The sequence below is a fragment of the Leguminivora glycinivorella genome, chromosome 1, assembly GCF_023078275.1.
Source record: "Leguminivora glycinivorella isolate SPB_JAAS2020 chromosome 1, LegGlyc_1.1, whole genome shotgun sequence".
In the NCBI taxonomy this organism is placed as follows: Eukaryota; Metazoa; Arthropoda; class Insecta; order Lepidoptera; family Tortricidae; genus Leguminivora; species Leguminivora glycinivorella.
Genome location: NC_062971.1, coordinates 7,769,828 through 7,914,006, shown reverse-complemented (window position 1 = coordinate 7,914,006; position 144,179 = coordinate 7,769,828). Strand labels below are relative to the sequence as shown.

The following is a 144,179-nucleotide window of genomic DNA, read 5'->3' as shown; positions in this document are numbered from 1 at the left end:
CGCCTTTTGTACTGCAAGATTTTCTTTTATCACTGCTTCCAGTAGTTCCACAGGTGGTAAATGATCTTTATTACTAGATTCACCTACTTTTATCAATTTTAAAGCACTAGTGGATAAAATGCGTTTTTACCCGCTGGTATTAAAGGACAAAACACGTGTTTCCGAGCTAGTGAGGGGAAAAATTCAATGTTGGCTGCTCGCGTACGGTCCGTTTGTTAATGTAGGTAAGAATTTAGAATGGCGTCATTTTGTGAACATCAAAGGAGTGAGCCTTCTTTACTTGTATTATTATACATATATTCTGTGACAAAACTAACAACATATGTTCCAAGTACAACATTCGAAATGCCGGAGAGTTAGTAGGTATCGACCGTAAATTGGCGAAATCCAATTTACGGTCAAATTAACACATGTGATGGACCCTGCCGTCTATAATAAATTGCCGCAATATGTGGTTGAAGCGCCTAAGTGTGTCGAACTTTAAGTACCTATCGCTTAAAAAATTGGCTGGTCGAGCACCCGTTCTACACTTATGACAATTTTTTTATTACCTAATTAGAAAAATATTTTTGTGCATTTTTTATGTGAATATTGCCTAATTTTTTGTAATTTCAATCTTCTGTCTATTTATTCTCTAAGTATTATTGTTGTATGAATATTATTTTTTTAAATCAAATCTTGACGTGTAAAATGGCGTTGAATGAATAAATGAATATGAGTATGAGTAGTATGATTATTTTAACCATTGAAAGTTTGTACGGAACCCTCGGTGGGCGAGTCCGACTCGCACTTGTTTATGTCAATACTAGCCCCGATGCATATATGTTTTCGTCTAGTCAGGCCATTTTTTGAGGTTCTCCTTTTTGTACAAAAATAATGTCTTAGTTCAAAAATCATTAATGTTTAATACTAATGCTAATCTAATTCATTTTTTATGGCAGTATTGTACAATAACTAAATCTAAATACAAGAAATATCATTGATAGTGAAAGGAAAAAATACGATTTTTATTTTATCTTTTATCGATGTAATACATGACTGATGTAAGGCGGCTCAAGTAACTAATCTGCTAATAAACTAAAAACAGATCTTAAAGCTTATGCATGCAGAACTGCTATAGGAGAGGTTCTTTTTTTTAACAGTATAAGTCACATGCAACTTTATTTTACAATCAAAATAAACTATATTTAGAGTTATTTTACAATTCTCACAACTGGGTCGTGATATACCTACATGTGTAAACGTTATTAGAATAAACAAAATATTTCTATATTACTAGACGAACTCTTCTGCATTATTCAAGTCTCTTTTAGGAATAGCGAAATATTATCATTACTATACTGGCGCAGTCGGTAGGACAATTTCCAGTACCTATACCTAGATATCCATACTAATATTATAAATGGGAAAGTGTGTGTGTCTGTTTCTTTGTCCGTCTTTCACGGCAAAACGGAGCGACTAATTGACGTGATTTTTAAGTGGAGATAGTTGAAGGGATGGAGTGACATAGGCTACTTTTTGTCTCTTTCTAACGCGAGCAAAGCCGCGGGCAAAAGCTAGTAATATATATATATATATATATATATATAATTGAAAAACTTAAATAGATACCATGTACCAAATGAAAAGCTAATAATTCCTTGTGGCGAAGCCGGGACACTAACTAATTTTCGCTTTATAAACTAATTGAGTTGAAGCGCTGGCTGGACGTTGTAGGAGCGGACATGCAAGAGAACAATCTCACGCCTAAGGATGTCGAAGACCGGGCAAAGTGGAGAAGACTGAGCAGGAAAGCGGACCCTGGCGCTAGGCCCGGAAAACGCTAGGTTGAAGAAGAAGAAACTAATTGAGTTTCGACTTATACTACTATTATATTCCCTGTAATGGTTTGCGGGTATCAGGTGCTGTATGTGACAGGAACATACTAGTACCTAATGTGATTAGTTTAGGCTATAATGCAATGCATTCGCAATACCTTATGCCGAGCTTATCCACCCCCAACATGAAAATTCACTCAATTTTACACCTCATCGTAACGCCATAAAGTTTAAATTTGAATTAATCTACTAATGCACGTACGACATGTTGCTCTATGTAGCCTGTTTGTGTATAGCCTTTCAATTCAGCCTCAGAGTGATTAAAACGCATCTGCTCTCCATTCAATGTGAAATGTTTCTGTATTGAGATTTCATCAATGCATACTTGCATGTACCATGATTATGGTAGTAACTATTTGATCATCTGGGGGAGCATACACCTGCCGTGTGTGCGGACGAGGGTTTCTCTCTCGAAATCGGCTATACAGCCACGAACGTAAGTGTCGCAAGGATGCTCTTGAATCATCTGTTATAGATGCAAATGCCTGTTATTTGATCATATTTTTCATGGTTGATTAAAATGTTACGTTTGACCTACATGAGGTAGGGTAACAAATCCAAACCGTTGTCGAGTAAGAATAAGTCTCCGTGACACGTTACGATAGGTACCTCTAATTCTTTCGGAAATCTAATGCCTTCCGGAAAATAAGTCATAATTTTTACAAGCTTTTATTCAACTTGCCTTGTTAGTATGTTAGTGTGCGTCAAAACGTAGAAGCTAAATTTGACCCACTTCCCGGTTTCCGATTGAGCTGAAATTTTGCACACATATGTAAATCATGTGACAATGCAGTATTATAGTATTATGGAGCTGATCTGGGTGGCTAGCCGAATGGCACAATCGCTCACGAAACGCTCACGAAACGAAGCGCTAGTAGATATCTATCTCTATCGCGCTTGTGTATTGGCGCGACAGAGCCAGCGGCGTAGCGCTTTCGTTTGGCGTCGGAGAAATGCCATTCGGCTACGGGGCCTGGGTGGCTAGCCGAATGGCACAATCGCTCACGAAACGCTCACGAAACGAAGCGCTAGTAGATATCTATCTCTATCGCGCTTGCGTATTGGCGCGACAGAGCCAGCGGCGTATCGCTTTCGTTTGGCGTCGGAGAAATGCCATTCGGCTACGGGGCCTGAGCAGAAAGGTGGTCATAGGACTTCTGTCATAAAACGTCTTATCCCATCGAGGAAGGGGTTTTTAGAAACCTCTCGGAGAGCAGTAGATGACTGTTGAAAGAAAGGTACAGTCGGCGCTAAAAGCTTGTGCCAAAATTGAAATTTTTGCAAAAAACTTGTATTTCTTGTACTCCCGTATCTTTATTTGTCATTTACAGATATGACATATGACACGTTCTTGTGACCTTACCAAGTTGGATCGCGATCTTCAGGTGTGATCGTGTGCGCCAAACTGTATATCGGAACACATCTTTATTTTTATGCTATTAAAAGTGTTATGATAAGTTTAGCGTTATGTCTGTCACATTATACTTAATGCTGACTGTACATATTAGAGCGGCGAGAGGGTCTCGGAAAAAGTTGATGTGACTGGAGAGTATACTGCTGACAAGTGGTATCGTTGTGATCGGTAGACTTTACTGAGTACGAAATAATGACTTGTCGCATTCTCAGACTGTGGGGGGGTTAACTATGACGTCACAAAGATCGCGGTCCCGGGTTTCATTTTTTTGCCAATTTGTCTAATACCCCTTATCCAATTTTGAAAAATGAGGTGTCAATTGAAAGCGTATAACATGCTGATTAAGATTTCTTATATGTGAAAAGTATAGTTTTGTTAGTTATTTTTTAATTAACAATAATGCAAAAAATACTTTTTTTTTACTCTCTTTTTTGATTTTTGTGACTCAAAAAGGCAATGAAAACGGCCACTTAGCTAAAAAATATGTTTTATAAATCATTTAACTACATTATTAAGCTATCTGTTGCTTTTTAAATTTCTACGATCGGATAATAAATAAGCAAACTACAACCACATACCTGTAGGCGGGGAGTACCGCTTGACACGCGTTCCCATACATTCGGCGTCTATCAAATTACACCTCGCGCAAAATTCGTTTCAAGCAGATATACCTCTAATCTTATTCATCGTAACCTATCAATATTAGTATCATTTGAAAGGACAATTAAAGTACTTTAAGAAAAAATGTCAATCATTTTCTTAAAATCAATAATCGCCAGTCTGCGGTGGTTACAAAGGAAAAAAGTGGGTATGCAATTTGACTGGTTTCCTAGGTTTGATACCCTAGACGAGTTTAAAAGGGGAGGTAAAGGTGACATATGGGTTTTTCTCTGGCCTAAAAACTACACAGAGGGTCAGGGGAGAAAAAAACTAGGGTTTAAGTTTAGTTTTAAGTTATTTTTTCCTTTATTTGTTGATTTTATTGTGTTTAATTTTTTTGTAATTTTATCAAGAATACACGTTGGTTTCTTTTGCTAAAAGTTCCCTTTTTTATGAGAAATGTTATGAATTTTATGGCATTTTCCGATAGAGACTAAAATTAACTTTCAAATAAGGCCAAATAGTCATACTTTTACTTATATAATATTAAGGGTATGGCTATGTATCAGTAGGCCACATAGTCATACTTTTACTTATATAATATTAAGGGTATGACTATGTATCAGTATGACTATGTGGCCTTATTTGAAAGTTAATTTTAGTCTCTATCGGAAAATGCCATGAAATGTATAACATTTCTCATAAAAAAGGGAATTTTCAGCAAAAGAAACCAACGTGTATCCTTGATAAAATTACAAAAAAATTTAACACAATAAAATCAACAAATAAAAGAAAAAATAACTTAAAACTAAACTTAAACCCTAGTTTTTTCTCCCCTGACCCTCTGTATAGCTTTTAGGCCAGAGAACAACCCATATGTCACCTTTACCTCCCCTTTTAAACTCGTCTAGGGTATCAAACCTAGGAAACCTGTCAAATTGCATACCCACTTTTTTCCTTTGTAACCACCGCAGACTAGCGATTATTGATTTTAAGAAAATGATTGAGATTGTTTCTTAAAGTACTTTAATTGTACTTTCAATTGATACCAATATCGATAGGTTACGATGAATAAGATTAGAGGTATATCTGCTTGAAACGAATTTTGCGCGAGGTGTAATTTGATAGACGCCGAATGTATGGGAACGCGTGTCAAGCGGTACTCCCCGCCTACAGGTATGTGGTTGTAGTTTGCTTATTTATTATCCGATCGTAGAAATTTAAAAAGCAACAGATAGCTTAATAATGTAGTTAAATGATTTATATAACATATTTTTTAGCTAAGTGGCCGTTTTCATTGCCTTTTTGAGTCACAAAAATCAAAAAAGAGAGTAAAAAAAAAGTATTTTTTGCATTATTGTTAATTAAAAAATAACTAACAAAACTATACTTTTCACATATAAGAAATCTTAATCAGCATGTTATACGCTTTCAATCGACACCTCATTTTTCAAAATTGGATAAGGGGTTCTAGACAAATTGGCAAAAAATTGAAACCCGGGACCGCGATCTTTGTGACGTCATAGTTAACCCCCCCACAGTCTGAGAATGCGACAAGTCATTATTTGTACTCAGTAAAGTCTACCGATCACAACGATACCACTTGTCGGCAGTATACTCTCCAGTCACATCAACTTCAAAACTAGACGACTTTTTTCAATTCCGCCGCCTTACTAATACTTCAGTAATCCATTTCAGGAAACTGAGGACGCCTCGCACGTGATACGAACCCCGCTTCGACTGTTTCAGCTTAGCTTTGATAGATTGCCGATCCGCCAAGCGTACAGGGAATAACCTAAATTGATTGAGCGATTAAATTGGCACGCACAAACTACACCTACTTGCAAATTTTTATACACCACTAGCTTTTACCCGCGGCTTCGCCCGCGTAATAAAAGTATTCTTATTGAAACGTTTACAAAAAATAAGATTTTCATTTGGATCCGTAGGTTTCTTTGTAGGTACATCTGTCCGCGATTATTTCGATTAAGGTAAAGCGGGCAATTCTCGACTGGAGGGCCATTGTAACTGATCTATTTGCTGTACGGTCAGCCAAGAAAGTGGTTTCCCACTTTTCGACTCTATTGATCGAAAAGTGGTAAACCACTTTTTTGGCTGACTGTACCTTACACATATTACTATTGTTTTAAAAGAAATTCTTGCAATGATTGTAGAATTGTTACACAGCGACCACAGCGTAGGTAGTAGGTCCAAATATGTATGTATTTTACCTATATAAATATTTATACTGGGGAAACTTCATACAACCCACATAGCCAGTATCTCGACGCTATGGTCGGTAGGGTAAAAAGTACTTCCTTGCATTATCGCTTACAATTTTTTCGATTTTGCTTATACTTATTGCAAACGTAAACATATAAAAGGCAAGCAAACAACGATCTTCCTACAGCACATTGAATGTAATAGTTATTACGGATTCAGGATACTCGCCGATGCCTACTTACTAATCCCTTCCCACTGAGCCACCTGCATTTTACACTGCCTAGATATCGATTGCCGACCGATTATTCCGACCCCAATCCCTATTCTTATCCCCGTCCCTATCTCTATCCTTGTCCCCGTCCCCGTCCCCGTCCCCGTCCCGTCCCGTCCCTGTCCCCATCCCTCCCCTATCCCTATCCCCATCCCCGTCCCTTATTCCTATCCCTATTTCTATCCCTAACCCTATCCCTATCCCTATCCCTATCCCTATCCCTATCCCTATCCCTTATCCCTATCCCTATCCCTATCCCTATCCCTATCCCTATCGCTATCGCTATCGCTATCGCTATCGCTATCGCTATCGCTATCGCTATCGCTATCGCTATCGCTATCGCTATCGCTATCGCTATCGCTATCGCTATCGCTATCGCTATCGCTATCGCTATCGCTATCGCTATCGCTATCGCTATCGCTATCGCTATCGCTATCGCTATCGCTATCGCTATCGCTATCTGTTAGCGACGCGTCGAAATATATGTAAAATAGCATAAGAATTCGATTAAGACTGTATTCGCAATAAAGATTATTTCGTAGGTAGGAAACGGGTAGAACTGCGTTAGTTAAGTTAATTTTGTCAATTCCGATTATTAAGTATGATAATAAGACTCATATGTGATGTATTCGATAGCAGGCAATTCCCATATTCCTTCCTTCCCAAGTCGCGGAAACCGAGTCCAAAGTTCAATCTAAACTCAGACTGTCCATTGGACTACGATTAATAGCCAATAAGCACTAACGTGAGAGGCTTAGAGCGAGAAAACCGAACTCTCCTCTGATTGGCTAAAAATATTTCCTTAAAGTTCCGAAATCATTTTCCTTTCACCCGAAAATTGCCTTAGGATTACTCGAATCCAAGCCAATAACTCGATAACTATAAGACATATGAAGATGTAAATAGTTTTAAAACGTAGCTGGGAACTTACGTAACACGATAACCTACATTTCCATAGTAATATGCCGTTATCGATAACAATGGAGCTCAAGGCAAGCTGAGAAACCAGTCTATTGTATGGCCCGGACGGCTAATCACCTCTTCTATTGTGTAAAAACGTAAACAAACGCAGGTGCATTCCACTCGAGGTGAATGACCCTAGTGTCAGGTGCATTGTTACGTAATTTCGAAGCGATAGCCTAATTAGTTTATAAGTAATTAGGATTTGAACGAAAAATGATAGCGTTAAATTCACGTAATCGAGCGCCGTAACGCGTTCGACCAATCACGGCGCGCCATCCGTCGCCTATCGGGCGCAATTATTTACCTCTCTATCGCACGGAGCCTCGCGCTCAGCCGAGTCGTGATTGGGCGAATAAATTGAAATGTTTCTTTCCGTGAAGCGTAGGCGCATTCTGAAAAGGGGTATAAAAGGAACGATCGCTCGGTATGGGACATTCGAATTCGACCGGAACAAGAAGAACCAGCAGCCTCCAAGGAAAACCAGCAGCCAGCAGCCTACTACAAGCAGCCTACAGCCAGCAGCCAGCAGCCTACAGCCAGCAGCTAGCAGCCTACAGCCAGCAGCCAGCCACCCTCCACGACGGGTAGCGGCAGCAGCAGAAAACGACAGCATCGCGACGTATCGTCCGTACCGAGCGTTTCGTTAGGATCAAGTTAGGATATTAGCTTAGGAGTATTTTTATAACCGCGTTAAAATTAGAGTCGTTGATTTTTGTAAATATAAACCATTTGATTTGATTCGTTTTTTAGTTAGTTTAATCCAAAATCATAATCGGTACGGTTGATTGCTGAGGACGACATCGAAGCTCAAGGTACAGGCCCGGGACGAAAGAGTGAGTCGCACGAGCTCCAGCACATTCTCTCCACTTCGAGCCGTCGATAGGAAGCTTTGCGGACGCGGTCTGCAACAGTTTCTGGTCCTTCGAGCCGGATCTTCGTGCGGACTACGGGTCTACAGCGACGTACCTGTCATGAGCGACGACAGGATGGTAAGGACGAGGTCCAGGTCCAACCGAGCTGCGTCAGTGACGAGCGAAGAGGAGAGGCAGCAACTACTCGACGAAGGCGCGTCGGCGGCCCGCGAACGAGAGGCCGCACGCGCAAGCGCTGAGAGGGCGATGGGCGCCGACGCGGCGCGCCCTCCCTCACCTCCCTCCGGACCCGCTGGCGTAACGGAAGGGCTTAGCGTCGCCGGCGCGCAACCGATGGGCGCGGCGACAGCTAACAGCACGCTCAGGTATGGATTAACCGTAGAGACACCGAGGTCACCGTCCTACGACACGACATTGCTATGGCGAAGGGATTTAGCCAAGCGGTTACGGCGTCGTTCCAGACCCACGCCGATCCCAGCTAGACATCCCAAGGCTGCCGTCATAGACAGAACTACCGAGAAACGAAAGTCGCTGCAGGAAACTACCAAGGAGGTAAATAAACCAATTATTAAAGCTCAGTCCGTCAGATCACATGCGAGCAGTCGCACTGTGATAGAAGCGCAGCTGTCTCAGGCGGAGCTCGAGGCCAGCGAACGGCTAGCGGAGATATCCCGGAGGGAGTTGCAGCTAGAAGCGGACATGGTACGTAAACGGCTAGACGCCAGAAAACTGCAGATCCGCGCTAATGCGGATAGCGCAGACGAGCACGAATCTGCTGGTAGCGTGCGGAATTCGAATCAAGATCGATTAGACGAATGGCTAGAGAACTCGCGAGACGCGACGTCAAAACCCATTTGTAAGAGGTTAACCGACGAACCTCTACCCAAGTACGAGACTCCGAGACGACCTGCGCAGGCGGAGCGGCATATTCGAGGCCTCTCACCGGACCGCCAGGTATATCGGCGATCGATATCGCCACCGTCGGAGTCGCGTAGGCGATCGATATCGCCACCGGAGCGACGCAGGCGATCGACGACGCCGCCGGCGCGTCGCGAGCGATCGACGTCGCCACAGCTGGACGCGCGTACTCCGCACACGGCGCACACGCGCGCCACCGAAGGTACTGTAGCAGAGTCCATGCTGCACCTGTTCGAGAGGATGCAGATGGCGGCCCGTCCAGCCCCGAAGGATATATTCGAGCTGCCGCATTTCTACGGAGACGTCAGCGAGTGGAGAAGTTTCTACAATACCTACGCAGAGACATCGAAGCGGTATAAGTTTACTGACTACGAGAACGTGGCGCGGCTCAGGATGGCTTTACGCGGGGACGCAAAGACGTGTGTGTCTCACGTGTTATCGACAGCCACCAGACCCGATATGATCGTGAGAATACTGAAAAAGCAGTTTGGACGCAGCGAGGTATTGTTAGACAAGGCGATTGACGACCTGCGAAAGTTGCCGCAGTTGGGGCCTACCGCGAACGACCTCAACACTTTCGCGATAAAAATAATGAACGTGGTATCTACAGTTATGGATATCGATCGAAGGCACTATGCCGATAACCCCATGCTCATCAGAGAGGTTACGGACAGGTTGTCGCCGCATCTTCGAAGCAGATGGTGCGACTACGCGAAGAAACATCGAGACAGCAAGGACCCGGAGATTCTGCAGTTGGCGGATTTCCTCATGGAGGAGAGCGAACAGGAGATGTCCTTCTGTCACGCCCGCGCCGCCCCGAGGCGAGCGCAGGCGCCGTTATCAGTGCCGCACGCGCGCGCAGCCGGCGCTCGCGTGAAAATATCCGCAACGCACAACCCGCCGAGAGCTCCCACAGGACGTCAACACGAGGTGCAGAAAGTGACGTACGCGACACGTCAAGCCACAACATCCCGTTCGACGACGTGCCTGTTCTGCGGTGGCGGTCACCTGACGCCGGACTGCCGCAAGTTAGCCGCCCAATCCGTGGGCGCTAGATGGGAGTGGGCGAAATTAAATCGTATATGCTATCGCTGTATCGACGCGAAGCATATGAAAACACAATGCAAGGCCAAAGCGTGCGGCGTTGCAGGCTGTCCTCACGTACACCATCGACTGCTTCATGCGGACTCGCCGCAGGAAGTGCGTGAGGATACGGCTATGGTGCTAACACAAGAAATCAGGTCAGTACCTACATCGTCAGCAGTGACGTCATCGGCCGAGCCAGCGGACACGACGGAGCCGCGAGCTGCGGACGACGAGAACGACGCCCGCGTGTACGTGTCGTCAACACCGGACTACAGCGTGCTGCTAAAGGTAATACCCGTAACCGTATCAGGTCCAAAGGGAACGGCGCATATCTTCGCTTTCCTTGACGATGGATCCACCTTGTCAATGATCGACCAGGACGTCGCGGACGAGATCGGCGCGGTCGGTCAAGACGAGCCGCTATGCATAAGAGGTATTCAGCGGTTGAAACTTAGCTCAGTGACACAGACGGTCAAGGCTAAAGTAAGCCCCGCTCGTGGCGGCTTGACATACGATATATCCCTAAAAACGGTAGACGGACTAGGGATACGCTCGCAGTCATTAAATAAGAAGCGTCTATTGGAATACGAACATCTGGCGGACTTGGGCGACGAGTGCTACACGGGCATGGGCGTGCCGCAGATGTTAATAGGCGGAGACTTCAGTCATCTTATAAACCCGACGGAGGTGAGGCAGGGCGGCGAGGACGAGCCGTGCGCAGTTAAAACCTCGTTAGGATGGGTTTTCTTCGGGCGAATGCCGAGGTATGTACCAAATAACGAGCAGGTCGTGATGCACTGCCACAGTGACGACAGTGATCTCGTGGAGCAGGTCAAGAAACACTGGGCAGTCGAGGCGCTTGGCATAACGGCAAAGGACAACATTCGACCCGACGACCAGCGAGCGATCGATACATTCGAACGAACAGTAAAAAAGGTAGGACAGAGATACGAAGTCGGCCAACTATGGGCTGCCGACGACATAAAGCTGCCACCGAGTTTCAACATGGCGAAGGCGAGATTACGCAATCTAGAAGCCCGCATGTCGAGAGATCCTGACTTCGCCAACGAGTATCAAGCACAGATACACAAGCTTCTGGAAAAGGGGTACGCAGAGCGCATCATGGAACCACCGCAGTCAGATCGGATGTGGTTTCTGCCCCATTTCAGCGTCTACAATTTAAATAAAGGAAAGTATCGCGCTGTATTCGATTGCGCCGCGAAAAGTCAGGGATGTGCATTGAACGATTTCATCCTCGCGGGACCGGATTTACTACAGAGCCTGCTGGGGATACTACTTCGATTCCGTGAGTGGGAATTCGCCGTCACCGCGGACATACAGGAAATGTTCCTTCAAATACAGCTGCGAAGAGAGGATCGGCATAGTCAGCTCTTCATCTGGAGGGGATCGCGGCGTGACGTGACACCGTGGACGTACCAGCTAAACCGGGTATGTTTCGGTAACATCTCTTCTCCTTTTCTCGCACACTCGGTGCGGAATAGGAATGCGACGGACAACAAGGATCGCTATCCGGACGCGGTCTACGATATCCATAATAATCACTACATGGACGATTATGTGGCATCATATGAGACAGAACGGGAACTCATATCAACAGCGACACAGGTGAGACTAGCACACGCGGAGGCTAGCTTTCGGCTGCGCAGCTACGCTAGCAACAGCGAGTTGTTAATGCGAAACATCGATCCGGAGGAGCGAGCGACGGGACCTTCTCATCTCGGAGAAAAGCAACAGACCGTCCTCGGAATGACGTGGGACCCAGAGACGGATACGCTGGGGTACAACACGAAAATGCTACGAGTGCCAGACGACGTGAAAAGGTACGAGCGATCGCCCACTAAAAGGGAACTTTTGAGTGCCGTAATGTCAGTTTACGACCCATTAGGCCTCATAGCGCAGTATATGATAAGCGCTAAGATCATATTCCAACGTGTGTGGACAAAGGGCACGGACTGGGACGAGCGGCTGCCGGCGGAGGAAGCGGAGGACTTTTTCCGGTGGCTGAGGGCACTGAGCGACGTGTCCGCGCTGCGAATACCCCGACGATACGCCACGCCCACCGGTGCAGTTAGAAGAGAACTGCATATTTTCAGTGATGCATCGACCGAGGCCTACAGCGCGGCGGCCTATTGGCGAGTATCGAACGACGAGGAGGAAACGCAAGTGAGCTTAGCTATAGCGAAAAGCCGAGTTTGCCCGCTAAAGGTAATGACAGTTCCCAGGCTCGAATTAACCGCAGCAGTCGTCGGCGTGCGGCTGGCGGAGACAATTTTACGCGAGCAGCGTTATCCTGTGACAAAGGTGACGTATTGGACAGATTCCATGGTTGTTCTCGGATGGGTTCGCGATGACGCGCGAAACTATCGTCCGTACGTGTCACACCGACTTGCGGAGATCGCCGAGAAAACAGATAGAGACGCGTGGAGGTATGTACCAACCGCTCAGAACCCCGCAGATCGAGCGACGAGATGTCAACCAGCGCAGAGCGTGCGCATCGAGGACGAGTGGTACGAAGGACCGCGCTTTCTCTATGGACCCGAGACATCATGGCCTAGTCACACATCGAATCGAACAGACGACCTGCCTGAGAGGAAGGCGAGGCCGTCAACCGAGACATCACTGGCGATCATCTCAGCGAAGCCAGACCCTTCGAGCGTACTGCCAGACGTGAGACGGTTTAGCAGTTACGACAGACTGTTGAACGCGACAGCGAACGTCTTGCTATTCATCGAGAAAATGAGAACGAAGAATAAAGCCTTGCAGCTACAAGTCAGACATTTGAGAAAGGCAGAACACATGTGGTTGCAATACAGTCAACGACGAAGCTTTCCCGAAGAGCTTCGAGCCTTAAGCCAGAATAGGCTCATCGATCGCAAATCGCGATTATACGACCTGGCACCCGAGCTAGGCGATGACGGCGTGTTACGCATGAAGACGAGGCTGGGCAGCGCTCCAGTATTGTACACCGCGCTACAACCGATAATACTGGATGGCCGCGAGCCGTTCACCCGTCTACTCATCCTGCGAGCTCACCGACGATCAGCGCACATTCACAACGAAGCAGTAATCAACGAACTGCGACAAGAATATTGGATACTACATCTGCGGCCGACCGTGAAGTCTGTAGCTCGAAACTGCGCGCTATGCACACTACGACGAGCAACACCGAGAGCGCAGCCCTTAGGCGATCTCCCGCCCGAGCGACTACAGGCGTATCAACGTCCCTTCACTCACACCGCACAAGACTACATGGGACCGATGTTCGTCACGATCGGACGGCGCAGAGAAAAACGCTGGGTGTGTCTATACACGTGCCTAGTGACGCGCGCTATTCACCTTGAAAGCGTGCACAGTCTTTCAACCGACAGCGCGCTACTATCACTACGAAGATTCGCCGCGAGAAGAGGATGGCCCAGGACGATGTACAGCGATAACGCGACGTGCTTCAGGGCGGCGGCGACGGAACTACGTGAGGCGTACCGGCAATGGCTGCCTGTACTGCAAACTTACGCCACTCAGAACCGAATGGAGTGGAAATTCATCCCACCTGGCAATCCTTCGGCCGGGGGCGCGTGGGAGCGAATGATAAGGACAGTTAAGATAGCGATGTCCTACACTTTCAACGAACGAGCACCGAAACCCGAAGTTTTCGAAACTCTACTCGCCGAGATAGAGAATATCGTCAACCGACGACCACTTACACATGTCAACGTCGACGAAAGTTTGACTCCAGCACACTTTCTACTTCTTCATAACGCTAACCTACCGATGATTGGCGTTTACGACGAGAACGAAAAGAAGCAATGGAAGATGGCCCAAGCGCTTGCCGACCACTTTTGGCGGCGCTGGACCAAAGAGTACTTTCCTCTACTGGCACCGAGGAAGTCGTCCCACGACGGAGGGCGGCAACTTCAACCAGGCGATGTGGTCATCGTCGCTGAACCCAATGGTCCACGCAGCGTGTGGCCCCGAGGCGTCGTCGAGACTACCTACCCGGGACCCGATGGACGGGTCCGCTCCGCTGACATCAGAACGAGACACGGGACGCTACGCAGGCCCAGCTGCAGGCTGGCGGTCATCGCGTCGCAACCCATGCACCAGGAGTCTTCGACTGCGGGGACAAAATGTTAGCGACGCGTCGAAATATATGTAAAATAGCATAAGAATTCGATTAAGACTGTATTCGCAATAAAGATTATTTCGTAGGTAGGAAACGGGTAGAACTGCGTTAGTTAAGTTAATTTTGTCAATTCCGATTATTAAGTATGATAATAAGACTCATATGTGATGTATTCGATAGCAGGCAATTCCCATATTCCTTCCTTCCCAAGTCGCGGAAACCGAGTCCAAAGTTCAATCTAAACTCAGACTGTCCATTGGACTACGATTAATAGCCAATAAGCACTAACGTGAGAGGCTTAGAGCGAGAAAACCGAACTCTCCTCTGATTGGCTAAAAATATTTCCTTAAAGTTCCGAAATCATTTTCCTTTCACCCGAAAATTGCCTTAGGATTACTCGAATCCAAGCCAATAACTCGATAACTATAAGACATATGAAGATGTAAATAGTTTTAAAACGTAGCTGGGAACTTACGTAACACGATAACCTACATTTCCATAGTAATATGCCGTTATCGATAACAATGGAGCTCAAGGCAAGCTGAGAAACCAGTCTATTGTATGGCCCGGACGGCTAATCACCTCTTCTATTGTGTAAAAACGTAAACAAACGCAGGTGCATTCCACTCGAGGTGAATGACCCTAGTGTCAGGTGCATTGTTACGTAATTTCGAAGCGATAGCCTAATTAGTTTATAAGTAATTAGGATTTGAACGAAAAATGATAGCGTTAAATTCACGTAATCGAGCGCCGTAACGCGTTCGACCAATCACGACGCGCCATCCGTCGCCTATCGGGCGCAATTATTTACCTCTCTATCGCACGGAGCCTCGCGCTCAGCCGAGTCGTGATTGGGCGAATAAATTGAAATGTTTCTTTCCGTGAAGCGTAGGCGCATTCTGAAAAGGGGTATAAAAGGAACGATCGCTCGGTATGGGACATTCGAATTCGACCGGAACAAGAAGAACCAGCAGCCTCCAAGGAAAACCAGCAGCCAGCAGCCTACTACAAGCAGCCTACAGCCAGCAGCCAGCAGCCTACAGCCAGCAGCTAGCAGCCTACAGCCAGCAGCCAGCAGCCTACAGCCAGCAGCCAGCCACCCTCCACGACGGGTAGCGGCAGCAGCAGAAAACGACAGCATCGCGACGTATCGTCCGTACCGAGCGTTTCGTTAGGATCAAGTTAGGATATTAGCTTAGGAGTATTTTTATAACCGCGTTAAAATTAGAGTCGTTGATTTTTGTAAATATAAACCATTTGATTTGATTCGTTTTTTAGTTAGTTTAATCCAAAATCATAATCGGTACGGTTGATTGCTGAGGACGACATCGAAGCTCAAGGTACAGGCCCGGGACGAAAGAGTGAGTCGCACGAGCTCCAGCACATTCTCTCCACTTCGAGCCGTCGATAGGAAGCTTTGCGGACGCGGTCTGCAACACTATCGCTATCGCTATCCCTATCGCTATCGCTATCCCTATCCCTATCCCTATCCCTATCCCTATCCCTATCCCTATCCCTATCCCTATCCCTATCCCTATCCCTATCCCTATCCCTATCCCTATCCCTATCAGTATCCCTATCCCTAACCCTAACCCTGACCCTAACCCTATCCCGTCCCCGTCCCCGTCCCCGTCCCCGTCCCCGTCCCCGTCCCCGTCCCTGTCCTTGCCCCTGTCAAATTATCATGCTAGGAGGTGAACTTTGAAAAATCCTTTCTTAGTGCTCCTCTAAGGAACTTCCGTGTCAATTTGAAATCTCTTGAACCAGAAGTAAAGATGAAAACTAAACCTATACTTATGGCTATTTTGGATATTTTAACCCCATTGCACAACAACAGGGGAGAAAATCTCTTTTCCACGTCATTAGATTTTAAAATCGTTGTATTTATCGTGATCAGCGACCTGATAAATCATAAAAACGATACCCATATTGTGTTTTTGACTTTACCCCTTTGCACCCCTTTAGGGGTCAAATTTTCAAAAACCTGAAACATGTATTTAGTCATATGTCTTTAGGAATCCTCCTGTGAAGTTTCGAATAAAATAGTCAAACTAATCTTGTTTCCCCATACAAACTTTGAACCCCCATTTCACCCTTTTAAGAGGAGAATTTTGAAAAATTCTTTCTTAGTGCTCCTCTACACCATATAAGGAACCTATGTGCCAAATTTTAAATCTCTAGGACCAGCGGTTTCGGCTGTGTGTTGATATATTATGTCAGTTAGTCAGTCAGTCAGTTTCTTCTTTTATATATTTTTTGATATTTAAACCCCATTGCACTACAACAGGGGAGAAGGTATTTCACTTCCGCCTCGTTAGATTTTAAAAACGTTGTATTTATCGTGATCAGCGACCCAATAAACCGTAAAAACGATACCCATATTAGTTTTTTGACTTTATCACCCCCTTTTCACCCTTTTAGGCGTTAAATTTTCAAAAAACCTGAAACACGTCTTTAGTCATATGTTTTTAGGATCCCTCCTGTGAAGTTTCGAATAAAACAGTGAAACTAACATTGTTTCCCCATACAAACTTTGAACCCCCATTTGACCCCCTTAGGAGACGAATTTTGAAAAATCCTTTCTTAGTGCTCCTCTACACTATATAAGGAACCTACGTGCCAAATTTGACATCTCTAGGACCAGCGGTTTCGGCTGTGCGTTGATATGTCAGTCAGTCAGTCAATATCTTCTTTTATATATTTTTTTGATATTTAAACCCCATTGCACCACAACAGGGGAGAAGGTATTTCACTTCCTCCTCGTTAGATTTTAAAAACGTTGTATTTATCGTGATCAGCGACCCGATAAACCATAAAAACGATACCCATATTGATTTTTTGACTTTATCACCCCCTTTTCACCATTTTAGGGGTAAAATTTTCAAAAAACCTGAAACACGTATTCAGTCATATGTCTTAAGGAATCTTCCTGTGAAGTTTCGAATAAAATAGGCAAACTAATCTTGTTTCCCCATACAAACTTTGAACCCCCATTTGACCCCCTTAGGAGGTGAATTTTGAAAATTCCTTTCTTAGTGCTCCTCTACACTATATAAGGAACCTACGTGCCAAATTTGAAATCTCTAGGACCAGCGGTTTCGGCTGTGCGTTGATATGTCAGTCAGTCAGTCAGTCAGTCAGTCAGTCAGTCAGTCAGTCAGCTTCTTCTTTTATATATTTAGAAGATGTTTTTTTTATTCCGTTATTTTCAAAGAGGTATTTCTGAACATAAGCATGGTAGGAGTGTGTATTGTAAACAATCGTGTTGTATTTTTAAAGTCATTATTTTTTTCTCTGACCTGACGTATTTACGTTCATTTTTTAAATTCGTTCCGATTTGAATACGAGCTAATCTACGAGAACAAAATAGGTTCAATGTTGATGGATTTTTAATTGGGTTATTCTTAAAGTTGAAAGCTGAAAAAATTGTATACGCTCTTTAGATTTTGTTTTTGTACTCACGTATTTCAAGTAATCTTTATTATTCAAAATTCATATCAGGTTCGTTTTTAAACAAACTTAAAACTTGTCCTAAAATAGGTTGTCTAATCACCTTATTTACCTATAGCCGTTATGTTAAATGTATAAAGGTGCTAACTTATTAATTAAAGTTGTCAATTAAAGTTCTATCTTAAGTTATATCTTTGGTATAAGTAAATGGGCCATTTTTAGGGTTCCGTACCTCAAAGAGGAAAAACGGAACCCTTATAGGATCACTCGTGTGTCTGTCTGTCCCTCTGTTACAGCCGATTTCTCCGAAACTACTGGACCGATTTACTTGAAATTTGGTACACATATGTAAACCTGTGGCCCAAAGACGGACATGTAATTTAATTAAATGAAATTTAATCATAGGGGTCACTTTTGGGGGGTAAACTTGAAAATTAAAAATCAAACTTATTAAAACTATATTGTGTTATATATCAAATGAAAGAGCATTTTATGAGCATTTGAAATATATTTTTTTTTAATTTTTAATTTTGGTACTTTAGAAGTAATTTAAGAAAATAGACAAAAAATGACCATTCCCCCCCCCCTTATCTCCGAAACTACTTAGCGTAAAATTTTCAAAAAAATACACGAGTTAGCCCTCTACCTGTAGATTACAGGAAAACCTATTAGAAATCTACAGTCAAGCGTAAGTCGGACTTACGAGAAAAAAACTCAAATTAAGATTTTCACTCACTGACGCTGCCAGCAGTACTAAACGTCATAAAATTTTGTAAGCGTGATGGACAGGTAGAAAGAAATTCATTTCTGTCTTTTTCTTTTTAGAAATTGTTCAATTTTTTTTTTCATTTGCCAAAATGACTTAAGTTTCTACTAAAAAGGAGGCGCTTAAGACCGTTTGTAAGTGGACTGAGCAAAATTTTGTTCAAATCGGTCCAAAAAAGGTCTCTGTTGACGAAAACATAGAATTTGTGCCAACGACAGCCCAAATCTGAAGTCCATTTTGCTCTATCTCTTATCGTTTCCGAGATATATACGTAAAGTCTTGAAAGTGCGAAAAGTTAACTTTGCCATCACAGTCGTTCAGGCGCTCATGAATTTTTTGTATGGAAAAGTCGAAAACCGACTCGCACTTGACCAATGTTCATAGAATGTGTTGTGGTTTTTTACGCGGGTCCGCGACTGACGACGTTCGAATGTTTTGTTCGGAAATGTTTGAGAGTGGTTTCTTTGAAACGTCGCCGGCGGCGGGTGGTTCGACGGGCGAAGGTCACACGCCGCACGCGACGGTCTGTATTCGTTTTGTACAATAGCAACGGACGGCGGGTGGCGTCTTGATATGGAAAATGACTGACTTCACTAAAGATAACGATGAACTCATTGAGGTAATACTAGAGAGGACACTGCGAGCAAAACGTTTGCGCTACAAACATAAGTCCATTGGACTTATGTTTCTGCCTGCACACAAATAAAATGTAAAAATGCCTTCCTGCGCAACAAGATGCTGTTTAAGCCATACGAGAAAATCGAATAAAACTGACGTGTCACATTTCATCGGTTAGTATACACGCTATGTTAATCGATCTTTATTTAAGTAATTATTTCAATGAAGGGACGCGCTCCTCAAACGCGAAGCTATCGCTGCCATTTTGTTGAACGAAATCATAGATTAATCGCATCATAATCGCACAGACTTGACATGTAGGTAATGAAGTATAGTAATTGTGATTATATTCTGTTTGTAATATATAAAAGAGAAATGTTAAATTCATTTCACGTTATACTTATGAATACTACACAGTTCTAACAAGAGTTGTAATCGATATTTTCATACAATAATAACCTATGATTTTCTTCAAGGGCAATTAAAGTAGGTATATGAAAAAAATCAATAATGTATGTATGTTTTACTTAGTAGAACTTAAACATAGCACAATGTATGATAGTGCTAAAATTAAACTACTTACCCCCTTATTCATAAACGTTCACTAAAGTTATCAAGCCGATAAAGTTCGTTTGTCCCTTTCTATCACACCAATACGCCGAAAAGGGACAAATGAACTTTATCGGCTTGATAACTTTAGTGTGCGTTTATGAATAAGGGGGTTAGTATTTTACAAAAAGTATAAAAAAGGTCTACACTAAGAGTGTCGCGTCTAGGTGGTCATTGGTCAAGTCTTACTCTATGACACGGTACCTCCCCACGCATGCGCCGCGCGCTGCCGGCCGGAGCACAGACTTTGTTTGGGGTGTAATTTCTAGTATGTTAGTACATAGTAATTCAATGGATGAATTGTACTTCTGTGAACTGTTTTCGATATACTTAATCGAATATATGATGTAATTTTTTCTTTACTACAATGCAAGTGTTTGAGTACCAAGTTAAAAATTTCACTTTCTTTTGCCGGTTTCATACAAAAATATCGTTTGACTGTCTCTTTTTTTTTGGGTAATATCAATATTTATATGGACGGATTAAGTCGCGTATAATCTTCTTCCTCTAATAATTACAATGTAAGTATTTTTGCATTCATTTTGATCAGAGCACAACACAACAGTTCAAAAATCAGTCTACCAGAGCTTCTGAGTTCCGTCGCCGACGACGGGTGACCAAGGGTCAGAAAACCCACGCACCCGCGACCGACAGCGTGTGGCACAGCGGCACATGCGGCTCACATCCAAATGCCGCCGGGCGCGTGTGACGGGCCAGAGAAACCAGGGCCTTAGGGCTAGGTGATTATCGCCGCGCCGCAGAGGACGCGCTGAGGGGGGGGGGGGGGCGGTGCCTACAGCAGTTGTAGTTGTATGCATACCTAGCTCACGCACACAGACGCGTCCGCTGGCGCTGCCAGGGGCGGCTCACTCCGCTATCCTATCGCCGCGCTACAAGTATATCCTGGCGGCCGTGAGCTGTGGCCGCGGGTTCGCGGCCTACTCAGGGGTGGCGCACATTCTCACGGAATGCACGTTCGCACTTTCTATTGTTACTTTACGTCGCGAGGTTTTTTAAGCGATGTCCGCCGGTGGAATGGCTAATAATACTTAATTAAATAGACATATTGAATAAAATAAATACCAAAAGATATTCTTATACAGATCTACTACTGATTAAGTCCCACGGAAAAGTTCAATAAGGCTTGTGATGTTGGAACCTTGAACGAAAATATATAAATACAGCGTATATACCTAGAAAGTACTCAAGACTTGAATATAATAATATAACATTTAATGTGAGTATTAATTCGTTTGGATCCATTGGTAACCCTATCACCGGACGCCGCGCACGTGCGGCTCGTTTCTTTGTAAGAATGTTGTAGGTATTTAAAAAGGCGGCATTTCGGAAACATCAAAGCAGTGGGCCTTCTTTACTTGTGCTATTATATACGTATATTCTGTGGCGCCGCGCCGGTGTCCACTTGCGCTCTCTGCAGTGTGTGCTGCCGCTGCCACGAAACGTTTACCTACTCCGTGTAATACTGATAAAAGAAAGTATTGACGTGAATTCACACGTTTCGGAAATGACTGTAGGTATTTTAAATATTTTAGCACAATATGTTTTTTGCCTCTTATTGCCTATTATACAATATATACATACCTACTATGGCAACTCTATCACAGCGCAGAATATTCAGAAGCCACATGGTGGTCTGCGACAGAAACTCAATAGACATTTTTAGAGTTTTTAAAATAAGTACCTAAGTAGGTACGTGAAGTAACATGGTAAATTAAAAAAATATCATTAGATACTTATTGCGAAGGTGTAAACAATTTCCTTCGTTTTGCCACATATCAATAATTACCTATCTATATTAAATTCATTAATCCGTATACATTACATTTTTACAGTACGGTAATACTCACCCCGTTATTCATAAACGTACACTAAGTTATCAAGCCGATAAAGTTCGGTTGTCTCTTTCCGACGTATTGGTGTGATAGAAAGGGACAAACGAACTTTATCGGCTGGATAACTTTAGTGTACGTTTATGAATAAAGGTGTTAAAATTTATAGCTACGAAATTTTACATAAAACACCTACTTTAAAATAAAATAAAAAATGTTGAATTTAGTTAACATTATAAAAGACCTCACGCAAGCTGTGCTAATTAGTTCGTGAATTCGTCGAGAGGTGGCGCTAAACACAATTATGCTCATTAGAGAACCTATACTTCTAGCCTAGCCCAGTCTTTAGACTTATGTGAGTAACGTAAAAGTACCTAATAGTTTTGTAGGTACGGAACCCTCGGTGGGCGAGTCCGACTCGCACTTGGCCGGTTTTTTTTAAAAGTTAAGCATAGACTGCCATCTCTCGACACAAGCTTAAAACTTTTGAACCTTAGTTTTGACAATTTGGCCCATATGCTTAGCTGTTAAAAGGTCAAATCTTAATATTAGCGCAATCTAGCCGAGCGTTCCCCAAAGGTGTATCGCCATCTAGACCGCCGTACCTTTTTGAGTATGGTTTTGAGGAACGTTTTTTTCTTAGACTTTACTGTCTATACGGAGTTACAATACAATACAATACAAATACTCTTTATTGCACACCTCAATACAGGAAACAACATAGTAAGTATAAACAACAACTGAAGAGGTAAAACAAGAGGCGGTCTTATCGCTAAAGAGCAGAGAGAGAGAGAGAGAGTTACATATGTCTTTGAAGTTGTCCATTCCACTTTTTTTGTAACATAGGTATTTTTTACATGATTCATACTCAAAATCGCGAGGTCTTTCGGTCCTGCCGGCGTATCATGCTGCCATTTTTATCACTTATCCACGTGGATAAAGCATCCGTCATGCTTTAGCAAGTATGTCAGTGTGAGAGTGACAGATGTCTTATCCACGTGGATAAGTGATAAAATTGGCAGCATGATACGCCGGCTGATAGGGGAAAAAATGTCCTAAAGACGTCCATAAATTTTTCATACCTTCCATTCCGTTACCGGCGTTACCGCCATACAAAATGTACGAAAAAATTATAACGAAATAGGAAAAAACCTTGGGACACCTTTTTTTCTCCTTTTAGGATTGAAAGAGCTCGCGATTCTGAGTGGAACCCACATAAAAACTTCCAAATCCAAAAAAAGTGGAAGGGGGACTTTGAAAAATGTAAAGACACCCTACTCACGTGATTATTAAATGAGAACTCATTGAATACATTCCAGTAATTTATTTGTTAAAATATCTGCTGATAAATTAACACCTTATACATATATAAGGTACATATAAATATCTTAAAATACGAAGTGCTAAAATTACATTAAGGTATTTTTCCTACTTTTAATTTTTGTATCATATTAAACGAACGTTTTTAATCTTTTTAGGTAAGCTGCAAAACACCGAAGTCCGTAGACCTTTGTCCCTTATCCGTAAGTATAAAATCCGTAGGTAACTATGGATAGATTTCAGTATATCGTATGGTAGTAACGCCATATAAGTGGAACAACACATATTTATTAGACACGAGAGGACGTTAAATAGGTTAATGACGTCACTCTCGGCATTTAACCCGTGACGTCACGGCGCGTCATTTCAGTCGCTTGCCTGTGTGTGAGAATTTGATCGAACCTAGGGGCCTTACTTATTATAGCCGATGATCCCGGGCTAGAGTCATGTTATATATACGCGGATAACACTGTTTTTTTTTCTAGAAACGTCCTAAGTGTATTCTATCTTTTAAGTATTACAAATAATTATATCATTGGCTAAGTACTCACAACACAAGCTTTATTTAGCTGATTGTGGGACTAAGTAAATTACACATCGGCAGGTCACGTATCGAAGGCACGTCGAAGCCAGGACTCGCGTTAACACTGAGTTACACTTTTAGGTCACACCTACCTAATAGCTAATGAAGGTATCCGTCCAACACTCCGGAATTCGAGGGTACATGACCTTCTGCCCTGTCCCTGTTCCTCATTATCGCTTTCTTAATAGATAAAGGAAAGGAACACGCATAAGAATAAAAGACTTGTATTTTACCTTCTTTCTTTCTGCCTGAGTGGCTAATTAAGGTGAAGTGTGATGTAGTCTAGCTAGCGCCTCTTCCAATAATTCCTAATATCCATAAAATTTGATATTTTCTTCAAAATTAGATATAGCAAAGTAGCAACTATGGCAGTTACCGGTATGAAAACTTTAGTTATAGTTGTGTTGTTTAGCATACCAACAGTTGCTACTCTCAGGCAGACTTCTAGTAACAATATTGTAGATTCTGTAGCGTAGGCGTTATTGTAGCTTAGCAATGAATTCCCAGCCTCGACATAAATAATAGAGATAACAGAATGGATTTAACGGAAAATTCATTTCATTTTCTAGGAATGGGATATTGCTACGATTTTTATTCGATTTTATGACAAAACAAATCATGCACACTCTTGTTAGTGAAAAGACGAATATTAAATGACAATATTTGAAGCCTTGTGGTCAGCGCCCTCAACGTTCCATTTTAGTTTTTATTTTGCCACACAGTCAATATCAATGATCATCAATATCAAAGGCTGATTGCGAACTTTCTTGTTAGTGAGGTACACACCTGAATCAGGATTTTCGCAATAACTTCAACAAAGTTGTCCGTAGCGGCAAAATGTCACTTGCCATCTGTTTACTAACCGAATTCAGCAAAGTGCCAGAGTGTTACCTTTGGGATATTCCCACCAAATCGTTTTCAACTGTACTACATAAATCAGAAGGCTCAATGTGTAGTGGTGAAGGTTATGCCTAGAATTCCGAGTCCATTTCTTGCGACCAACAGACGGACTGCCGAACTTAAGCCGTATGTTAGAGACGTGACTTGGGCTTCAACACCTTTGGGAAGTCGTTTAGAAAAATGGCAGACGAAACAAGATTATACAATCTTTTTTTACTAGGGAAGTAGGCATAAACTCACATAATAACTACATAGGTAGGTACTACAATAGTATTGAGTACGTTTATTAAGCATCTAATTTAAAATGACTTACCTACTTATTATGTTAGCTGGCTGTTTTTTTAAATATGAAAATGACTTTACAAAAACATGCCAAGTTTGCTCTCTATTTAAGAATCCATATAAGCCTTTACATCTTTTACTGATGATTTAATATGGGTATGTCTCTCGTATAATTTCTAACTAAACGTAGAATTCGATTTCTTCTAAACGTATTTTTTTTTATGGGATAGGAGGCAAACGAGCAGACAGGTCGCCTGATGGTAAGCGATCACCGCCGCCCATGGACACCCGAAACACCAGAGGTGTTGGAGGTGCGTTGCCGGCCTTTAAGATGGGTGTACGCTCTTTTCTTGAAGATTTGAAGGTCGTATCGGTCCGGAAACACCGCAGGCTTTAGCGCTCATTATTGATTCCCCATACAAACCCAAACTTCTTTAGGCTTCCTCGATTCATACTGTGATGATACAAAACTCGACCTAGCAGAATAAAATCAAATGATTTATATAAAAAGTTAAAATTTAGAGAAATTATTAAATTTATTTTACATAACAAGTAATTTCACCTTACTGTTGACAGTACCAGCCAAACAGAAACATGTAAAAATATTTGTGTTGTTCTTCAAATACATTTTGCGTGCACAAAATTAACCCGGCTATATCGAACTTGACGAAGCTACTTTGTTCAATGATAGGTTAGTTGTACAGGTTCTAGCGAGTAACACAGAGAAACATTCACACACCAGTTTACTAACTAAATGAGTTTAAGACCGAGTAGCTAGTGCTACTAAGTTACAAATCTAATAACGCTGAGTTGTTGAATAGCTTTAAATGTGCAACGTCTCGGGCGGTAATAAAGTTAGCGGTGGTAAGACTCTGGTAGGGACTGCATTCATAAACGAAAAATTCGATCTAACGTAATACCAATCCAATATGAATATCCGCTCACCTTCAGTCACGCTCACACGTACACTGTAAAACATTAAGCAAGAGAGCACAGAGAATCAATGAGTTTTTGATATCATTTTGAGGTTTATGTAAAAATCGTATTTAAGAATAACGCTCCAGATGTCTGCAACTGGGTCACATGGTGAGAACGTCTGTTTAAATAGGGTTTCCAGCAAATGAAACATCAAACAGCTAATACTGCGGTATGAAAAACATAATTTGAGCCAAATTTACAGGAGAAGGATGCCTGATGAATTTCATTATACGTAGGTAGTTAGGAGCTACCAACTTGCAAGGAAAGGAACGCAGAACTTTCAATTCATCGCGGAACTTTGGGTCTCCCGAACTCTAGCTTCGACTACGTTTGGTCACCTCGTCAAGCGCTTGCAAAGCGTGTAGACTACTTGTAAGCCATTATGATAATGGAACTATCTGGCTACGTTTTATGGTATAAATTCTGCATTTCAGAAATCGTATAAGTTTAAATATATTTAATTATGTATAACGAAGATTATTATTTTTTTTTTTTTTTTTTTTTCTCTTTATTTAGAAACAAACAGTCATATACAAGAAATAACAGAAAATAAGCAACAAAAAACCAGACCTATAGTTTCCTTAATTGCACATAAGAATTACGAAGCTAATACTTTACATACAAAAGAAATTGTTTTGTAAAGATAACAGTGTTTGTTTTTTATTAAGTATTATTATTATTTTGTACTCAATCACTTCTACCACTTCAGCCACCTACGTAATACCATAAATTAAATATAACAAGATCATACCATCCCATACATTAAAATGCGACCGCCTACGAACGCGCTTACACTCCACCACACATAGATGGCGCCACAAAAAATGCCTTGTTGCCACCGATTATTAAATTTGTAGATTGGCATTAAGTGTCAATTCCGAGCCGTAAATCTATGCCAAAAGTGACACTTAACGCCATTGTTGAGTACTCGACATACGCACGGGAGGAGACGCGCGGGCGGCGGGCGATCGCGACGTCATCGCGGCAGGCCTGCGAGCAGCGCGCGGCACACACACTCACCTTTACCTACCTCACCGGCAACGGACGAATACCGAATTAATTTTATAACTGTTTGGCCGGGATTTGAAGCTGTAATTAAGGCGGAATAAACCAGCCTATTTTGATACAGTCCGCGTTATTATTTATATAAGTCCCAGTAGGACCCTAACATTGGTCCTTCGAGCCGGATAGCATGTTGAGTACTCGACATACGCACGGGAGGAGACGCGCGGGCGGCGGGCGATCGCGACGTCATCGCGGCAGGCCTGCGAGCAGCGCGCGGCACACACACTCACCTTTACCTACCTCACCGGCAACGGACGAATACCGAATTAATTTTATAACTGTTTGGCCGGGATTTGAAGCTGTAATTAAGGCGGAATAAACCAGCCTATTTTGATACAGTCCGCGTTATTATTTATATAAGTCCCAGTAGGACCCTAACAGCCATCTACAAGTATAATCGAAAGCTACAAGACATTTTTTTTGTGGCGCCATCTATGTGTGGTGGAGTGTAAGCGTGGTCTTAGGCGGTCGCATTTTAATGTATGGGATGGTATGATCTTGTTATATTTAATTTATGGTAATACACATTCCGGATATCCGGAACAGCATTGCTCCGTTAAATGAATCTAAGCACTGTTTGTATGTATTTACATATAGGGAGCTACTCTAAGACACAGTATAATAAAGAGTACTATCGTACAGTATAGCCACTCCCGCTCCCCGCTGAAAGTGCCGCCCACCCCCTCTCGGGTACCTCACAGTTACCGCCTGTCAAAAACGCGAACAGTCGATCTGTCATATGTCACTCATACAAGCATAGTACGCGTTCACCTACACGAGCTTAGACTGTGTGCTAGGAACGCGCCTCTTTCATATATTTGACCGCCAGTGTCCGAGGTGTGTCTAAGAGGTACACCACCACCACCACACATTGTCGACTCAAATTTTCTGTCTTCTGTATTTAATTTTCAATTTATGAAGCAACAAGTAGAAGGATCCTGTTGACTAAAATAATACATTGTTACATTTGTGTTGGCTTGATTTATTTCCGGGACATCTGTTATGAATACGCCTATAAAGCCGGAAATATAAGTATTCCAGGATCTGTAGATCGTATGTTCAAAACGGTATAAAATACATGTGACTCATTGCTTCTGAAGAATGGAATCAGGATATTGGAATCCCGGGGGCACCTAGCCAACGTTACAGCCGCTTACGATTCGTAGCTCTCTTTATCGCTCTTCTGTAGTGGCGTGACAGAGACAGACTGCGTTTCTATCGTCACGTAGCGTCAACGATTAGTTAGTTATCGTATCTATTTTGCGTAATAAAAACGAGGTCCTCTACGTAACCTAGCAATATTATAAGTTGCTAAATAAGTATCTCTCTGGAAAAAAAGCTTAACTGTCTCTTTTTCTTCCATGCAAGCTCTGCGGAACTGCCGGTTATACCTATATTGTTTAGGTGTGTCTTGTCTTGTCTTTACGTTTCGTCATGCACAACAATACGAGTACAGTATTTTTTGCGATTAGTTTTGAATATTGATTTCTTGATCTGGTTTTCTCTTCTGTTTGCTGCTTGGTATTGCTATTCAGGATTTTAATTTGTTTAATAGACTTTATGTGATTAATTTTCTTCACTTGTTGCACTGTAGTAGACTTCGAAGTTATAAACTTTTTAGCCAAATTCCTTACAGAGAGGGCTGGTTTTCTTTGCAAAGCCGCTATGAGTTTCTTCTCAGTTTTTCTATCTACAAATCCTCTCTTACGACCACTTCCAGGCCAGCACTTCCCACCAGTCTTCCTAAATCGTTTAAGCACCCTTTGAATGGTTCTTATGCCTGTATTCAGCTCCTCCGCTACTTTTTCGTAGTTATTGCCTCCATATTCGACGTGTTTGTACGCTATATTTTCGTGCAACTTTTCTTGGGAAGACGACATCTTTCAAAATGTATTTTATTTCGTTTTTTTTTTCTAATAACTATTAATATAGTTCAGTTATTTAAACTCCACTAGATCCTCACAAAACTTGCTTCTCTCTGTTCCTCCTTCCTCTTCCAAATTCTACAATTCTTCTTTCACTTTTCGGGCTGTTCGGCTCTGGAACTCTCTTCCTGTCGAATTGAGACGCGCTCAATCCCTTGCTACTTTTAAATCCCATCTGAAAGACTATTATTTGTCCCTTCATTAGTGTCTCTGTAAATTCTCCACTTACACGTTTGGCACGAAATATTGTATGTATTATAATATATGTATGTAGGTATATAATATGTAAGTAGTATGTATGTATATGTATGTGTAGGTATTATATGTATTATGTAGGCTTTTTAGCTACAATTAATTACTTTTAATTTAGTTTTTTTGCACCTCCTAATTAGTTAAAGTTATGAATACCATTTTTCCACTACCCAAAGGTTGCCTGGAAGAGATCGCTCTTTAGCGATAAGGCCGCCTGTTGTTTACCTCTGTAATAAAATTTATTGTAATGTGTGTGTTCCTATGTACATTTCTGAGGTTGTGCAATAAAGTGGATTTGTATTGTATTGTATTGTATTGTATTGTAATATAGGATTGTAACTTACAAACGACAATATTTTTTAAACCATTTTGATTGAAAGTTTTAACGTAATCGCTGCTTGTATAAACGAAATTTTTTTCTGGGACAAGCTTTATCTGCATGTTTTTATTTTATCGCAGTATTCATTATGCAGCATCAATGAGTGTCACTTTGGCTAGGTGAGTGTCGCGTTTTTCGCGTTTACTCCCATTGAGTACATAGCCATGATTTACCGCACTTCAAATAAAGCCAGTGCGCTCCTGATACGGGCGAGGGAACAATATAAATTATTCAGTAGGTATTGGGTGAAGTAGGAAATGCAGTTTAAAACTGCGACATGTAAAGGTTTTATGTTTTCAGCGTCAATGTAACAATAGCTACAGATATAGTGCGAAAAGATTTGCCTTCGAATTGTTACGGAAATGTACGAACGTGTCATGCTATTTCATTCAGTGTCAGTACAAGATGTACTGACATTGACTGAACTAGCATGACAAATACGAACGTTTCCGAAGGAAACCCTTTTCGCAATACATCTGTAACACACTTTTATTCTGTACCTTGTTCATTTAAAGATCATTACTAGATTACAAAGTATTTTGTAATTTAAGAATAAGTACCTAACAGAGCATAAGTAGCTAAAGCGGATCCCAGGCTCCCATGAGCCGTGGCAAATGCTGAGATAACGCTAGGAAGATAATACTTATTTTATGCGCCTGATCTTCCATAAGCCACTAGCAAAAACAGAAACTTAGTACAGTACTTAGTAGGAATTCATTTTCGCTCGTATACATGTAAATGTTATTACCTACTTTTTCTCGATTTTAACCATTTTAGTGTTGAACATTATATTCACCAAAAATTAAATTATCCAAAACAAACCAGTAATTGTATTGTTTTCGTTTAATCCCGCAAGAGTGAGCGCGCGCAGCTTCTTCATACAATTATGTTCCCTTTTAATTAACATAAACAGGAATGTTTACGTTGTACGCGCGACGTGGTACCATAATTAAACGGTTTAAACTTCTATTTCTTAGGTCACATTAACCCTTTCCAGGCCCCGTAACCGAATGGCATTTCTACGACGCGAAACGAAAACGAAACGCCGCGAAAGGTAGTCTGGCTGGCTACGAGCGTTTCGTTTCGTGAGCGTTTGTGCATTCGGCTACGCACGCAGTTCTTTTCTCCAAGTAAACTTGAGAAAGGTTGTTTCCCACTACAGCTGACACTTATGATAAATTGAGTCATTCCTCTACTACTGGCATATAGGTTTGTCGGGGGTAGATGTTGAAGTAAAACGGCCATTAGGAGAGTCGCGGCGTAATGGCCACTTCCCGTGGCCTTTACGCGCGGCCTTATTGCCTGTGATTCATCTCGGCCATGCTAAGGTATACAAAAACTGAAAGGAATACAAAGTAAAATGCATGATGAGATCGATGACAAATATTTTTGATCCAAAACAGGTTGAATAAATGAATACTTATATACACGGTGTTTCCGGTATCACTCAAAACCTCAGACAGCCCAACTGATTTTTATTTTTTTAAACTCATCTAGAGTATTCATCTTTTAATCTGATCGTTACTTTTTTTTTAATTGAATTTTTAATTTTCTGTACAGCTCTACTTGACTTTTAGCTCTACACTCAATAAAATAATTGCTAACTACCATCGTAAACCATAAGACTATTTATTTGTGTACGTTACTGCAACGACATAAGGTTTACCAATAGACAGCTAAGATGTCACTGTAAAACACTTTAAAGCTTTGTCACAGTAAACTTCAAATTGGACAGGTAATCGCAGTAAGCAAATAAACTCAATATTCAAAATGACAAGGTTGTAATTAGGTACGAGTTCAATTTGTTATGACTTATGATAAACATTAAGATTAAACTGACAACCAACGTCAAACTAGTAGCGGAAAAAATAATCGTCCAAGTAACCGGCCAGTATTAATACCCCTAAATACTGAAAAAAGGTAAACAACCTCTAGCAATGCGATATACACAATGTTGTATTACGAGTACAATAGAAAGGGCACATAAAAAATAACTAATCATACTAATTTAAATAAAAATATTACCCCCATCAAGATATAGCTCAATCGATTCTACTCTCGATTCTGAACAAACTGTTTTCAGGTTTTTAGTGTTAAGTGAAACACGGTGTATATATACTCGTACAACCGATCTGGCTCAGTCGGTAGTAACCCTGCCATGTGTGATGAGCACAGATATTTGTTCCTGAGTCATGGATATTTTCTATGTATATAAGTATGTATTTATATATTTAAGTATGTATATCGTAGTTTAGCACCCACACAAGCTTTGCTTAGTTTGGGGCTAAGCTTACAGTGCGGGAAATCGTATACGATTTCATTACATTGCCGTATTTGATTCTTTCTAGTAAAATCAGCTTATTTCAAGAACTGTCATAACGAATACGACGAATACATCACTCATATGTTACAGTCGCTTACGCTTCGTGTTCATTATATTGGATTAGTCAATTTGGAATTAATATCGAGTTGAGAGACGTGACGGCCAACTTATCTATTTTATTTAATTATTTGATGCTTTATTTCGTGCAATGTTTTACTTTAAAGAAAGGAAAGTTACCTATTGTATATACCAACCCTCAACCGTCTGCTATGCAACTGAAAGTTTAACTGAAGTTCTCGCACCGTGTAAATGGGCCCTTTTTAGATACGCAGTGCTACGTCGCATGTCATCCTGTATACGAAAAATGCCATAAAAGTGGCCAGTGAAATTTCAGTAGTTTCACACTCTCTAAAACACATAATTCTTCAAACCCTTTTTAATGTTATGTAATGTATAGATAAATATCTTAATAATTTAATACTTACCTGTCCACCATAAATTGGTCTAGCTAATCAGCAGCGTTTTGTCAAGAATAAAATTTAATATAACTCTGCTTTCAGACAAAAAAAACTATATCAAAATCGGTTCATCCGTTCGGGAGCTACGATGCCACAGACAGACACACACACAGACAGACAAACAGACAGACAGACGGACAGACAGACAGACAGACAGACAGACAGACAGACAGACAGACAGACAGACAGACAGACACGTCAAACTTATAACACCCCTTCGTTTTTGCGTCGGGGGTTAAAATACGAGAACAAAAACAATAGATACCTACTGAATTTGAAGTTCGTTTCAAGAGCAATTTAGAAATAAGTAGCTCACTAAGAAGTAAAAAGTTTATGGTTGTACCGTTCCGGAATGCCTATTAGTGGGGACGGCTCCTTAATAGCCACTTTCTTTTTATATCGCCTGTACATCGCGCCCATATTGCTTTTGATATGGCTGTGATATGAACAGGGTTTTCACTCGCATTTAATGGGTCAACTCGTCCTTCACACGAAAATATCTGAAATATTGATTAGGTACAGGGATTTATACTTCCAGGGATTTCCAGCTGCAAAATGTATATTTCAGAATTTTAGGTAGTAGGAATTAAGGAAGACCCATATTTTACTGTTTATATTAAAAATTTGTGGCATGATAAGATATAAGTGTTTCCTAACCCAGAAAGCATTTTATTCGATTAAAAAATTCATGGAAGGGTAGTTCCTATTGTTATCTTACATTACCCTGACGTATTGGAATTGGAATGGACGCTACTTGGACGATTATTTTTCCGCTCGTTGTTTGTCAGTTTAATCTTATCATAAGTCCTACAATAAGAAATGTTCAATGTTTAAAATGATAACTAATTTTATTTTTAAATTTTATTCTTAAATTTTATTTTTAAATTTTACTGTACACATTTCTGACATACCTACTAATACTAATTATTATTGTTTAATACCTAAGTACTATGAATGTATGAAACCATGACAATGTATGATTAATACAAATAAAGAATATGAATATGAATAATATGAATATACTAGGTCTTCTTTGGGAAGAGGTAACCCTACAGTGTAAGCGAGGTCAATATTACTTACTGTATATTTACTTGAAATCCCCTAAATGGCTGTTACGTTGTAAAGTGTTTCATTAAATTTATTATAACCTTTTAAACTATTATACGCTGTTGTACTTACGCTGTTTTTGTTCATTTTGTATACGTAACGGCCTGTACCTTAGATGGTGTAATATGAAGAAACCGAATATTTTTAACAGCGTAGTTATGATCAAGATATCATTCGTACTAAATGTCAATAAGCTTTAGTGGACTTCGACTAGTTTCAGAGTTATTACTATTTAAAAAAAACTAATTTTATTTTTTTGATGGCGACGATGTCATTAATCTAACTATCCTTATTGATAGACGTGACGTAACACATTGCAAAAAGTAGGTTTCTAAAAAAAATTACAAGATTCATTTCAGGTGCCGGGTTTACGGATAACATTTACTTTTAAGGTGAAATATATTTACAAAAACTTAAAAAGAAAATAAAACAAAAGGTTTTTTATGAAATTTACTTAAACTTTTATAAAAAATGTTTCCTCCTTTTAACCTCAAAAATGCGTTAAAATCTTTCGGTTTCCTCATGTTACACCGTCTTGGATAATAATATAGTGTTTCTGGCCGCGTATCCTGTAAAAAAGTAGGTACATATTAAAGAAAATGATTATGAAAAAACATTACAATAATTACCGATTTTTTATTCATATTATAAAACCTCGACAACAAACTATACTTTACAAGTATTGAGGACTAGAAACAATCACATTAAAAATAAATAAATCTCTTCACATCTCTGGTAAACAAGTTGTACTTCCATAACAATAATATCACAATCAAACCATTTTAATTACATCAAGGCCCGTAGCCAAGAGCAGGATTATTAACGCTCTGTTTGATGATACGCAGCTATCTGTGTTGCTCCCACAGATATAGGAAAGCATTTTTTTTTTGCTAATAAAAAAATTTTGATTGTTTTAGGGAATTTTAGGTCAATTGTACTCAGAATCATCAGTACTTTCAATCTCACTGGGAGACAAAAAGTGTCCCAGAATTTCCATACATTTTTGTTACTTTCCTCTTTTGTTACTCCATACAACATGTACGGAAAATTGTAACAAAATAAGAAAAAATCGTATGGGACAATTTTTTTAACAACTAGTATTGAAAAAGCTAGTAATTCTAAGTAGAAATAGCATTTTTTTTTTTTCAAAAATATCACACTTCATAAAAGTGGCAAAAAAAAAGAAATGCTCAGGAAAGCAGGAGATCGGACATGTCGGGGGATTTGTATTGAATACGTGTGAAGTTCTTGAACCCACACACTTGTAGATGAACGCTCCAGACGCTCCTATTGGGCTATTGCCTAATACTTGCGGGTCATTTCCAAGTCGCTGTACGCGCAAACTACCAGCGTTCGTGTTTCACGCACGCACACAACGACAACTGGTTTATCAATGAGCTAAAAACTGCGACACGTCCGCCGGAGGCTCGTCCGCTCTCTAGTATGCATAGTCGAGTTCAAAAATATGTGTACATTTCTTCATCTTTATTCGTTGCAATAAGGTCAAAAATTTTCACATATTTATGAACTCGACTGTATTATTTGCTCTGAGGTCGCACCGAACCGATAAAGAAGAGCGGTGAAGAGAGATAATTACAATACGCTTCAGAGCGTAAACAATTGTACTCTTGGCTACGGACTCAAATCTAGTTAAAATACGACAAGATAATAAATTAAATCATAACAAAGTTTTAAAACCTGTGGTTATAAGCGTAAACAATCATTCGAAGGGCCTTGTTATACTTACTTATTTTTCAAATTATTATGAAAGATATTAGAGGCCTGAATTTACAATATCAACACTTATCAACACTTAAATTTAATTAAATAGTTCATTCATTATTTTCATTATACGCTATAAGTTGGAGAAATGAGATAAATAAATACTGTCCTAATCGCATTGTCATTCTTATTTAATTCTTACCTAAAAGCTTTGAAGGGTTAAACCGATGCGCTCTTATATTACGAGTATAATATTTCTATTAAAAATTGCAAATAAATAATTTGTTTAAATTTCTACCATAATTCTATCAATATTTCAATAAATTGGGGCATTTATTGACAAAATTGGTCTCTGCCTCAATTAGTTTAGAAAGCTCTATAACGGTTATTTCCGTTAAGTATAAAATATTTCATTTCTCCAACCACTTCCTAGAGAGTAGTCAGGGATAAAGAAGATACAGAGGTATAAAAGGTCAGTAAAAACACTATAGGGTCTAAGTGTATAATACAGATCTAAGGTTTTCTTATTCACACATATTTTTCTCACTACATCTTTCTGATAAATCGCTTTTGCGATTGATTTTTTAACCTAAATTTCATTACAAGTAATAGTTAAATACCGTGTGTTTTCTAAAACTACTAACATTTAATTATATTATTCAATTTCTAAAATTCGGAATTACTCTGGCCGCAAGCCATTTAAACTGTAATGTGGTCTTTTAATGCATGTTTATTGTAAATAAAGAGATTTCTACTATTAAAAATTATAAAATAGCAACCATGTAACTAATTTATTTTAATAATCTCATCGGAGACATACTTATTCAATAATGACTAGACTATGGAATGTGCTTAGCACAAAATACTCTGGTAACGCTTACATAGAAACATTGGCTAAACTCTTATTAATATTTTTAAAGATTCTTCATAAACAAAAAAAGATTTTGGACCGGGCAAGGGAATTAGGCGTTGCTTTATTTCATGCAATTCAGTCTTCAGCTTTGATCGATTTCGGTTTACCGATCTTAGTATCGTTACCGACACTGTTGTTGAAACGGTTGACGACATCTCGCACCTTACCTTTGCTAATGACGAGTTCCTTATCGTACGTTGGTGTAATTAGGCCTCTGTCGTTTCCATTACAAACTGTTTTACTTTGGACAGCCATCATTGCTGCAAAATTCGCGCTTTGAGACTTCCTGAACTCTTTTACTGCTATATCAATATTGTTAATCAGATCTTTTGCTACAAATGTTGCAATTTCATGCTTTATACGGTCTCGTTCATTTAATAATTCGAGAGGTGTTGGTTTTGAATTTTGCGTCTTTTCTTTCTTACTTTTAAATTCAGGACTCGTTTGACGGTTTTTGATGGAGTGGGCTGCAGGGCTATCTGGTCCTTGAAACGTTATACTTGGATTATTTGCAGTGTTTTCAGTTCCATTTAAATCATCGTAGCTATGAATTTGAGGATTTTCAGATTTTTTTTCGCCGAGTAACCAATAAGTCGTCATTTTACCTTTACCCTGTAACAATTTAAATGTCATAATTGAAAAAAAAAAGTTATGTAACATTCAGTCAACAATCGATGTGGTTGTAATATAAGGTTAAATATAAAGATATAATACGGTAACTTCATCAAAAGCGCTGGTGTCCTCTGGAGGTCGCGGGTTCGAACCCCGGCTCGTACCAATGAGTTTTTCGGAACTTATGTGCGGAATGTCATTTGATATTTACCAGTCGCTTTTCGGTGAAGGAAACCGGACTAATTCCAGTACGGCCTAGTTACCCTTCGGGTTGGAAGGTCAGATGGCAGTCGCTTTCGTAAAACTTGTGCCTATGTCAAATCTTGGGATTAGTTGTCAAAGCGGCTCCGTGGCAAATGCCGGGATAACGCAAGGAGGAGGATGAATACGGTACCTTCATCGTGATTTCTCCCCTGCACTCCAAGTCGAAGCAGTCGTACAAGTCCAGCACCTCCTTGGTCTTGGGGCTGACGTGTATCTTGAGGGCCTCGCCGTGGGACTCCATCCTCGAGGCGGTGTTCACGGTGTCCCCGAACAGGCAGTAGCGCGGCATCTTCAGCCCCACCACGCCAGCCACACATGGCCCTGGAAAATTATGATATTTGTACTTTCGTTGCTCTGTATTCAGAATTTGATAGAAATGCTGAAGATAAAGTGGTATGACGCTTAATTATTTTGAAACAAGCAGTAATGTCTGCAAGAGAAAAAATCTGCATTGGGTGAGATATCGAGAGGTCTTGAGTTTAAGTTTCAAGAAGACAGTGATTTAAATTTTCCAGTTAAATTTGTATGAAACTGTTCTTAACGCTACAAAAACAGAACACCATACGCCTTTACAACTTGTACCCATGGGCAGGGTTGATAGCACCAAGTATTCATAATTCATAATTCCTTATTTGCGATATAGTATTTACAGCTCTTAGTCAAAAATATAGTTTCATATATCTAGACTTAAATAAGTCAGGCAAATTTTTCATTTCCTAGCTTCCTTGCTAATACTACTTGACTAACTACTTATTCGTCACCCGCCATTCGTCTTTTTGTCATGTCTTATCTCTTTATCTGTCGTGTACGGTTGGCGGAATAACAATAAAATACGGAGCTCGATTACATGTGTTTATTGTTCAAACTCAACTTACAGACTACTCAATACATGGATGATACATGACATATATATCAATAGATACACATACACCACACGCCCCCTCTTCATTTAAAAAAAATACATAATAGAGAGTTTTTTTTTTTTTAGGAAACATATGGCTTAGTCCTATTTTTGTGCAATATATTTTGCTTATTTTTATTATCTAAAATGATTACATTTGGTTGTATATCCTTAACTACCTTATATGGGCCTAAATATAAAGGGTCCAATTTATTTCTTTACTTTTACAAAGATTTGTCTTAGCATCTAATTGCGACTTTTGAATCCTATATTTTAATTCGCATGGGTAATCGTTATGGTTATATTGGGTTGGCACAAAAGTAATGAGACACTTGGTTTACGTTTTATATTTTTTATTATTATTACAATACAAAAAGCTTAGTCGATGATGTAATCACCATTAGCATCTATGACTTCTTGCCAACGATCCGGCAAAGTTTGGATGCCTTTCGCCCAGAACTCTGATGGCTGTGCCTCAAAAAAGTTGTTCAACTCCACCTGTACATCATGGAAATCATTGAATTGTTTACCCCGCAAATGTCGTTTCAGGGCTCTAAACAAATGAAAGTCTGATGGTGCGAGGTCTGGAGAATAAGGTGGGTGGGGTATCGTCTCCCAGCCCAAGTTCTGCAGCTGTTGGCGAACGGTAGATGCGACATGAGGTCGAGCGTTATCATGTAGTAAAATTACAGTGGCTCGTCTTCGTCGTTTTTTCTTGATAGCAGAAGATAGTTCGGTGAGCTGTGTTGAATATTTGTTAGCGTTTACAGTTTCATCGTGTTCATGAAACAGCATGCCTTGCGAGTCCCAGAAACAACAAAGCAAAACATTTAAGCGGTTCTTTTGACTCAGCTTCGGTTGAGTTGGTGGCGTTTCTTCTCGAGGCAGCCAAAAAGCACGATGTGTATCGTTCTCATAATAAATCCATGATTCATCTCCCGTAACCAGATCAGTCAAAAACTCTTTACGTCGGGGTAGCAGCAAAAGTGATTGACAGATGGCGACACGGACTGCACGACTGGCGTCGGTAAGGATGTGCGGTACCCATTGAGCCAAAACTTTTCCATACCCAAGCTCATGCAGATGGTATTCCACAGCGTGGTGACTGCAGTTAAGTGCTTCCGCTAATTCACGAGTAGTAGCATCAGGATTCGACTGTAGTTCGCGGCGTAAATCGTCATCATTGAATGCAGGTGGTCGCCCTGAGCGTGACTGACTTTCAAGGCTCCTGTCTCCTGATTTAAAACGGTCAAACCATCTGGACACCGTGGCATGGCTTGTACTTCCAGCGCCCAATGCAGTGTTGATATTGTCATCCGCAGCCCGCGCACTGTGGCCTAACAAGTACACGATAAGTAAAGTGTTCGAACTTGTCGCTCGTCCATTTTATTTCAATCTAACTAAACCAATCACGAGGGCGGCTTTATATACCCTCACATTAGAAGTACCTAGAATGTTCTACAACTTACTAGAATATTATCGAAAACAGTTAACTTAAGAAAGGAAATGTATAGAGTTTTGTAGAGTGTGTCATTACTTTTGTGCCAACCCAATATAATGGGTCTAAAGTATCTGTTAGATGTCTCGGTATACTACATAATTTGCCAAAAACAAGTTCAAATGGGCTATATTTAGTTTCACTGTGTACAGTGGTATTGAAAGCAAAAGACCAATAAGGTAACCATGTACTCCAATTTTGGGGCGCGTTGTTTGTTTGAATACGTAAAAAGGAAATTAGATTTTTATGACTATTTTCTAACGCACCTATAGTTTGATGATGATAAGCGGTTGAGGTTAAGTGTGTAATTTTTAAGAGTTTTGTAACGGTCAAAAGGAGACCTACCTAACCTACTCTATACTCTACCATAAGCACCCCATATATTTAACAACCCAAGACCCATTAAGCTCAATAACTACCCCTGAATTTAATCCCAATTTATTTTGTTTGTTTTTGTTCTGCATTTAAAACGTTTGGCTATAAGAAAAATAATAAAATGTGATCGTTTAGTAAAGGTAGGATGCCTAAGCTGTACGAAGTAACCACAAATCCTTTTCTCAAGTGTAGGAAGTTTCAACACACTAGATATTTCCCTAACATTTAGAAATTCTACCTCCTAGGTAATAATAGTTTCCGCTATTCCCTATAGATGAGTACCGATACATAATTTATTTTATAGAGCAATTACAACCAACATATTCTTTCAATTCTCATAGTCAAATATACACTTTGTGAAGTAGAAAGAAATAAAATACAATAATTAAGGTGAAAAATTCAATTTATTAGTCAAATTTTTAGGAATTTTATTTTTAAAGGTGTTTTATCCCCAACGCGTCTTAGTATGAATTACAATACATAGTCGGTAATACATACGAGACTGGACCATCAACGTAGAGCTATTTGCCAGTTCAATTCTTTCTTTGAATCGAATATAAAATTGGAACTCTATTTCTATTGTTTCTATTTTAAATTATCAGTGAGAATCAGCGAAAATACAACTTCACTATTAATACTATTCACAGATAATTAAAGGAAAACTCTCAGCAATTCAAGAATTCCAAGAACCCCTTGTTTTATTTTGTATTTAGGGCTTTATTTAGGCAAATACCCCCTGGTTTGCGCATGAGGTATGGTCGCCTATTCTGTCATCTAAAATGCCAGGCCTTGGATCCTTTCCTAGAATCATCTTTTCTGGAATGTGAACCTATCAACTAGGGCTTCCAATACCGGGATCCCGGTATCTCGGGATCCCGGGATCCCGCCTTTTTTGAGGCACTTTTCAATACCGGTATTTAATTTAGCAATACCGGGATCCCGGTATTTTTAGAAACTGACAAATTATGCCAAATGAACGAAAATTACTCATCACAAACGTTAAATTTCTGCATCACAATGGTCACTATACGCGTAAATCTTGCTTCTTGCTCTCGTTTTTCGATTTGACACATTCTCTGTTTGGTGTTTTTGCAATATTTGTAAGAAAATAATAATTTTTTCAATGATTACCTAGATGAAGAAGTAAAGGTACGTGTCAAAAGCATTCATTGAGGAGGGTCTGTCGCGAACATTTTTGACACATTTGTCGCACTAGTGAATTCGCACGTAAGTGTGACAGAGAAGCAACACGTCAAACGTAGTTACAATAGGCCACAGATCCTCTGTAAACAAATCGCCTTGATGCATTTATATCATTGATATAACTTTTCAAAAAATTGGTTAATGCATATAAACTAACGTATACCGTAGCTATTCTATTTTTACTGTACGTGTGCGTTCTAGCTCAAAACTTTTCCGTAACATTTCCTATAGTAACGAAATTGGGAACTCATTACTCAAATATCAAAATGATGAAAATTACTTTTCTTATCCGTAAATTAAGTGTTCCTTTTTGATTTTGATTATCATGGATTTCCGCAAAGTAATGTGTGATTCCATAGATCATTTCTTAATGTGATTTTTAATAATCTGTCAGACAATTTAGCTTTCTTTATATTTTTTTTTATTTTTTATTTAAACTTTATTGCACAAATTTACAAAAAAAGAGTACAAATGGCGGGCTTAACGCCTTGAGGCATTCTCTACCAGTCAACCATTGGGCTAAACAGAAAGCTTAGTTTGGTGCAGGATTTTAAAAATTAAATAAGAAAACACAAGTCAGTATTCATACTTATCGCTTTCTTGGCTAATTGTTCAATGATTTGGCGGATCTATTTTATTACTGCTTTAGCGCCTCTAGCGCTACGAAAAACAAAAAATACCACTAAATTGTACCGTAGATATTGATGACAATGTGTTTCCAAAGACAAAATTTAATCATCTCATGTTCTAATTTCAAAAGCCAATAATGAAACTATAGAGTGTGTGTAATAGAGAAATGCTCTTAATGCTTGTTATTTAATAAAGTGATATTAAAGTTAAATTTACAGTCCATTAACACTGACTATAAAATGTAACACAGCATGAATGAGACACAGCTTCCTAGTATCACAGCCATACTAAAGAAGAGGCAACTGAGGTGGCTCGGGCATGTGTATCCTGCTGGGAGAGGTTGCAGATGCAAAGAGACCGGTCGGACGGCCAATGCTGCGCTTTAAAGATTGCGTGAAGCGTGACATGGTCACATTTGATATGCCATGCAACCAGTGGCATCGACTGACCGGAGACCGACCCACGTGGCGCCGTGTTGTTCATGATGGTCAATCCAAGCACGCCAATGCCTGGTTCTCCTCCTTGAATGATAAACGCATGAGGCGTCACGATGTGACGATCCGATAATCTCGTTTCGTACAAACCTATGCATGCATAAATATAATATTATTTTCATTCCAAATAGAAACATCATTCAAAACATCGGTAGCAAAAGTTCTAGGAAACAGGTCGAAACTCGACTTGGCGTCAGGCGATGGTGCGCAGCCAATCACGATCGAGATGAGCGCGTCGGCGCTGGAGGGTGCGCGTTGCATGCCCATATATGGTAATACAAGCGAGCAGGGCCGTCGGGGCTCCGGGGGGACGCTAGCGTGGCAGGTTCGGGCGGGGCCGGCACCCGAGCGGGCTATATAAGCCAGTACACGGGGCGCAGGGGAACATTCAGGAACGAGTCGCGGGTCGAGGCAGCCACGGGGAGATCTCTCCAAAGATAAGAAGGAGTCATGTGAGTTCTTTAATATTTATCACTGTTTTTCTTTGTGATTTCATTATGATGTTCTATTGTGCTTTGTTATATGACTATTTTGTGATACTTTGAAACATAACTGAGTTATTAGGGGTTTTATTATACACTTAGAATAATTTATGGATTTTAAATAATTCTCTGATATTCTAGAGCATATTATATTATAATTTTATTACAATGCTTATTGCATATTTTCTGTGTTTGAGATCCAAGGGTCTTACATTAATTCCAAGGAATGCTGAAGCAAACTAAATTATTTTATATGAGAACTTATTACAATGTTAATTATATGGTTATTTATACAAGCTTTTGCTTTAAATGGACTAAGGTTCTAAACAACTTCAGAAAAACAATGCTTAACTGCATGCTTTTGTGTTTGAGATCCAAGGGTCTTACATTAATTTCAAAGAGTTTTGAAGCAAACTAAGTGATATTTTATGTCTTAATTATATGGTTATTCTGTACAAGCTTTTGCTTTTAAATGAACTAAGGTTCTTAATCAACTTCAGAAAATGCTGAAGCCAATTATATTTTATTTATTCTTCAGAAATAAAAGATTATTTTTATTTCTTTATACGTGATATTATATTTTTATTATTTATTATATCTGTAGAATGAGCTGCTAATGGGGACTATATCTTTGGAGGTTTAATTGCTGAAGTATATGGGATAGCTGGGTTTTGAGAAGCTTAGGGACTAGGTTCTGTCGGGAATGCCAGTTTGAATTAAATATTTTTATTTCGGATTTGTTTTTGATAAATTAAAGAGACTCAGGTCTTTTCTCTTGCTAGTGGGCATTGAAGTTATGATGCTTGTTTGGGCAGGAGGTCCAGGCTTGAGTATATCAGCTAAGCGTAACGTGACAGTTGAGGCAAGTCTTGTATAGCAATGCGTACGAGCTTACCACATACAATGATGGCCATTAAATGGAATTTTCTTGTTCAAATATAGTGATTGTAATTTTCATTTGTCGATATGTTGGAGGAGAGTCTGGGGTTCTATGGTTTATAAAGTTCAAAATTTTTAAGAGAACCGGTTGATAGGTTCACATTCCAGAAAAGATGATTCTAAGAAAGGATCCAAGGCCTGGCATTTTAGATGACAGAATAGGCGACCTTACCTCATGCGCAAACCAGGGGGTATTTGCCTAAATAAAGCCCTAAATACAAAATAAAACAAGGGGTTCTTGGAATTCTTGAATTGCTGAGAGTTTTCCTTTAATTATCTGTGAATAGTATTAATAGTGAAGTTGTATTTTTGCTGATTCTCACTGATAATTTAAAATAGAAATAATAGAAATAGAGTTCCAATTTTATATTCGATTCAAAGAAAGAATTGAACTGGCAAATAGCTCTACGTTGATGGTCCAGTCTCGTATGTATTACCGACTATGTATTGTAATTCATACTAAGACGCGTCGGGGATAAAACACCTTTAAAAATAAAATTCCTAAAAATTTGACAAATAAATTGAATTTTTCACCTTAATTATTGTATTTTATTTCTTTCTACTTCACAAAGTGTATATTTGACTATGAGAATTGAAAGAATATGTTGGTTGTAATTGCTCTATAAAATAAATTATGTATCGGTACTCATCTATAGGGAATATCAGAATAGCGGAAACTATTATTACCTAGGAGGTAGAATTTCTAAATGTTAGGGGAATATCTAGTGTGTTGAAACTTCCTACACTTGAGAAAAGGATTTGTGGTTACTTCGTACAGCTTAGGCTTCCTACCTTTACTAAACGATCACATTTTATTATTTTTCTTATGGCCAAACGTTTTAAATGCAGAACAAAAACAAACAAAATAAATTGGGATTAAATTCAGGGGTAGTTATTGAGCTTAATGGGTCTTGGGTTGTTAAATATATGGGGTGCTTATGGTAGAGTATAGGCTAGGGTAGGTAGGTCACCTTTTGACTGTTACAATTTGGTGCCGAGACCAGCACGGGCTATTTGTGATCAGGACGGGCATTCGTATGCCATGTTGCGGTTGTTTGCCACATTAGAATGTTGTTAGCTTCATTTGTTCACATTTGTTCATGTTTTTGTTTTACTTAAGAGTGTATTTGTTTTGTTTTGCAAGTGACATGTTTTAATGTCACAATTTGTTGCAGTGAAAAAGGACTCGAGTTGTAGTTTCAACTCATTGTATTAAGTTTGAGTAGCTTTGATTATACGCATCTTATTTATATACAGTGTAACTATAAATTGATTACTAACCTTACAGCATTCAACGGGTTTGAAGACAATAAATGGTGATTGACCATTTTCTTTCCACATATCACTTAACACTATTCCACAAATCACTTACACAACATGTGGTAGTTACTGAATATCTAACACATTACACATTTTAACTAGATTTGTTATATTTCGTTTCACAGTAAATGATGAATTTCACTGATAGGTTACGTTGTTTTGCCGGCTTCAATAGTCGTGGAATTGCGGTTAAATTATCACTTATTTTTGTACGGGGGTTTTACCTCATTGATTGTTATGTACGCGAATATATTTCCACTTGAAAAAATAGAATAATTATTACTTTAAAAACTTGATAAACAAGTGAAAACACGGAGAAAGTTGTTTGCTTTTTTTGACAAACTATGGGACTATTGTTACTAGTGAGGAAAAGTGCCATCTGTCAGTGAACTTTAGCGGGCAACACTGACAGAGCGAGTATAGTCTGGTGGGTTACGTGGATACTAGACGGTGCGCTCAGGTTGAAAATATACGAGGGAATCAAAATTTCATCACAAAACAGATTTTGATTTTGAGAGGGGTTTTTTTGTCTTTTTTCGACAAAATTGTTCAATAAACTGTAAACAGGGGTTTGGTAGGTTAATTTAGTATTGTATTGTGACTAGGATTAAATAAATAATAATAGATACCTAGTTATTTATTTTACAAGGGGGCAAAGTTGTTGTTAAACCGTATTTGCCAATGTTGCTATTCGCGTAAGCGAGAGATTCTAGTATTAAACCGCGAGCGTAGCGAGTAGTTTGTTGTTTGACTAGTCGTGCCAATGATGATATTTTAGTATCTAAGCGGGGAATTTCAGCATTGAACCGCGAGTGTAGTGAGTGGTTTACTGCTTGACCGGTCGTGCCAAAGTTGATACTTGGGTATCTAAGCGAGGGTTTCTAGTATTGAACCGCGAGCGTAGCGAGTGGTTTGTTGTTTGACCGGTCATGCCGAAGTTAATAGTAGGGTATTGAACCACGAGCGTAGCGAGTAAAAACGACGCGCTACGGAGTGCTATAAGTCTGTCTGTATGTATGTATGTATGTCTGACTGTCTCTCTGTACGTATATCTGTCTGTCTGTCTGTATGTATGTCTGTTTTTCTGTATGTATGTCTGTCCGTCTGTATATCTGTCTGTATGTATGTATGTATGTATGTCTGACTGTCTGTCTGTACGTCTGTCTGTCTGTTCGACTGTCCGTGTGTCTGTCTGTCTGTCTGTACGTATGTCTGTCTGTCTGTCTGTATGTAAGTATGTCTGTCTGTCTGTTCGACTGTCTGTCTGTCTGTGTGTGTTTGTCTGTGCTATCGTAGCTCCCGAGCGCAGGAACCAACTTAGATTATTTTTTGTTTGAAAACTGAATTAGTCGGGAGTGTTCTTAGTCATGGTTCATAAGAAAGCGTAGGAAAGTTAGTTTTAGTGTTTAGTAATGTTAGCGAGCTAAAATTTAAGCTAAAATCTTTTATAGGTAAAATTGACCAAAGATGTAGGGATTGTGGGGTTTTCAAACTATGTCACACGGAGGATATTGGTCAACAAATTCGTACTTATGCTAACTGCGTAAGTGGCTCAGCGGTAATACGTCGGACATGTGATTCGAGGGTCCGGAGTTCGAACCTCCGATGCGACAATCAACGTTTTCTGTTTTTTTACTTTTTCTGTTTTTTTAGGATATTTGGGTTACTTATATAGTTGTGTTTTATGATTTTGATTATTTATAGAAATTTTGAATATAATGTTATGCTTTTGTTTGTAAGTGAAATTTCTATGAAGGGGTAAATATAGTGGCTAAGTAACCAAGGTCAGTTATAGAAAATTATAGCTTTTTGAGAGATAAATGTATAGTTATAGGGATAGCGAGATTCTCGAACTTAGCGGTTTAGACTCCTCTTGGCGTCTAACAATTAGTTTTATCTTAGTTAGTTCTAGGTCCTAGTGTATTATTAATTAGGATAGCTTTAGTCAAGTTGTCACCGTTTTATTGTTATACCTACGTTTCGATACGTAATGAATGTTTCAGTTTAAAGTTCTAACGGCCATTATAGATTTTGTTGGATCAGCGAGAAAAGAAAAATCTACTTAAGTAGAATAAAAAGGGAGATTCCAAAAAGGAAACATCACAATTTGTATTCACATATTTTTAGGTAGCTTAAGGTTCTTACTTTAAGTTTCATTTTTAGTTTAAGTATAATTTTTAGGTAGTTTTAGTTTATTTCTGTAAGTTTTACTTTGTAAGTACATAGCCGCAATAGGTTAGTTTCAATGTCTTCAACATACCTACTTGTTTAGCATTTATTTAGTATTTTACGTGTAGTAAGATCAGTCGATAGTCGCTTTCGTAAAACTAGTGCCTACGCCAAATCTTGAGATTCAAACGAGAAGAGGGACGGCCGGGCTCGCACCCGCGCCGCCGCCTCGTCGCCTACCGCCGCAGCCTTACCTCACCGTGTCGTCACGCGCCACGCGTTTGTCAGCCTTCGCCGCCGCCGCCTCATGCACCGCCTCGCCTAGTCATGCTCCATGGGCTAGTCAGACCGCTTACCGTCGCCGCCCTGTCTGCCGTCGCCGCCTTGCCTGCCGTGGCCGCCTTGCCTGCCGTCACCGCCTTGCCTACCGTCGCCGCCGCCTCGCCGCCGCCTTGCCGCCACCGCCTCGCCGCCGCCGCCCGCCGTCGCCGACTAGTCCCAACTGGTTGACGACTACTTCAGATAGAGAGCTCTGGAAAACCTAGGAGCAGGACTTTATCCTATAGAATAAGGGTTCTCACTTAAAACTTAATATGTTCTTAACTTACCTTTACTTAATTTACTTTTATCTTTACTTAATCTTAGTGTTGATATTAGTCTATTGTATGGTTATCAACATTAGAGTAGGAAGTTCTATAATTTGATAGATGGTCAAAATAGAATAGATTTGTGTTTACCAACGGCAAACAGGATAGTCTAGTGAGTTGGATTTTGTTAGTTAGTATGGCACAAAAATAACGCCTGTCATTTTGTAATAGCAATTTTACGTAGCGTACGATTGTCGTCTTCAACATTTAGAATACCATTGTTTATATACGCGGTTAGTGTAAGGTTTCATGTAATCTTTATTCTATTAATTAACATGTATTAGTTCTTATTTAGTCTCAAAGCTCGTTTTAATCCTTCAGTTTTTGTGATGAGCTGCCATATAGTTTATAAGACGTTCATATGTCGTCAGGATTTTAGTGTTAGCAACTAAAGCAAAGATTACTTCAGCTTTCTTCGTATGAATAGTGGCACTGAAACTTGGTAGTTCATGTGCTCTGCCTACCTCTTTATGGGATATAGCCGTGATTATATGTATGTATGAGTAGAAATATGAAAGGGTTTCAAGAACAACATTGAAGGAACGTTTTTGTAGGGATTGTTATAAGGAACTAACACTTTAAGTACATATCATTAAACATCATCACTTAATATTAAGTAAGTAAGTATGTAAACATACTTTATTGCACCATATTACACATTACATTTATGTATACATAATGTTGAGTGAGAGTATATAAATAGGTAGAAATAGGCAGTTTTATCACTAAAACGCGAATAAAATATAGTCCATGTCAGCGACTTTTACAACTTTCTTTTATGAATATGTATAAGTATGGCTCGCAAAGCCGAACCTGGTTTTAAATGTCTTCGATTGTTATGTCTGCCCATACAGCTAAACTATAGAATGAATCGTCATCGGCGTTATTTTCGGACCGGACCGATACTACTTTGAAATCTTCAAAAAAAAAAAAGTGTACACTTATCTTAAAGGCCGGCAACGCACCTCCAACACTTCTGGTGTTTCCAGTGTCCATGGGTGGCAGTGATCGCTTACCAGTAGGCGACCTGTCTGCTTGTTTGCCTCCTACCCCATAAAAAGTTATATGTTTTACCAAACATACTCACATAATGTGTAGATATTATGTAAGTACGTTTAGGGTGAAACTTCTGTTGAAGGCGGGCTTTTCAGTAAAGTTCGAAATCAGAATAAAAGTAGATGGGAGTTGCATAATTTTTATCCCTCTTATAACATTGTGTTTTTATATTTTTAGGTCTACACTACTTATCTTATTCTTGTATAATGGTGGGTCAAGACTTTAATATAAGGGGGGGGCACGTGAAGATGCAGGAAGTTCGAAGTTGGAAGAAACCAAGATTTACAAGTTAACGGGACATATTTAAGATGTCTAATTACTCTTTTGTTGTTTTTACTAACCCTATTTACTTTTGTTATGTTCTGTTATGTTTTTCTATTGTTTATTTTTCCCATTTATAGCTTAGGAAACTTAGAAGTTTATGTGAATTGATTCAAGGCACAGTGGAGTAAATATCAGCCAGAAGATACTAAAAGGTTTCAAAAATTGTTGCGGGGACGGCTTTCCATCAGGCGGGCCGTATAATTGCCTGTTTGTCACCGACTTGGTAGAAGAAATTGGTAAAATGGTAAATGAAGTCAGACTAGTTAGAGTCAGTTAGCAGTTTCATATTATGTCGAGGTAAGTGAGCATGTCTGAAATATTATAATCTTCGTAACTTTATAGATTCGGCGAGATAAACCTTAATGCATTCAATTAAATTGGAATCTTCTTGAGTGATTATTTTTATTGGCCCGAGACATGTTGCAACAACAGCGATATAACAATGTGAGTGCAACCGTAGTTTATTGAGCCTTTTTGTAGTTTATGTTGGTACATAATTGTCAGTTTTAACATTGCTACCTTTATTCAACATTAGAAGGATTTTCATGTTAATCTTTTATACTTCTTTAAACAAAACTAGTTGTATTAGCAATTTTAGTAATAGTTTTAGTCTTAAAATTAACTAGTCTTTTAAATTTTGATAAACACTCTTAAGAGTAAACTTTTAGATTACCATTAGAGTCAAGTAAGGTCAAATAGAGTCAAGTAGTATTATGAAATGTTTCACTCTTAACTTTAATTAGTTTCTTAAACCAAGGTAACTGGTAAGTACTTGTTTTACTAGATATATTAGTAGATTACCATTATCGTCGGGTATTCATAGTATTGCTTTCGTCGACGCCGAGCTCACGGAGGTCTACGTTCACTCTATCCGCTCAACGATATTTAGGGAGACTAGCAGGACGGCGTTCTCCCATGCTCTCAAGGCGAATGTGAGGTAACGATACCGCTCAAAACCGAACGAAACGGTGTGTTCTTGTGTTGAAGGACGAAACTCATTTTGGGTTATCGTGCCAGCGAAGTAAGTAGTAAGTAATAGGTATAAGTAAGTACCAAGTAAGTAGTAAGTATTTGTTTTATCATATATTCTGTGGAAGTAGGTATGTAAGTAGGTATTCATAATATTGCATGTCAAAGGAAAATTATTTTTCATACCTACTCAGTAAAATCTGCGTCTAATATATTCAATAGTTTAAATCCAATTTTACATTCCAATTCTATAGCATCAATTCAGTAAATAAGGGATAGTTCATTACGTTTTTCATAAACGTAGGTATTTATACTTTCTAGCTACTTATTTGATTTTGAAAATATACCTACATGTGACTTACTTAGAAATAGGAAAATTTTTGTTAGTCAAATTTCAACTCAATGTAACTGTCAGCAGAGGGTAAGAGTATGTACTAACTATTGTATTGTATTGTAGTACGGGCGATTGTCCGCAACCGATGTCTCCATCTTAATACTTGTCATTACCATCATTATACATAGATAAACTTATATTAAGAGGTTAAAATGCATCATAGCTAGGGCGTTTTCGCATTGTCCGATGCGATATCCGAGGTCGGATCGGATAGTGTGAGAACACACTTAAAGACAAATTTCAATTTTCATAGTTGTGTGTTTTCTGAATGTATGTATAGTTGTGTTTGAATGTAGGTATGTAATGTATGTATGTTACGAGACTATTTAGAAGTCATTTATTTTCTGTTAAGGGCTATTCATCTAATTAATTACTTTTGAAATCGTTGACGTAATTAAATAAAGCTTAAAGTAAGAGAAATAAACTATTTTCATCACCAAAACCTAAATCATAGAATTTTTGTCTGTAATTTGTGATAGATGAAGAAGAGTTAGTTTCGCAAAGAGGACCTGAAGTAGGCCAACAAGTATGTAAAGGAACATTTTTGTATTTTAAATGTAATGGTATGTGTATGTATGTTATTTTAGTAGTCACTTGTTTCAAGTGATACGGTAATGCTTGTGGTTGAAACATGATGTTTTAGCATAACATCGCATTACATGATCCTAATAATGCCATCTAGTTTCAATTTGTAGACTTTAGAGGGCAACGGGTAGATTGGTGACAACATACATTTAAAATGTAGGGTGTTGCGAAGAAAAGAATGAAGGTGGACCGTCAAGAAAGGTGAGAGGTCAATGAGAAATTCCGTCATTTTAGAAATTTAAACTGTGGAGATTTATCGTACGTGAAAAGGACGGTGTATACCGTAATCATATGTACTAGCGGTACGTGCGAGTGGGATATTGTCGCGGGGTAAGTGTTATACGACTGTTCGTGTATTTACAGGACTAGTTCTAAATGTGCTTAGTGTTCATTCATATTTTTCGTGCGACATTTTGTCCGAAACGCAATTGTTCCTACGGTGGTAAAATAATCAGAAAAGATAAATGAAAGAAAATTAAACATCAAGGCAATCTGTCTTCGTCGATATACATTGCCTATTTCAACACAGTCGCCGTAGCACACTTAGTTCAGTGGATTGGGCTACGAAGCGGTAGATTACCGGTTCGAAACCCCGGCAATGAAATATTTTTGTGTATTTTATTGTTTGAGTTTTTTCCTTTTAATTTGTTTTAGTTTAGTTTTAAGGTTCTTCCTCTATATTTATTTTAGTTTTGTTTTTAATCTTATTGTTCAAGGTTATCCATTTGTGATTAAACTTTGGTCAATTGGTTCCTTTATTTAGCTTCTCACAATTTGAACCCTTTAGAATACGCTAAATTTTAGTTGTCACGGGGGCATGTATGCCAGCGAGTAAAGAGAGTTGTAATTATTACGACGTGTGTTAAAGAGGACTTTTGTTGTGAGTTATTCCGTGTTTGGTTATCACAACTGAGTATGTAAAAGTTTAGTTCGCAGGGGGGCACGTGTGCCAGCATGTAAAATTGTAATTAGTTTGTGTAAGCACCAGATGAATTAAATTGTAAGTGTATGTGTTTGTTACTTTTGTTTCCGTTTGACTTAATTAATAATTGAGGGTGCTCGTCATCATAATTCGGCAAAGGTTAGAAGCCAGTATCTAACAGTTTTACATTTACAGAGTTAGTCAATAGCATAAAACTTGCAATGACATGGGGGCAAGTGTCATAAGGAACATGCGTTAAATTTAGTGTTAGGATATCTAGTTATGGTGGCGTAGTAGTATCTATTTACGCATCGTTACATGACAATATTGTTCTTTAAAGTATGTTTCTTATCATGTGGATGGGAAATGAATAGAAATATTTTATTCAAGGACCTAGCAACAATGAACTACAATGTAATGACTATGTGCGAAGTTGTACGAGAACCTATTAATTAGACCTTAGTTTGATGAACCAATTAGCTACTTACACTAAAATTTATTATTTTGTTTATCAAGCATAGATTTAGTCATGTTTTTCTATTCCCAAGTAAAACTGATTGTAAATAAGGGACATCCGTCTTTAAGCCGTCATTTTATCCTCCACCTAGCTAAAAATATCGTGTAACTGTAACAGTATTAATTTTGCAATGTTGTGTTGGGGAAACTAAAAATAAAGGATAATCCAAGGTTCATATTTTCCTTGTAATTACGCTAACTCGACGCGTTTCGTGCTTCGAGCTTTTGAGTTACAGAGCCAGCAGCAGTTGTACGAGCCGCAGTTGCAGTAGCAGATCTATGAATTGGGGTGGCTGTCTTCGCCTGAAGCCCCTCCAAGAACATATTTGTGCAGTCAGTAGGATCTACTACGTCGGCAGAATAAACAAGTTCAAAAACATCTGAAGAGGATCTGGATAATGAAGAATGAGACGTGGGTAATCGTTTGGTTCAGGATATTTGTGGCTGGTCAAATGTAAGATGAACATGTTACCATTTTGTAGTTAGAATACCTAAGTTAAGTGGCATAGCGCGTAGTAATTTTGATTAAAGCAATTGGCGTAACTAATTTGGCGTTAAGTAAAGTACATTTTGCGTAAATTTAATTGCAATTTGGCGTAAATGATTAAGCGTAATTTTTAGAGCATATAAGGCGTAACTTTTATGGTTGAAGTGATGTGGGATTGGTTTTTGGTGATTGTGGATGGCCAGTGCATGTGCGGGGCTATGGCTTTTTGTTGAACAGCAAGTCATGGTTTCGTATGTGTAAGGGTTTATTCATGACTATCAGGAATTAATTCTAACGTTGCTCTGACTATATTTATTTTTAGCGTAATTTGTCTCAACCAATTACGTTAAACATTAAGCGTAAGCGTAAACTTTAATTATAAGTTATGTTTTGTAATATAGTATACTATGTAGATTTTGTCAATATAAAGCACAATGCAGTAAATATTTTATTCAAAAGGAAATGGGATTAACTTTTTTTTACTGTCAATATTTTGATTGTTTGCAACTTTGTATTAAACTGTATGAAAGAGCGAGTGAGGAAGAATAAAAGATGATTGAATGGAACATGTATGATATGTGTGTACGACTCAGATGATGTATGTTATGTGTAGATGTAAGAGAGGATGGATGAAAGAATTGATGTATGATTTTGTATGAGAGAGTTTATTAAGAGTTGTTTATCATCAAATATTGACAACAGTTATTGTTATTTGCAAACGGGGAAAAGGGGAACAAAGATGTGTTATCAAGAGAATATTGGTGTTAGGTTAAGGTCATACCTTTTATAGGTAAATTCTTTTTGATAACACAATACTCTACAAGAAGCTATCACTATTCGTCCGTCACACTCTCTATGAACGAGTGGGTTTGCAGAAGGAGTGTTTTGATTTAGTTTGCTTAACCTATCTTAGGGGATCCGGGGTACCGGGCTGCACAGCAAGCACGTGGAAAAAAAAAAAAAAGAACCATGTGTTTGAACTGCAGTGACGTGGCGGTCCTACCTTTGGAGAGAAATGTGTGCCTCTGATAGACAGTTTTGGTTATTGCTATTTAACTGAGAAGCTTTCTATAGAAATGATTTTTTTGAAATCAATTGCTTTGTAGAAGTATGGCATTTTGCAGCCGATATACATCCAGATATGTATAATTTTTATAGTAATTTTTCATCATAAGTAGGATTATGATAATAATAACTTCCACAAAATAAAATAAAGTTATTATTAATGTAATAGCAAGGCTGAGGCTGTCCAGGAGTTCCTTCCTGTCCATTTGTATTACCAGTAACTCGGTCGAGACTTTCAAATACTTTTAAGGATGTCTTCTACATTCTTAACTGACCATTTGGCTGACTCCTGAGCTTACGTGATGTGGGGTGGTCAAGCATGTGACTTAAAACACATGTTTGAATTACTTCGTGTCCATCTATCCTGACGCTAACCTCAGATAAGGACTTTAGAGTTCGTTTGGGTTCCACACGAATAAAAAAAAAAAAAAAAATCGAGTGGAAATCATTTGAGCCATAACGTAATATATATGAATTCAAAATACTTCTAGCTTTCTTGCTTGGAAATAGAGTACTACATCACGCCAAGAAAGAAAGGAACCGATTGTCCTGTGTGGGTTATTGACTGGAGTTATTGCCACTGGGAAAAAGTGTTGGAGGTTACCGCAAAGGTTTTTCCATTCTTTATGGGGAGGTTTTCGTTGTTTCTGGACATCTGGGCAATGTAGGTGGTGGAATCTCAATGGCTACGGTCGTAGATTCCGGATGAAACGCGAGGACTTTGCTACATAGGGCTCACTTGCCTCACAACCAAGTGTCGCATGGAGGGTGGAAATTCTGTCTGAAAGCAATTGGACTCATGGGTCATAATTCTGTGGGTTTATAATTTCATGCCGGATAATTTGCTTCCTTTCTAGTATTGGTCACTTTACACACCACATTTACATCAAAGGGTTAAATAACAATATCTGATTTAGAGTGGGAACATTTGTGCTCCGAGTCAAGGTTTACAAAACCTTTCCTCTGTGACAAATGTTGGGGGCAATTGTGACGATCCGATAATCTCGTTTCGTACAAACCTATGCATGCATAAATATAATATTATTTTCATTCCAAATAGAAACATCATTCAAAACATCGGTAGCAAAAGTTCTAGGAAACAGGTCGAAACTCGACTTGGCGTCAGGCGATGGTGCGCAGCCAATCACGATCGAGATGAGCGCGTCGGCGCTGGAGGGTGCGCGTTGCATGCCCATATATGGTAATACAAGCGAGCAGGGCCGTCGGGGCTCCGGGGGGACGCTAGCGTGGCAGGTTCGGGCGGGGCCGGCACCCGAGCGGGCTATATAAGCCAGTACACGGGGCGCAGGGGAACATTCAGGAACGAGTCGCGGGTCGAGGCAGCCACGGGGAGATCTCTCCAAAGATAAGAAGGAGTCATGTGAGTTCTTTAATATTTATCACTGTTTTTCTTTGTGATTTCATTATGATGTTCTATTGTGCTTTGTTATATGACTATTTTGTGATACTTTGAAACATAACTGAGTTATTAGGGGTTTTATTATACACTTAGAATAATTTATGGATTTTAAATAATTCTCTGATATTCTAGAGCATATTATATTATAATTTTATTACAATGCTTATTGCATATTTTCTGTATTTGAGATCCAAGGGTCTTACATTAATTCCAAGGAATGCTGAAGCAAACTAAATTATTTTATATGAGAACTTATTACAATGTTAATTATATGGTTATTTATACAAGCTTTTGCTTTAAATGGACTAAGGTTCTAAACAACTTCAGAAAAACAATGCTTAACTGCATGCTTTTGTGTTTGAGATCCAAGGGTCTTACATTAATTTCAAAGAGTTTTGAAGCAAACTAAGTGATATTTTATGTCTTAATTATATGGTTATTCTGTACAAGCTTTTGCTTTTAAATGAACTAAGGTTCTTAATCAACTTCAGAAAATGCTGAAGCCAATTATATTTTATTTATTCTTCAGAAATAAAAGATTATTTTTATTTCTTTATACGTGATATTATATTTTTATTATTTATTATATCTGTAGAATGAGCTGCTAATGGGGACTATATCTTTGGAGGTTTAATTGCTGAAGTATATGGGATAGCTGGGTTTTGAGAAGCTTAGGGACTAGGTTCTGTCGGGAATGCCAGTTTGAATTAAATATTTTTATTTCGGATTTGTTTTTGATAAATTAAAGAGACTCAGGTCTTTTCTCTTGCTAGTGGGCATTGAAGTTATGATGCTTGTTTGGGCAGGAGGTCCAGGCTTGAGTATATCAGCTAAGCGTAACGTGACAGTTGAGGCAAGTCTTGTATAGCAATGCGTACGAGCTTACCACATACAATGATGGCCATTAAATGGAATTTTCTTGTTCAAATATAGTGATTGTAATTTTCATTTGTCGATATGTTGGAGGAGAGTCTGGGGTTCTATGGTTTATAAAGTTCAAAATTTTTAAGAGAACCGGTTGATAGGTTCACATTCCAGAAAAGATGATTCTAAGAAAGGATCCAAGGCCTGGCATTTTAGATGACAGAATAGGCGACCTTACCTCATGCGCAAACCAGGGGTATTTGCCTAAATAAAGCCCTAAATACAAAATAAAACAAGGGGTTCTTGGAATTCTTGAATTGCTGAGAGTTTTCCTTTAATTATCTGTGAATAGTATTAATAGTGAAGTTGTATTTTTGCTGATTCTCACTGATAATTTAAAATAGAAATAATAGAAATAGAGTTCCAATTTTATATTCGATTCAAAGAAAGAATTGAACTGGCAAATAGCTCTACGTTGATGGTCCAGTCTCGTATGTATTACCGACTATGTATTGTAATTCATACTAAGACGCGTCGGGGATAAAACACCTTTAAAAATAAAATTCCTAAAAATTTGACAAATAAATTGAATTTTTCACCTTAATTATTGTATTTTATTTCTTTCTACTTCACAAAGTGTATATTTGACTATGAGAATTGAAAGAATATGTTGGTTGTAATTGCTCTATAAAATAAATTATGTATCGGTACTCATCTATAGGGAATATCAGAATAGCGGAAACTATTATTACCTAGGAGGTAGAATTTCTAAATGTTAGGGGAATATCTAGTGTGTTGAAACTTCCTACACTTGAGAAAAGGATTTGTGGTTACTTCGTACAGCTTAGGCTTCCTACCTTTACTAAACGATCACATTTTATTATTTTTCTTATGGCCAAACGTTTTAAATGCAGAACAAAAACAAACAAAATAAATTGGGATTAAATTCAGGGGTAGTTATTGAGCTTAATGGGTCTTGGGTTGTTAAATATATGGGGTGCTTATGGTAGAGTATAGGCTAGGGTAGGTAGGTCACCTTTTGACTGTTACAACGAGCAGGCCTCAAATCCCCGCCCATCTGGGGGAGCATATACCTGGCGTGTGTGCGGACGAGGTTCTCTCTCGAATTGGGCTATACAGCCACGAACGTAAGTGTCGCAAGGATGCTGCTTGAATCGTCTGTTATAGATGCAAAGGCCTGTTATTATTAAAATGTAAAAGGTTTTATTCCGCACGAGCTTAAAGAGATCGATTTGGCAGAAAACATGGTTTGCTATGGCCGCGTCTTCTTGCAAAATGTCCGATCTGGCGGCGATATCTAACTTACAGAATCACCTGAGTAGATCTGGCGCTCTTTCCCACTTGCTTTTATACTGCGTCCTCAGTCCCACTCATAACAAAAATAAAGAGCACAGGGCGTAGCCTTTTGAACTATGTATACTTAAAAACAATAAAAGTTGAACCGACTTAGCCACATAAGTTTGCGAACCGTTTTGGGTTGAAATTTGAAATCGAAACTTTTAAAGTTGGAAATTTAATCGATTTGACCCATTTGTAAGTCGGATTGGCAAGATTCCGCTGTAGTATAACACGCATGAAAAGTAACAAATGAAATTTTGAATAAAATTTGTTATTTTAAGCAAATTACTTGGTTTTTATATTTTCCCGATTTCAATACCGGGATCCCGGGATCCCGGTATTGAAATCGCCAATACCGGAATGAATACCGGTATTGGAAAAGGTCCGGTATTTGGAAGCCCTACTATCAACCGGTTCTCTCAAAAATTTTGAACTTTATAAACCATAGAACCCCAGACTCTCCTCCAACATATCGACAAATGAAAATTACAATCACTATATTTGAACAAGAAAATTCCATTTAATGGCCATCATTGTATGTGGTAAGCTCGTACGCATTGCTATACAAGACTTGCCTCAACTGTCACGTTACGCTTAGCTGATATACTCAAGCCTGGACCTCCTGCCCAAACAAGCATCATAACTTCAATGCCAAGTAGCAAGAGAAAAGACCTGAGTCTCTTTAATTTATTAAAACCAAATCCGAAATAAAAATATTTAATTCAAACTGGCATTCCCGACAGAACCTAGTCCCTAAGCTCTTTAACTTTATTGACAAATTGCGTGAGGTTAAATTGCGTGACGGTTCGTCTAGTACCAGCTGATTGTAGGCTCTGGACAGGTCTAATTTTGAAAATTCTACCCCGCCATGTAATTTAGAAAATAAATCTTCTATCCGCGGTAATGGATAGTTGTCAATAAATAACATTTTGTTTAACGTTACTGAGTAATCGCCGCAGATACGAATATTTCCATCCGAACGCAACACGGGAACAATCGGCGTAGCTATATCGGAATGTTCGACTTTCTCCAATATTCCCAGGTCTTGTAATCTCTGCAATTCAGCTTCAACTTTAGGCTTTAACGCTAAAGGTACCGTTCGAGGCTTAAAAAACTTAAACTCTGCATTTTTATTAATTTTTAACTGAATTTGATAAGGTTTAAAAGTGCCAAGTTCTTCCGAAAATACTTGCGAATACTTTTCGTACAAGTTTTTAAATATCTGATCCTCCTTTATGTTATGACAATTAAAGTTACATAAATGTAGGTCAAACTTGCTAATAAAATCACGCCCTAACAATGGTAACTGTGCCATTTGTGAATCAATCGAAGCAATAATAAAAAACTTAATTTCAATTGTACGGTCATCAAACTTAACCGGTAATAAGATATAACCTACAGGTGTGATTTTATTGCCATCGTAACAATTGAGCCTTACGTTACACTTACACAGAGCATACTTTGATTTAAATGTTTTTGTGTAAACATGGGCGGGTAAGACGGACACTGCGCTGCCGCTATCAACTTCACACAAAATCGACTTGTTATTAATCAATACCGATTGCATCATAGGTTTCCCATTAACAGAACGGATAAGAAAAAAATCATAAATACCTTCGCAAATATCATCAGTATCCTCCGCTAAGAAATTTGTGGCCTTAACTTTAGATTTACACACTCGGCTCAAATGGCCTTTCTTTCCGCACTTTTTACACGAATACTGAGTAAATTTACACTGATCTTTGGAATGTCCGTGATAACCACACGCACTACACTTGGTTTTCTTCTTATCACTTTCCGCGGCGGGGCGCATCGCGAACACACCAGGGTGCGTAGCCGAATGGCACAAACGCTCACGAAACGCTCACGAAACGAAACGCTAGTAGATATCTATCCCTATCGCTCTTGCGTATTGGCGCGACAGAGCCAGACTACGTTTCGTTTTCGTTTGGCGTCGGAGAAATGCCATTCGGCTACGGCACCTGTAGACGTGCCGGCGCCGGCGCTAGCCGTGCCGCTGTTGCCATGCACGGCCAGCCGGGCGCAGCGCACACTCTGAGCCAGCTGCAATGCTTTACTAAACGTCAACGAAGTTGGGTCTTCAGCAAAAAGTTTTTCTTTTTCCTTTCTGTTTTCTAAACCAAGCACAAAACGGTCTCTCAACGCCGAATCGAGTTCTGTAGTGAACGAACAATATTGTGCTAAACTGCGCACACGCGCCGCCCAGTCACTTAACTCCTCTCCCGGGCGCTGTTCCGCTTTGTAGAATAAATATCGCTCCGCGAAAACACATCGCTTAGCTTCAAAATGGCCGTCTAATTTCGCAATAAGGTCCGTATAGCCGATCGAATCTAGATTGTCCGGAGACACTAAGTCCTTAGCGATGCGGAACGTGTCCTCCACCAAGGCAGAAAGTAGTATCGCTCGCCGTGTAGCACCAGATTTATCGGTTTCTTCTGTAAATTTGTTTGCCAAACAAAACTGTGTAAACCGACTTTTAAAAATGGCCCACTCCTGCGTGCGGTGGTCGAACACCAGGCTGTTACCTAACACCAGATTCGTTGCTAACATCTTCTCACTCGTGAATTACTGAATTTAATCGTAAAAACCTCACTTTTTACACGCGTATGTTCTTTTTCGTCGCCACTGAAAGGTTTCAGGATATATTCCAGAATAAAACACGGGAGTACTAGTATAGCGTGTACTGGTCGGTTACAGACTGACTTACGTCACTAGTTTCTTAAGCTACCCTATATTATAAACATTACACAAAAGAAGTAAGAATTGTACCAGGAATTATTCAATCAAAATAACAAAAATAATTTTAAAACCAAAACTGAAATATCTTCTTGTCCCATTATTTTTTATTCTCAAAACCCAGCTATCCCATATACTTTAGCAATTAAATCTCCAAAAAATATAGTCCCCTTTAGCAGCTCATTCTAAAGATATAATAAATAATAAAAATGTAATATCACAGTATTATCAAATATCCAGAAATAAAATAATCTTTTATTTCTGAAAAAATAAATAAAATATAAATTGCTTCAGTATTTTCTGAAGTTGGTTGGAACCTTAGTTCACTTAAAAGCAAAAGCTTGTACAGATAACCATATAATTAACACATAAAATATCATTTAGTTTGCTTCAGGACCCCTTGGAATTAATTTAAGACCCTTGGATCTCAAACACAAAAGCATGCAGTTAAGCATTGTTTTTCTGAAGTTGTTTAGAACCTTAGTCCAATTAAAGCAAAAGCTTGTACAGATAACCATATAATTAACATTGTAATAAGTTCTCATATAAAATAATTTAGTTTGCTTCAGCATTCCTTGGAATTAATGTAAGACCCTTGGATCTCAAACACAGAAAATATGCAGATAAGCATTGTAATAAAATTATAATATAATATGTTCCAGAATTTCAGAGAATTATTTAAAATCCATAGATTATTCTAAGTGTATAATAAAAACCCCTATTAAATCAGTTACGTTTCAAGGTATCACCAAAATAGTCATATAATAAAGCACAATAGAACATCATATTGAAATCACAAAGAAAAACAGTGATAAATATTAAAGAACTCACATGACTCCTTCTTATCTTTGGAGAGATCTCCCCGTGGCTGCCTCGACCCGCGACTCGTTCCTGAATGTTCCCCCTGCGCCCCGTGTACTGGCTTATATAGCCCGCTCGGGTGCCGGCCCCGCCCGAACCTGCCACGCTAGCGTCCCCCCGGAGCCCCGACGGCCCTGCTCGCCTGTATTACCATATATGGGCATCCGAAGCGCACCCTCCAGCGCCGACGCGCTCATCTCGATCGTGATTGGCTGCGCACCATCGCCTGACGCCAAGTCGAGTTTCGACCTGTTTAGAACCTTTGCTACCGATGTTTTGAATGATGTTTTTATTTGGAATGAAAATAATGATTAATATTGCAACTTATTATTATTATATATGCATGCATAGATTTGTACGAAACGAGATTATCGGATCGTCACAGTTTGCACACTTCTTGCATGGTAGCTGAAATAAATTCCGTCCCTCGATCGGTAACGATCTCACTAGGTATGCCGTAGCGTAGAATGAAGTTGTTTACAAATGCAGTAGCAACCGCCACCGTTTCTTTAGTTGTTAGGGGATAGGCTTCGACATACTTTGTGAGGTCGCATTGTAATGTTAATATATAATTATAACCATTGTCATCCTTAATTAACGGGCCAACTAAATCTAAAAATATTCTACTAAAAGCTGACTTACCTGTGTCAGTTATTGACATTGGTTCTCGTATATACTTACTGTGTTTCTGTCTCTGACATGAATCGCACTTTTTCACGAAATTTATGACATCTTTTTCCATGCCGTTCCAGAAATACAGTCTTTTAATATTGTTTAACATTCGCCTAATGCCAGCATGGCCACTAGTTGGCAGCATGTGGTAGTCATTTAGTATGACACGGATTGTGTCTGTATCGGTAATCCTTTTTATTCCTCTTAAAATATGTAACCGTGGGCCGGTCCACGTTGGTAATTTATTAATGGCACGCGTTAACTCTTCTACTTTTTCTTTATTATTGTCATTCTTTATAACATACAAGTTATTTACATTTATATTTGTACAAAACAAACTCAACGCCCTCGCAAAGGCAGCTCGTGCGCAATACGATCGGGATGATGGTTTGACGTAAATTATAGACTTCGTTTCCAAAAATGCGAAGTCTTCGCTCTCTTTTGTGACATAATGTTGCAAATTATTGATATCTTTGTCATGTAGATTTAGCAAGAGTTCTGTGTAATTATTTGGTACTTTTAACATGTCTACCACTCGGGGTTGGGGTGTTATAACTACTTGACTGTCAGGAGATTTATTTTGTGGTTGTAACATATTTTCATGTTTCCTTCGTTGAGCCCTAGTTAGAACTGCTATGATGTTTTCATGCATTGCTTTTAATTCGTCACTACTGATTGACTTTTGATTGATTGATTTGTGTGGTGTATGTGTATCTATAGATATATATGTCATGTATCATCCATGTATTGAGTAGTCTGTAAGTTGAGTTTGAACAATAAACACACAATGTAATCGAGCTCCGTATTTTATTGTTATTCCGCCAACCGTACATGGCGACCCTTGGCCAGTCGCCACGCGCCGCGCGTGTTTGCCTAATAAGTCAGTGATCAGACCAAATAATTATGTGCGTCGCGAGTGATTCGAAACCGAGACTGTTTGCGGCCTTACTAGAACAGACAGTATTCCAGCCGATAATTTGCATAATCGCAGTCCAACCGTTAGCAGGGAAAGTTTTAGTGTCTAATAACACCAGTGCAACGAAAATTCCAAATGGGTTCTTCAACTTCCACTGAGAAAAAAGAAGAAGTGATAATCGCTCAAACTGCAGCAGGGGGCAGCAACAATGTCGACTTGCAACAATTGAAATTTCATGCCTCCACCACCAACATCATCCTAGCCATTATATTATTCATTGTTTTGCTGACGTTACTTTACGGAATATATAAAATATACCATAAGTGCCACAAGAAGTGGATTCAACGAGAAATCAACCATCACGTCATGTTCAGAAGATCGTTTAGAAGGGATAAGCGGCCAGCAGACGACGACGTCTAGTGCAGGAGGAAATGCAGGAGCAGTGTTAAACAACGGTGTCGTAATAGTGAGTGTTAAATCCACGTAAGAAAAAAAAACAGTGTGCTACATAGTGCAATGTGTCCTAGTTATAGTATGTAATGGTGGAAGAACTTTCTAGTGTCTTCGACAACAGTTTAAAAAAACTTAAAGACAATACACAAAAATTAGCAAAAATTAAAAGAACTCCTAATGTGTTGCAAAATACCTTGTTAAAAGCTACTCAATTGTATACACAATACCTAAAGTGTTCAGAGACATTAGATGCAGATATATCAAAAAATCTTATTAAGGGTAGTGACATAATTCCTATTAAAGAAATTTGTATTCGAATAGAAAACTTGTACGTACAGTTACAAGAATTTTGTACGGCACAGGGCATTGAAAGCAAAAACACCATGGAAAAGTTTAACCTTAAAACGGCGGTGTCTTTATTGCCTGAAATAACGAGCGATGAAATGAAGACAGCGTCAAGAAGTTGATTGACGCCATAGAATTGTACAGTGACATGATTGACTCGGATAGTCAACCGAATTTAATAAAATTTATTTTAAAAACTAGGTTGACAGAAAGCGCAAAATTACGCCTATCATCTTCTTATACGTCCTGTAAAAACCTGATAGACGACCTAAAATTGCATTTATTAACAAAAAAATCCCCTACCGCGCTTCACGCTCAACTAATTCAAGAAAAACAAGGCACTAGCACTATCGATGAGTATGGTAAAAGATTAGAAAAACTTTTCGTAGACTTAACGATATCGCAGGCCGACGGTGACAAAAAAGCATTCGACGTGTTAAAACCGATTAATGAAAAATTAGCAATTAGAAATTTCACTGACGGCCTGAGATCACGTAACTTAAGCATTATATTAACAGCGCGTGACTACAAATCCTTAAAGGACGTCATAAGAGCTGCTAAAGACGAAGAACTTTCTTCAAGGGAGCAGCAGTCGCAAGAGGAGATGTTTACGGGATCCCGAGGAAGACCCTCAGGTGAGTATAACACCCGTCCATTTACAGGCCGAGGCAGGAACACATGGTACAACCAAAGTAGTAGGGGTCAACACGCCTACTCACACGCAACTCGAAATGATTCGACTGCGACTTATAGTACGGGCAGCCGCGGGCGCCCGCTCTATCGAGGACACATGCACCGGGGTAATCGTTACTCGCGTAGCATGTATCGAGGTAATTACAACTACAACCGCCCGAGTGTAAATTACATTGAAAACCAAAATTTACCCAATTCAAGCGAGACTACAAATAATCCGGCAACACAGGAAAATGAATCAGAGTTTTTTCGTGCATAACATATTTTCATGTGATAGTAGTGACTACATAGAATTACCCGTCAATGACGTAACATGTTCTTGGCTATTAGATACGGGCTCATCATTATGCGCTATAAGCCTTGAAACTGTAACTGAGCTTAGCATTCCGATTACTAAAAGTAGCATTCCCGTAAATGGCCTCGGGGGACGTCTCGATACCGAAGGATATGTTTACATTAGCTTCATTATAAATGGTGCGGAATTTGAACACAAGTTTCACGTCATAAAAGATTGGCCGTGTTGGACGAATGCATTGATAGGTAGAGATTTTTTTTTAAAATATTATTGCTTCATAGATTATTACGACGATATGTTCTCATTATTTAACCATGACTTAAATAAGATTATTACGTTACCAATATGTACAAGACAACCGGATGACAATGATAACTTATTCATACCGCCGCGATGCGAAAAAATAATATTTATAAGGACAAATTTCGAAGAAGATTGTATAGTAACTCCGAAACAAATAGGTAAAGGGATTTTCATTGCAGGAAGTATTAGTCCGCCTATTAATGGAAAAATTCCCATACAAATACTTAACACCCGGGAAGATGGCGTGACCTTAACGAACTTAAATCCGGAATTGACTTCTTTAAACAACTACAATATTTGTAACTTTGAAAAATGCGACAATATAGACAGTGAACGTGTTCGAAAAATGCTGTCGTTTTTAAATTTGTCTCATTTAAATACAGAGGAAAGACGCTCAATACAAAATATTTGCGCAAAATACTCTGACGTATTCCATTTACCAGGAGATAAGTTGTCGACCACAAACATTTATCAACCTAATATTACACTGAAACCAGACTCCGTTCCTGTTTATGTGAAACCCTATCGGTTGCCACAAATTCATAGGGATGATACATGACATATATATCTATAGATACACATACACCACAGTCGTCTCTGTGTCTGGTCGGCTCTCCTTGTCTGCCGGTATTTGACAAGTATCATACCTGTATGCATCCCGATCCTCAACAGTAGCCTCTCCCCGGGCCTGTGGGGTACAGTCTTGCACGCCACTCCGTTCAGAAGCGCCAGTGACATCCGTGCGATTTCCGCCGCATGCCTGTTGCCGTTGCGCATGGGCAGCCCTGATACTACCATGTATGCGTCGCCTATGGTCTCCACCTGATCAATAAAAAAAGATAACTTTTCAAATGTGCATGGTGGTCAGATCGAAGTTAAACTTCGATTGTGCTGTGCAAAGCAAAAAATAAGCTATTTAATAAAATGCGAAAAACGGACTATACATTCGGTCACAATCCTTATCATAATGTAGGTTCATAAACAAGCGATCAACCATACATTTATGTATAATTACATACAGAAGTTGACAAAATAATAAACTTCGAAATCACACTAAAATCGGATTTTAGATTCCACAAATATTAAATGTTTAGGAAGGTTACAGGGTCTTTACTAGGGGCGAACTTTTCTGGGTAATCCCATAGTAAAAAAAAAGTCCACATTTTATACAAGTTTGGCCACAACATACACTAGAGAAATTTCGACGGGTACCTCGGCGGTCGGGGTGGTGTAATGGTTTGAGCACGTCAGCCGCGATAGCTAGAGACCCGGGTTCGATTCCCGGCTTCGCCACCAGTGGGCTTGATCGCTTTTTCTTTAGTGTATGATATCTATTTCAGTTTATAAGTTTGGGTATATATATGTATATATTCTTTATGTGGCGTTCATTTCCAAGCGTATGTTTTGAATTGCCTCCTGGTGTTATCTAAATACGTTTATCATGATCCACTTATTGTAAGTATTATGGTTTTTTGCTAATAGGGATTTATTTTATTAGCACTTAAAAAATACATTCGATAAAGTGCTTCAAATAGATGTTATGGAGATAATAGAGAATAACTATAAAAAAATTGTTTTATTATAATAAATATGATAATCATATGAATATGATATGTATAATAGGCTAGTTTCTTTCTAGTCAAATCAGCTACTTTTAAAAACTGTCAAAACGATTTGCTAATATGAAATTACTATGAAATACTGAGGAGTGACGTCACGGTCAATTCATTTACTTTATATCTTTCTCTTTGACTTATAAAATAGAAATTATGTTTAAACATAATTACTGTCCATAATTTTCTTCTAATTATGTGGTGCTTTATTTCGTGCACTGCATAAAATATTTTAAGTATAGGAAACTAGCCTACTTCTTGCCCACTTGTCACTGTTTATTTTTTTAGAAAAATAAAAGGAATATGAAGTAGTAGTTCAAATTATCAGTAACTTTTTAAAGACTTTAATTTCTTCTTATCCTTTAATTATAATAACTTTTCTAAAAAATATATTCAGGCCTCTCAGTCCGGACCTGATAGAAAAAATATTCCTCAAATCCGATTGAACTGACAAATCAAATCAATTGGTGTACAAACGCAAGCACCAATTCAGGCCGGCGATTACTTTATACCATTATAATATTATGTTATGACCAACATAAAATGGAGGTGCAGTCGCAAAAATAGCAATTTGTAGTGTTATTGTTCGTGTTAGGAGGCTTTTGTTTTTAATTTAGAACGCTTAAACTTCAGCATTGGTTTAATAGGTGGTTTAATTTTAGATTGATGTTGTTCTTCTTTGATTAAATCTGTCATCGCCCCGTTTAGACTGGCCTTTATACATCCTGTTTTTATTGAATTCCGTTAACTTTAAGGGATGGTTCTTTAGATCAAATACAATTAATTTCTCTAAGAAACTAGCGTCTTAACTCTTACGGTTATCGAATTATTAAAAAAATAAAAATAATTACTGAACACGTGTGACAGTCTTTACCACTTCTCAATGTTATTTGTTTTGACATGTGCCGTCAATCACTTGACACTAACTTGAATATTATTCTCAAGGGTCTCACACACTAATTCATTTATTATGTATGAAAACGATGAAAAATTTTTTTTGCGAATTTAACTAAAAGTGATATACAGGGTGGTTCGTGATAATGAACCTAACAACGTGTAGAATTTAACGGAAAACAAAAAACACGGTGTATACTAACCTTATAAACGTCAAAGTTTTCTATGATGGAGTCGAACATCGTGTACAAGTCGTTGAGAAGGTCGACGACCTCCAGGGGCGTGGATTCTGCGGACAGTTTCGTGAAGCCGATGATGTCGCTGAAGTATATCGTCACCTGAAATAATAAGTCTCTAAACTATTTCTTGTATAATTTTGATTATGTAAATCTAGCTCCCACTCCTTGAGATCTATCTGGAAAGCATTTTAATTTAATACTAGGCAAACCGCAAGGTTGATTAAGCGATTTTTGTAAAATAGGTGCGTTGCCTATACTATTTTTTTTAAATTATAGATTGTTAAAAGTTTATATTTTGTTTTATTTCTACTTCCAGTCGTTCTAAGCGCAACCGTGACATTGATTTGATATTAAGGTCAACTCATTACAAATCATTGGCCAATGACAACACATTTTAATAAGATAACAAGTCTGGTTCTTGATGATGAACCTGCGTGTCGAATTTAACGGGAAACACAAAAACACGATGTATATCCTATATTTTTACCAACAATCCCGCCGATCTACTAATTTCAAGAGATCCAACACTTATTTAAAAGAAGAAGAAAGAGAACAATGAAATATAAAAGTGTATTACCTGGTCATAGGTCTCGGCCATGACCGGCTGACCCATGATGAGTTGCGAGGCCACCGACCTGCAAGTGACACCACATGTAAACACGGCGTTATAGGGGTATTTTAAGATTTTGGGACCCCCCAATTATCGTAAGTTGTTAACAAAAATTAACTCGCTGTCAGTTTTGTGACGACAATAATTAAGCAAAAAATCTGTCTAAAAATTTACATTTTTCACATTCTGAATGTAGATTATCGCTTTATGTAATTAACACAAAAAAAAATTAGAGACATTTCATGCTTAATTATCGTCACAAAACTGACAGTGAGTTAATTTTTGTTAACAACTTACGCTAATTTGGGGACCCCAAATTCTAAAAATGCTTATAGGGTGTTGTACGGCTTATCTAATAGTAGTTCACCCACAAAAACTATGGGGCACGTTTATTTCGGGTGCGTATCGATCGATATAACTTTTTTTGATATATTTTTAGTCGTTATAACGATCATTTGATATAATTATTGAATCATATAATAACAAATAACATACTAACAAATTGTATAATTCTTATTTAATATAATGATCATTTTCTCGAATAACATTTATTATAACATACTTTGAGTATACTGCTTATTTCCGATAATAAATACATTGTATAACACAAATTCTTTCTAAAGCACAGTTAGTATAAAAAAAAATTGTAAAACAAATTAGATCTATCATTTACCAGAAAAGTAGATTAGGTTAGAACTGTGTTAACTGTGACCCCTTCACACAACGCGCTGCTACCAAGAAAAGTAGGTTAGGTTAGAACTGTGACCCTTAAACTATGTACTGCTATCAGAAAAGTAGGTTAGGTTAGGTTAGAACTGTGATCCCTTCAAAAAAGAATAAAAACAATTCATGAAATGTTTTATACTGTTTGCTAGTTATATTATACTAGTCGTATATCAATAGATAGTTATACCATATAACGGTTATTATAAATAAATGTTATACGAAATAATGATTATACAAAATAAAAGTAAATATTTTGTGGTTATACCAAATGTTAATTATGTCAAATGAGTGATTATATCCTTTAAATATATACCAAATATTGTTATATCAAATGTTACTATACCAAAAAAAGTTAAACCAATCATAACACACCCGTTTATTTCATAAGTAGCTATTTTTTTTTACGCCCATGATACGAGGCGAGTGACCCAAGAGACACCACATGGCGTTATAGGGTGTTGTACGGTTTATCTAGTCATTCATCCACAAAAGCTTATGTCCCACAAGTTTATTTCATTAGTAGCCATTTTTTTGTCTCGACCATGACCGGCTGACCCATGATGCGAGGCTATATACTGACCCAAGTGACACCACATGTAAACACGGCGGTATAGGGTGTCTTACGGTTTATATAGTTATTTACCCTCAAAAACGATGTCCCATGAGTTTATTTCATAAGTAGCTATTTTTTTTACCTCGGCCATGACCAGCTGACCCTTGATACGAGGCGACTGACCCAAGTGACACCACATGTAAACATGGCGTTATAGGGTGTTGTACTGCTTATCTAATATTACTCACAAAACCTATGGCCCAAAGGTTTATTTCATTAGTAGCTATTTTCTTTTTGGTCTCGGCCATGACCAGCTGACCCATGATACGAGGCGGCTGACCCAAGTGACACCACATGTAAACACGGCGTTACGGCTTATCTAATCATTTACCCACAAAACCTATGGCCCAAAGATTTATTTCATTAGTAGCTATTTTCTTTTTGGTCTCGCCATGACCGGCTGACCCATGATGCGAGGCGACTGACCCAAGTGACACCGCATGTAAACACGGCGTTATAGGGTGTTGTGTGTTGTGGGACACCAGACGCGCCCTCGCCACTCTATCATTGGCTCGGAATGGATTTGACCCAATTAGCGTTACGGCTTGTTTCAAACTTAAGTGTATGCCCAATGTTAGGTCTGGTCTGGATATGTGAAATTAATCGTTAAAAACCCTATAATGACGGAGATCATATTAAAGTTTCAATCAGTCCGTCATTATATTTCGGTCATTTTTGAAACTCGTATCTATCTATCGTAAATTCCATAACCCAGTACCTGGTTCCTGGAATTTACTTACGAGTAAGTATAATTATCCATACTAATATTATAAATGGGAAAGTGTGTGTGTCTGTTTGTTTGTGGCCATTTTTTTTTTTTTTTTCAAATTTGTCCACCCCACTTTTTATGTAACATGGGTATTTTTTACGCGATTCATACTCAGAATCACTAGGTCTTTCGATCCTGATAGGAGTCCCAAGATTTCCCAATGTCCCAAGATTCCATTACCGCCATTAAAAAATGGTAACGGAAGTGGAATAAACCTTGGGACACTTTTTTTCTCCTATTAGGATTGAAAGACCTCGCGATTCTGAGTGGAAACCACATAAAAATTTCCAAATCCAAAAAAAGTGGGGTGGACAACTTTGAAAAAAATAGTCCTTGTCGGTTTTTACGGCAAAACGGATTTTTTAAGTGGAGATAGTTGAAAGGATGGAGAGTGACATAGGCTACTTTTTTGTCTCTTTCTAACGCGAGCGAAGCCGCGGGCAAAAGCTAGTTTACGAATAAAAGCTTTATGGGAGTAATAACCCTTTAACTTAGGTACTTAAGCTGACTAGTAAAGTCGATATTTTTTACGAATACAAATACCGTCTGACCTTTCAACTTTAAACAATATTGGAAATATTTTTCTCTCAAGGTTTTCCTTTGCCGAAGAACAGGTAAATGTCAGAATTAATATTGTTCAACATTTCTCAGAATTAGTCGATAGTAGCCAAAGTTCAAATCCACAAACTTGAGTTTGAAAGCCACGATACCGCTATAGCGACCGCTGATCGTTAATAATATTTGTGACTTTCCGTCACAGGAGGAGCATCATCATCCTTTCCAGCTGGAATTACGACACAAATTTTGATACAGGTCTTTATTAGCTTAGGTCGTCATATTTCAATTAATTTACACAAAAACTTGCCATATAAAATACCACCTACACCTTCCTCAAAAATTACTCTATTCATAGGTGAAAACAAAATTTTGAACATCTGTTTAGTAGTTTTTGAGTTTATCTCAAATAAACAAACAGACACCTGTGTGTCTGTACGGGTACGTAGCCGAATGACACAATCGCTCACGAAACGAAATCATAATCTTTTCATTCGATATTCAAAAATTTGACTGAACTTACTTCGGTAATAGTTGATATAGCAGCTCCTCACACTTCCTCTTCTCCTCGAGGTAGTCGGACGTGCGTTCCTCCACCAGCGCCTCCAGGTTGTTGGCGTACTGCTCCACCTGCGTCAGCAGCATGTCCAGTCGCGTTGATGTCTCGCACTCTCTCTCTCATAAGTGAGAGGGCTCGGGCTTTATCTCGGCGCTAGCCCAATGCGGAAAGGGCACTTCACATCCGAAAATATGCTTAGTTCGATAACAACTCACAGAAAGACAGGATAGATCATAAGATGATATAGGAATATACCTACCGAATGCTACTATTGTATGTTTCTCTCCGAAGCAAGTTTTGATTTTTAAATAAGCTTTCTACGTTGAAGCCTTATCAACACTCGAGTCTACATTTTTAATTTGATTTCAAAGGCTTGCTTTGCTTGTTCAGGTTCACATAAACATGAGAAAGTTCAAAAGAACTCGGCCTTTTAGTAAAACAAATACTTACAAATTTTGAAATAAGTATATGTGAATATGTTTAGTAAAACGTCCCACTTTGTCGGTAACCATTGAGGCGAGATTTACTTGTATCTTTATATGAATAAACTGACAAAGCGGCTTCATAGAAATCGACAAAGTGGGACGTTTTCCGTGCACACTCACATATTATTTTATGTAAGCTCTTTACAGTAAATTATAATTAGTTGGTATCTGTGAAATTAGTAGACGTGAAAATTCTCGGAAACACAATTTTCTTTGAAACTAGAATCACAACAACGGTATTCTGCGAAAGCACTCACACGAGGCAATTCAAAGCGCTGGAATGAATAGGAGGGAATTATGAAGGCGCGTGTCCTGCATTCTGGAGCACACACCTTATCTTGTAGGCTAACGCAATTTTACTTATTAGCCGCCTTTACACGGACGCGCAAGATGGCAGACATACGCTCGTGGTCTAAAGAATTAGTGGTTTAATTACTTGCTCTTTATAAATCGATACTATTAATAACAATAAACAATAATAACGCGGTCTATCGCGCACGATTAGCCTTTACACGCACTCTATTTCCGTCTTCAAAAACTTGTACGCTTCGGGAGCGCGCGATAGAGCGACTGTGTAACGGCGGCTAATAGCCTGTTTTACTACTGAATATAACATATATATTTTGAGTTATTGTTTTAAGAATTCAGTGTCAATCCGATCTCCGCACAACGTTTGTTAACGTCTAGACGAATTTTATGCGTTTTGGCAAAAATCACTAACAAAGAGAGGAGGGACGGTAGCGCTCCGTATCATACCTACTGTCCTGGTCGATTTCGATAATGGCGACAGTTTAAAACGGTTTTTCATGAGCTCTCAATTAGCTGACATAATACCCAATCTTAGCAGTAGGTAAATGTGCGGCCACATTCACTGCAGGTCAGCACTCCTCCGACAAAAACAGCAAAGCAGCTCCGGAAGAGCTCCGCAGGTGGTCGGGCCTTTAATTCGTCATTTCAAATAGTTGCTCTTCGAAGGCTTGCACTTTTGTCCTCACTGTATGCATCCACTTCGACCGAGACATTTAGCATTCAGTAAATAGTGTTCAAATCAAACATAGGTATGCTATACATATATTGTAATTATTATTGTATATATTGTAATTGTTATTATTAGTTTAAGTACTAACATTTTAAAAACATAGGTATGAGTCATTATGCTATATATGTTTAAATTCTATAAATAGTATGCTAACATCTACCCAAACACTTCAAAACCTAAAGGTCAGCCGGAAAGCTCAACTAGTTTAAAACTAATTTTCGCAACAAGCGACCTCCGTCGTTATCCTATTTGTCGTTGCATGAAGGATTTCAACTGAACGCTGAAGTTCAAGCTATTTCCTACGTCACTTAAAGTTTCAAATTACGCAATTGTATACTGTCAGTAGTAGTCATAAACCCGTGGACTGTTATTTTTTTAACTTCAATATGTGGGAAGGTGTAAAATATCTATAGGCTACTAGTTATTAGCAGCTCACAACAGGAAACAATGGCAATCGAACTTGAGTCAGTCAAATTTCACATCAGGAAATTACTCCCGAGGTTTCCAAAATATAGGGATCTAAATTTCAAAATTCTGGTTATTTGCTTGGTTCTGAATCCCGGGAATCCCCGGAATATTGTACCGGTATTACCCGGAAGCAATATCCAATAGGCTATAGTTAGCACAGGTTGTTCTCCATACGAACTAAGCATCCGCCCTTTACCTCACTCTTTACATTAAATTTCCTCACAATACTTGGGTGGTGTCAGAGGTTATTTTCAAAATTTCATATCAAACTGAACTCCAGAATATTTTCTTAAGTGTCTCACAAATTTCGAACGTAAGTAATAAATTCTTGCTCGCTCTTATCTTAATAGCTACTACTGCGCCTAAGTTTCTCGCAGTTATCGAATGTGCATAGTAAATTGTTACTCTTAAGTGGCTTTGTGAGCTTTAGACCTTCGCAAAACGAAAACTATTAGATTTTTATAAGTTATTATCACATTCAAGACATGAAGGTCCTAGGCAGCATAGATGCTATGACAATTTTATATTTTGCACAAATTCCAAAAAAAAAATTACTGAATCAAAAGATCATACATTTTCACGAGTATCTAATAGACAATAGAGAATTGCGACCTGTAGAGGACAACATCCGGACATACAAAAATCAAATCACAGATCGACGCCGTCGCGCCTCTCAATCAGATTCCGTGAAGGCCTTACTTGTTGATCCTGTGTATATTTTCTTTGAGCGCTAAGAAGTCCGGCCGGTCGTCTTCCGGGACCGTCCAGGGAGGTTCCCCCGTCAGCGACTGCCGAGGAGACACGGACAGCGGTGACGTGCCTCGATTACGCATCTCTGCACTACCTGGTGGAGAAAAATCATTATTGGCGGGCGCTAGAAATCAAATTTTAATAACGGAAATATACCTACTATTGTGGAACAAACGTAGATGTTTAAAAAAGAAATAGTTGTATACATAAACTCATAACTGTATTCCCAAAAGGGGTGGGAAGAGCACATGCAAAAGCTCAAGTTTCATTGCTAGTCTTAAGCGATTAAGGGATTGTAAGAAAAAGAAAATCTGAACAATTTCTGACTTTACAATATCAATATGACGTCAGAATTATAGCATCCCAGTGTAAAGGAACATACTTAGACATGATCATATGATATGGTCATACCTACCTAACATGTACCTATTGATTCGAGGGTGTGGGTTAGAGTAGGTCAGTTTCCTATATTCAATTGAAAACTATTAATCCTAGAAACATATCATTGTAAAGGCGCTCTATTGATCTGATTATATTCAGGATGTTAAACAAACTGATACACATATTTAAACAGTTTCGCGTTTAAACGCTTTTAAACAAAATTCCTTACTAACCTGTTACCATTTGAACAGCTAAACTACATTAGTCCAAATACACGCCAGGGCGCTCAGTTCGTCCGTGCAAGCACAAAACTTTCGCAATTGTGTATTCGTTGAGCACATTACCAACTTTACTTTCAAAAGCATTACATTTCCCGCATTGTATTTATAAACGTTCCTTTTGATAAATGCAACTTTTGCTGAATGGAGCCGAGCCGGCGGGTGTTCCAGATGCGGTTGACACGAATGGCTAGCTGGATGGAAGTGAGGTCGGAGTGCCGACTCGTATGTTACTAGTGGGCAGGTTGTTTGGAATACTTGGAGTTAGACTGTATCCTGCATCAATGCCGTATTTCAGTGGAAGTGCAATTTTGTTAACGTAAACAAATTGCAGCTCGCAGATATCAAGAGGAGGTAATGTTTCCTTTATTGTGCCACCATGCGGGTGTCACACAGTCGCACACCTGACGGCGGCATACAAACACGAGACTCCTGAAAAGTTTCATGACGGCACTCAGGACTGCTAACGCCACATCAACGGCAGACTAAGGTACCTATATAATATACGTGATCCCCTACAAGGAGTAATTAAATAAGTTACTACGTAAAACTCAGAAGAATAGTAGGTACGTACCACGTGACTACACAGGCGGGAGCGTGGCGCCTCTCGGCCACTTGATACCTCGAGGCAACAGCTAGCGCGCGACCGCGAGCGAGTGAGGTTACGCCTGGTTCAGTGCGGACTGGAGTGGTCTGACGGCGCAACCCGGGCTCGGCGAGTGATATAACCCTAGACATGATGTACTAGCAGTGACATGTATTACGTTTGAACTTGTCCTCCAGCACGGCGGCGCAATAATCGCAGGCGAGCGTGCAGTGTGGCCGCCTTGACTCCAAAAGGGGGCTGACGGCGCGGCGCGGGCTCGGCGAGTCCGCGCCGCCAGGCGGCACCAGCGACATCGCCCTCGCCCTGAGAACAACGAAAACAATATTATGACTTTTGGCAGTATTACATTTAAACTTAAAATTCCTACAATATCATCTATACTAATCAAAGACATATTTAACTCCGTATAGACGGATAAAGAGTAAGAAAAAAACGTACCTCAAAGCCCTAGAGAAAAGGGTACGGTGGCCTAGATGGAGTTACACCTTTGGGGAACGCTCGGCTAGATGGCGCTAATATTAATAAACACATATCAAGCTAACAATGTGGGCCAAATTGTCAAAATTGAGGTTCAAAAGTTTTAAGCCTGTGTCGCGAGATGGCAGTCTATGCACTGTGATTACACGTTTTACTTTGACAGTAACGCTCTATAAAACTCCAACCTCTCTGATACTAATATTATAAATGGGAAGAGCGGGGTGCCTGTTTGTTTGTCCGTCTTTCACGGCGAAACGGAACGACGAATTGACGTGATTTTTAAGTGGAGATAGTTGAAGGGATACTGACATAGGCTACTTTTCGCCTCTTTCTAACCCGCCACTTCCGTAAAATGATGGGTGAAAGTTTTTATGAAGCATTTCGCAATTTTCGAACGCGAGCGTAGCCGTGGGTAACAGCTAGTATTCTATAATCAGTCGGATCGAAGTTTTAGGAACCAATTCATATGTCATGGAAATATAAAGTTAATAATTCGTAAATTATAATTATTATAAACATAATAAAATAATTTGCATGAATACATATGTAATCAGTTTAATTATAGCCCGTGGTTAATGTAGTAACCCGCGTGACACTTAAGTACTGATTAAAAAAGAGTCAAGTTATTAAGCAAGATCACGTGCGTAAAAATTCAATAGATTCAGAGACATCTAGAAAATGTTTTCAATCCTTTCAATTAGTAGCTACCTACCTATTACTTCGGAACCGATATCGTTTTCAAACCGATGTAGGTAACTTTCAAGCGTTATCAATCGTAAGTGATTAACACAGTTCTAACTTTGGTAAATAAAAATGACCTTTTTCGTAAACATTTGTCAAATCTAACATGTACCTACTCGTAAGTCGTAATTGATAATTGTATTATCTTGTTGATGAGAAAACAGAAAGAATATTCATAAAGTCATAATTCATAATATTCGTAAGAAACACTCTTCTGATTTTTACCATGTCAAAATGACAAGCAGTAAAGAGCTTTCTTACAATTTTATTTTATAACGTCACTATGACATAGTTCTACAGTGGCCTAGGGTTCCAATTGGTTGACTGTACTTAATTTCTAAATGTTCGCAACACCTACTCGCGTACTTGATTTTAATAATCGTATCGTATTGTATCATAAATCGTCTATAATTTTGAACTAAAGATTGTTATTAAAACCAGAATATGCCTATTATGCGGGTAACTATAGCGGGGCTATAGCCTGGAACTCATTAAACTTTTGAGTCTTATCCACTCTTAAGCTATGCCATAGTTCACTTGTGCCATGCCATAGTTAAGTACCTACCCGGAGTTACAGAAAAGTTTGTAAAAGGAAGTTCAAAAGCTCACTACCGTCTCTAGCACAGTTTTGAACTTTCAGACTAAAAATAGAGCTTAATCAACCGGTACGGTTAAACTTTCAATTGCAATTACTAAAATGCAACCTCGGAAACTCGAATGTTATTCTCAAGAGATTTTTTGTGTTCTGCACAGTTGTGTGATAACGAGTAGTTAAATATTTTGCCAATATCACTATTCTGTAACGTAGTTTTATTCTTGTTGGAATGCTTTCTTATCAATGAATGAGCTTTTTCCCGCGATTTCGCTCGCTTACTAAAAGTAATCTTATTCAAACGTTGAACTTTGGACCCCCATTTCACCCCCTTAGTATGTGATTTTGAAAAATCCTTTCTTAATGCTCTTCTACACTTTATAAGGAACCTACGTACCAAATTTGGAATCTCTAGGACCAGTGGTTTCAGCTGTGCGTTGATATGTCAATCAGTCAGTTTCTTATTATTTTATATCCCTATTTACCACGGCAACCCTCCCAATTTTTCGGTACAACTATATTTTTCCATTTAAAACCCATGCATCGCTGCAGTAAGCGTTAGCTAACCGCACGAAACTAAACAGCGAAGCACAAAAGTAATCTGATACTGTGGAGAAGAGAGCCACATGTCAGCACTCCTGGAGAGGCGGTCTTCTAAAGCACCATCTAAGTATCGATATATGCGATGATAAATCTCAAATACTGAACTCTTAAACACTAATTATTATGACTTGTTCAATACTCAACATAAGTAATAAGCGATATATTTAGGCTAGCAATTAGCTATTTATTTTTGTTGATGACAATAATAAAAGAAACATCGTAATTACTAGTCACAATGAGAACCTCAGCCCTCAGCGCTAGAGCGAAGTACAAGAGTATTCTGATACTATGGGCCTTTTCGCGCTCGTCTTGTATTGGATAAGACCATTTCTCCCAATACCTGTGATATTGCACATGAGTGATGTTTTTTAAAACTTTTATAATTTTTCTGTCTTGTCCCTAACTAATAGCAGAACTGAACGAGCACTGTACTTCCCCTACGTGTAAAAATAAACCAAATAAAAATTATTAATTATCATGATTCATGTCCCAACGCACCGTGAGAATTTTTGTACGAAGTTTACTATTATAATCCTTTTAACCCTTTCCCGCTTCGGCAATGTTTGCCACAGTCACATTGTGCCCCGTATGAAAGCTGTCACCCCCTTGTACGATCAAAGGCTTTGTGTTTTTGCCCTTAATTTGTGAAGCAAAACAAGCGTTTACCTTCATCATATTTTATGTACTATGTGTTTGAAATGTTTCACCCGGATTTGTCGCACATATACCTACTCGTAGTATAATTATATGTAGTATATTGTATGGTTATTTGCTCGCTTCTTTAATAAACTTCAGTAAGTGGTATTAAAAACGAGTGTATAAATCATGCAGTTATGTTAAAAATAATGAATGTTCTTCTTGAACAACAACGTGTAAGATATTGATGAGATTCATTGGAAATACTGTAAAGTAAAACAAACACTCTTTTTTTGGGGCAGTCGTGTAAAAATACACATGTACCTACATTTTTTAAGTCAACCTAGTTTTGTATGCACTTGGCTGTTTATTTATTTATCCCATATTTTATTCAAACGCTCCGCATCTAGAGACCTTTTCCGTTTAATAAACATGAGCTAGGCCCGAAATCCATCTCAATAACAAACTCTAAGACCAAAGAAATCTGCAAACGCTTAACCGTTCAAAGAAGATATATCTTTATGTAGATCCGTAACTAAGTGAGCGTCAGAATGGCGGCTGTACATCAAGCAATCCCGGTGTGGTATACGTCAGGAGTTAGTGCTAGCAATGTGCCAAATGTGCGCCAAAATTCGAGCAATGTGCTCTTTGAACTCCAGAGATATTTAAGAAATTAATGACACCCGCCATTCTGACGTCAGGTTGGCGGGTGCATTTCCAGTTCTAGCTAATGGCTGCCTACTCAAGGGTGAAAGTACTGCCTAAGGTTAGTGCTCGCAATGTGCTTCCACATGTATGAAACACAAACTAATTCAGAGAGCCATTGAAGAGTAATATGGGATTGAATAAATATATCTATAAGTATCACTTTTTTGTGAAAAGCGCCTGCATGTTAATGCTGCATTGCAGGCAATGAACATTGCTATTTTATTCCAGCAGGCGTTATAGATATATTTATTCAATCCCATATCACTCTTCAACGGCTCTCTGAATTAGTGTGTGTTTCATACATATGGAAGCACATTGCGAGCACTAACCTTAGGCAGTACTTTCACCCTTGAGTAGGCAGCCATTAGCTAGAACTGGAAGTGCACCCGCCAACCTGACGTCAGAATGGCGGGTGTCATTAATTTCTTAAATATCTCTGGAGTTCAAAGAGCACATTGCTCGAATTTTGGCGCACATTTGGCACATTGCTAGCACTAACTCCTGACGTATACCACACCAGGATTGCTTGATGTACACCCGCCATTCTGACGCTCACGTAACTAAAACAAAATCTCGAAGTTATTTAAGCTTCTTTTGTTTAGAAGACGAAAGCAAAAATGTGTCAGGATAAATAAGTTTGCCTCGCCGTAATGACATCGTCTAGACATACAATAAACACCTACTCTAACATTACCACGACTTGACATTTGAATAAATAAAATGTTGCTATCAGAGAAGTTTAGATATTTCATTAATTTATATTATATTAACGATGAAAATGACGCAGGACCATAAATATCGTAACGTGCTCAATAAATTAATAATTATGTACCTAAATTGAAGACGTACGATTAAACTATAAACACGATCAATAAATAAATATGTAATCATTTACTTATTAGGTACAATTGTAAAGGTTAGAACAAAGCCCACTCAAATATTAAAGTATCAACAAGTATAGAAAAACATAAATAAACGATAAATAGTATCCCCGAATTGTTATTTTCCACACAAAAGACGTTGTTTTGTGCAATGTAACATCAACATCAATAGAAGCTCGGAGTAAGCTCCAGATGGAGTAAACAATTGATACTTTATTCTCTTTTGTTCGACAAAGGACGAGAGATACAAGCACGCTCAAAACCAGGTTTCGATTAGAAACTGTCGAAAAATCGATTTTCAGTTTAATTAAATCGTTTGTGTCAACTATGCGAGGTTCAGAAACGGGACAAAGGAAGGTGTTCATAGTAATTACTAGTTGGAGTTGTAGGTATTTGTGGTATACCGACCGGCTTTGACAACTCTTCGGAGTGCTAACCCCTTTTGATCATGTTCATAGAGTTACAGGGCGCAATACGGCGATTTAATTGACCTTTCGTGAGATTCTGTTAGCAAGATTTAGCTGGCTATGATATTAAATTTTATAATACTTTATTAAGATTTTAATAGTTAAAAAAACCTATTTCATTGGTTTTTACTATTAACTCCGAATGGTAACTCCCAATGATGGAGTTAACTATAAACATTTGTATTAAGTACAATGATCCCCGTATTTCAAAAATAGAATGTTACATACATGCCTAATACCTACCTATTGTACATACAATTTCAACATGAGTGCGATTCTGGCACATATAAACAAACTGCTAAGACTCTTTCACTTAGATGAACACAAAAACAAATACCAGTTCAAATGCCGCAATTGTCTTAAACTCCTACTTATAGTAAATAAAATCGTTATCACCGCTTGGCAAAACGCGTCCTAGAATTTCTATAAGCCAGAAAATGCAAATATGCTTGCGGTTTAGGTCAATTCTAGCTTACACTCACTATTACGGCGTCTAAAGAATATCATTCAAATGTTGTGCATTTCGCTCGTGCTCGCTTGTAGCTGTATTAGCGCAAGCGAGACAAGAACTAAATGATATATTTCGGATATCGTTGTCGAAGTCAGTGTACGTTTGAATTGGCCTATCTGTCCCGTAGCGCGGTGAGGCTGCTGTATTTTGCATAAGAGTAGGTAGGAAATGCTTCCTATGGGAATAGATGCTTCTCACCTCTTCATAGCTTCTGAATTATTTAAACTCTTAGTTCTGGCCAGCAAGCTCACCAAAAACGAAAGACATGGGGATAAAATTGTTGTAAGTGTACCCAGAGTGTAATTTACATCTGTTTATTGAGTTAGGTAACGATTTATTGTTGTAAAACAGTTGTTTAAATTTTGATATAACTACTCGAATTGCATTCTACAGAAATTTAAAACATGGATTTAATAAATTAACCTGTGTTAATTTTTCGGTACGCGTTTCTATTTAACTAAAATTATACGTCGTATTGTAATAAGCTTTGTAAGGTGACGTACTTACCTAAACACATTTTCAATAATTATATGCTTACATAAGTACATATTTATTGATATGCAGAACCGGTAAACAATTGCGTTTGCTGGCTGTATCTTACAAACTATGATCGTACACGTTTTACAATATTTACCTAAGTTGGTTAAGCTGCTATTCCACCCACAAGCTGGTACTTGCTTCTTTAATTTAATTTAAACTTAAACTTAGACTAAGCTTCCTTTATACAAAATGCATAAACCCCACATAAAGGTTGAACGTAGGTACCTAAAGATAAGAATTTACCTATATATACAATATAATATCCATACTAATATTATAAATGGGAAAGTGTGTGTGTCTGTTTGTTTATCTGTCTTTCACGACAAAACGGAGCGACGAATTGACGTGATTTTTTAAAAGTGGAAGTTGAAGGGATGAAGAGTGGCATAGACTATTTTTTGTCACTAGGAAGTGACAGACCCCCACTTTCCTAAAATTAGAGGTGGAAATTTGTATGGACCATTCCGAAATTTTAGAATTTAATGCGAGCGAAGCAGCGGGCAAACGCTAGTATGAACATAATTTAGTGTATCTTTAGCATATTGTTAGTGTATCTTAGTTTAGTGCCTCTTAAGATCTATCATTGTATACCATTGCCCTATGACAATGCCACTCAGATACTATTGTCTATAAATCTTAGTGGGAATTGTCTCAGGATGTAGGTTGTACCTATTATTGTGTATTTCAATATCTTCTATTATCTGTATGACCTTCCTATGTCTGTTGTTTTCCCCAATAAAGAAAATAAAATAAGGATACCCTAGTTCTCTGTGTGTGGGTTATCCGGACATTACGTGCAGCAGTCGTGGTGCTTTTGCATACTTAGATTTACATTTTTCCTGTCGCAGCCAGCACCTAGGATACTCCACTGGATACTCCAGCTAAATCTGCAGCGGGGAGAATTCAAATTGCTCCTTTGTAACACTAAATTTTATTGATATAGTTGACGGGGTAGTATTCCTAAGAGAAAAGCGAATTTGTTATTCTGGAAGTCCAATATCTGAAATATAGGAAGTCGTGTAAAAATATTTTCCGACACTGTTCAGGATATTTCCCGAAAAAGTATTCCTATACTAGGTAACATGAGGAACTCGAGAGATTTAAACACGCATTTTGGAGGACAAAATAAGATAAAAATGTTATATGTTATGAGTTTAATGATGCATGTCCAAATTCTGTAACATGATGAAATAAAACTATGGAAACGGATTAAATCGCGTATAATGAATTTAAAATTCATCCCGACGTTTCGAACACTTTACAGCGTTCGTGGTCAACGGGTGACTGAGGAAAAATTACAATGTGTAAAAGCTACCCACATACAAGAAATATTAACGAACCATACGCGACTATACGCGATTTAATCCGTTTCCATAGTTTTATTTCATGAGTAACTATCGCGGTAACCCAAGACAGTAACATAATGTTTTTTTTTTTTAGTTACTTATATGATAAATCACATACAATTATAAAATAACATGAATTATAGTCACTTTTGGATACACTGAGGCGGGTTTTAGTGTCACGCGGACCGACCGCGCGCATGACCAATTTGTATGAAGTTGATGTCCGCGTGGCCACCCGCGACATTCTACCAGTCCACCTCTAAGCTAGGCAGAGAGATTGTGAGAGGAGAGTGAGATTGCAATTTAATTATAATTATTCTACAGATGAAAGCGGGCTATATCAATGTGTAGCAAAACAACGCTAATCATTTGGCTAACGACGAAAATGCCACAAGCCACAAGCCGACTGAGGATTTTTGTTATAAGCAGATAAGCAGGCTACCGAACTACGGCGCGGCGTAGTACCACAGAATATATAATAGTGGTAGTACTTACTATGCGTACTAATTAAATAGCTTAGTCGTCAACGCCAATAATAGTTTTACCTTATTAATGATCAAAATATGAATAGCCATTGTTGTCTATATAACATTAAATTTATCGACAGGTAATAATAAACTATACACTTTTACCAAAAATACAAGGGAAAAAGTCGTGTTCTCCCACACGTAAGGTAAGACGATACAATTCCGAACGTGCAGACGAAGGAATTTCATCCTTGATTGAACTCGGCTCGCGAAGGAATGCTCCCAGTTGATACCGCCGCCGGCTTAACTATCTAATGCCTAAAAGATTTACTGTGACCTCATTTCTAGTGTAACCTGAACTTGAGATTTGGAACAGAGTATTTTGAATTCAAGACCTAACCACAGCGCAGGCGTAATGTATCACGGCTTCGTCTCTTTATGCAGTAGACCTATTAAGATAAAGTTTATGTTAAAGCACCTAACGGGTAAGAGGTGAGCACCTGAATCTCGATAGGAATTTTGAGCGAGATGAATGTGTTCGAGATAATGTATGTCTGCAATAGATATTCCTTCATAATATAACCTCAGTACGTCCGTATTTTTAATATAAGCAATAGTAGGCGATATTGTGGGCAGTTGAGCACGAAGCCATTATTAAGGAAGCTCCACATATTCTCAATTAGGTACGTGAACAGGAAAAACATGCCCGTCCCGCAAATACGAAGAAAATTAATAGATATCAGACGCAGGTGGATGTTTGTTTCGAATTTCGCTGTTTTGACGCCTACATTTTAAATGCACCTGTGATAGTACTTATTTAAAATTACCAAGAAAGTGTTTGTTTTTGCAAAAGTTTTTCTTAGCCCTACTCTAGAAAAATTCTCAAAAACTCAGAAAAATCTCAAAAAGGGAAGTTCTTTAAAGATCTTCCGCGTAGGATTACCGACACGTATATGTATTTATAACATATAATTAAGTAATTTAAATAAATAAATAAATAATAATAAATAAATATAGGACATTCTCACACAGATTGACTGAGGCCCACGGTAAGCTCAAGAAGAAGGCTTGTGTTGTGGGTACTCAGACAACGATATATATAATATATAAATACTTATATACATAGAAAACATCCATGACTCAGGAACAAATATCTGTGCTCATCACACAAATAAATGCCCTTACCGGGATTCGAACCCGGGACCGCGGCGTAGCAGGCAGGGTCACACCGACTGCGCCAGACCGGTCGTCGAATTTAGTTTGAAGATGTCATAAACAAAACAATGATTACTCGTACTTATATCAAAATATTTGGTTCGAAATTAAATACTTACAGATTAAATAAAATGATTTTAAACGAATGATCCTGTTTTTAAATAAACTTGTTGCTGGAATATTATTAGAACTACGAATATTCTGAAGTTTATAAATATGAAAATTCGTGGTGGCCCTTTTTTCTGCCATAACGAACTCGAAGCACCTCATTATTTTACACAAACCTATTAGCGCGTTTAACGTTTTGAGTGTAGTCAAAGTTTTAATGAAATTAAAATTAATAAAACTTTTATACAGAACACGTTTTTAAAAACTAAAGTTTTATCTAAATTTAAAATTGTGTCTATTTTATGTTTAAAAAAACCGGTGGAGGGTTAACCTCCGGGTTAACCCACCATTTCATATGGAATTTGACAGATGACAGCCCACTAACCCTGAGTTAAGTGGTTGGTGCAAGAGGGCCTAAGTCTAAAAAAAACGTCAATTTTGACACTGACCTATCCAATCCATAACCTGGAGATTAGCTCCAGCAGCTAAAGCATTTAAAAGTACAGAAACCTGCTCGTTATTTGATCACTGTCACTACGAAATGGCTGAATGTATCACGGCTGTTGCGAGTATCCAAGTAATTGAATCCGCTCAAATACAATTGATAGAGAAGCTATGATTGAACCGAGCCTCGTAAAAATTGGACCAGCCGATACGAATTTACGAAACTTAGCGTGATCATTATGTAATGTTTTTTTTTGCCTGCATTATTGTCCCACTGCTGGGCAAAAGCCTCCTCTCTCTTTCTCCACTCAACCCTATCACTCGCATTTTCCCACCAGTTCGAATAAAATTTTTCCAAGTCGTTGCACTATCTTCTTTTCGGTCTGCTTGAGCGCCGCCCGACCTACGCCATTACCTATGTGAAGTTAAATGATATAATTTTCTTTCAACTTCACTTGCACGGTTAGAAATATAACATCAGAATCAGAATCAGAATCAGAATGCTTTATTTGTAAAACATAGGTACATACTACAGATAAGGAAAATAATGTATTAGTTACCAAGTGATAAATGTATAATAATATCGCCGTTTTTGAAGTGTGTCTGGCCTTCACATTTGGACTGTTAAAACCAATGATCAGTGTTCATTGAGAGTTCATATGTTTACCACTAATGAGTAGCAAGTTGCAAAAGTATGAACTCCCAACAACACCTGTGACAATGAGTAAAAAGGTGAAATGTGAAGGCCAGACACACTTTTCCTTATGTCACACTTAAATAAATAAATATTATAGGACATTCTTACACAGATTGACTGAGGCCCAAGGTAAGCTCAAGAAGGCTTGTGTTGTGGGTACTCAGACAATGATAAATATAATATATAAATACTTATATTCATAGAAAACATCCATGACTCAGGAACAAATATCTGTGCTCATCACACAAATAAATGCCCTTACCGGGATTCGAACCCGGGACCGCGGTGTAGCAGGCAGGGTCACTACCGACTACGCCAAACCGGTCGTCACTTACCCGAATTAACCTTATTCCTAAAGAAACTGTGGTTCTTGGGTTGGCTACTTCAGGTTAGATATTCACACTTTACAAATAGACCCAGAGCCCAGGCCCGCCAGACCTTCCTCAAATTCTCAAGGATGAAACTTTGGGACAATGTAGAGTTCATATCGGCGGTTAATGTGTGCATATTTTCTAGTTCGGCCCATCGGCCAATTTTTTGCTATCAAGTGATGAAGGTACTTTCCTTAAATTCTCAAGTCTGATTTTTATATATGTGTTAGAGCACGTTGTTAAAAATTGGTTATCATCAATGCCAGACCGTTTCCGCCGGTTATATTTATAATAAAATACACATGTACTGTACGGCAAGTTATATTTATAATAAAATACACATGTACTTACGAAGTGTAAATAAAATTCATAGCTTAAAATTAATCTTGCACCACATATAAACTTTCATTTTTTTATTTCCTTAGAAGTAAAATTTTTGAAAGTCGCTTATTACGTCAAGTATACAATATACACGTAGCTTAATGTAGAAAATTCAAATTTTTAGCTTTTATAGAACCGGAATATTTCAATTCTACTAATGCTCATATCGAAACTTTAAGTCGGTCTGGCGGATGGTTGGGTCCATCCGATTGGTCTGGCTGCTTATAAACGGTCTAGTTATAGGTCCCTGCGTATCATATAATTATCAAAATCAGGCTTGAGAAAATGAGGTAAGTTAGAGTCGTTTTTTGCCAACTTTGTCGCGTCTGGTAAAAGTTATGGCCGGCGGAAACGGTCTGGCATTGATGATAACCAATTTCTAACAACGTGCTCTAACACATATATAAAAATCAGCATTGAGAATTTAAGGAAAGTAAGCACTTTTTTTTTTCACCTTCATCACTTGATAGCAAAAAATTGGCCGATGGGCCGAACTAGTAAATATGCACACATTAAACGCCGATGTGAACTCTACATTGTCCCAAAGTTTCATCCTTGAGAATTTGAGGAAGGTCTGGCGGGCCTGGGCTCTTGATCTAAAACGACATCTTGTCGCGCGATCGATATTGCACATCCAGAACGGGCGAACGTGTGAATAAATAAATAAATATTAGTACATACGTAAAATCACGCCTATATCTCATAAAGGGGTCCATATTGGCTCATATACAATTATTTGTTATAAAATTATTGTTTATACCGATTTGTGCTCCGAATGATCATTTCTCATAATTTTACTTATCATATTTCATTATTATCACTGTTCATAATAATCATTTAAAGTCGAAAATTTTTAATCATAAATTCTATACAAATATTTAATAACATTCATAATTTTGTGTTTAAGAAAATCATTCATCATAAAATTATTTAAAAAGTTTTGGGAAAGTTCTATGAAAAACTTGTGCCATTTATAGAAGCGCGCTTGAAGCTTTTACAGTGACATATACAATTTACATTAAAAATTCGTTTCTGGTTCGCTCACGGTCAACCTAACACGCTCCTCCTCGCTACGCTCGTCGCCGCACCTAACTGGACTGTCACATGTGATGTCTGTTCTGTTAACAATAATACTTATAACGATAAATTATATTACTCGCAATCGTTATGATCAATAAGTATATAAACATAAACATTAGTATAAAACGTATTTATGATGAATGACATTATGAACATAAGTCATTCGAAGTTACGATAGTTATTAACATAAAATTGTTATAAATAATGATCGTTATAATGTGAAATTGTATGAGAAACATTTTCGGACTACCAATAATCTATATAACAATTTTATATGAACTTTGGCGCACCCCTCATAAAGGGGTAGGCAGAGCATATGAACTATTCAGTTTCAGTGCCAATCTTGGCAAAAAGGGGTTGAAACAAATCCAAATTGTGACATTGCAGTGACAGGTTGCCAGCCTCTCGCCTACGCCACAATTTAACCCATATCCCACAGTCAACTTCTACGACACCCACGGGAAGAAAGGGGGTGGTGAAATTATTAACCCGTCACCACACGGGTAGTCGGGTGGGTTACATGTAATTACTTCAAATACTCAATAGGACTGTGCTGGGATACAAATGGGACTGTGCTGGACACATCTGCTCCATGCCAAACGACCTGTGGGCCAAGAAAAGTACCGAATGGACACCAAACATAGTGCGGCGTGACGGCAGACCGCGAAGGAGTTGGCGGCACGATCTTGACGTCTTTCGAAAAGATTGGCCAAACATTGCCTTAAACCGAGACGCGTGGAAGAAAGAGATCCCAGGCCTTTTCCCAAAAGAGGGACACAACAGGCTGATAAAAAAAATTGTCCCACAATCTCTGACCCACTGGCGAATGCTGCTGGTCTGTAAAAACTCGGCTATTCGGGAAGATAAAAATCAGAAACACTCTTATACACACGTAAATACATACTAGTTTACTTATATATTTATCTAAATGTGGTAACCGGTAGTTACTTTGATTTACATGAGTCAATGTTATGTACATATATAATAAAGGTCTGCCTTAGGTACTACTTTATGATTAAGAAATGACCCTCTTCGGAAGGTTCCAGAACCGCGTCTGCCTTCCAGAAAGCAATGAATTATTCAAATGGACAGTTTCGGCCAGCTTAAATTAATTTCAGTGAAAGAAAGAACCTCTTGGGTACGCTTCAGAGCTTCCGTGTCCATCATTAATGTCATTATCATTAATAAAAACAAAATCCTTAGAGTAGATTTTTTTAAATCAACTTCAAACTTCGCTCTTGCAGTCTTCACAAATTTGCGACGCACACTGCAGACAGATCGGTTTTCCACACGCACAACAGGAGAATCTTGTTTGCCGCTTCAATTTGCTTGGACAAACACGGCACAACTTCCTTGCTGATGATGATTCAGGCTCAGTTGGTGGTGGCGGATGAGGTAAATCACGACCTAAAACACGGCGTAAGGTCATCCTCAATTCTCTAGGCAACTTATCATTATACACTCTTTGTTTTAAGGCAGGGAGCACCAATTCCCGAGCCAAATGCAACAAGAAGTCACCTCTTCTTAATTTTGCACCTTGACATTGTCCATATAACACAAACGTGTTTATTCCAGCTATGTCAACGAGACGATAGAAGATTGCCTGTGGCCACCGTCGTGTTTTGCGAGCACAGGAATATATGGCACATTTCTTGTCAACTTCATCCACTCCACCTTTGGTTTGATTGTAATCAATAATCATCACTGGTTTTCCAGTGTTTTCATCAGTACTAGGACTATGATGACAAGTGGACAAAAGGACAACCGCTTTATCCTTTTTTGGCACATAAGATACTAAAGTTAAATCTTTTGTGAATCCATAGAGGGAACTCCCAACAGGTCTCGTTTTATTCGGTTTGAATTCAGGTGGTATTTCCCTTTTATTTTTTTTTAGCGTCCCCAAATAGGTCAGGCCTTTTTTCAATAAAATTTCTGCTAGAGGAATAGAACTAAACCAATTGTCGGCTGTTATATTCCGATTTGTGTTTTCAATTGGCTTTGCTAATCTCAAAACCGACTGTGTGGATACAGCTAGCTTTTTCTCTGCTTCTGGCAGTCCTGTACCATCAGATCCTTTTCCATGATAAATGTACGCATTATAAACGTAGAATGTGCGAGCATCAGTTAGTACCATTATCTTGATTCCATATTTCGCAGGTTTATTAGGCATGTAGACGATAAACTTGCAGCGTCCTTTGAAAGCCAGTAGCATTTCATCAATGCAGGTGTATGAGCCAGGAGTGTAATGAGACTGACAATTCGCTATGAATTTGTTGAAAAATGATGAAACAGCAGCAAGTGGGTCGGTTTTCAAACGTTCCTGTCGGTCTTCAATGTTGTCTAGTCTCAAACAATTAAGCAAAGTGTTGAATCTGTATTTAGACATAACACATCGAAATATTTCATGGCCTGTTCCATCCGTTGCGAATAAGTAATTCGAATCAGAGTCATTACACTTAAATACTGATGAGTAGTATAGTAATCCCAGCAGAGATCGAAGTTCTAAATCATTGGTATCTTTCAATTCGTGTTTTGCGTAGTTCGAAAACTGCTGACGATAGACTTCAAGCTTCTTATTCGTATAGATTACCAATGTTTCGATCATCTCGGTGTCGAAAAAAGAATCCCAAAGCTTTTCATAACCGGGAAATCGCATCTGATCATCTTGTCTCGGCAAAGAAAGAATGTTATGAGCAGGTGTTCGCGACGCCCTTGAAAAATCTGTTTTAGACCAAACAAATCCACTTTTGCTACGATAACTATCGCGGTTTGACGTTTGAGGTTCGTTCTGCCTCCCCCTCCTCATGTTTCTGATTTTATTTCTTTTTTACTTTGACGTCTCTGACAGTCGCCATTTGAAAAGAATGAAATGAACGAATGATTTTGGGAAAGTAGTCGCCAAACGGTAACAATGTGTGCACGCGTAGTGCACACTTCTGTCACTTCTGTGACCATTTGTGCCTGTTACCAATCGTCCCCATTTGGGTCGCCGCGACTAAACGTCGACCGTACTGCGACTAAGCATTGAGACCCGAAGACCTGTGTGTACACAAAATAGGAGGATTTGCGTAGGAACGGCGACCGATTATGGTTATATGGGGCGTTTTCACATTATCCGATCCGATATCGGATGTAGGACCGATATCCCATACATTGAAGCCGTCATCTTTGAATTTTGCCTTTGATTTTTATTTAATTTAATTAATTATGTTATTTTAAATGTAGGTACCTATATTTTGTTATATTTTGTTTTTAACTAGTTGTAAGTATGTTGTGTGCCCTAGCAGGGCGTCATGGAGTGACATTTATAATATTATAACATCTTGATTTAATGTAAATGACCTTTACAACGAAATAAATGAAATGAAATAAGAAAATCATTATCCTATACGATTCGTATGCATTTTTTTTTAAACTAACGTTAAATTACTATACTGAATTAATTATTTACCTTATCCCTAAATTATAAATAAGAAGCAACAGTTACATAATAGTGGTTTTCTTAGAATAGCTAGATTAGCTAGTGGATTCTCCGATTCCAGCCTAATTAATCGCAAATAAACATGACACTTCTCAAACAAGATAATTATCTATTCTACGAACTCAGGTTATTTGCAATACTATACTAATGAACATATTATTTAATACTAAATATAAATCTAAATATTATTATCATTTAAATAAGATTTTATATTTCGAATAATGCATAGTGGAATATAATTAGGTTACAATATTTAAATGTAAAGTAAAGGAAGACATGAAATCGTACAACAGACATTTATCTAAAGCCGATTTTCGCACACATGTTGTCAAGATACGCAAGGAAAGGTGTGATAATTTTTTTTTTTCTTTATATTAGATTTTCATTCTTTTATTTACATGAAATTATCTTAAAATAAAATTAAACTATTAAATCTAAAATTATACTAAAATTAAACATAAAATTAAAATTAAACTAAATAAATCTGAAATTAAACTAAAATAAATCAAGAAACGGCCCCTGTGGCATAGTAGCGAATACGCTGGCAGCATTTCCTCGCTGGATTGTCAAGCTAATACGCTGAGCGAGGAAGCTGCCAGCTCTTCGGTCTCCGGTGGTGTCTCTTAGTCTCTTCGATAGGTGGACAACAAAGGTGGACACTCTATTTACTAATGCAAACATTGTAAAACATGGAAAAAATGGATCAGTTACATTTGCCCCCCAGTCGACATTTGCCCCGCTGTACCTTACTTCCTTATAGTCCCTTCCATTTCCGAAGTTTGAAGCAATCTGTTCTTGAGAGCTAATTTAAGATATAAGCATTTATTTCGCTTCTTCAAACTCGCGATGGATCTTGAATGTCAAACTTCTAAATTAAATCTTAAGGACTTTCTTTTCTCTGTAAAACAATATTAATCTTCTTTTTAGTAGGAAACTTTTTAGAGAACAAAAAAATACGTTAATAAGTGAATCATGCCGAAATAAATGTAGTCTCTATATTTTAATCAACGATGTTTAAAACTGAAAGAAAATCTGCCAATACTTATGTAAGTATGTGATCAATTCATGATTCATCTCATACGCATGTCATTTTGCTCACTTTTTCTGTAAGAAGAACTTATACTCGTATCTGACACAGTGACACATTCCATATATTATTAGCAACCTCTACCTTTACAATCTTAAGTGCCTTTAGCTTAGGCACTGGTCCCACCGCGAGCTATAGTTCCATTACGAATTGAACGGAATAAACGTAAACAAACTGCTGTCACTGTCAAAGTAACACGTGCAGCTCAAGTCAGGGGTTCTCAGAGTAAGGGCCGAGAGAAAATCAAATTACTTTTAACCAGTTATTAACGATCACTCTATTACATACTTAAAAATCGTTAAGCGATCGAACACAATGACTGTTATATTATGTTATGATCCCATGCAAGTCAATATAGAAATCGGTCCAAAATAGACGATGTCCTGTCATATCAGATACTCACAAAACTAATAATTTAATTTATAACCACCTTATTACCACCATCGCATTTGAAGAAGACGGTTTTAACTAGTAATTAAAAATCACTGCCACCTAGTCTCAAAAGTTGCTAAAAAATAATGTTTAGCGGCCCGCTACTTGGTCGCCCAGGTACATTTCCACAGTAATACCAGTGCAATATACAAATTACCCGACAAAAACGGCTTTTTAATCTCAATAAATATACCAAAACGTTTAGTGTTTCAATTTATTTTCGTTTAAAAAGAGTCATTATTTGTGTAGTGGAATATGTAAAGATTTTTATTAAACCTGTAAAATATCGGCAATTTTAATACCTCGAATGGTGCAAATTTTTTATAGCACCGGCCACACTTTTGTTTACAATAATTCCGGCTAATTAAAAATAGGAGTATAGTAAGCTATAAAAACAAACAAAAGATAAACACTCCCGTGCAAATAAAAGAGACACGGCGATATTGATAGCTCACCGCTGGGCGAGTAACTATAAACATTCTTATTTTTAATTATTATTTATTTAATTATTACAATCACAGGTATCTATAGTATAAATATACAGTGCTCCACAAAACTATGGTATAAGTTTGACTGTGGAGTCAAGAAATCGCCGTGTCTCTTTTATTTACACGGGAGCACTCATCTTTTCTCACATTATATTTTGTTCGTTTTTATAGCCGATAGCTCATAGTTTACTAGCTCGCGGTGGGGCCAGTGCCCATGGATAGAGTCGGCTCAAGGTCATTATGTAGCAAGTTTGATGCCAAATATGTTAATCTACTTAGGTACTTCCAAGTTCCGTGGTAACGATTTACAATAATTAGAAGCAGCGTTATTTTTCACTCACGTTTTGATAAAAAAATCATAATAACTTCAAAAGAACTTGAAATACACTTGCTCACCGCCGCTTTGCTAAATATATATCTAGGTCTACTCGTATGTCCATATAATACTTTTATGTACTTAATAACATAGACGTTATTTAAGTTGCCACGAGTATACATGCCATCACTTGCGTGTAAATCCTACCATGTTATATAGTATGAATTTTCTGAGATGAACTTTTCGCTTTAGCCGCGCGTAATCTGTTAAACAAAGGCCCTTGTTTCTATTATTCCCGGCGGCTAGCTCCCGTTTCCACAGCACGTGCTAAAGTCTTAGTGTAGTTAAAAAACAACTATCATGATAGCAATAAGGTTCAAATTTATTAAACAGTTTGCAGTATGCAGGTAACTTTTTTTGAAGATGACAAAACGTGCTATCTCCGAAAGGTCTTTTTATGGATTTGAACCTTATTACTATCATGAATTCATGATAGTTATTGATGCTTTATTATAAAATGTTTTGTCACATTTAATGGATTGATTTGTGTTGTGTCAAAGGTCAGTGAGTGTTCCTCGTCATGATGAAAATTCGCCATTACCTTGACGTATTATTAGCTGGCCGGTTGTGGTGGCTTTTTATCTTATTTATCAATATTATCATTACATAACCTTTTAAATGTAAGAATCTTATTTTTATTTTATTTTATTTTATTGGTATTCAGGATAACAACAGCCGTAAATATAACTAAGACATACTACTGCTTACGTATAAGAAGGCCAATAACAGTCATCCATTAAATTACATTTTGTAAGAATTAAATTAACTAAATGTTATATAAACAATCAAAATGTGCAATACACACAAATGCTCCAACGGCTAAAGTACATACAGGTTGTTGATTAAGTATTCTTTTAATTACGTAACTTAAGGCTTCAATAGCTATCCACCTACTTAATTCATTAGAATACTAGTATAAATACCCATAAATACTCATAAGTCAGACACCAACAAAACTTACGTCAAGAATTTACAATAGTACCCACCAGACCATGGCCGATAAACAGCATAGCATTCCCCTAGCACCCAGTAAAAGTTACGATGATTTTATTTTATTTTTTGATTTTATTATTCATTTAAGTTTCAGTTTCATTAAAATTTTCGTTTTCACTGAGCAAAATTGCATAAATATCTTTTTTATATCTATGTTTAGACCCTATAAAAGGATCAGAAGAGGAAAATTCGGTGTTATACAAGTGAGGGATCCTAGATAGAACGGAGTTAGAACCATAGTTAGTAGTGTGAAAGGGAACATGAAAGAGAGTTGTGTGTCGGGTTCGCCGCCTTGGGACTCGAAATGAAAGGCTAGATAACAGTTCAGGACAGTCTAAACGATTTCTAATGATATCAAAAAGCAGGCTCATATCAGACATTTTGCGCCTATCCTCAAGAGAAATAAGGTCATATTCCCGGCAGTTACCTTTATACCCAACAGATGTCTTCTTAAATTTATAATTTAAATGAGCTATAAATCTTTTTGGATTCTTTCGATGCGTTCTTTATGAACAGCATAGCAAACTGACCAAATTGGTGATGCATATTCAAGGATGGATCTCACATATGCGTAATATACAACTTTTAGACATGACAGGCTGTGAAAAGGTTTACAGGTTCTCATAACAAATCCCAAGCTTCGGCTTCACTTTAAATAGGTTCTTATAAAAAATTACTTGTTACTCTGCTAGTTACTTGATTATTGCTACGGAGATCTAATCGTCAAGAAATGAATCTAAGCTAATTTTATTTATCAATTTTAGACGAAGGTTTGTATTCTCAGAAATCAAGTCAAGCATACATAAACTACAAGTATGTACATACTCGTTTTATTTTATTATGAAATAGTATTATTCTGATATCACTAACGAGCGTAAAAAATACGTAAAAGTTATTGAAAACGGATACAAAGCATAATACGTTTCATTCGTGGTTGATTTTCTTTTAAGAAGCTACAACTTCAAAGCTCTATTTTATCAATAGGTAATCTTTTTGTGAAAATCCCGATAACAAACGAAATGGTAATGTTGAAATTTGCTGAAGTACAACGTCAAAGAAATGTTATATTAGCCTTTGTCGCGTAAATAGTGTAGTAAATATTTGGATAAATTTATTATAATTTTACTTTGTCAAAGTAAAGATTTAGGTAAATTTAAAGTACCATGATATACTATAATTATGATGATGATGCGCTAGAGAGTTCAGGGCCGGGTCGGACTTATATCATAGTTATATGCATATCCTGATTATGTAATTCATACAATTTTCGTAAGTAGTTTTTTAAAATATCAATAAAGTCAAAGTCAAACAAATAAAGAAACTGCGACATAAAACATTGACGGCCTACGCACGTAAAGTTTTTGGGTGTGGTAGGTTATGTGATATTACCTTGTCACCCCAAACAAACCCATGTCATACCGACGATTGTCGCGGCAGTCACTATGACGAGTATGACGTATAAGCAAAAACACTACAATGGACACTACAAGGACAAGTCCAGTAAGTACCTAGACTTGGCTCACGAGATAACTGCCATGTGGGATGTTGATTCGACGATCATTGTTCCGATAGTCGTTTCAGAGAACGGTCTCATATAGCGAAGAGTCTCGACCAACATCTTAAGAGGATACGGTAGCGAAAATGCTAAAATGGAAAGGAGCCCCCCTTTCAACTTGGGAATTTTAGTTAAATATACAAGTGTTATTAACTAGATTTATCGAAAAAAAATTGTCCATTAAGAACAAGTCAGTCAAAATATATTTCAAAAAAATCTTTAAAATCGAGGTTCCGCTCTCGACTCTTTCCTCCTTCAAAACTTAATCAATCGGAACGAAATTTGAGAATATGAATAACAATGAAATAATCTATGTCGGACCGTTTAGCTTTTTTGGTTGATTGTTACCAATCTTGAGTATCACACCTTTTTTTGCGTCACAATGAAAAAGGCCGTATTTGGAAATTTTTGATTGGCTCTAGAGTCTTTAAAAAGCAGAATATCAAAAAAATCAAAACGGTCCGACACAGATAAAAATAATAACAATCTGTGTTGAAAAGATCATTGCTCTATCTTCAAAAACCAGGGAGGAAATAGTCGAGAGCGTTTGTATGGAGAATTGACCCCTACCGTATCGTCTTAAGAGACTCTCGCTAGGTGGCTGGATCAAGGGCCAGATGCAGAAGGCGGTGATCTTGGACACGGCGCGGATAGTGCGACGGTTCCTCTCTCTGCGGCCCTAACCACCGGCAGCTTGGGCCCTGCCCCGCTGCTGGCGGCACCCTAGGTTAGGTTTTTTATAATGTGTTTATACATTTTGTACTGTTCAGTAAGTGTGTTTATATTTTATATTATATACATATTGTAGAAAACATGGTAGCCTAGAGAATCAAAATAAATACCGAGAATAATTCTCTGAGAATTGGTAAAATGCTACATACCATGTGTTTTCATTGCTTCATTTCTTACTGAACAGATCTGAGCTTCCTTTCCCCACACAATGACGCCCGGTTTAGCTTAGGGGGTAGTGACACTGCTTGTTAGGCCGCGGTCCTGGGTTCGAATCCCGGTAAGGACATTTATTCGTGTGATGAGCACAGATATGTCTGGTATATAATTATATTTATAAGGACTTGTATTTTATAATACCATTGTCTGAATACCCACAACACAAGCCTTCTGGAGCTTACCGTGGGACTCAGTCAATCGGTCTAAGAGCGTCATATAATATGCATTTATACATACGTGACGTTTTAGCTGTCGATGTCGATATCTTAGCGCATTCTAAAACATCAAAAACTCATCATATAGATTATGTGTATACGTATGATTTTGTCCGTGTTGTCAAAATTAATAAAAACGTTTTCCCTGTAATTTAATTTCCCGCCGAAATTACCGGACCGAAATTAAACGTGTAATCCCGAGGCCTAACGAGCGTTTATTACATTCTGGCAAAATAAAAAGGAGTAAATCATGATAATGAAATATTAATTCTGCTGGTTTACTACCAATCTATGCCTAGGTACTTAGTACAGTCAGCAACAAAAGTACCGGATCGAACAACGCTTCGAAAGTGTCTAGCCATCATTCTGTACCCGATAATCAAAAAGAGATTTATAAATTTAAATAGATATCATACACGAATGAAAAAACGACAAAGCCCACTGGTGGCCGAGCCGGGAAACGAACCCGGGTCTTCAGCTTACGCGGCTAACACACCACCACTAGTGGTGGTCTTCACCACTAGACCCGGCTCCCGGCTCGGCCACCAGTGGGCCTTGTCGTTTTTTCTTTCGTGTATAATATCTATTTAAATTTATAATTTATATAATTAAAGTAGTGTGACTACTTGAAAAAAGAACAAATCAAAAAATATTCAATAAAATAATTTGATTTGTTCCCTAGTTGCAAAAAGAGATTTATTTATTATAAAATGTATACGTAAACTATGATTTTTCTGACACACACATTATTATATTCTGTCAAACAAGTCTGTCAGTAAATAAGAACTAAGAAAACTATAGGTAACCTTTTCTCTAGCACCCTAAAGAAAAGGATGCATATAGTTTTCTTTGTTCTTATTTACTGACAGACTTGGTTGACAGAGTATACATTACATATTTATCAATATTTATAATAGTTATCCAGGATGTCAGATACTTTTGGTGCCCTGTTTAATCCGCTAATACTGACAGCTTGATTTTTTTAAAATTAATGTAACGATTTGCCATATATTATTATCATGAAGCTTTTATAAGGCGGAGGCAGTTTTTTTTTTTCCTTTTATGTCAAAGTAAAGTAATGTGTTGTATGTGTAAGGGTAAAATTTTCATTATTCCTGACACTGCCTTTTAAAGGGTGTGGGAACGCATGATTAGCCTAAAATTATGATAGCGTTATAATTATTAAAGATCACCAGTCAGAAAAAACAATTATGCTGCTTTATTTTTTATTCCAAAAAGTACAGTTTAATTATTCCTGTGTACTGTATAGCAAGGTAGTTACGTTGATTTGAAACACTATATAATACAATAAGTATTATTAGTTATTACTATTATCAAAGAGGATCGAGTATTATAGAGAGTTACTGTCAAAGTAAAATGTGTAATCGCAGTGCATAGACTGCCATCTCTCGACACAGGCTTAAAACTTTTGAACCTCAGTTTTGACAATTTGGCCCATATTGTTAGCTTGATATGTGTTAAAAAGCCAAATTTTAATATTAGCGCCATCTAGCCGAGCGTTCCCCAAAGGTGTAATTAAAATGCGAGTATGGGAATATTTTAAAGCATTGTAAAAGTAGCACATACGATAATGGAACTGCACAGTAACATTATTAAATGCAGCGCGCGTTTTTCATAAACAAAAAAGCAAGGCCGAGTCCAACTTAATTAAAATCTGAACTCTCACGAAAAAATAGCTTTTGTGTTTCATAAGATGAATATTAATCATCAAGGAAAGCATTAAGTAATGAGTACCTTTCTACAGAGTTGAAAGGAGATATTTTGGTATGTTTACAGTTCTTAGACACCGTTACAGTATTCGTATATTACGTTTATGCATAAAATACTATTTAAGTCATGAAAACTAGAGTTTCTTGACACAATTTAGAAAACCTATAGATACCTATATTAGGTACATATCTACATGAAGGTTAGACATAAGTAAAGAAATTATTAACGAAGCATATAACAGTCGGCTAATAAGGCATTGGTATTCAAACCAGACGGGCGGCGAGCTTAGCCCGGGCTGTAGAGGAACCGCACGTACCACAATTTGTCTGTCTGCCAACGTGGTACAGGCTTAATGCCTATTTTGGCAAGTCGCTGTTGAGAAAGTATGCCAACAAATGAGAAAAACGAACTGCACGTTTGTCAGAGATCAACAGTTGACTTAATTGCTGAGTCTGACTCAGTTCATGACAAGTTTGAGTGTTAAATCAAGTCCAGCCCATCTTGCCTCCTTGAGCGTAGTCCAAGTGCCTTGTGTGTAGGAACAAGCGCGCGAAAACGCAAGTTTTGCTACGCCACCTGCCCCTCTAGCATAACTTGCCTTGTCGCGCGTGAGTCCATACTTGAAGTCGCGCTCGATGTATGGACTCGCGCGATAAGGCACGTTGTGCTAAAGGGTCTGGTAGGTATATCGATAAAATATTATATTAACAAAAAATAGTGTAAAAATTTGGAATCGATAATGTTAAATTTTGGTCAATATTAAAATGAAAAAAAAAAAGACACATAGTACAGTCGCCATCAGATATATAGAAGCGCCCGAGGTGCTCACAAATATCTGAACACGCCTGTATTGCCATGGCGTTAGAGGCGTGTTCAGATATTTTTGAGTACCTTGGGCGCTCCGATATATCTGTTGGCGACTGTACCTACTTAAGTAATTTAAAGAAAAACAACATCTTCAGAGCAATCTAGAAACCTTTGAAATGTTAACTAGGTCACTGATGCTGGAGAGTAACAACATAACAAATTAGGATACGGGCTTCATAAAATTAACATAATCAGCCTTTGCAACGCCGCGGAGACTCTAATCTGAGATGAAAACACTTCGTTACTTACTCATCAGTGCTTTTGCTGGTGAAAATATTTCAACCTGAGGACCGAAAAGCTCTATTCATTTTGTGGGTACGATTTATTAACAGATTCCATCACGAATCAACGAAATTATGTAAAATTTTACGCAAAGAAGTTTTGAGCTTCCCTAAAGAAAGATTAGCTTTGTATTATACAGGAATTTGAAGTCGGGTCGTAAGTTTGGGTAGTCGTATGATTATTAAAGAGGATTTTAGGATAAGAACTTTCGATGGTGGCTTTCACGGATTCATTGACTGAAAAATCTGATCTGAAATGAAATAATCCCCCAGGTTTGCAGCTTCTACCATAAATTCTTCCTCATTGTTTTGTAATTAATTAAGTATGTTGTTTATTTCTAATCTGAATGAACTAGGAGGTGATTGAGGTGTGGTTGAAGGCATAAAGGAAGAACATAAACTTTATGCCACTTTTACGAGGGCACATTACTTAATTGCTGGAATAAAGTGGTGTTAATAGTGACCCAATTCTGGATTTAAAGACGATTAATAACTTGTTATATGCGCTGAAATATTAAGCTGATATAATAAGTACAAAATAGGTGTAAAAAAATATTGTAAGGCTGGAAGGCGATGGGCAAAGTGGAGAGAAAGCCGAGAGTACTAATCTGGACTTTATTGCCAAGGTTGGGTACGGTGCAAGTTAGTGAATACCTCACTGAACCTACATGACCCAGCAGAGGTGGATGCATGTATGGCTAGGTAGGTTTACTTAAGTAGCTAGAAGACTAATATGCTGAAGCAAAGGTTAAAGCATAGAGCGTGCAGTAAGCTAGTTCCTACTGTGAAGGTGCTCTACTGGAACAAGTTTAACTATCTTAACTCAGTATAAAATGAAAGCAATCATCGGAGGGTCATGATTCTACGTTGACCAAACGTTAGCGTGTTCTATCTTCCGAATGCTCTGTGTGTGGGCGACATCTATTGGTGCACGTAGGAACTAACGGCTTATCGATGCGGTTGTAACGGTGCGGGGTGCGCGCTGTGCGTGAGCGCGTGGACTGAGTAAAGCACCGCAGCTGCAATGGATGGCGCGCCCGTGGTCGTTCGGTGTTCATCTTGTTACAATATGTCTTTTAAATGTTATGTACCTCAACCTTAAAAATACACCAATCAAAGAGTAAGATTTAGACTTAATTAATTAATTCAATACGAGTATTAAATGCAGATAGATTAAAATCATTGCTTACGTTTATTTACCTTACTTATATGTGACAATAATCGTGTAAGAATGAGAAATTTTAACAAAGAATCTTGTGTACGTATCCAATTTCTTCACAGAAATAGTGTGAATGAACGAGCAAAAAACCGAAAGACCTCTCCGGGAAATGAACTAGAAAAGAGCCCTGAATGATGAATGCCAACCCGGATGATATCGGTCACTGCTCGCGCACAATTGGGAAAAACGATCAACCGATATGTTCCTATTGAACACGGTTAGTGGTACGACTTTGTATATTTGTGTAAGTTATCATGATCTTTTTTTTTCTTTGTCATTCATTTAGGAAACAAACAGTCACATACAATTACAAAAGTGTTTAAGTTCTTAGATTACAGAAAGACCTATAGTTCCATTTAGTATAAAGTACACATAAAAATATATAACAGGTGTCGAAACAGGGCTATTATATAAAAATATAGATTACAGATTACAGAAAGATTTTATAGATTACAAAAAGACCTATAGTTCCATTTAGTATAAAGTACACATAAAAATATATAACAGGTGTCGAAACAGGGCTATTATATAAAAAGATGAATATTATATAAAAATAACCTCAGCTATACATATAACAATATTGGTAACTCGACGACTAAATTCAAAATTTTAAAAATATTTTAGAATATGTAACAAAAAGCAGAGTTAAAAATAAGAGAAATCTGTTATAAGTATTTGGGTTATAATATTCGTTTTTTTAACGATTTTTTTGAATTTTGGGACAATAAATACCAACAGTGACAATAAAATAAAGGTTCGCAGAAATAATTGTTCTGCTACGTCTAACTTACAGGCCTATTACTTATATTGGTTATAAATGACGTTTTTCATTATTTTTGTTAGCTGACTAACGTGCGAACTGTCAATTAATTCCGCGTCTTCGAGATATCAAATACTTAGCAGCATTGGCGGTTAGGACCACACTTATAATTACTTGTTGTATCGGGTTCTTAGCACTATAACCTTGGTCTGGTTAAAGTTTGAGCTAATATCAAAAATACACACTGAATAATTTATTATGAGAGTCAAAGAATCTGGATTCTACTAGTCTACTGGCATCACCATGTCCTAGTGCAATAGCAATTCGAATTAAAGAATCAGTCTAGACGCTGCGCTGGTCCCCAATAACCGAAGCAAAAGTAACTAAAAAAGAGAACTACGAGTACGACTGTCTGTTTCTTAGGCATTAACAGGATTGGGTGTTTACAGTTACACTGTTTACTTAAGAGGGCTTTCATGTGAAAAATAGTGAAATCGCAACCAAGCGCTTAATCATACCGTGTATGGTATCAAATTAAAGGGTTTTGCGAGTAGTTTACAAATATATAATATATTATAGGACTTTTTCTACTTGGTCTAACAAAATATGAGTAAATGTCCAGAAGTGGTAATAATTGTGACGGTGAAGGCTCGTTTTCAAAAAAATTCCAAAAATATATAATAGAAGTTTATAATCACTAAGGCATAAGAGCAACTTTAGTAAACGTTGTAGATTAATTTAGTACGAAAATAACTTCGACGTGATGTAGGTTTTCAAAGAAATTGTCACTTAATTTTAGGTAATTTCTGAAAAAAATTGAATTCGTCTTAGCCTCGTTTACTCTTTTTCAAAACCTTATAATAAAAATATAGTCTGAGGTGATTGTAGTACAGGATATACGTTTTATAAATTTACCAGTTTCAGTATTCAAAATTGTCCAAATTTTACAAATAAAATCGACTAATTCAGCGCTATACGCGGGTTTTCCTAAACGTGCATCAGAGAAAAATTCGTAATTAATTTAATGAGTTGGTTTTCAAAAATCTAGTCTAATAAGAATCAAAACAGTAAAATGCTCTAATTGAAACTTGAATTAAATAATATATATTATATCTATTAGATACTGGAAAGTGTAGTTTTTCACCGACTAAAACTATCAATTTTACTTTATTTTGATGTTTTTCTTAAAAGCACCCTTAACGAAGAAAAAAATAGATGCGAGTTCATTTGAATTTCTTTATTTACAAAAATGTTATTAAAATAGATTTTTTTTTTCAGAATGCTGCCTTTTATCATGATCAGCATACAGGGATGTGCGGGAATGTGAAAATTGTATATCGGGATTATCGGGTTATTGGATAGCTTGGAGAGCGAAACAAAATACTCGGCCTTATCAATACTACAAGGAAAACAAAATCATATACATAAAATAAAAAGTATAAGAGTGTTTTCGCACTACGTCCGATCAGAATCGTACTTTACATACTACATCTCATCTACATCTTAGCTGGAAGAGATCCCTTACAGGGATACGTTCGCCTTTGTACCTCTGTTCCTGTAAACTGTATATAAATCTGTTGTACACAATAAAGTGATTACTACTACTACTACATCTCCGTCATACACACTGCATCCGATCTCCGCGTCATCCAATTTGTTTTTTTTTATACCACGTCAGTGGTAAACAGGTATACGGCCCGCCTGATGGAAAGCGGTCACCGTAACCTATGGACGCCTGCAACTCAAGGGGTGTCACATGCGCATTTCCGACCCATTAGAAACTTGTACACTCCTTTTTTGAAGAACCCCATAATGTAGTTCATCGGGAATACCTCGACAGGGAGCTCATTCCACAGCCGGAGCGTTCGTGGGATGTCATTCTTCGCATGTAGCCGTAAAGTATCATACAAAGAGTTCTACGGCCATGACAAATCTTATTTTCATGAATTCGAATAGGACGTAGTGCGAAACCTCTTATCATTCCACGACAGGACAATGCTAAATAATCTGCATTATTTTAGTTAGTTTAGTTAGTCCTGCGATAAACACAAAGGGTAAGGAAATCGGTCGTCTAATTCAAGCCAACAACCTCAATAAATAGCTATCTGGTCCGGCCAAATACACGAAATCCGATGTGGGTATTCAATCAATTAGGACCTCCCTAGGGCTGTGATGAGCCAAATCCCCTGATTCCCGTTTCCTTAAGACGAAAAGGGACTGGCCGTGCGAAATCGCCTTATCATATAAAGGTAGTCCTGATATTCCTGTATAAATATATTTTTTTATTTACCTATTTACATATTATTCCTTTAAATTAACACTAATAGACAGGTTATAGGACAAGGGTAGAATTGGAAAAATTGAATTTGGGACGCTTTTTTTACCTACTAGGATCGAAGGCGGTCGTGATTCTGGGTAGGAAAAACATTAAATTTCCCTATTTTCCAAATAATAAACATTTTTGAATCTTTTTTCGCGAAAATGCCTTTTTAAAACTTGTATAAAAACGGTTTGTTTCCTAATTTTATAAATCGGAAAAAGTCAATCGTAAGGGCACTGGGGCATATCTTTAGAATTAATTTTTTTGTATGTATGTGTTGACCCCCTTTCTTCCCGTGGGTGTCGTAGAAGTCGACTGTGGGATATGGGTTGAATTGTGGCGTAGGCGAGAGGCTGGCAACCTGTCACTGCAATGTCACAATTTCGTTTTATTTCAACCCCTTTTTGCCAAGAGTGGCACTGAAACTTGAGTAGTTCATGTGCTCTGCCTACCCCTTTATGGGATACAGGCGTGATTGTATGTATGTTGTATGTATGTATGTATGTGTTGAATGTAAGTATATAATTTATGTTTAACATACATCGACAGCTGAGAGCTACGTTTGTACGGAGAAGCGGCCGTCCTCTTTTCTCTTAATCCTGAGTGGCCCAAATGCCGCAAGCACTCAGAGCGGACCATTCGGCCTGCGGCCGCGGACTACGACTACGTTCCTAGTCAACTAGGAACAATCGCTCACGAAACGCTCACGTTTCGCCAGTAGATATCTATCTCTATCGCGCTTCCGTGGCGCCGTCCAGCGGCGATAATCTCAGTAATGCCATTCGGCTACGGGGCCTGGAAACTTGAAATGTTGGTAACCACTATATAAGCGTATATCAATCACGCATAACATAAGCTGTGTGACCATTATTTAGGAGTGATTGATGTAATTGACTTGAATAACGCCAAAAATGTAAATTTATTTCCTATGTAGGTACGTATTTATGACGACCAGTCTTGCCTAGTGGATAGGGTTCTGGGTTCGAATCTCGGTAAGGGCATTAATTTATGCGATGAGCACAGATATTGTTGTTCCTGAGCAATGGATATTTCGTGTGCCGATATTATTACATATTTTTGTCTGGGTACCCACAGCACAAATGAATACCATGGGGTTTAGTCTCAGAGGAAAAAATTTTTTGATAATATTAATATTTTCGGAAATAATCGCTCCGCTGTCATCGAGTGTAAGGTTCACCGACGAAAAACGAGTTTTATCCAAAATGCCGAAGTGTGCAATAATAACTTGCAAACATCGCAGTGACCTGAATTTTCCAAGCCGATAGGATAACATTTCAAGGTAAATATATTTATTTCCTTTTTATTTCACATAAAACACGAATTCAACGTAATACTCCGAGTTGTACCATGTAACCTTACGTTTGCTTGTGCTTTAAAACGTTTTATACATTGCGGCTACACAAGGAACATATTGTAAACAGTGTAGTGTTTTGCGCCGCAATGAACGGTGTACAAAACGATTCACTCAGTGAGACAGTCTTTTTCTCGGAAACGAGGCGAGGCGTTCTGCTATTTATCGTTTGTGCGTGCGCGATCGCATATTTCGCTTATCGTTCGCATGTACACAACCATTGAAATGATGCGCGTGTATTGCGCAATAGGAGCGTCCAGCTACAAGTGTGTGGCTTAGTCAATCTGTTAAAGATGTTATAATATATGTAAGTATACTTAATATTTATTTCATCATCTTCCTTGCGTTATCCCGGCATTTGCCACGGCTCATGGGACCCTGGGGTCCGCTTTGACAACTAATCCCGTGATTTGGCGTAGGCACTAGTTTTACGAAAGCGACTGCCAGACCTTCCAACCCAAAGGGTAATTAATTAGACTTTATTGGAATTAGTCCGGTTTCTTTACGATGTTTTCTTTCACCGAAAAGCGACTGGCAAATATGAAATGACATTTCGCACATAAGTTTCGAAAAACTCATTGGTGCGAGCCGGAGTTTGAACCTGCGACCTCCGGATCGAAAGTCGCACGCTCTTACCGCTAGGCCCCCAGCGCTTTTTTTACTTTATATTTATTTATTTACCTTAATATTGAATCTAATATAAGTAGTAACTTTACCAGCAACTTTCAAAGAATAATAATTTATTCTTATGCCTATTCTAGTTGTATAATTGGACGTAGTTACGCAATAACGTTCCAGTCCATCTGAAATTGTCATTGAAATGAAAGACTTTAGTTTTTCATACAAAGTCTAAAACTTAATGACAATTTCATGTGGATTGGAACGTTATTGCGTAACTACGTCCAATTATAACCTATTTTCTTAACAATTGCGACAAACCCATGTCGTAAACAAACTACTCGTAAGTACTTATTTTATAAGTTTCGTATTTTACTCGTAACAATTCATTAAAATTTTCCAGTTAACTAGATAATTAAAACGCTTGTTTACACATATAAATACTTGCTATACTTCTGTTTTCAAAGCTTGAAGTGCCTCGGGATTGAGCACAGCCAATTAAAAGTTGTATGCAGCCGAGGCCACGGAGATAAGGATGAAGTTGCGACTTGTTAGCAACAACTCGGATCAGCAAGTCGATTGCAGTTACAAAACAGGCAAAATCGAGTTAGAACTCTGCGATCTGTGTACAAGTAAAGGAAACTTAATAAATCGGAATGCGGAAGTTGCTTGTACTTAAAATAAAATATTTTAAACCGTGCACTAAATAAAGCACTAGAAAAACATGGGACAGTCCACCCACCAGTTATTTTTAAAACCAAATCATATTTGATAAATCGAATACAAATATATACAAAGTAAAGTGAACGTTTCATATTAACTCCCTATGCGCAAATCGTTTTACCAGTTCTTAAAAAGAAACTGATTTGACTATAGTCGGAAAGTAGCATATTGGGCATTTTCGAGAATAAAAGATTCAAAAACATTTTTTGTAACGTAGGTCAATTTCATATTTTTTCACCTCACTAGCTCGGAAAGGACTTTTTTATTCTTTAAAAACAGATAGCAAAATCGCATTTTATCCACAAGAGTGCAAAGAATATTTGAAATCCGAACGTGTCATTAGTTACTTTTTTAAATACCTATAATTTCTTGTAAAGGCATGTCCCAGACAGGACAATTTTCTCCCTGTGCTTAAATTGTCTTAACAAATCATGTGATGCGAACGTAAAAATAATTTCATATCGAATTGTATCCGACTAAAAACATAAAATTCAAACAATTTTATAACCTGATTTTACCATAAACACTTGAAATCGTACAAGAAATTGTATTTTTGACTCTTCCATTGTACTTATTCAGAACGCACCTTAAGTAACATTGCAATCTCAAAACGCGTGAAACGTAACGCACCCAAATAGATTTTTCTTCTTGATTCTTAATTTGAAACTTTTGTGTTGTCGGTTGGTGCTTCGTGGAAATTGTAATAAACGCAAATTGACTTATTTCTGTGCAATTATGTTCCAGTTATTTTTATTGCGTGTTTCCTCGCTTTAGTGAAGTGAAAAGTTATGTGTTACACACGGGATTCAAAGTTATTTTAACTCGTGTGTATTGCAACACTCTCTACGCTCAGGATTCTATTTTTGAACCCTAGAATCCATTCGCTAGTTCGTGTTGCAATTCCACACTAGGTTAAAATACAACTTTGCTCCCTTGTATAACAAATAACTATTCCTACTCAGAATCACGAGCCCCTTCGATCCTACTAGGTAAAAAAATGCGTCCCAAATTTAATTTTTCCACTTCGTTACCATTTTTCAAACACTTTGTACAGCGGTTACAAAGTGGAAAGTATGCAAAACAATTACCGCATGATGAAGCGTTACGACTATCCACGAAGAGCTTCGCGGAACTTAAAAGGATGGGGTATAAGTTCGGGACCTCACAATCCAAACCTGAGCCAAAATCGGCCAAACGGCCACGCTCGGAGGAGACCTCACCGCAGGGTAACTCCAACAAGAACCCAAGGGTGAGTGAGACCCCCCCAACCCAACCCCAACCTTCACAACCCTACAACGAGGTCCTGAGCCAAGTCCGAGTCGGAATCAAGGACTCCAAGCCGATGAGTATCGCGCAACAGGAGTCCCTATGCAATACCATCTTGCAAAAGATTGCGACTTTGGAAATGGACGCAGGACCGAAGTTTAAGGGATACGCTTACAAGCCAGGCTGGTTGCTCATCACTTGCAGCGATCAAAGATCCAAAACCTGGCTTGAGGAAGTAACACCCTCCCTAAAACCTTGGCCGGAAGCCAACCTCAGGGTCATCCCCGAAAATGAGCTTCCCAAGCCAAAAATTGGGATGGTGTTCATTCCTGGGACGCAAGATGTCAAGCAGTCCCTTTCGCTACTCTATGCGCAGAACCAGGGTCTGCACACGGAGTTGTGGAAGATTCTCCACACCAAGGTCGACAAGAGTGGTGTCATGGTCACACTCTCTCTAGACGACGAATCTGTGGAAAACCTCCAAAAAAAGGACCTAAAGGCTAACCTAGGTTTCCGCGAGGTCCAGTTTCGGCTAAAGGGCCACTCCCAGGCCCAACAGCCCGAAACTCAAAACACCCAAACCCCACCACCGCAGCCTGAAATCCCTGCAACACCCATCCCACAAACCCAAACACCCGCCCGAAAGGTGCCTCCGGGCCCAAAACTGTCGGCTCCGTCCACCTCCACCACCGCCAACCCAACACCGGGACCTTCGGGGCTACAGCGGTTTCTCACCACCAGGGGAGGCAACAGGGGCAACAACCGCCCAAGGGGTAGGGGGAGCAGAGGCGGTCACCAGGGGCACAGCGGTGCCCACCGCCGTGGAAAGTAGGAAAGACGACGCCAGCAGGGGTAGGGGGGTGAAATTCCTCCAGGCCAACCTCCACCACGCCGTAGCGGCCACAGCGGTCGTCGAAAAAGTATTTGGCGAAAATGGCCTGGACATCGCCCTCATACAAGAACCATGAATCAACACCAAACACATGGCATCAGGTCTCAACAGAGCAGGAAAGGTACTAATCTACGAAAAAGGTGTTCGACCAAGAGCCTGCATCGTATTTAACAAAAACATTAACTTCTTGCCTGTTACAGAACTATGCAATGAAGACATAGCAGTCGCGTATGTCGATCTCAAAGGGAGAGGAGCACTCAAGGTAATAGTCTGCTCCGCCTACCTTCCCGGAGAGAAGCAAGATCCCACAGAAGAACTGACTAAAGTGCTCGAGTACGCTCAGGCACAAAAGGCGGAACTCATTGTGGGATGTGATGCCAACGCCCACCACACCATCTGGGGGAGCACAGGAATCAACAAAAGAGGTGAGTTACTATCCCAATTTATTTTTACTAATTGTCTGCACTTGTTAAATAATGGCAACACGCCAACCTTTGTAACTAGGGCCAGACAAGAAGTATTAGATATTACCTTCGCTACTGAAAAGGCAGCAAACTGCCTAGCCAATTGGCGCGTCAGCAGCGAAAACTCAATGTCGGATCACAGACATATTTTGTTCAGCGTTAAAGGATCAATAGACACGGTACCACTTATGCGAAGAAATCCAAAAGACACTTCATGGGAAGCCTACAAGGCAGACCTTGAAACAAGTCTAAAGGATGTCCCAAAATATGTCAAAACACCAGACTCTCTCAACATGGCGGTCAACCAAATCTCCAAAGGCATGATTAGGGCCTACGAACTAAACTGCCCGGTGAAGGAGTCAACCTGCAACAGGAAAACGACGTGGTGGAACAAAAACTAGAAAACCTCCGTAGATCTACACGTCGCATATTCAATCACTCTACCACGCCAGAGGAATGGAAAAGGTATGGTAAAAAGCTCTGACTGAATATAACAAACAAATCAGGAAAGCAAAAAGGAAGTCCTGGAGGAAGTTCTGTGAGGAGATCGCCCAAACTCACAAAGGAGCGAGAATCCACAAGATACTCTCCAAGGCACCAACAAACTATCTCGGTCTTCTTAGGAAACCAGATGGCACATTTACGAACACAAACCACACGACCACACATTTACATTACACATTTACATTTACGAAAGGAGGAAACCTTAGAAGTACTAAGAACCACACACTTCCCCGGTTCGTATACAACCAGTAACAAGCTATTATGCGCCCAAAGGAATACTCAAATACACAGGGCACGAAATATAGACTGGAATTTGGCAACTAATATTTTTAGACCAAACAAAATTAAATGGGCACTTAGAAAGTTCCAGCCATTTAAGTCAGCAGGAATGGATGGAGTGTTCCCAGCGCTACTGCAGCAAGGACAAGAACTCCTCCTCCCGCATCTGGCCAGAATATTCAGAGCAAGTTTTGCAATGGGAATAATACCAGATCAATGGACTAAGGTCAAGGTACTTTTTATACCAAAAGCAGGGAAAAAGGACTACTCACAGCCTAAATCCTTCAGACCGATCAGTCTAACATCGTTCCTACTTAAAACGATGGAAAGAATCATTGATCAGCACATTAGGACGGCATACCTGGCGGATAGACCGCTGAGTGTTAACCAACATGCTTACCAAAAGGGAAAATCCACGGAGACTGCCCTACTCGACCTGGTAGACAAGGTGCAGTCAACCCTAGAGGACAAGCAAACCGCTCTATGTGCGTTCCTTGATGTAGAAGGTGCTTTCGACAACACGCCCACAGAAACCATACTTAATGGTATGAAATCAAAGGGTGTAGACGAAACCACCACCAGATGGGTTCACAGCATGCTCTCAAACAGGGTAGCAACTCTGACGTTAAACCCGGTAGAGCATGAGTTTCATACCACTAAAGGGTGCCCGCAAGGAGGCGTCTTGTCTCCGTTACTATGGACCCTAGCAGTGGACCAACTTCTTGCAATACTGTCAGGCCAACATTATGACACACAAGGATACGCCGACGACCTTGTGATAATTATAAAAGGCCCATGTCTATCTACAATATCAAATCTAATGCAAGGAGCTCTTAACACAATAATCAAATGGTGTAAAGAAAATGATTTGTCCATTAATCCGAGCAAGACAGTAATCGTTCCATTTACAAGGAAACGGGACCTCGGAAAACTAAAAGAACCAAAACTGAATGGACAAATAATACCATTCTCGGTCGAGGTCAAGTATCTAGGGGTCACTTTCGACCAAAAGCTAACTTGGAACCCTCACCTGAGAAACATCACTCATAAAGCAAAGATGGCCCTGTGGTCATGCTGTCGAATGGCAGGAGCAAGATGGGGCTTAAGACCCAACATTGCTATGTGGTTATATACAGCGGTAGTGAGGCCCATAATCACCTACGCCTCCGCAGTATGGTGGGACAAAACCAACCAAACGACAGCAATACAAGCTTTAAACAGCCTGCAACGCACTGCTTGCATTACAGCAACAGGCGCCTTCTCCTCGACACCGGGGCGGCCCTCGATGCACTGCTTGACATTTTACCACTCCCCTGCAAGTGCAAAAGGAGTCCAAGCAGTGTGTCTACAGGATATGCACTCTAAATAGGCCAAAATGGCGCTCCCAAGCACTAGCCAAACTCAAGGCCTGGGTATTTGCAAATAAAACACTTAGCATGCCCACCGATGACACATACACAGAGTGCAACTTTACCAAACTGTACACGGTGGAAATACCTCCTCGAGACAAATGGACTAACGACCAAATGTACGTCGAAGAGGGAAGCCACATATGGTACACGGATGGTTCCAAAAAGGAAATGATGTAGGATGTGGGATCTATGGTGAGAGACCCAAGCTCAGGGCCAGCGTCAGCATGGGCAGACAGGCCTCAATCTTCCAGGCAGAAGTCTTCGCCATTAACAAATGTGTGGAGATTAACCTGGATAGAAACCTAAGACACCAACATATCTACATCAACTCAGACAGCCAAGCTGCTCTGCTGGCACTAGATTCTCTAGAGTCCAACTCAAAGCTAGTCCAGAACTGTAAAACAAACCTAAACGCACTGGCCAACTCCAACAAAGTCACACTTAGATGGGTACCAGGGCACTCCGACATTACCGGAAACGACGAAGCAGACGAACTCGCTAGAAAGGGCGCAGACACACCCCTGATCGGCCCCGAACCGTTTTGTGGATTCACAAAACGAGAAGCATATTCTCTGCTAAATAACCTGGAAAAAAGAAGGGCAATCGATGGGTGGAAGTTCGTGAGAGGACAAGAACACTCGAAAGCCCTAATAAAACCGTTCAACAGCAGATATGCTAAAGAGCTCATAGGGCTCAAAAGACACAAAATCTGCGCGGTATCCAGAATATTGACTGGACACTGCAAGCTGAACAAACACATGTTTCAATTGATGCAAAACAATAGAAGATTTTGGGACTATTTTTTGTCTCCTGTTTTTTGTCCTAGATTGAAAGGGCTCGTGATTCTGAGTAGGATAAACATAAAATTTACCTACCTTAGAAAAATATTTTTGGTGATTGTTCTCGCGAAAACGCCCTATTACCAATGGTTAAAAAAGAGCCAACTATCCTAATGTGAACTGCAATGTCCGACAGAAGCACGGACGCTTGCATAGTGAAGCGAAGAACGCGAATAAGTTGGTTCGTTCTCAAAAAAGTGGCACCGTCAGGGTAAAGTGAATGAAAAAAAATGAAAATGGTTTTTTGTACCTTTTTGGATTTAAATATGTTTTTGAGTGCATCAATGATACGGAATTTGCAGGAGGGAACGAAATAGTCGTAAAAACGTAGAACTTACAGCGAGTTGAAATTTTAGACATACAGGAGAAAGTGAATAGACAGGGTAGCAGGGAAAACGTGGCAGGATAAAGAGAGTTTGAATAAAAAAACAAGTTTACCACTAATAATTCAACGTATATCGACTATTATGATTTCGTTAGGATTCAATTTTTTTCTTTGTACACCATTTTGTACTTTTTTTATGTGCAATAAAGAATAAATAAATAAGTACCTACAATCACAGTCTTGTAAAACAACAAAGCACATATCATGATTCACAATGTGAGTTGTACTTGTGCCTGCAATGGCTGCCCCAGTGGAAGAGTTAGTTCGTCTCCTTGATGTCTCCTTGGTAACAGATGTCGAGATAATGAGGTCAGTATTTAAATAAAATGAGGGCCACTCTAGGGCCGGACGGTGTGCCTTGGCTCTTTAAGCATCTTGGAAGTAGATTACGTGGCCACATTGACGACTGCCTCCGAGAGGGTATAAATTCTCGTTGGAAGGTGGGCAGACTGTGCCTTTCGAAAAAAGGGTAGTCCAGCTGACTGTCCCTTAGGATACCGTCCCATTGCCCTCCTAGATGAAACTGGCACGATGTTGAGCGCATCATCGTAAGTCTCATCTACTGCTGTGCACGCATTTTGAAAGACACGTGCCCAAACATCAGAGATCGGGTTCTGGGAGGAGCGATAGACGCAATTGATGCGCTGCATAAATACAGCGGTCTGGTAGCAGAGAAAAGGCAGGGAGCTATCGCAGTATCTCTTGACATTGCCAATTACTTCGGCTTTCTTCCTTATGTGGTAATAAAATAGGCACATTGCTTCCACGATGCGCCTTTCTATTTGAAGATCATCATTCACCATAGGGCATTACCTTGCAGATAGAGTACTGCTCAATGAATCAGGAGGAAGATGCCTAGAAAGACGAATGGAGTGTGGTGTTCCTACCGGCTGCGCCATATAAACGTATAGGGACAACGAGACTACGTGCTCAAATCAAGACTGACTTCTTTATTCTTCTTCTTACCCACATGCATATTCATAATAATCATAACCTACCCACAGTTTTCCACAGGGGTCGGTACTGGGTGCCTGCTCTGGAGCATTGGCTTTGACTTGGCTATCAGAGTAGTCCAACTTCTCCGCATGATCACCATTTGTTATGCCGATGACACAATAGTAGCCGTGAGGGGAAGAAAGTACCAGGATAATAAGGAGAGCCACAGTGGCAACTGAGCTCACAGTTAGGCACATTAATTTGTTTGGGCTTGCGGTGTTACTTGCCACGACCGATGACGTGGTTTTCGAAGGAAAGGTTGGCTTCTGCCCGAAGAAAGTGATTGCTGCCGACCTAGCCAAAATGATAATCGTTGACGCTATACGCCGATCAAAATGTAATCTGGTTCTGTAATGCCTATATGCAAGAGCGATAGGGATGTTGCCTTGCCTATTGGCGGTGAGGCGGTCCCTCTTACGCCCCAAATTAAGTACTTGGGCTTAAATTCAAACCAAAATTGGTACTCCGAGGAACATTTTATCAAATTGGTTCCTAGCCTCGTCGGGACTGCTTCGGCGCTGAGCAGACTATTGCCCAATATCGAAGGACCCAATGCACCATATCGGCGCTTATATGCGAACGTCATCCGCAGCGTGTATACAGAATTTCAGCTCAGTCGGTTGAATATTTCTGCTTCAAATTGGGTTGCAAGATTTGACCTCAACATACATACAAACATACATACATACATACATTGCAAGTTAGTAAAAACCATGTCAAAATAGCTTTTTTTACTTGTGTTTCTTTATCCTGTCAACAGTCACTTTACCCTGCAGAGTGATGGCAGGATAAAGTTACACAGGGTGTAGTGAAAATCCGATTAACTAGATATTATCTCCGAAACTGTTGATAATACAACTGTCATAATTTTAATATAAATAGTTATACTTCAATACAACATTAAAATGTTATTGGTAAAAAAACTGCCGTATTAATATTTTAAAATAATCATGCCAGAATAAAGTGGACATACCTGTTACAAACTCCGAACGTCACACTTTGAAAACTTCTAACCACAAGACCGCAGCACCTCACACACAAACCTTTACACCGGCGGCTAGAACCATACTGGCTACGTGTTTTACGTATATTAGGGCCTCAATAAGACTTTCTGTGTGTAAGTTACAATTTATCTTAGGTACCTACCTATAAATTACATAATCCTAATACCTCCTGTTATTACCTAGGTTTTAAACGTATCTCTTCTGCTGTGTGTTTTCACAGCCACTACTTATTTTCTAGGTAATTATAGGTATATTAGCTATAGAAGTACTTGCGAGTTGGATACCTAAAGGTATTTATTAATTTATTTACCTCTATTTAAAGTTTATTGCACAATTGGAAAAAAAAAGTACAAATGGCGGACTTAATGCCTTAAGGCATTTTCTACCAGTCAACCATAGGGCCAAACAGAAATTCGCGAATGTGGGTGCAGTGAGAAATAGTACATTTCGTTATAAGTGCGAGAAGTATGTCATTACTTCACGAGTCCCGAGACATTTTGCCACGAGCGGCACGCGAGTGGCAAATCTCGGGACGGGAGAGTGTGACGAACGACGTTTTTTAATACAGTTGCGAAAAAACACTACTACTTTTACTTACAACGAAATAAAACAATCCGAACTATCAATTTTCCCATGGACATTGACGGATTATTTGACAATCCAAAGGCGTATTTTTGAAGCTTTTAAACTTGCGTGCATATTTTCGAGTTTGCTATTCATCTAACATAATTTATTTCATTGGGTGCCATAAAAACATAAACATTTACGATTTGGGACGATTGTTTAATGTACAACTACATTTTAATTTAATCGATCCATTTATGCCCCGACGTATTGCAAATAACGTAAAATAATTATGACAAATCGCGTAACATATTGAGGTTTTTTGAACGTGCATTAAGTTAAAACATGGTAGACGCCTCTACTTTGACAGTAGAAGACGCGTTTCGTTCCAATCATGTTCTGTTTACACGACTCATTTTTCCGACCGATTTTTCAAAGTATAAACCATTTTATAAATTATGTTTAGTATGACTAAAAGTAAACAATTACATATGAAATATTAACGTTTTAAATATTAATCACTTAATAGTATGTTTATAGTTTTATTCTGTCTTAGTAAACTAGACTAATATGAAAACAGCTCGGTAAGTAGTCGTAAAATGGAACGTATATACTTTTTACGCACTAGTTCGTAAAATACAACTTCTCACACGCTAAACAGCCAAAAAACGGGCACTTTTTGAGCAACTGTATTAAAAAATAAATTATAGTATAGGTCTCGATATTACATATCGCGTATTGTTCCCAGGTTCTAAGCATTCCCTAGGTATCAATAAACGGGTCTGGGATGATGGCCATATAAAATATTGGCCCTACATGATTTTCGCGTTATACCGAAATTTTTACGAGTCTCTGGGGAAAACAACGAGTTTTATACATTATGTTATTGAAATAACTGTCTGAAAAATATGTAGCTAACATCAACGAAGTTCAATATACTCAGTACGTTGATTTTTATATGTTCGTCTTAAATGCGGTTAACATTTGTTTAATTTGGTTTTATACACATTTTCATGAAGTGAAATGTAACAATTTCTTTTGAGAAAATAAAATTTCTTTAAGCATAATATTAAGGTTTTATGTTTATTTCAATATCAATTGGTAGCTTGTTTTTAGTTTTGTTTTTAGGTTTAATTTTAGTTTTAATGTTATAGTTTTAATTGTTTAGTCATATTTTTAGTGTACCTATATCTCTCTCTACCTGTTTTTGCTATCCTAAATTTAGTTTGTAAATAAATTAAAACTATATCAATTTTCAGTTACGTAAATGTTTTATTATGAGTATTACTAGCTTTTACCCGCGGCTTCGCCCGCGTAATAAAAGTATTCATTAAGATTTTCATTTGGATCCGTAGGGACCGTAGGTTTCTCTGTAGGTATATTTATCTGCGATTATTTCGATTGCACATAATACTTTTGCTTGCAATGATTGTAGAAATATTACACATCGACCACAGCGTAGGTAATTCTATATACGCTGGGGAAACCTTTATAAACATCCCACATAGCCCGTATTTCGACACTATGATCGGTGGGTAAAAAGTACTTTTTTCTATTATCCCTTACAATTTTTTACATTTTGCTTATACTTATCGCAAACGTAATCTTCAAGCAAGCAAACAACGATCGTCTTAGAGCACATTGATTGTAAGAGACCGCCGACCGATTATCCGTATCCCTCTAACGATACCCATATTATCCGTATCCGTATCCGTATCCGTATCCGTATCCGTATCCGTATCCGTATCGCTATCGCTAACGCTATCGCTATCGCTAACGCTATCGCTATCGCTATCGCTATCGCTATCGCTATCGCTATCGCTATCGCTATCCCTATCGCTATCCCTATCGTTATCCCTATCGCTATCCCTATCGCTTTCCCTATCGCTATCCCTATCGCTATCCCTATCCCTATCCCTATCCCTTATCAAGATGTTTAATGATATAACACTTTAAGTTCTCGCGCTTTGTACACATATTTAAAGTCACATACAGGTCGAACGCGATTAATTAACATTATTTTTACCTTTTTTCCCAACGTTTCGGCCAGGTTGCACTAGCCGTGGTCGCGGAAGACTGACGTCGCAGCAAAATGTCACCGGAGATGTAAACAACACAAAACTACCCGATATTAATTTATATAAATGTTCGGGGTAGACAAATAAATATAATCTACCCGCTTTTAGTTAATGTTTATTTCCCACCATGTTTATTTTAAAGGTAAAAATAATGTTAATTAATCGCGTTCGACCTGTATGTGACTTTAAAAATATGTTTAATGATTTCTTATCAAGTGCTAAAATATAAAGTTTCATGGTTTTATCATTTAAAATTAAGAAATCCCATACAAACTTTCAATCTCTTTTTCAACCCCTTCATCCCTTTTTTTCGAAATAAAAAGTAGCCTATGTTCTGTCTCAGGGTCTAAAGATTGTCTGTTCCAAATTTCATCAAAATCGGTTGCGTGGTTTAAGCGGGAAAGCGTAACAGACAGACAGACAGACAGACAGAGTTACTTTCGCATTTATAATATTAGTATGGAGTATGGATGGATAGTATGGATGACATTGGCTCAACTTCAGTGTGACCTTCTGTGTGTTTCATATTTTTTATTCATAACACGTTCTCACGAAGTCCGTTATAGCAAACTCTTAAATAATTCACTAATCCCTACACAACCGACATGAAAGTAACAACATGAATCATCTTGAAGGTCGGCGAAAGGCGGAGTTTTCAATAAATATAATGAGTCGACTACTTCACGGCGTCGCGTGATATGGCAGCTACTTCGGGCTCCACCTAGGGATTGCAATATGGCGGACCGAATCCGGCACTTCATCGGAGTTACCGTATCTGATTAAAGTCACCCGATCCGGAAAAAATAGACATAACCAGAAAAAAATTCAAATTATGCATTTTCGATGACGTAAAGACGACAAATGGAAGATAGTATGAGTTAAACAAAAAAAAATATTTTTAAGAAAAAAAACCACCGCTTTTGGGGTTCTGGTGAAAGGTACCTACTTGCGAATGTTGGATTATGTAGAAATGTCTAGGTCATTTTTAAAACTGCATTTAATATAAATCTTTGATTTTTTGATGAAAACACAAATTTAATGAATATACGTACCTATACCGTTAAGGTTTGAGGAGTTTCCTCAATTCCTAATGAATCCGATATCCGATTACATATATAAGAAATCAAGCTTGACAGAATTTGACTTGAAAACTCAGTAAGCATAACAAAGAGAAAAAATCTCCTAACAAATAAATGTCACTATTTTGAACTTAAATGCATGCTGTTATTATAAAAATATGAAAGTCACTATAAGTGTGCCATTCAGATTTGAAGAGTTCCGTTCTGACCATCATCAGCAGTTCCACTGCACCAAATATCACTGTTCCGTATGTAAATGTATGCTGTTCTTATAAAAACACAAAAATCACCATAATGTATGCCTTTCAGATTTGAGGATTTCCCTCGATTTCTCCAGGATCCCATCATCAAAACTGGGTTCTGATAAAAATGGGACCAATCTGTATGCATATATATACATTCAATATTTTTTTTTCAAAATCGGTCCAGTTACGACGGAGATATCGTGGAACAAACATAAAAAAATACAGACGAATTGAGAACCACCTTCCTTGAGATTTGGGTGCGGCGATTAAAAAGAAAAGAGACGTTACAGATTTAAGATTTATCAACAAGTATTTACCTTAAATATTTTAGAGGAAAAATGGAAAAATTCACACATCCGGCGGTTCTTATGTAAATAATATCGCTTGCAGACGTTTTTGCATGACAAAAAACAACAATTTAAGTACCTCACATTTTTTTACGGTGAGATTTATAATGTTTTATTTTATTATTAAAAAGTTAAAAACAAAAACTAGAAACATCAGTAATTGTTTTGACATGCCTATAGAAAATCGGATCCGGTCAAGATGGATCAGGCCGGAATACTACTAAAATACAGCCGGATCCGGCCAAATTGAAGGCCAATCCCTAGCACCGAGAATAACGAGGTGCTCACAACATGGCAAGAGCAGCCCTTCTCAATGTGACGGCACGCCACCCGAATAAGTAATAAAGGAATTAGTCCAGACACCGGCAGATATGACGCGTGATATTCGTCGTGCCAGCGTTTTTGACATGAGCGAAATTGAAAAATGCTCGGCGTGGGTGTCAGCAAAGTATTGCTGCGAAAATTTTAAAAGAAAAGGAGGATGTCTAATTTCAGTTTGACTCCTGCTTCTGTTTATATTTCTTTTAGTATCACAAAAATTTTACATGTTAAAAAATATTCAAATGACCACAGACTAGGCAAAGGCAAAGACGTGGCCTATGATGAAGTGAGCTCGCCCAGAAGATGCCTGTGTGCGTAGCCGAATGCACAAACGCTTCAACGTTTGGGCACTCGGCTGTGCACACTGTTCACCCCTAGAGTTGGTATTACCGAAACAATTTTTTCAGTACAGATGGTGTTTTTTTACGCACTAGTGCGAGAAGTGGTTCATTATATGCCAGGTCGAAACTTCGGAGGCTCATCTGTACTGAAAAACGTCGTACGATACACGTGCGAAAAGGAAATTCGTAACTCGTGTCGATTTAAAACACTCCCTTCGGTCGTGTTTTAATTTATCGCCACTCGTTTCGAACTTCCTTTTTTACGCACTTGTATCGTAATGTACTATTTCAGTACAGATGGTGTTTTTTTACGCACTAGTGCGAGAAGTGGATCATTATATGCCTGGTCGAAACTTCGGAGGGCCATCTGTACTGAAAAACGTCGTACGATACACGTGCGAAAGGAAATTCGTAACTCGTGTCGATTCCCTTCGGTCGTGTTTTAATTTATCGCTACTCGTTTCGAACTTCCTTTTTTTCACACTAGTATCGTAATGTACTATTTTAAGTTAACCCAAAAGATAATAATTCATAAGTCTTGATTGAAACTCAAAATTGTCACGGACAATTAATGAGCTCTCAATTCTTTCCTCGATCCAATTTGACGAGAACGTTTCCGAAATAGCCAATATTGAGACAGTCTTAAATAAAACATTAAGCACAATGACAAAATTCGGTGTCTTTTTACAGAATGGAAGGGAAATAAATGAAAAACGCAATTAAGTATCCTCGCTCACGGAATCTTAAAGGAAAACGATGAAATTTAAAGTTAGTTAACAGCTTTTAACGTAAACGCTTTCTCCTGTGTTTATGTAAATAATGAAAGTGAGCGGCAAGCTGCCTGCTGGCTTTCAGTTTGAATTTATACGATTGCTACACATCCGGTCACTGTTGCTACAAACCAGAAAAAAAACGTAGGACACAATTAAGATACCTAGTAAATTAATTGATTGGTACAGGTAAATAATAAGTACATTTCGCTACTAGTGCGGAAAAGAGGAAATCCGAAACGAGTGGCGATAAATTAAACCACGACCGAAGGGTGTGTGTAAATCGACACGAGTTACGAATTCCTTCTTCGCATGTGTATCGTACGACGTTTTACAGTGCATATGGCTATTTCAATTATTGACATAGTTGCGTAATGGTAATGAGCTAATTATTTAACTAGTGCCGAAAGATTGCGCCATATTTACTGTAATAGTACAGTACGATACAATAACGAATACTATAAAATTATGTGCAACTTATGTAGGTATTCACATGTGTTACCTATACATCATTTTACAATACCAATTATATGGTCCATTAGAATGTCGTAGAACCTACGTAATGTGCTTGTTAAAACACCTGGTGTTGTAAAGGAGCACCAGATAAATAATAATCACGCATAAACAACTGTATATATGAATATGAATAAAAATGTTTTTGGTATACTTTATAAGAATGCTTTTACAAGGAACATTTTTTTGTATTTTCTACTCGTACACAAGAAATGTGTCTCTGTTCTGCTGCAAATGATCACCATTTATCTCTAGAGACCTCGAAAGCCTCGGATTTCCCCCGGAATAGTTGGCTAGATGATCAGAATGTACATTTTTATTTATAGCAACTCGCAAATTTATACTAAATGCTTAAAAGCTATTTAAATAATTTCATGATGTGTGTTTGATTGCACTTATTAAACAAACATGGTATGGCCAGTAACTATCAGGAGTTATTTTCGAGTTTATATAGTGACAGGGAATTGAGGGAATTACTTGCTTTCGGATTAACGGTTAAACGTGCGACTTGAAATCCGAAGGTCATTATTTCGCACCCCGACTCCTACCGATCTGATTTATCCGTAACGTTACCTCACACATATAGCAGCGAAGAAATTCAACATGAATTTCTCCACCCGCTTCAGACCAGAGATGGGACTAACTAAGGTCAATTCCTGTCGTGCATGAAACGTGATGTTTAGCAGTGTAACGTGTACAAGCTGCCTTGCTACTCGCCAAATATGTGGTTGGTGCATTCGCTCGCTTCCGAGCATGACAAAGCATGTAAATACATAGGCAGCATCTGAACCAGGGCTGTAACGGAGCTCTGCTTCTGCTTCCGTTTCTGCGGAACCTCCGTTTTGTTTTACACATCCGCTTCGGTTCCGGTTCTGTTATTTTTCAAACGGAAGTTATAGCGGATGTCGAAACCTAGAGCGACGGTGGGACATGAGCGGCGTACATCAAAGACAAACAAAGGTTTATACCTGTCATTCGCTCATCTCTCCGCTGCCACGTGCTGCGATACTAAATATCAATCGCTTCATTCGATTGCGCGCCAATATTTTGTCCTGTCCACCTACTTAGTTCTGTAGCGAGTGAACAACTATTCAGTGGCACAAGGCTTATATCTACAATGCCCTTAGAAGCAGACTGCAGGAAGATAAAGCTGTCAAGATTTTGTTTATTAAATACAATTTACCTACTTACTTCTTTTAGAATCACTCCATTTAATTTAAAAATTTAATTGTGTGCTAACAATTACACATAATTATAACTTTAACTTAGTTTTGGATTATATTATACTTACCTAACGGGTAACTTTTCTTTTCGTTTCTAAAACCTTTTACGACATGAATTTCCTATAAGCAAATCACACTCGGCCAGGAGAAGATCTGCGCTGTTGGTACCCGCGCATAGACTTCAGAAGTCAGGGAAGTCACTAAGGGTAAGGGATAGGTGCCAAAATATTTAATAAATTACCTGATGTAATAAAAGGCTGTACTGAACGACGCTTCACTCGTGAACTCAAAGCGTTTTGCACAAATAAAGCATACTACTCTGTGAGAGAGTTTCTTGATGAGTAATGTGTCAAAATAAACCTTGGATGAGAGAATTATTATTAACAAATTAAGTTGAGCTTGTCAATTGCATTTTAATTATTAATTTATTTATTATTTTAATTTTTATAATTTAATGTAATGATTTTATTGTGATTTTGAAATACTTAAGATTATTTTACCTAATTGTAAATAGTGTATGAAAGATGAATGTGACGATGTACAATTAATACAAATAAATATATTCTATTCTATATTCTATTCTATTCCATAATTGATTATTCTTATGTGATTTTTAGTGAGTAAATAACTAAACATCTTAAAGTTCAAGGAAATTTTAATTTTTGTATTGTAATGATATAAGATTTTTAAAAGCTAAGTGGGCCTAAAGGCTGATTATTCCAAGCCAGTTTTTAAATTCTTAGTTCGTAAACACCATAAAGTTCTAGGTAAATTAATTAGTTTTGGTTTATGTTATACCTATGTGGTATTTTTTCTTTTCGTTTTTAACATCTATAAGTTCCGATTCTGGTTCCGGTTCCGCTTCTGCTTCTGTTAAACTAAATTCAAAACTTCTGCTTCCGCTTTCGGTTTCGTTAAAAGCACATATCCGTTACATCCCTGCTCTGAACAGTTGGCCTAGCCGAAATAACAATCTTTGACGCTAGACGCCGAACAAAACGCACCGATCTGTCATGCCCATACGGAAGGGCGTTAGAGATAGCTAGCTGCGATAATGATATTATCGTAAGCATTTGTGGATTCGGCTACATACCCTGGGTCCGTTAAGGTAACGTTTTGTTTACGACCCGTCGACCGTCGTTAGCTACGAATTCAAAGGCATCAGAGGTGCTCGATGACTGTGTGTGATATATACGATTGATTAACCTTAACCGTTTGAGGTAACCTTGTTGATAATTAACCAAACCTTTCCCCTTATCTCAAACGGCTTATCTACGTTGAAGGGTTCAAGTAAGCGTATAGTTACATGTCTGTTTGTTAGTGTCTGTTTGTTTGTCAGTCCTTCACGGCAAACGGAGCGACGAATTGTCGTGATTTTTTAAGTGGAGATACTTGAAGGGACGAAGAGTGACATAGGCTATTTTTTGTCTCTTTCTAACGCGAGCGAAGCCGCGGGCTACAGAGTACATTCAATAAATCGTTTTAGTACACTGAGAGAAAAAACAACCTGTTTTCATGTTCGTTCAACAAGTTTTTTGGTTAAAATAGCGCCTACGTGCTCTTTGGTTCAAACAACAAGTTAGATTTTGTTAAGTGTAACTAGGTAATACATTGTACAAGTTACTTGTCATTTCAATCAACAATATATTTTAATCAACTAATCGATTTTATAAAAGCAACATGACTCATATTGTTTCAAACATAAATGTTTGGCTGATTCAATCAAATATCTTTTACAAATTTGATCTTGTTGTTCATACAAATTCGACTTGTATCATCGATATTGTGATTTATTCCGTTTACTAAAATACTTTTGTTTCAAACGGATAAACCCGCAACAAGTCGACGCGCGACGTACCTGACAATTTACAACTTATTTATCTAACTGCCCGTGTGGTGACGGGTTAAGAATTTCACCACCCCCTTTCTTCCCGTGGGTGTCGTAGAAGTCGACTGTGGGATATGGGTTAAATTGTGGCGTAGGCGAGAGGCTGGCAACCTGTCACTGCACTGTCACAATATTGTTTTCTTTCCACCCCTTTTTGCCAAGAGTGGCACTGTAACTTGAGTAGTTCATGTGCTCTGCCTACCCCTTTATGGGATACAGGCGTGATTGTATGTATGTATGTTATCTAACTGAAATAAATACGATCTTATGTATTCTGTGTAGGCGAACTTTTCTTGTTCAAATCGGGGAAATTATTGCAAAAAGGCCAGGTCAGAAGTACTTGAAACCGACGAGCGTGTATGAGAAACGTTATGAAAGTGTGTGAAGCGAAAGTGATTTGTCAGGATCGTAGTAAATGAAAATCCGTGATCTCTGCCTACCCCTCTGGAAAACAGTCGTGATTGTATGTATGTATGTATGTTATGTATTCTGTATGATAATCATACCTGACATTTACATGAACATGAAACAATATTCTTCCGTCAGTTCTAAAATAACCTCTGTAATACGAATCACTCCCACCATTCCTCGAATTAGTTGAGTTTAAATAATTTCGCAAACAGATGCGAGCTTCTTCCTCATTGACCTTTAAATTCCCGGATTCCGGATTAATGGGCGACTTATCAGCGAACAGCCAATTCCGGGAACCGGCAAATTGGATGCCTTCGAGTCCTCTATCTTCCACTTTTATATTTCTGTTCAATTACTCTCGGACTTATTGTGAACATTGAAAAGCGGGAAAACAGCCTCGTTCTACGTTTTACTTCAAATAGCATTTGCATCTCCCAACACTCTGCGTCAACTTATATTCTTTTAAAAAATATTTCACATAGTTTAATCCTCCAAAAGCAGTAGCAAATTCATGTTTTTTTTTTGAGGGATTAGTAATTACGTATTTCTATACTTTAGTTATTTATTTTCGGTTTTGTTCGGTTGAACACAAGCAGTTCTAATACTATTGAAACATATGGGAGCTTCTTCCTCATTGACGTAGTGAGCGACTTATCAGCGAACAGTCAATTCCCGGAACCGGCAAATTGGATGGCTTCGAGTCCTGTGTCGTCCGCTTTTATATTTCTGTTCAATTACTCTTGGACTTATTGAAATGCAGGAAAACGGCCTCGCTCTGCGTTTTACTCGAGTAATAACATTTAACTTGTTCGTGTTCGCCTCTTGCGGCATCTTCGGCTTCATCAGACATCAGCTTATTTTATATTCAAAAATGTTTCCTTCGTTTGTTCGAAGAAAAATTCCGGCATTTTAGTTTTTTTTTTTTCAATCCAAAACTTATTATATTGTTTTGAAAAAGTGATTGTCTAGAACAACGTGTCTGAACATGTAGCTAATAGATTAGAATGAAGGAATAAGTATAATTATTACTTTAGCCACTGACAATCATATTAATCATGTAACATTTCGTTGAAGGAAACCGTTTCACACATTTTCCGGCAAATGCGAGATAGGATGTAAAACTGTACAATTTACGCGCAATTTAATCCGTTGAAGCAGATTTATTAAAAACAATAAAAACGTAATTGCGGCACCTATAAATAAAAGCTAAATGTGTCGTGTGCCTGACACTGTCGAGTCTGGGACACGACACTAGTGACAAGAAGGTCAATAGCGTATGCAAATATCACGTACTTACGACCTTCCTCCAACATTAACAGAAATAGTACGTGTTCCCGACCCCAAGGAAGGGCTTAGAGATCTCATTCAATATTTCTAAACCTGCTATGCTAGTGGGAAATATACAGATACACGTAGAAACCGCAGGAAAAACGGAGAATTGTGTTATACGAGTATCTAGGTACACTTAAATCAAGTTTCAGGGTTTTTATCACGGTATTAACTTTTTTATTCTATTATACAAATATATAGTACATTACGATACAAGTGCGTAAAAAAGGAAGTTCGAAACGAGTGGCGATAAATTAAAACACGACCGAAGGGAGTGTTTTAAATCGACACGAGTTACGAATTTCCTTTTCGCACGTGTATCGAACGACGTTTTTCAGTACAGATGGACCTCCGAAGTTTCGACCTGACATATAATGAACCACTTCTCGCACTAGTGCGTAAAAAAAACACCATCTGTATTGAAAAATCATTTAAGAGTAGATATGTAAGAAATAGGCCACAAAGGCACTTTTACACTTTTTTTGCACTAGATTGAAAATTGAATTAAAATTACAATTGATAATATTATTTCTAACTAAAGTATAAATAAATCTGTGTTTATTAAAATTTAAGAATGTGTATTTATTTATTGCTATTTATAAATCTATCATCTATCAGACCAAAAACGACGGGGTGTCTGTCTGTCTGTCTGTTTGTCTGTCTGTATGTGTGTGTGTCTGTCTGTGGCATCGAAGTTCCCGAACGGATGAACCGATTTCGATTAACTTTTTTTGTCTGAAAGCTGAGTTAGTCGGGAGTGTTCTTAGCCATGTATCATGAAAATCGGTCTACTATGTCGCAGTCGGGGTTTTTTTCAAAATTTTAATTTTGTGGTTAGGTTACAATAAAAATAATGTTATAGTAAGTTTAAGGCGTGGTTAATTTATGTAGGTATATATTATGTATGTTGCATACGACTACAAGTACCTACTACACTATTTATATTTTACTTATATTATGCTTACTAAAACTTGAAAACTTCTTCATAATAACAAATCGTCCTGAAAGCTCCATTTTCAAAACATAAAAAGTATCCGTTACCGCTTCAGACTTCCCTCCCATTTCTTCATAAACTTTGTAATCAACAAATCATAAAAACGTTACGACATTACGAAAATTCTCGACATTTCAAACACGTGCTTAAGTGTCTCTAGATAACAAATAACGTAGCTAGCGACAGAACAAACTTTACTCACGCTTCGTTCCGATCCGTATAAAGCACTTATCACTTCCACTTATCACCTCAGTCACTTATAACTATAGTTTTGTAAGTTGTAAGTTTGGAGAAGTGCTACGGGCTACGCGCGTAGCGGTCTACGGCCGGCGCGGGACTGTAGCGGGCGCTACGGCCAAAGAGTTGGGAAGGCTGGCAACCCTGATCGATCAAGGGTGCGCTCTGTTTGTCAACGTGTTTTAAAATAATATATCCTGAAAGGCACTGCACTGATGATTTTTATGTAGATAATGTAGATATATGTTTGACGTCCGGTCTGGCGCAGTCGGTAGTGACCCTGCCTGCTACGCCGCGGTCCCGGGTTCGAATCCCGGTAAGGGCATTTATTTGTGTGATGAGCACAGATATTTGTTCCTGAGTCATGGATGTTTTCTATGTATATAAGTATTTATATATTATATATATATCGTTGTCTGAGTAGCCTTCTTGAGCTTACCGTATGTAAGAATGTCCTATAATATTTATTTATTTATTTATATAAGTATTAAATGTTACTGTTTAATTTTTTCATATTTAACTTCCGTATGTACGCCTTTTTTATCGACGATAATTCAAAGTTAGGGATATAATATTTCATATAATAAGTAAGTAGAAACAATAACCCTAACTGGGATTAACTTTTCTGACTTCAAGTTTCAAACGTAAAGGGGAGGATTAAAAAGGGATTTATTAATAACCTAACCACAAAATTAAAATTTTAGAAAAACCTCCGACCGCGACATAGTAAACCGATTTTCATGAAACATGGCTAAGAACACTCCTGACTAACTCAGCTTTCAGACAAAAAAAAACTAAATCTAAATCGGTTCATCCGTTCGGGAGCTACGATGCCACAGACAGACACGTCAAACTTATAACACCCCGTCGTTTTTGCGTCGGGGGTTAAAAACGGACACATCTGTAGTCAATAATGTAAAACCACCTATTTAAAAACTTTATTCAGAGTCTTTTATTTCAATTCCTACAAACGAAAATCCGACTAATTCTAAACTAGCGAAGTTAAAAGGAGAATCATCTAAACTGAGACGGTTGCAAAAATATCTAAAAGGCATTTTATAGATTAGTGCACAAATACTTTTTCAGAATTTAAAAATGTGGTACACATTATTAACCACATCACGTTTCACGTATAATTTATCGTATGTAGGTACAATGAGTTATACTAGATCATACGAGAATAAAATTGGGTATAATTTAGTCCATGTTATAATTAAGAGTTATCTAAGTATGAATAAGAATTTATGAGCCTGGAGAGGATTTGTTAAAATATTTTTACGTTTCATCGAACTGCAGTTTGAACTTGACAAAGCAGTGTTTGATTTCAATAAAACCTTTCGCAGATGACAAAGCGCATTGCATTCCAATTCTTTTAAAATAATATTGAATTTCATATCATCAATCTTCCAAGTATTTGAGTCCGGGAAGCATGTTGTACAGTGAGTTATGACTTTACTTTTCCGTTGTGTACTTTACATCCTTGTGCTATAAATCACTTTGTGACGTTTTGTGTTCACGAATAAGTACTGTTGGCCTTTGGCTATTTTAGGACTCGGCTCCTGGCCTATAATTAGGGAGTGTAACGTGAGTAATTGATTATAATGTATGACTATTTTTGATGTTCTTGACGCAATGTAGCACAAATAAGTAAAAAGGGGCCTAAAATAGGTCGGCATATTTACATTTGAACAGAAAAACGTACCGCAACAACAGTTAATCATGAGGAATTATAAAAAGCTCTAATATTGGAACGTTAAGGAATCCAAACAAAAATTATGGTAGACAAACAGACAGACGGACAAACAAACAGACACACACTTTCCCATTTATAATATTAGTATGGATTTATATGCTCCTGGCTCCTGTATTCAGTATTAGTAGTTTTAATACGCTTGCGTTTATCGCTGGTAAAAATAATATGCGATTACATTTTTGTATCACTTTTTTGTCTAAAGCGCCTGCATGTTAATGCTGCATTGCAGGCAATGAACATTGCTATTTTATTTCAGCAGGCGTTATAGATCTATTTTTCAATCCCATAATATTACTCTTCAACGGCTCTCTGAATTAGTTTGTGTTTCATACATGTGGAAGCACATTGCGAGCACTAACCTTAGGCAGTACTTTCACCCTTGAGTAGGCAGCCATTAGCTAGAACTGGAAGTGCGCCCGCCAACCTGACGTCAGAATGGCGGGTATCATTAATTTCTTAAATATCTCTGGAGTTTAAAGAGCACATTGCTCGAATTTTGGCGCACATTTGGCACATTGCTAGCACTAACTCCTGACGTATACCACACCAGATTGATTGATGTACACCCGCCATTCTAACGCTCACGCTACTTTTTGTCTCTTTCTAACGCGATCGAAGCCGCGGGCAAAAGCTAGTAGGAAATAACTTAAAGAGCCATGAAACTTGTTCTGCGTTTTTCCTAAAGCTAAGTATTAATTAGGTTAGTATAAAATACACTTAACAATAGTTTTTGGAAATTAACACTTTCGCTACCAAGAACCCGACTGTCGGGCACACCGCTCGTTAACGAATGGGTTTTATTAGCGAAAATGTCGTAGCGCCGCGTAGAGCCCGGTTTCGAAAGTGTTAAATAGGTATTGTGTTATTAAAAAATAAAACTATCATTCAGAAAATCTGTAACTGAATAACTTATCGCTCGTATTTTAGGTTATTACTAGCTTTTTCCCGCGGCTTCGCCGGCATTAGAAAGAGACAAAAAGTAGCCTATGTCACTTTCCGTCCCTTCAACTATCTCCACCTAAAAAATCACGTCGATTCGTCGCTCCGTTTTACCGTGAAAGACGGACAAACAAACAGACACACACACTTTCCCATTTATAATAATATATGGAGAAACTATTTGCATTACAAGTACAATAAAAAAGTATCTTTATTGTTATAATATCTCCTTGTCGCAATTTTCTTGGCTATCCTGAAAATGCAAGTCAACGGCCGGGCATTGAACTGGGAACTCGATTACGGCAGACACTGGCGGGCTGCCAAACACCAGCGAAGGTCTATAGACGACTTACCCCCCTTTTATTGTCCCAAACGAACCAGGGACCAATTAAAAAACAACAGACTACTACTAGTAAGACGAGAGAGAAACGACAATTTTTTTTAAGGTTTGAAAATAAAAAAATCTAAATAGGTCTAACAAAGGGTGCATGAATAGATAAAAAAAATAGCGACTACGGTTGTATGGAGAAGCAGACGCCTATTACCGCCAGGAGGGCGGGTATCTAAAAGTTAAAAAATATTAATATCACTGAATGCATGTGTGCGATATTTGGAGTTATTATTTGCCCTTAAGAATTATCTAAGTCAAAATTGCCTCGGTACACCTTACGCATTTTGTTTAAACAATTTAGAACCTCGTTTTAATAAGATACGCTATTTTAATAAGAATAATTAAACTGTAGGCTATTCTCCTTATACTGATCAACATTTGTTCGGCGACTTTTAAAAATAACTTGTATTTTGATTTTTATCACTTGAAAGCTTTTTCTAAGAGGTAATGTATTGCGAATTCTGTTAAGAAGTGTGATACAACGTCAATGACAACAATAATGGCGTACATTGAAGCTAATATTTATTTTGTATGAAAAATTTAAAATTTAAAAACTTCATAATTTTTAAAAGTCACTGAACAAATGTTGATCAGTATAAGGAGTACAGCCTACAGTTCAATTTTTCGCCTTTGTTACAGGCCCCACCCTGTATAATAGAAACAAGTTTAAAAAATCTTATAGGTATGTAGGTACTCGTGTAATATTATAAATAAAGATAAGCGCTCTTTAATATTTAATCGTCTTTCTCCACAAGAGAGCGGCTAGTCGTAGGTACAGTCAACCAATTGGAACCCTAGGCCACTGTAGAACTATGTCATAGTGACGTTATAAATCAGATTGTAAGAAATCTCTTACTGCTTGTCATTTTGACATGGTTGTAGAGTGGCCTAGGGTTCAATTGGTTGACTGTACTCGTAGTGCATGTACATGTTACGTTTTTCCACTTAAATTTGAACCTTATTATAAGTTTTATAAGTTGATATGCTTTTCTGGCATATATAGACAAGATGAGATACTTAAATTTAAATGAAATGAAATGAAATGAAATGAAATATTTATTTTTCCAAGTAGGCATATTACAATGCGCTTATGAACGTCAAATAAAGCTACGCCGGCTCTAACCCTACGCCTCAGCCTCGAGAAGATTTCAGTCCCCCCTCAGTTGGAGGGGGGTATCCACTATGGGACCGGCAAGAAACTCGGCGGGCCACTTCTTTTCAAAACATTACATCTTATAATTAACATGCATTAAAAAAACGAGATACAATTTAATCAGCAAAAGTATTCATCAAAAAAAAAAGAAATATTAAATTAACAGACTAACTACTAAACGTTTATGTGTCCTAAAACTATTAACTTAACTTGGAGAACAGCCGCAGCAATAAGTGAAGCTTGTTTGCTTGCAGCCAATAGCAGCAATAAGTGAAGCTTGGTTGTTTCACGGATTACCTACAGGGAAATGTCAGAGGGATCGTCATGGACGTACCCATTGATCCCTGGGACATTTCCTCATTACATGTTATCATTCAAGTAATGAACCTCATAATTTTATATTTCTAGTGTGCTCGAAAATTTAGCCATAAGATAGGGTACGCGAGCCACGTAAAGGCACACCAGAGAGTGGAACAGCCACACTCTCTTTCTTGAAATTGTCTATTCCAGGCAGGCAATTATGGTCGCGCGATAAGTGATAAAATAGCAGGCCGTCCCTATCGCACTATTTGTAAGTGCGATAGGGACGGCCTGATATTTTATCGTCTATCGCGCGACCATGCTTCCCGTGCAGAACACGCAGTCGCTGTGGCCGAAATCGGCCATGACAGCATCATCATCATTTCTAGTGTATTTCTTTTTAATGCGAACAAATAAGTAGCGTGTAGATAATTTTAATTATTATTATAATTGAAATCAGAATTCAGATACAGATATATTTATTATATAATATTAATATTCACAAATTATTTTATACTATATTATTTTTAATTTAATTTAATTTGAAATTTGAAATTTTGAATTTAATTTAATTTGATATAATTTAATTTAGTTTGATTTAATTTAATTTAATTCGTATTTAATTTTGTTTTAATTTTGGTTTTCATTTTAAATTAATTATTGAATTCTATAGCTTTAATTTTAAATATAAGTGTAACGTATAAACATAGTCAATGTATCTGCTATGTAGTCGAAAAACACGTGTAAGAGACTATATTTGTATAAATAGTAAGTAATTGAATGGCAACGTTTAAAGTGAATACCAAGTAGTTATTATATTACCGGCGACAGAAATTATTTTTCCACGTACCAAAATACATAATAACAGGAATAGATCACAACTTCCATCTTTATCAAAATAAGAGCTTTTTACTTTCGATATTTTAACTTCTAGAAAAGGATCCTAAGCATTTACTGCCTTTTTACGATTCCATTGGCTTTGAATGTCAGGCTTATCGAAACGTATTTATTACTTATACATATAGCTTTCCAATGTGATGACTTGATTGAAAAAGGAAAAAGCTGGGACATTATTCGACGCACACTATCTGTCAAAATTGCATAATTTTAAAATCAACAGTAGATATAATCGCATGTTGAATGTATCAAGTCTTGCAAAATGTATTAATTGAAAAAATGGAATGTAAAAATTTGGTCTATTTTATATAGGTAAGTAATAGTTTGGTTTGGCTTTTACACTTGTCGCCTAAGTGCGTTTTCACATTATCAGATCCGATATCGGATGTCGGAAGGATTTCGAAGGCAAATATCAAAGATGGCGACTTAAATCTATGGGATATCGGCCCTACATCCGACATCGGATCAAATAACGTGAAAACTCACGAACGTGGATTGCAAATATCTAAATATCTTATTTTGACAAGGTGTTGTATCTATTCGACAACTTGCGAACTTTCTTTAATCCACATCAACGTAGTATCAACATGAAACGTCCGTTTTATCAAGTCGAATAAAACTCCTGAAGACAGGCTGGGATATGCCACATTAAAGAGTTTTACGATCGACAATTTAGAGCCCTGTGAATGACCTCAGTCGAAATGGAATTTCTGGAGCGAAACGAGTTCAAATTGGTCACATTATTTGATGAAATTCAACCATAAAATAACAAATTACAACAAGGAACAAAGCAAATTATTTTTCAGTAAGTACCTACCGTTCCGTTTTAGATAACGAGTAAACCGTATGATTTGAACAATACGTATACAATGAACGAATTAACACGAAAATACGAATGAACTAGTTGTACATTTAAGAAATGTACCTACTTAATTACATTGTGATTTGTGATAACAAACATTTGTTTGATTTGTGATTTGTGAACAAATGAATAACTTAAATATATTACAAATTTCGTTTTTCGGTCAAAGGTTGACATGTTAACACAGGACCAACACAGTTATTACACTTTATGATCTACTCTTCAGTTTCCTATTTTTGGCACCTAACCTTACGCAGAAGTACCTATAACACGTCTAGACATCTTTCTTCAAAGTTATCTAAAATTTTACGATAATGAAGTTCATAACTTCAGTCTGTTTAATAGTAAAAAGCATTTATTCAAAAGTCATCGGTATATGTAAAACTAACTTAAAAATACTAATTAATATAATACTACTCTATTAAAACTAACATGACTATAAAACTAAATTCTATTCACAAAATTTATCAGGAGGTGCCCATCACACTCGATGCGTTCCCACGCTGTGCGATAGCCTTTGCATCAGAAAAACCCGGAACGAGGGTATGGCCTCTCTCGCTGAGTTTGTTTAATTAGTGTATTTATCGGAGGAGTAGTTAGTTACCTATATTTATCGGAGTGATGTGTAAACTTTACCATAATTAAAATAATTACTAAATATTATAGGACATTCTTACACAGATTGACTGAGGCCCACGGTAAGCTCAAGAAGGCTTGTGCTGTGGGTACTCCAACAACGATATATATATAAATACTTATATACATAGAAAACATCCATGACTCAGGAACAAATATCTGTGCTCATCACTAAAATAAATGCCCTTACCGGGATTCGAACCGGGACCGCGGCGCAGCAGGCAGGGTCACTACCGACTGCGCCAGACCGGTCGTCAATCACCATATCCAATAATAACATGTTACATTATTAATACACATAATTTATAAACGCGTGACTAAAATCTCTCTATGACTATATGATAACTTCTATTACTGAGTGCGTAGCGAAACGAAACGCTAGTAGATATCTATCGCTCGTGCATATTGGCGCGACAGAGCCAGACTAACTGGCGCGGCGTTTCGTTTTCGTTTGGCGTCGGAGAAATACCATTCGGCTACGCACGCTGATTGTTAATACGCGATTCTTAAAATATTTAGTAGGATGATTGGCATATTACCAATCTAACTATATTGAGAGTCGAGCGATAATAACAAAACGCTTTGTATCTGTCGCTTATCCTTAATTCCTTATTAGCGCAATAGTGTCTGTCGCGTTTCGTTTGCTACGAAGCGCCAACGATTGGCATGTTGCCTATGCACCAACGGTAGTTTTCTCTCGCAAGTGAACAGCTGAACACATTACTGCTAAGCGTACGGGAATATAAACACTAGGTATATTATACAATAGATATTGTGAATGCAACGGACATATTCACGACCAATCGATTAAAATATAATATAGTATTAAACGTTCTTAACCCTTAATTTGGCAAAGTCCGGTGGGACGGACAGGTGATAAAAAAAAATATTTCGCTTTTTAGGTAGAATTTTATTTAATTTAACATATGGAAAGAGACTCTTTTATGATACATGCTTTGTATAAAAATACTATTTGACCACTGTCAACACTCGTTTGACAGGTACTCGTCAAGATGGCACCGCATCAGAAGTCAACTGTTTTTAGCAAAATATTTATGCGTTTTTCTTTTGGTTTTTGTAAGAACAGGGTATTTCTGTTGTATAAATAATAAAATATATTACATAATAGTTGCAAGTGGTTATGTTTTCAATTTATTTCTCAATTTCTAATACTCATAATCATCATCTAAACAAGTTGTCCGCCGCACCGGACAGTGCCAAATATATACTAAATACGATTTGTCCGCCGTGGCGGACTATGCCAATGTTGCGGTGACACGTGTTGTAACAAATTATTATATTGTTTTGTTTATTATTTTGATTTTCTTGTTTTGGTGGCCTGCTTTTATGCTTAGATTTTTTATTTAATCCAACAGCGTGTGGTGCTGGACCAAGCAGTTAAAATTTTGGCACTTTTAGGTATACGTAGTGCGCGGATATTGTGAATGTTACATGTCGCGCGAGGGGCAATAAACATTAAAGAAAACCGGGTAAATCAAAATTTATAATTTGTTTGTCTGCCCCGAACATTGATATAATTAATTTCGGGTAGTTTTGTGTTGTTTACATCTTCGACGACATTTTGCTGGGACATCACTGTCACATCAGTCTGTCGTGATCACGGCCTGTGCAACCTGGCCAAAAAGTCGGAAAAAAGTTAAAATAATGATATTTGACTATAAATATGTGTCAGTTTGATTTTCATACAAAATTATTATATTTGTTAAGTTTTAAAATAAATATATGTTAAGAAATACTTGTTTATTTTAAATGACCGTATGTTTGGCAGTGTCCGCCTCAGCGGACATATTAATTTATCCCAATATTTGGCAGAGTCCGCTGTGGCGGACATATTTTTTTTCCAAAACTAATAAATCTAGATTTTTTTTAATATTTTTCGGACGCTTTAAAAACACCTGTTATTCAATATATTAAGTAAAATCGGAAAATTTATGTCACCAGAGTCTCTGCCAAATTAAGGGTTAAATTTATTTTTAGATCACTATATTAAGAACCACGAGAAAGATCATTTCCCTATAGAGTAAACAACGGGTAACGGAAATTATATAAAACGAAAATAAACAAGATATTTTACTTCGACTTTACCACGCTTAAACCAAAACCCGTTTGTATGCTTGTAAGCTAAACAAGAAATATTTTCAGACAAAATTGTGGGTGTGTAATATTATAAAATTATTGAATATACTAAGAATAGGTAGCGAGATGTTTTCGTTGCTTTGGTGTAAAAACATTTTGGGACTGACAAAAGGGTCCCCCCACATCTAGCGTCTCGCGAGCGTCGCGTCGGGCCAACTGTATGGGCAAAGCCTGACGCTGCGTCGACGTCGCGTCGACGCGGCGTCTTTTTCCATACAGTTGGCCCGACGCGACGCTCGCGAGACGCTAGATGTGGGGGGACCCTATATTTGTAGTATACCATACCTACTGAAGAAATACAGAATATATTTGATTGCTATTAGGTACTTACCCAAATTAAGCTTATTTCAACCTTAGTCCAACGAAGTACTTATCAACTGATACTCCAACTGCATAATATGATAATGAGTGATAAAAATATTACCAGGCAGGCAAGTATGGTCGCGCGATAAATGATAAAAAATCAGGCCTTCCGTATCACACAATTTGTAAGTGCGATAGGGACGGCCCGATGTTTTATAGTTTATCGCGCGATCATGTGATTGCCTGCCAGGTTGCCACAAACCTGGGATAAATAAGTTGCCAAAACGGATGGCAAAATGCCGGGATAACGCAAGGAAGGAAGATGCCACTCGTGTTATGTTCAGTTAGCTGTAAGAAAAGGTTCTTATTTCTTTGCAAAGAAATAAACTATACTCGTACCAAAGAGGATCGAGTATTATAGAGAGTTACTGTCGAAGTAAAATGTGTAATCACAGTGCATAGACTACAATCTCTCGACATAAGCCTCAGTTTTTACAATTTGGCACATATTCTTAGCTTGATATGTGTAAAAATGTCAGATATTACTATCAGCGCCATCTAGCTGAGCGTACCCCAAAGGTGTAATGCCATCTAGGCCACCGTACCGTTTTCTATATGGTACTGAGGTACGTTTTTTTCTTAGACTTTATCTGTCTATACGGAGTTATATATGTCTTTGACTCGTACCTACCTAGTAGGGTGGTCGTCGTCGTACTTGTATCAGATTTTTCTCCCGAATGGTTATCGTAGAAGTGGAATAGTTCAATTGTGGTGTGGGCGACGGACCAGCAACTTGTCACTATCAAATACTAACTGCTAAGCGTGGCAACTTAACCAGTTTCAATAGTTTCATGTGCTCTGCCTGTTTTTAGGGAATACAGAGCAGAGCCCAACTGGGGTAGTACCTCCGCCTTACAGAAGACCGCAGCCAAATAGCACTAGACCCTACTCATAGTGTTGTGTTCCTGTCGGTGAGTAAGGCTGCCAGAGCTCAACGAGGGTGCGGTGTGCTGATGACGGGAGGACTTACGGAACTAACTTGTTCCGTTTATTGTCCTTTGAGTCGTCGGCAACCCGTACCCTCCTTGGACCTTGTACACTCCTTTTTGCTGTGTACTGAACACAGCAAACGGGAATGTACAAGTTTCTAATGGGGTGGCAACGCGCATGTGACACTGTTTGAGTTGCAGGCGTTCATAGGTTACGGTGACCGCTTTACATCAGGCGGGCCGTATACTTGTTTGCCACCGACGTAGTATTAAAAAAAAAAAAACACTGAGTAGGTATACGTATTTATGTAGGTATGGAAAACCATAAAACTAAACTTAAATTAAAGAATATAAACGTCTGAAAAGTTCCACACACTTGAGGCTTATTTATGTACAGGATAATTTTCTGCGCCGACATGCTCTGAATGACGACCGGTCTGGCTCAGTCGGTAGTGACCCTGCCTGCTAAGCCGCGGTCCTGGGTTCGAATCCCGGTAAGGGCATTTATTTGTGTGATGAGCACTGATATTTGTTCCTGAGTCATGGATGTTTTCTATGTATATAAGTATGTATTTATCTATTTAAGTATGTATATCGTCGCTTAGCACCCATAGTACAAGCTTTGCTTAGTTTGGGGCTAAGTTGATCTGTGTAAGGTGTCCCCAATATTTATTTATTTATTTATAGCTGATAACGAATGGCCGGAGAAGGGTCAGCTTACGAGTTGGGAATTGTTGGGAAATCACGATGCGAACAGACGTTTACTGCTTGGTTAATTCGTTTTATCCTCTCCTGTACCACGAATCTTTGACGTTCTGAGGCTGGTACTAGGCTCTCTCGAGTTGAATCTCATTTATTCGCCTTCTGCATTTACTATGAACCTGCGACGCGTCTTATCGAATTCACCATTAATAGTAAACTAGCTTTTGCCCGCGGCTTCGCTCGCGTTAGCCCATATCACTTTTCATCCCTTCAACTATCTCCACTTAAAAAAAGATTCGACGCTCCGTTTTTCCGTGAAAGACGGACAAACAAACAGACACACACACTTTCCCATTTATAAAAAGTAGCCCATGTCACTCTCCATCCCTTCAAATATCTCCGCTTAAAAAATCACGTTAATTCGACTTGTTAGTACTTGGTTATCTCCATACAATGAATTTACTTTTACGTGACCTTTAGGCAAAGACATATGTAACTCCGTAATAGACGGATAAAGTCTAATAAAACGTACCTCAAAACCATAAAGAAAAAGGTACGGTGGCCTAGATGGCGTTACACCTTTGGAGGACGCTCGGCTAGATGGCGTTAATATTAATATTTGACTCATATGAGGTTTAAAAGTTTTAAGCCTGTGTCGAGAGATGGCAGTCTATGCACTGTGATTACACAGTTTACTTTGACAGTAACTAACTCTCTATAATACTCGATCCTCTTTGCCAAGAATTTCTTAGTAGAGGCACAGTATAATAAAGAGTACTGTCGTACAGTATGGCCACTACTGCTCCCCGCTGAAAGTGCCGCCCACCCCCTCTCGGTTACCTCACAGTTTGTTTGTCCGTCTTTCACGGCAAAACGGAGCGACGAACTGACGTTATTTTTTAAGTGGAGATAGTTGAAGGGATGGAGAGTGACTACTTTTTGTCTCTTTCTAACCCCCCACTTCCCTAAAATGGGGGGTGGACGTTTGTATTCCGCAGTGTTCGAATTTGAAGCGAGCGAAGCCGCGGGCAAAAGCTAGTTTTACATAAAGCATAAAAAATAATAACACTTCTATAAACTTGCATTGTCTTCCGGCTTATTGCTACCCACTGCTATCCTATTTTATATTATGCGCTTTCTTAGAATTCCAAAATTACTTCATACTGTAAAAATCTGAGTATTATTTTTACAGTATGAAGTATTAAAATCAGGGTAAGCTTTACACTCATCATAATAAATAAACTGTTTCGTTGTGTCAAAGAGGATCGAGTATATAGAGAATTACTGACAAAGTAAAATGTGTATCACAGTGCATAGACTGCATCTCTCGACACAGGATTACAACTTTTGAACCTCACTTTTGACAGTTTGCCCCATATTCTTATCTATAGATATGTGTTAAAATAAATAAATATTAATATTGACGCCATCTTCCGGAGAGGCAACCATTTGGTTGTGTTGCTTACATTTCTTGATGGTTCAGAGGTAAATACGTTTTTTCTTAGACTTTATCTGTCTATACGAAGTTATATATGTCTTTGGTTGTGTCAAATCGAGACTTAAATGAGCTGGAATTTATGTAATAGCAACTCGTTAAAAAATTCCCTCAGCGACCATAGCAACCTTATTCATATTTATATCTTTATGGCAGCAATAAGTCAGGACAGGATTATTATACAAGATATAAGAGAGTTTTTATTTTCAACTGGGATTTAAAATGGTTTTCACCACACTAAAGGTAAAGGCTTACTTTGATATTCGAAAACAGATAGCAAAATTGCATTTTATCCACAAGAGTGCAAAGTAATTTCATAGAAATTTTAACTTGATGTCTTAAGCTGGCTGGTAGAAATTACCTATAAATGATGATTTTAAATCATAAATATTGAATAGATTGATTGATTTAATTTAGTTTGATATTTTAGAGTCAGTATTTTGTTCGTATTGGTGTGGTGAAAAAATTTGTGTGTCACTCGGTGGCAAAGTTTGTTTAACCTTCGTGCCTTGAAACCCTCGCAACGCTCAAGATTCCACTTTATGAATCTCTCGCTATGCTCGCGGTTCAATATTGGAATCTTTCGCTTGCTCGGGTATCAACGGAGACGGCACTTCACAACCTAGCTGTGAGGGTAGAAAGGGCACTAGAATCGAAACAGTACGCTCTAGGCTGCTTCTTCGACGTGGAGGGGGCCTTTGACAGGGCTACCTTCCAAGCCGTTGAAGAGAGTCTGGAGAGAGAAGGAATCCGACCGACATTAGCGCAGTGGATAGGCAGTATGCTTAGGTGCAGGTCTATAACGGCGGAGTTGGGAGGAATAACAAAGACGATTAGTCCCAGGAGGGGGTTCCCGCAGGGAGGCTGCTTGTCACCCTTGATGTGGTGTCTACTTCTGGACTCTATGGTAAGAGAACTCAACAGGGGAGGCTTGTACATGCAGGCCTACTCTGATGACGGAGTACTACTGGTGAGAGGTATGGTCCTCAGTGTCATGAGGAACATAATGGTAAGAGGTCTCAGACAGGTACTGGGATGGTGCAGAGGGAGAGGACTGGATCTCAATCCGTCGAAAACTAAGCTGGTGTTATTCACTAATAAGAGGAAAAAAGAGCTGGAACCCATAAAAATAGAGGGCGTAGAACTAGAAATGGTAGACGAGTTCAAATATCTGGGCATTACTCTTGACAGTTCACTCAGATACAAGACTCATATCAGAGAGCAGACGGCTAAGGCCATAAGAACGCTGTACCAATGTAAAAGGGCAGTAGGGAAGAACTGGGGACTGAAGCCGAGTATGATCCACTGGATTTACAAAGCCATTATCACACCCAGGGTGCTATATGGGGCGGTGATCTGGTGGCACAGGACCCATATTGGAGAATATCGGAAGAATCTGACAAAAGTACAAAGACTAGCCTGCCTCATGATGACGGGGGCTATGAGAACCACCCCGACACATGCTATGGAGGTGCTGTTAGGCTTAAAGCCCCTCTGGATTGAGGCAGAGAAGAGAGCCATGGAACAGTGGTACAGAATAAAAGCATGCAAGGAATGGAGAGGAAGTTGCGTGGACAAGAGACACGCACTGATACAAAGAGAGGCACTATCGAAGCTAGAAATGCTGATGGTCAATAATGACCTCATAAAGAGGGAGGAGATTTTCGATAAGAAGTATAGGGTACATATAGGAGAAAGAGACAACTGGAAGGTAGAGGTCGTGCACCCAACGACTATATGCTTCACAGATGGCTCTAGGAGAAGCTCTACAAAGCTAGCAGGAGCGGGAATAGTAATCCCGAAACTAGGAGAAAAGGTGTCGATACCACTAGGGAGATACACTAGCGTGTTCCAAGCAGAGATGTGTGCCATAGCGCGCTGTGCACGTATATTAAAAGAAAGCGATAAACAAGATGGAGCCGTGGTAATATACACCGACAGTCAAGCGGCACTAAAGGCTCTGAAGAGAATATCGGTGACCTCGTCCCTGGTGAGAGAATGCAGGGCAGAGCTCAACTCGATAGGCAAGCATAGAAGTGTAACGGTTGCGTGGGTACCGGGACACCAGGGAGTCACAGGTAATGAGAAAGCGGACGAGCTGGCAAGGGCGGGGGCGGAGACGGAATTCTTGGGTCCGGAACCGGCTCTGCCTATGTCAGCTGACGTCACGAAAGGAGTCATTGAGAGGATAAAAGAGATGGAAGCACAAAGAGCCTGGGAAAGAGAGACCAGTTGTAGACAAACGAAGATGATGATAGAAGGTAGAGACCAAAGGAGAACTAGGTATCTTCTGAAACTATAGGTAAGAACAGTCTAAGAATGCTGACCGGTATCATAACGGGACACAACACTCTTAACAGACATATGAAGATAATAGGTATCAGTAGTGACGAATCCTGTCCACACTGTGGTAAGGAGGAGACTAGTTTGCACCTACTAGCAGAATGTATCATGTATGCGACACCGCGACATGAAACATTCGGTAGAGACAATTTGGGAGAAGATGAACTCAAGGATGTCAAACTTAAAGATGTCCTTCTGTTCTGCAGGAAAACAAGAAGATTTGAGGAGAGAAGTGTGGGAGGGCAGCCGGGACAGTAACCTGCAGCTCCAACTCCAGGGAATTGGGCTGAATGAACGCACCAGCGATCGACAGCCCGCCTGTATCCGGCCAGGCGTCCCTACACTACATCTACATCTACATCTACATCGGGTATCAATATTGGCACGTGCGGTTAGACAAGAACTTTGCCCCCTTATAAAACAAATAACTATTATACACAAATGCAAACAATAGTCATTCAGAATGTTTATATTACAGAAAACAAACTGTGTGTTCACTAAAACGTCCCATCCCACTTTGTTGGTTACCATTAAGGCGAGATTGACTTGTATTTTTATATGAATAAACTGACAAAGCTGCTTTATAGAAATCGACAAAGTTGGACGTTTTCCCCTGCACACTCACAAATATTTTGCATCAATTTATTGAATATTTACAACAATAAGTTACAAAAAAGGGTCCGCCGGAAGAGTATTTTTACAATTTTTTTTCTTGGATAAAAAAATAGTATTATTAGCTGACATTTCTGCTTGTTAAAAATTGGAACAGGTTTGAAAAGTTCAAATCTATATCTCGTTGTAAATATTTTATTTGAAATAATCACTCTTTAAATGTTAATGAGAAAATTGTAGATCCGGACAGCGACTAAAGGTCACCCATCTCAACATTCTCAACCCTTCGACCATAGATCACCACATTGATTCAATTTCTCCGACCTGGGTAAAAGACGGGGGCTCCTAAAGCGGGTCGTCCATTAAAGGATGCCGGCGTGACGGCCACGCTTGTGATCTCGACACGACTCGCTAACCGCAGCCATGTCATTACTCTATGGTTATTCCAGATATAAGCTACTAGACTCATATCGAATTTGGGACAATAAATGATTGTCTTTTGTAGTATTTGACATAAAATAACCACAAAATTAAAATTTTGAAAAAACCCCCGACCGCGACCTAGTGGACCGATTTTCATGAAACATGGCTAAGAACACTCCCGACTAACTCAGCTTTCAGACAGAAAAAAACTAAATCAAAATCGGTTCATCCGTTCGAGAGCTACGATGCCACAGACAGACACACACACAGACAGACAGACAGACAGACAGACAAACAGACAGACAGACAGATAGACAGACAGACAGACAGACAGACAGACAGACAGACATAGACACAGACAGACATGTCAAACTTATAACACCCCTTCGTTTTTGCGTCGGGGGTTAAAAACAATATTTATAGAGTTGGGGTATTAAAAGTGTATGATGGCTACGTATTTTCGATTAAAAATGTGTGTAATTTTTTATTTATTTTGGCCACCGAAAACGCTGTCAGCGATGTAGTGACGTCATCGACGTAACTTAACCTAGCGGGACTACATTGTATCCACAGATGTCTCCCAAGTCGCTGCCAATACCTAATGTGCCCATAAGACTGGCCGCGTTTCAATATAGCAAAGTAAAATAATATAATATATAATAAATCTGTAAATACAATAGGCTAGTTTCCTATATTTAAAATAAAATATTTTATGCACTGCACGAAATAAAGCTCCACAAAATTTGAAGAAATATATGGACAGTAATTATATTTCAACAAAATTTCTATTTAATAAGTCAAAGAGAAAGAT

At 38.4% G+C, this 144,179-nt stretch overlaps 3 protein-coding genes across 3 annotated transcripts; 2 read left to right on the top strand and 1 right to left on the bottom strand.

Annotated features, from left to right (window-relative positions):
* Positions 1 to 34,381: 34,381 nt before the first annotated feature.
* On the bottom strand, positions 34,382 to 127,487 carry LOC125226565 (atrial natriuretic peptide receptor 2-like). The gene is made up of 9 exons (XM_048130569.1): positions 127,379 to 127,487; positions 75,459 to 75,604; positions 73,985 to 74,129; positions 71,258 to 71,407; positions 68,039 to 68,096; positions 67,426 to 67,560; positions 65,363 to 65,537; positions 36,932 to 37,122; positions 34,382 to 36,537 (listed from the first exon to the last, which is right to left on the bottom strand). The coding sequence occupies exons 2-9, from the start codon at positions 75,592 to 75,594 to the stop codon at positions 36,001 to 36,003; spliced, it is 1,527 nt and encodes a 508-aa protein (XP_047986526.1). The 5' UTR covers positions 75,595 to 75,604; positions 127,379 to 127,487; the 3' UTR covers positions 34,382 to 36,000.
* On the top strand, positions 109,263 to 110,055 carry LOC125233587. The gene is made up of 2 exons (XM_048139650.1): positions 109,263 to 109,311; positions 109,391 to 110,055. The coding sequence occupies exons 1-2, from the start codon at positions 109,263 to 109,265 to the stop codon at positions 110,053 to 110,055; spliced, it is 714 nt and encodes a 237-aa protein (XP_047995607.1).
* A 13,059-nt stretch (positions 127,488 to 140,546) lies between the features above and the next one.
* Positions 140,547 to 142,292, top strand: LOC125233562. The gene has a single exon (XM_048139619.1). The coding sequence runs from the start codon at positions 140,547 to 140,549 to the stop codon at positions 142,290 to 142,292; it is 1,746 nt and encodes a 581-aa protein (XP_047995576.1).
* The last annotated feature ends 1,887 nt before the right edge of the window (positions 142,293 to 144,179 follow it).

Coding starts and splice junctions, on each gene's coding strand:
- LOC125226565 (XM_048130569.1), bottom strand. CDS start 75,594: ATGTCGCTGGTGCCGCCTGGCGGCGCGGACTCGCCGAGCCCGCGCCGC. Junction 67,561..68,038: donor TGGCCGAGACCTATGACCAG/GTAATACACTTT, acceptor TTATTATTTCAG/GTGACGATATACTTCAGCGA. Junction 36,538..36,931: donor GGGGAGAAATCACGATGAAG/GTACCGTATTCA, acceptor AAATTGTTACAG/GGTAAAGGTAAAATGACGAC.
- LOC125233587 (XM_048139650.1), top strand. CDS start 109,263: ATGAATCAACACCAAACACATGGCATCAGGTCTCAACAGAGCAGGAAA. Junction 109,312..109,390: donor GTCTCAACAGAGCAGGAAAG/GTACTAATCTAC, acceptor TGCCTGTTACAG/AACTATGCAATGAAGACATA.
- LOC125233562 (XM_048139619.1), top strand. CDS start 140,547: ATGCTCGCGGTTCAATATTGGAATCTTTCGCTTGCTCGGGTATCAACG.